A 144,179-nucleotide genomic window follows, 5' to 3' on the forward strand; every position below is an offset into this window, starting at 1 on the left:
ACCCAAACATATAATGTAACTTTGGGTAATGTTCAATTGCAGATGGAAGATGTGTGGGAAAATGTTTCGGAAAAATGAATTTTAGGTGTTTGATTACTTATTTTCCCTGAGATTCAATTTCTTTCCCCAAGTAATTTTCCACATATGTAGGGAAAATGGATTCCCATCCCACTCCATTCCTGGAAAACTAATTTTCTCACCTCCTAATATTATTCTTATGATTATCCTACCTCCAAAACTGAAAACCATAGTTTTAAACCTCAAAACTTCATCTCAACTCAAATGTATGTCAAGAGAAGTCGATTAGTTGAGACAAGTCGATAGTTTACGAGTTGATTTGGACAAGTCAAACAAAAATATATTAATTTTGTAAATATTTATAATAAATAAAACATTTAGTATTTTTTCTCCACAAAAATATTTTATATATATGGGAAGTGTTTGTAGGTCTTAAAGAGAGTCAAACATTTTTCAAACTAGTGGTTAGAAGTTTCTGAATGGACTGATTTTTTTGTGAAGATGTTATCTATGATGAGAAGATCATCCTCACCAAAAATCACAAATTCCGAAACTTCTAACCTTAATTTACAAATTGAAGAATGGTGGATCGTCCGATTTTTGTAAACCACTTTTGATGGGGTTAGAAGTTTTAAAATGGGCTGATTTTTTGTGAGGATGATCTCCTCATCATAGAGATCATCCTCACAAAAAATCAACTCATTCGAAAACTTTTAATCCATACACTTAAAAAATGTTTGGCTTTCTCTAGGGCCTTCAAACACCACCCTATATGTGTAACTGAATAACTCGGTTGAGTTTCTCACCTTGTTGGGCACATTTTTGAGTTGACTTGATGATTTGTCAAGTTAGGTATAAGAGTTAATTCGATCTAATTTTCGGGTTAAGTGACTTCAAAATTTGGTTTGAAATTGACTCAACGAGTTTTAAAACCATGCAAAAACCAACCCTACCATGACCATTTTTCTAGGTAATTTGTGTTCCTTCAAAATGAATTTCCTTCCATAAAAAATACCCTAACCCTCTTTACCCTCTCCCACACTCATCAGAGGATGGGGCAACATCGACAAATTTGGTAATGTGTTAGCAAAGTATGGATCAAAGCCTTTGTAAGCAGATGATTAATGACGATAAAATCATTTAGATGGGACTACAAGTCAATTAAGTGATATGACGATGTTTTCTTTCAAAATAAACTCAAAATCCCGACAAAGTAAGAAAAATATCCAATTCGGAGACGTCACATATCCCTAAAATAGATCGGCTTAAACTAGTTTAAATTATTTAATTTTTTTGTAGTTTTTCAATATAAGGTAAATTTGTAAAGTCACAAAATCCATGTTTTATATAAGATAATAACAAACATTTTAATTGAAATAAGCACAAGTTTAAAAAAAATATATACTAAACTTGTACATAAAATATAACTGAGGTCATATTTATCATTTGAGAAAGAGTCATGCTAGAGTAACATTGAAATTTACATCGTTTCATAAATTGCTGACGTGGAGGTGCCCACAGAACTATTGATGTTTTTCAGTCTTATCTCGACGAAAAGCATCTATTGTTCCGTACACACATCCACGTCAACAATGTGTGAAATAATATAAATTTCAATGTTAATTCAGCATTTTCCTTTGAGAAATCCAGGATAAAATAGTTTGTTTGCATTTGATCACATAGAAAATTCTTCGGAATCTAATTAAAAGGCCTCAAAATTTTCTCTTTGGAAGAAAATAATTTTCTAGTAGCGTAAACAATTTGGATTTTCCAAGCAATCAATCGCATCTTAAACATATATTATTGTTGAGAAACCCATGATGAAATCGTTTGTTGACATTTGACATTTGAGAAACCCACGAAAAATGTGAGTTGGCCTCAAATTTTTCTCCCCACGACGCGATTGTAGAAAAATAGTATTTTCCAAGCAATGAATCTCACCCTAAGCTTATATACTAATCAATAAAATTAAATAATATCTAAATCAAGTTATAGACTTTATAAGAAGTGACCATGGACTGAAAAAGTCTTATGGATTCTCTGCGTTTTGGTGGTATGTTTTCAAATTGATTACTTGAGATACCCCTTGACATCAGTCTTCTATGAGAAATTAATAGAAAATGACTTAAATACCCTTTACCTCCAATTTCTAGCAAAAATTCCCTTAGATTGTACTTTCCAAACTCCATCTTATTCAATTTATAGAGGGTATTTCTTTAATTTTTATTTTATTTTTATACGTCGACTTCAACCGCAAGATTTTATCTAGCTTTCAATCTTTAAACCTAGAGAACAATATAGGATTTTTGGGAAAGTTAAAAACAGTGGATTCTTTTGAATAGAAAAATCCAGAGTATTGGCATGAGGTTGAAGAAATGATCAAAGATAGTAGTTTGACAATGACAAGTTTTTAGAAGAAAAATTAAAGGAACTTTGGTTAGAGACTGAAGATGAGGGTACTTAGGTCATTTTCTATCAATCTCTCTTCAGAGATCAATGTCAAAGGGTATGTCATTATTTCGAAATAAAGGGGTTTCTCAAAATTTCACCAAACCTTGATGAGTATTCTAAATTATCTTTTATTATTATTATTATTATTATTATTATAAATAAAATAAAAATAATATATACTTTTAAGAAAATGATTTTCTGACGCCCCCCTTCTGACATACGTCGCCTCTAAGAACTGATCTTGTGTATCCCGAGGCAAATGATCTACAGTTCTCTGATGAGGGTGTATGTCCGAGGGAGGTGTGAGATTATCACGACCCATAGTTTAATATGTAAGTTGAATTTGAACTCAAAAGAACATATACAAAGATAGTGAAAAACGAACATAAGAGTGGAATGAAGGAATAATATTCGTTTAGCCAATCCTAAATCTTTGGTACAAGGCTCTGATGATAAAATTAGATTTGAAGTCATGTTCGTGACCTTAAATTTCACATTAAATTGTAAAACTAACAAATCAAGCTAATAGTCCTAGCCCATTTTCGAGGTTTAAATTAATTTTTTGATTTAAAAATTGGGTTTTATTTCTTTTTTTTTTTTTTTTTTCTAAATATATTTATTATTTGATTTCAATTTATTCATTATTTTCAAGTTTAAACTCAACCTAGGTCTTGCATTGTCGGTCCAAACTTGAATAAAAGAGACACATTACATCAAGTTGATAGCTTCAAGAGCAAAATAATGTCAAACCCATAACATGGATCCAAACAATTCAGGCTTGACATGAAACTAGGCATCACTTGATGCTAATGGAAAATGAGTAGGCGTTGGACCACTAGAGAGAGAAAATATCCTAATTTTGAAACACCAACTTAGAATAGAAAATGTATCATTTGTGGCAAAATTCCAAATACATGAACTTAGTTGGAGTAAATTTTGAAAATTGACAAGCTCATATACAACAAAGTAGTGGGCCCAACTTGATAAAGATTGCACACCCGTACATCGAGATGGATCTGAAGATGTGGGTGTGTTGATGGGGGACCTACACTGATAAATATAGCACAATCGTACATCGGTCCCCTACCGATCAGGGTAAGAATGGTTGATTTACAAACATGTATACATGATCACGATATGAGGTTGGATAAGTCGATACCACCCAATCAGTTGATCGTTGGGAATTAGATGATTTTAACTTGTTTGATTTTATAATTAATTGGATCTAAACACATTGATCCAAATCCGATCCAATACGATTGTGTGAGATTGAATAAGATCTAATCCAATAAAAAATAAAAATAAAGATTTACATCATATATTTTAATATAAAATATTAATACAGATAGTTTCTTTGATCCAGAGACCTTGATTCAGATTCTAAATTATCATACGGATCGGTTTAGATTTTGGATTTATATAGAATTAAATGGTGAAATAGGATTCTTAGGTTGTCAATGGATTGGGTTTGGATCGGATCAGGGTCAAACTAGAAACAATCCAATAAGGTGATGATCAAACCCTTGTGAGATCGAGACTTTCTTGGATCTTAATATTAGGATCCAAATTTGATTCAATAACAAATGGATCAGGTTATGACGGTGGGTTGCTGTGGTAGTCCTTCCCGAGATTAGTCATGGTGCACGCAAGTTGGCCCAGACACTCAATTAGAAAAAAAAAAAAAACTATTGGATCAGGTCATTGGATTTGATTTGACAAACAAAATCTAAAAAAAAAAATTACATATTTTACATACTTTGTCACATTTTATCAGATCCATCAACCCAACACTCAATCCCGATTTAATATTGCATTGAAATATATTAGAATTCGGGTTTGATCCGATCCATTGATAGCCTTATAGGATTCTAAATTCTAAAATATTCAAAAGCAAAGCATGAAGAAAAGGTCAACTATGGAGTTGCAAACTGTTGGCTATATTGATAAGTTAGGTCGCGATGTACTGAATCAAAACACAGAAGATGATGGTGAGAAGTGAGGATGCACAAAAAAGGCAAAAAGCGAAGTCCATTAGTGACAGATAGTTTACTTAAAATGGAAAGTTGAAAGCGTAAATGGTGGGGCCCAGTAATCACATGGCCGTCAACTTCACTTTCATTTCCCCAAGAAATTATTATTCCCACGAAAACGAATCTCTAATTTGTTCTTGGAAAACGATAGTATCCTCCCTTCCTTCAATTTTCAGCTTAGTACTTTTGCAAAGTTTTGCGATGCAAATAAATTTGATTTCGTCCAGAAAAGTTTTACATGCATTGTAAATAGTAGCTTTTTCACGCTTATCTTGATGAAAATCATTTATGATTTCTACATACTTCCATGTTAAGAAAATGCGATAAGATACACAATCTTGAGGTCACTTCACCATTATTCCAAATTTTTTATGGCATTTAGCAATGTGTGGATCAGATTAGACCCACTATCGGATCCATTCCAAACGGGTTATTTAGGGATCGATCAAAAATCTGAGTTCTGATGAGATTCAAACCGATGATCAAGTTAGTGTTCTACATGGTCGTCCTCCGGTCCATTTAACTTTAAGGTTATGTTTGGATTGAGAGAAAACTCATTAAGAGAAGAAAAGATAAAAGAAGATAAGAGAAGAAAAACTCAATTTCTCTCTACCATGTTTGAATTGACTTGAGAGAACTTAGGATAACTTTGAAATTTTAAATTATCTTTAAAAAAAATCTAAGGGCAAAGTTGAAATTATAAAATATTTTAAGAGGATTTCTCTTCACTTTTGGAGACAAAGAAAACTCATATTTTATTTGTCTCTTGTTCTCTTCAATTCTTTTCTCTTCTCCTCGCATAACAATCTAAATAAGAGAAATGGAGAGAAACTAATTTATTTTCTTAGATTGATTGGGTCAATATTTTTTTTAACATTTTATTTTAAAACTAATCTAAATCATGAACTCTATAGTGTTGATTTGAGGTGCTATTCAAAACAATGTGATAGTATATGTGGCCCAAATGAGGACCTTCATCCAAGTTCTACAAGGTCTTTGATTCATTCATACACATTGGTTAAAAGCTTGTGAGTATCGAGATCATGACTTGAGTTCAAAACCCACCTTCACCTTATGATGATTACCACTAATACTTGACAACCAAACATATTATACATTTGTATATATGTCCAAGACTTCATGGAAGATTAGCAAGTTTCACTAATTTTTTAATTTTTATAAATATATCATTTAAAAATATTTATTATTTTGTCTTTTAGTGTAACAAATAAATAAATCATGGTGACTATGCATGTGTAATGATATTTTTGTTTTACAATGCACCATTACATTTGCACTAAAATATAAAATGACAAATTCTTTTAAGCACATTTATGTTGGCAGTTTGAATCAATGATGACTTGATCCAATTGTCACCGAATCTCTTAAATCAAAATCTTTTAAGTGCGAAAAATACAAAAATGAGAAGAGTTAGATTCAATAAATTATTGGATCGAATTTGACTCTTATCAAATTGGTACTAGTTGGGTACGTGAGATTTGATTCATTAGTCGTCGTAGCAATTATAGTAGGGGAACTAAGAACCAACAAATTATAATCCACAGAGGAGCAACCAAGCATGGAATGATTGCCAGTTTTTTGTTTGAATAATGCTGAAGTGACCTCAAGATTGAACCTCACATCACACACCCTAACGTGAATATGTATGGGAACTATAGATACTTTTCCTCAGGATAAGAGTGAAAGTATATATGATTCCTTTCCACTTTCACGTCAAGATGTGAGATATGAGGTCTTATCTTGAGGTCACTCCAACATGACTTAGTTTGTTTTGTCAATTTACATTAATGATTTTGAGCGTTCAAATTGTACGGATTGATCTCAATCTGAGAACTCAGTTCTTGCTGTTGCTGCTTCTTTTTTTTTCTCGATCAAAATACTAAGAAATCTCTAAACATAAGATGAATTCTTAACTTATCAGATACTCTCAATATGAATTTTAATCCTTTTTATTCAAAAAAATGTAAATTAATCTTTAAATTTATTAAATAAGTTTTTTCTCTTAATCCAACAGGGGTTAGCTGACATGGCAAGACTGACTGAGTTTGCTCCCCCACATCGTGACTTCAAATTATTATATGCTACTTCACAAAAAAGATGATTATTTACCTGTTGTACATGCGCTGGGATGGTACCCGCAGCCTGGCAGAGTGGAAAAAAAAAAGTTTCTTCTCTTAAAATACTAAGAAATCCTAAGAACTATCAGATGGGACAATTTTTTCTCCAAGTGTATATATAAAGAATAGCCGTACACGTAAATATAGAGGAGAGGGAGACATCAATTGATGGCTCTCATTTAGAACTTAGGTGACCAATTCGGCCAAGAAATCTAAAAGTAGAGAACAATTCTGTGCTGTCTGAACTACTGGGGTTGCAAAATGTCACTCAGCTCTATCTTAATTTATAAGATCAGTCAACGCACGTATCATCGAGGATCAATTTGATTGACCTAAATAATTCATATCAAATTGATCCTACATTGGGGCAATGGCTGAAAGATCAAAAACTGATCCAATTGATTAACCTAAATAATTGATCCTACATTCTATATTAACCTAAATAATTCTCATCATTTAAATATGGGAAAATTACTAAAAAAGTGTTATAGATTTTAAGATTTACAAAAAAAAATCTATTTTTACAAAAATTATAAAAACAAATTAAGTCGTTCGACAATCCAACGTTTTAGTAACTCGCTGGACTGTCCAACATTTTAATGTGTTAAAATACATTATTTTACCAAAAATGCTCTCTGAATGCTTAAAACATTGTACTATCGAGTGTTTTAATAATTTTCTTTAACACCCCACAATATAGCCTCCATTTAAAACATTGGACTGTCCAACGACTTAATTTGTTTTGGTAATTTTGTAAAAAAATATTTTATTTTTTGATAATATTAAAATGTCTAACCCTCTTTCAATAATTTTCCCTTTAAAGATTCCAATCACTAATACTTCCTGATATAAAGGATGTTAATTCATGAGTTTTATTAACGTGTGTCTTAAGGGCAGATGCTAAATTGCATTAAATACTAATTGAAAATAAACATTTGGAGATATTTTTTATAGGAATTTTTTTGAGGGCCTTTTTCATAGAAAAATAATGTTTGGAGGTGTATTTAATGAATCCTAACGTGTGCCTTTGAGCACTTGTTAAGAAAACCTTAATTCATAATGATAAATGTATGCTTCTCCATCATAATCTTCCATTTGTAATGATGCAGTGACAACGATACTATTCACCTCATGTATCTTTGTGTGATGCATCTTATTCACTAACAATGTGATAGGGGCCATCAATTGATAAAATGTGAGAAAGTATTTAAATTGTAGTATATATTTTGTTTTCTTTTGTTCTTGGTAAGCAAGTTGGTAAGTCTTCAAGAATTAGTAGGTGATGGTCATTTTATCAACACTTGTACATATATTTTTACTAGGAGGTGACATGTGTACATGTATTACAAAAATTAGTATTTAGACATGATTTTAACTTTTTATACATCATATCTATCATTTAATATATTATAATTTTTTTTTTAATTTAAAATATTATCTAAGTTTATATTGTAGATAAGATAATAGAAATGATATTTTTGTAATTTTAAGAACTTAAAAATTAATGTAGTTACCAAGGTTGTGGGTAGGAACATCTTAACATGACCAAAAAATGACACCAAATTAGTGGGTTCAATCAAGCCTAACTGAATTTGAGTCACAATAGTGTTGACCAGTCTATCACGATTATTAAACATGTCGTGTTCAGGTTATGGGCATCAACTTGTCACGTTTAATTAACACGTCGTTTTAAATCATGATACATAGGAGGTATCTCAAATTTGAACAATTATTTAAAGGATTTTTAAAATCACCAATTTTTTACTAGATTTTGTAGAATTTTTTTTTTCAAATTTTATAAAATATATAGGGTATTTGATATTTTCCAAATAATTAAAGGTTAAACTTTTAGTTTGGAAAAGAAAAATACTTTCCTTACTAATTTAGTAAGAAAAATTTCTTGATTGTATTGCCTTATGGCATCCAAAAACATGATGCAACAGGGATGTAAAGGACAAAATTCAAAGAACTTTACCATTATTATTATTATTTTAAAAAATACTTAATTTTAATTGGTAGATATTGGTTTATGATCGTCTGACTTTATTCTTAGTAATACTATTTATTTTTGATAGTGGAAATGACACTTATTTTTTTCACTTAAGATTATAATTTTATTTAACGAATTACACGGGTCGAGTCATGTTTGAATTTTATGATTTGACATGATTATTAAATGGTTGGGTATATTTTTAAAATACCTCTACCTCAAATCAATACAAACACGGCAGCTCAACCCATTGCCACCCATAGTTGTGGGATTGTAATTTTGTTCAACACAAATGACCTAGATAATGGTGAGGTTAAATGTAAAAGTGGAGGCATTTGTGGTTTTTTGAATTTTGGTATTTGTGATTTTCTGAATTTTGGTATCAACAAATTCTCATTCGACCATCTCTCATTATCTTCTTTACCATTATAATGAGATAAGGGGAGTAAAAGTGGTTTGACACCAAAATTTGGATCTCACAAAACTCCCAACTTTACATTTAAACTTAATATAATTATAATCATTTTAGTCAAAAATCAGAAAACTTACAACCTACAACCTATATTCTTGTTGGTTAGTTTTTCAAAAATTACAAAAATATCAATTTTACTATGTAATTTTAAAAAACCCATTAGTCAATATTTTAAATCATGAATGAGCCTTGAGATATATGTTTGTTTGCACATGACACATTCTAGTTATGATTATAATGAGAGAAGGTGGAGTAGAAGTGGTTCAACACCAAAATTTAGATGTCACAAATTCCCTCATCTTTGCATTTAAACTTAATATAATTAGGGATATCTAAGATACATTATTACCCATATGAGATTCACACTGATCGCTTCTAATTTCAACTCACATGGAATTGATTTCAAATCCTATGAAGTGAAACTCCTCTCGCATCTCAATACATGTCACGTAAGCCCCAATCCAAGGTATTGGTGTCTAAAATATCTCTTTTTAAAATTTCCTTAGATTATGCCTCATGTGGCATGTGTTAAGGTGTGGGAGAAAGGTTTCAATCCTCTACCATGGGTACATACGATCTAGACTCTTCAAAAAATTAGGTTTTCTGATGGGATAGTTGATCTGTCATTTAAACTTGATTGATGATCATTAAACTTTGTTTTTCGTTTGTTTTTAATTTTCATTTTAAATGCAATACAACCTAAGAAGGAGAGTCATGCTGGAGGTGACGTTGTGATTTACTGCGATTCTCGCATTTCTGACTTGGGAGTGCACACATAACCGTAGATATGTTTCCTCGAGATATGAATAAAAGTATTTACTGTTATTTGTGCACCTCCATGTCAGAATCGCAGTAATTCCAATGTCACCCCAGCATCAGTGATAAAAAGAAATATTACTCATTAAGTCTATATGGCTAAACGAACTTTTCCATTATTGTAAAGTGTACAATCATGCTGGCTTTGGTTTAAACCAATTAAACGCAATTGATTTTAATGGGAGTCAAGCGGTGCTTTATTAGTATAAATCGGATACAATCCGATAAGGATTGGATTGGACCTGGATTTGATCCAATGAGAATCGATTCAGACCCTTGTTGGATTGGGTTGTTTTTATCAAATCTCAATAGTAGGATCCAAATCCAATCTGATATCATAGGATGGAGTCCAGGAACAAATCTGATTTGATAAACAAAATTAAATATAAATAAATTCCATATATTTAAACAAAATACACAATATAATTCCCATACTTTCTTAAATTTCATCAGAAGGATTGGATTAGATCTGGAATTGACCCAATATCAGTTGGATTGGACCCTTTTCGAAATGGGTTTTTCTCAAATCTCAATGGTGAGATCCAAATTTGATTTAAGAACAACCATTGGATCGAGTCTGTATCGGATCAAATCTGATTTGATATACAAAATATAAATAAATTCAGTATTTTTAAACAAAATATAATATAATTCACACACTCTCTCTCTTACATTTTATCGGATCGGGTCCTTTTATCAGACCAGAAAAATGCTTGATTCAAAATAGACCCGAAAGGTTATCAAACCGAATCCGTATCAAAGCCCAAATCCTGAACCAAATCAAATTCTGAGTCTCTGTTGCAATTTGACAATCCTCATCTCAGCTCCTCCATCATATGAACACATGAAATTATAATCTAGAGCCTTTACATCAAATCAAAATTAATCTAATTAGTTATCTAATAAAACTTCAATAATATCTCTAATCAGAAAATGTGAACCGTTGGATTTGAGTTCGATCAAATCTATAAGTCCTGCAAGAGAGAAGACCCTTAACTTCAATTGCTGGACTAAGTGCATGGCATATTGGCATATTAGTCTAGGTCCAAATGATTTGGTCCCAAACATTTCAGTCGTGTCCGAAGGCCATGCTTTGATGCTGCAAATCATTTGAAAATGTAAAAAAATTTCTAAAATCAATTAAATTGGTTACACAATTAATGCAAATCACGGGCTTGGTTGTACAATGCAAAAGATTTCCATTGCCAAAAATTTGCATGAATCATCTAAAATCTTAATAAATTTCAGTAAATAATTTGCAATAGAAAAAGCATCGCAAATCATTTGCAAAATTATTTGACTCCAACTTATGCATATCAACATTACTAAAACATCCCTTGTTAAGGGAATTAATCGAATTTTAAAGTACCCTCAGTATTGGGTACAGAAAAATACACCTAAATTTATGACAATACCCTCCTCCAAGATGCATTAAATTGTCTATTGAAACTATAAAAATATCCCTCATTAAAGAAACTTTTATATTGTTAAAAAAACCCTCAATACTTATTGCAATAACATTCATATGAATTCACTAAAATAAATCTCATCATAACATTTACTTGCATATGAAAGTTACAAAATATTCCCAATCAATTTTATTACAAAAATACCCCTCATCATGTAGGTATTTTTTAAATTCATATATATATATATACACACACACACGCATGTTATTATAACAAGTACCAAAGTTTTTTTTTTTTTTTGTAATTTGAATTGCTTATTTGATGATGAGTGTTTTTATAATTCCAATATGTAGGTTACTAACCCACCAGACATTAGCTGAGATGGCAAAACTAATTGGGTTTGCTCCCTACGTCAAGACTTCGAATCTGTATATGCCCCTCCACAAAAAAAGTGGTTATTTAACTGCTGTATAAGTGCATGGTGGGATGGTATGGGAAGCCTGTCAAAGTAATATATATATATCCTTTGATAGAGATATATATATATATTTTTAAATTCATATGTATGTTAATGTAGCAAGTACTGAGGATATTTTTGTAATTTGAATAATTTCTATGATGAGGTTGAATAAGTCGTGCTCGCAGTCCTATATATTTAAAGACTAATGATAATCTGATATCCTTTTTTGTACGCTCCCTCACCTAGCAGTTCACAGAGTCATAAATCTTTTTCACTCGTGTATCTCGAAACAAAGGATCTACGATTCTATGAAGGAAGCGTACAAAAAAGGGAGTCAGATTATCACGACTCTATTTTAAATCCAACGAAAATATGTCAGGCCACATTTGTTGTTGTAGGAACGAGACATGCAAAGTCCCATCTATGGATGGATAGATGGGATATGCAAAGTACAAGATTTTGGGGTTTTTACTCTTTTCTATTCTCGAAATCATGTTACTCCTATCTATTTGAAACAAGGAATTTGCTCCTGAGATGAAAGAGGGGTGATTTTTTTATTCAAAAATTTTCACTCGGTCAACATGGCAAGGGCATAGAACCATAGATCTTTTTCTTCAGGATACACAAGGAAAAATATGTACGGTTATGTGCACTTGCCACGACAATGGAGTGAAATTTTTTGAATCATAAAAAAAAATTTCACCTTGCGATTTATAACCTTCCAATCTGATGATTTCTAGCATTTTTGGTATCAAATTTGTTAGTTTTACCCGACTTTCTTACCTTAACATACTTTTTTTAACCTTAATTTTATTGGATAATGCTGAGCTTTCTTACCTTAAAGTACTTTTTTTTTAACCTTAATTTTATTGGATAATGCTCAAGTAAAATCATGGGGGGACATTTCTGACGTGGAAGTGTGTAGGAATCATACATGCTTTTTATCGAGATCAGAAAATGTCCCCCATGATGTCCCTCACAATGCTACCCTGGCATGACTCAATTTTATTACTTTTCACTTTCTTCCCAAACTCTAGGTTGTTGACACCAATTTTCACCTCAATTTTTTTACATTATCCGTTATCCATTTTCCACCGATAAGTTCTATTTCTTTTCCAACTATAATAGTAAATCTAAAGCTGGATAAATTATGTGACATCAGAATAATGTCGTTACTATGAGGCCAATTTAATTATGAAAGAGATTGCTTCCTAATCTTTTTTTAGAAGGGTACCTTTTTTTTTTACTTCAAGATTAAAACATGCTAACATTAGCAAAAATTGAGCCAATAAAGTTAAAATAAAAAGCTTACTTTTTTATATATAACCTTTTTGTGAACAATGTTGCCTGGGTTTTATTACTTATGTACATAAAAATAATCGTTATAATATGGAAATGATCTCTACAATATCAAAGCGATCTCTATGGTATCTAACTGATCACTACAATATCATAGTTATCGCTATATTATGGTAGCTGTAGTATCATTTTCTTTGAAGGGTATAACTATAGCTATATTATCAATTTATCATCACTAATCACTAGTTTCCAATGAATCTCATTAAGTATTTCTTCTAAAAAAATGATGCTAAAATCATTAAAACCTACATTTTGCACTTTGTTTTTTGTCGTAATCATGGGTATTCATTAGTTCTATTAAGATCTAGAACTTTCGACGATTAATTTTAAAGAGAGTCAAAAAAAAGGAAGGCGATCACTTCATTATCAAAGTAGTCGCTTATTTAATGAAATCATTTGCAACTATATATTCATTAGTTTGTGCAGATTCTATGTACATTGTAAAATGCATCAACAAGGACAAGGGTGGTGCCATGATTTTCTTTTAGTGGGGGCAAATTATAATTAATGGTAAAGTTGAAGAGCTTGAAGTTGAATGATTTTGGAGAGAAAATTCAAAGGTTTTTGGTTAGAAATTGAAGAAAAGGGTATTTAGATCATTTCCAATTAGTCTATGAGACAAGTCCCAAGTCAAGGGACAATATCACCTTCAAAAAATTGAGGTGGGGGCAAATGGGGCATGTAACTAGTTGAAAATATAGTGGTATCTTAAATTAAAGCTCAAATGCAAGGGCAAAAACAATATTATGATAAATATTTCATAACTACATTTTAATTTTTTTTTTTTTTTTTAAATATTTATTTGGTTCCATTGAAGATCTGAAGGTCAAGTCACGGTATCAACACCACAATAAGTTAAAAAATATTTTTTTTTATGGGTAAGTTTGACTTGACCTCACCACCTCAAAGTTGTTTTGCAATATGTCACAACAACTTAGCTATTGGTCTAAGCCAAGTTAGAGAATGTAAATGGAGGTAAAACACTTAACTTAGCTAAAGGAGGTCTAATGCACTATTAATGCTTTAGAGAAGGGAAAAACACAACCCCCAAGGGATTTTCCAAGCTAGGAAATGTAAATAGAGGTAATACATAAGTTCAAACTTTGAAGTGGGTAGGTTGCGCACATCAAAATTTTGGTAGAATCCTTTTTACCCCATGACATATGTCCTTTTGTATTTATTTCACTCCCTTATGTTATCATTAATATTTGGGAGAATTAGTTGAAGATTGATGTAAGACATCTACAACCTTAAGTAGTTTTTTAATTGTATTAGATTTCTATTTTTAGTAGGATTTATATTTCATAGTTATGTTAGGAGTACAATTCCTTTTTAATTTCTAATTTGTTTTAAATTTGTTTTTATCATTTTGACTATATTAAAAGTATTTAGAAATCTCTAATTTGAATTCTAATAGGATTAAAAAGATAGTATTATGTTATAATAGGTTAGAAATATTAATTTTTAGTATTTTAGTAAGATTACAAGTTGTTATGATGGAGTTATCTATACAAGGAGTTCAAAATCCGAAAATTAATAATCAATCAATCAATAATCAATTCAATTATCTTTTCTCTTTTAGTTATTTTTTAGTTTATGTTTTATTTTCTTTCAAGCTATTGCTTATTTATTAATTGAATCTATTGATTCAAATTGATTTTGAGTGTTTTATTGAACATAATCTATCGAATCTATTGATTCACACACTTCCGCTACGTCAAGTGGTATCAGAGCTCTTATTACGATCCATAAAAAATGGATGGAGAAAGTTATTTTATCACAGATTCTTATCTAGAAACTCAATTGGAAATCAAATTGGAGAAGTTTGAATAAAGAATCACCAACAAAATTATGGTTATGTTAGAGTCCCATGTTCAAGGCATGGTTCTCAACACTATTGAGAAGGAGAAATATAAGAAAACTTCTAGAGATAAAGACCCAAAGGGTTCCCACCATCCCTCCCACAATTTCCCTCATAATTCAGTCAGTAGAAACTCTTTTAGAGAGGTTGAATTCCTTCAAAACTAGAATCTTACTCATAATTTTGATTTTGCCCAAATCGTACCACTTTCCACACCTCATATCACCCTTCCTCAACCTTCTAATCATACTGCATCACTCATATAACCTTAAAATAAAATCCATCACCCTCTAACAGCCACGTATCAGTTCCCACAAAACATTTCTCCTAATCTTATTCCTTCAAGTACCCTTCAAAACCCATCAAATAACTTCAATGACCATAACAACCCCATATATAGATTACATAAATGAATTGAATCCTTATACTACCCATTTTCCAATTAAACATCCCTATTTTGACCATGATAGACTTTTCCCTAACCCTCTCCATACTCACCCACCTCCATATTGCGAAGTCAATACAAGACCGAGCCATTATCACCCACATACAAATCAATCTTTCCATGATTTTGAAGAGGTTGAATATGTGTTCATGCATAATGCACCCCCATATCCTCGCAGCAATAGGCAATAAGAACGATTTTTTGATTATATGCTTAAGGCAGATGTTCCTACATTCAATAAGCTCTTGCACATTGAGGACTTTCTTGATTGGATCTCTAATGTTGAACGATTTTTTTAGTACATAGAAATTTTGGAGGATAAGAAGATCAAACTTGTGACTTTTAAGCTAACCAGAGCAGCAACCTCTTGGTAGGACCATCTCCAACGAGATCCACAACATCAAGGCTTTTGACAAGTACATTTAGGGCCAGCCATGAAGTAATTGCTTAAGCAAATATACTTACCACCGGATTCAATCCAAACTTTGTTCATCAACGTACAAAATTATAGGCAATGGTCTCAAAGTATACAAGAATATGTTGATAACTTTTCTCGCCTTCATTCAAGGAATGAACTTCAAGATAATAAATACCAAACTATTGGGCATTTATCAATGGGTTGAATAAAAGAATTCAAGAGAAATTAGCTACGCATCAATACACAAACTTGCATGTAGTCATAAACAATGCCCTAAAGGTAAAATCATTTATGCTTGATTCTCGTACTTCTTATACTAACAATCAGAGGTCTAACTATCCACATTATGCCCCCCCATCTCATCAACTTTATCTATCCCATCATCAGCCCCTTATGACAACAACAACCATGTTTCCACCTCTCAAGCTCCACATTTACATCTTATACCCCACCAACCTAATCCCTATGCACATCCAAAGCAAAATAAGTATTTTAAGTGTGGGAAAGTATGTCATACTTTCGAAGTGTGACGGAGGACTAACACATTAGTAGTCGAGGCTGATTATGACAATGAAAAAAATGACCTCTATGTTGATACCGATGCGACTGTCATCTCTGAGGCTTATGAGGAGGATGATGGTAAACATCTCAACTGTATTATTCCCAACTTAATGCCAATACAACATGTTGCTCCTTCAACTTGACATAGTCTTTTCCGAATTACATGTAAGGTGCAAGTCAAGTTGTGTCATTGATTATAGATAGTGGAAGTTCAGAAAATATGACAAGTCAATGCCCTCTTTCTTTTAATATTGGGTAATATAAGGATGAGGTTATTTGTGACATCATCCTAATGAGAGCATATCATATTTTCTTGGGAAGGCCTTGGCTTCATGATAATGATGTCACTTACCGAGGTAAAGCCAATACCTATTCTTCCATGCATAATGGTGTAAAAGTGGTCTTACACCCTTCCCATTCAAAGTTCAAGGCCACTTAATCGGCCAAGGAGAATTAAACATGTTTTGTTTCTACCAACATCACCAAAGACTTAAAAACAACAAGTCAAGTGTTCTCGATGCTAATGCAACCTTCCAACCAAGACCCTCCAACTTAAATTTTTCATCAAGTGTGGCCTCTCTTTGATGAATTCTCTTATGTTCTTCTTTCGGATATGTCAGATTCATTACCTCATATAAGGAATATACAACACCACACCAATTTGGTGTCCGATGCAAGTCTTCCAAATTTGTCCCGTTATGAAATGAGTTTGAAAGAACATGACATATTGAAGGAACAACTGAAAAAAAATCTTGAAGCTTCTACTAAAAAGTATAAAATCGGTGTTAATAGAATATTCAAAAGGTATGAAAAATGAAACTTGATAATGATTTATCTTAATAAATATCATTCTCCAGCCAGAATTTACAAGAAGACCAAGTTGAAGAAAATTCACCCCTTTCATATCTTGGAGAAGATAAGTAATAATGCTTATGTGATGAATTTATCAGATGATATGCTATGGTCAATTAAATTCTCTAAATAAAGTCTGAAGAACAGATATCACTAGAAGTGAATTAGAGTGAGAGATAAATGAAAAATAAGAAAAATAAAAAAGCCTTCAAGAAAAACTTGAGGACAAGTTTTTTTCAAAGAAAATGGGCCTCATGCAGGACATCTAACGCTCTTAGTAGTTTTCTAGTTCTATTAGATTTCTATTTGATGAGTAGGTTTTATACCTACGAATTAACCACTTTTAAATATAATATTTTGTTAATTTTAGAGTCTTTTAGTTGTTTTTATTTAAGTTTAGTTAGTTTTATACTTTTTATGTGTTTATATGTTTTTATTTGATTTTTATGCTTATTTTACAGATTAGGAACAATATGGAACATTGGGATAGGTGCATACGTTTAGGAGAAATTCTGACTCCAAATTGGTTCTCTCGGAAGAAGGAAGCTAAGCATACAAGCTAAAAAGTTTTCAAGCCGCAGCTTGATAGAAAACGATGCCGCGGCGGGAATTCAAGAATGGCATAACAGAAATATAGAAATACAAGCCGCGGCATGATATATTGGGAGGCCATGGCCTGCTTACGTTTCCAGCTTTACACGTTAATTTGTGGTGATCGAATTAGAGACGGATTTTGGGACTCTTAAACCCTAATGACTCCATACCTATAAATAGGAAAGTTTAACCCTTATTTGGGGACAGAAGTTTTGGGATTTTTCTTGGAGGCAGAAGATTGAGAAGGAGGACGGGAATTGGAGATCGGCTCTTGAGTTTTATCTTCTTTAACTTTAACTCTTCTCTTAATTTTGTAATCTAAGAATGACTAAATACTTTTGTGATTTTGTTTTCTTTTCAATGAAGAACTAATTTCTATTCTAGGGTTATAATGGAACTCATTCATGATATTTGATTAGTTTTCTTTCTTTCTTCTATGATCCCACATGTGATTGTTTATTTTATCCAATGTTTAATGCGATTTGATTAACTGATCATTAATTGAATTGATTTGGTGAACCCTAATAATATCGGCAGAGTTATTTTGTGTTCATGACCTAGATAGATTAACATATGCTAATTTGAGATAGGAATATACTCAGGTTGCATGTGCATTCCTTATGAGAACTTATTCTTAATGAATTCTTCTTGATTTGATTCTCATAGGCATATAGGGAATTAGTCTAGAAGGGTATTTTTACATGACCATCGGAAGAGGCTTGTAGAGAATTTAGTGTTCTTGGATGACAACCATAGTGGATTAATTTATCATAGAGGGAAGGAGAATTAAAACAAGTGGATTGTTTGGGGGAAATTATAAACCTAGATTTTATCACTCATTGATTTTAAATCTGCAAGTTTATTTTCTCTGTTAGTTTTCTTGTTTAGTTTTAATTCCTATTTTTACTTTTGTTTGGATAAAATTATAGTGAGATAAATTGGTAATTAGCAATAGATTGGTATTTAGTCTCCGTGGGAACGATACTTTCTTATCACTTTATTACTTGTTTCGATACGTATACTTGCGTGCGTAAAATTAGACAACAAGTTTTTGACGCCGCTGCCGGGGACTAATTTATTAATCTTTTTGCTAATATTAATTCAATCATATTTGATTTTAGACCAAACTTTTCTTTATTTTGTAGGTGTTTGGCTAGTGTATGCGTAGTACAGGGAATTCAAAGCTTGTTCCTTTGGATTTTGAGATCGAGAAAACTTGTCAAAGAAATAGAAAGAATAAGCGAGAAGCTTCTCAACACCATACAATGGCCGATCAAACTAATGGTAATGAAGGTCCTAAATCTATGCGGGACTATGCTGTTCCATTAATGGATGGGATTCACACTAGTATTCTTCGTCCAACGATACAAGCCAACAATTTTGAACTCAAGCCGGCTACTATTCAGATGGTACAAGTATCTCAGTTTGGGGGTTCACATGTTGAAGATCCCAATGCACATTTAGCTAATTTTCTAGAGATATGTGCCACGTTTAAGTATAACGGTGTTGATGATGATGCTATTCAGTTACGACTATTTCCATTCTCATTGAGGGACATGGCGAAGAATTGGTTGAACTCATTGCCAAGGGAATCTATTACCACTTGGGATGACTTGGCGAAAAAGTTCCTTGCTAAATATTTTCCACCGTCAAAAACTGCAAAGTTGAGGAATGATATCACTACTTTTGTGCAGTTAGACAGTGAGTCTCTCTATGAAGCCTGGGAGAGGTACAAAGATTTACTTCGGAGATGTCCTCATCATGCTCTACCGGAATGGTTGATCATCCAAATTTTCTACAATGGGTTGGTTGGATCTATTAGAACGATTGTTGATGCTGCAGCATGTGGATCTCTTATGGCGAAGACATTTGAGGATGGGTATAATTTATTGGAGGAGATGGCCTCTAACAATTTCCAACAGCATACAGAGAGGATGAATCCAAGAAGAACAGCAGGAGTGCATGAATTAGATATTCTTACGGCTTTGACTGCTCAAGTGGCATCGTTATCTAAGAAATTTGATTCATTTGGAGTTCATGCCATTCAAACTCCTACCATTACATGTGAGATTTGTGGAGACAATCATTCAGGAGATATGTGCCCTAATAACCCAGAGTCTCTAAATTTTGTTGGTAGTAGTGTAGACACCCCATTTTTGCATCCGCCTGATTAATCAACTCGTCAACCCGATTGCAATGATTCCCAATGATGGATGTGTATTCCAATGCTTTATTTTGTTACCAGATATGTTTCAGAAATCCGGATGAGGTATCTCGAACTGACAAAACCTTAGAAATTACGCTACGCTAGGAAAATACGACCCCAGAAACATAGAAATCATCATCTTGCAGACCAGAAGAAACTTCACGATAAAAATCACTAAAAATTACCAAATTACCAAAATATCCCTAACCTCAAAACAACCCTAGAGCCTACGTTACGCTTAGGAAAACTCTCTCGAACACATAAAATAACAAATCGGAACCAAATAAATCATTTCACACAATTTAACAGAATTTGACAAAATTACGAAAATGCCCCTCATAAAGTTCACAACCATTTCACACAAAAAAACTTCATAAATAACAAAAACTAATTTTCCATTGAATTCCTTACGAAAAATCGATTCTAAAACATCCTGGAACATTAAAAACCGACTTGAAACATGAAAAGTCCTCTCCGGGGGCAAAACGGTAATTTCACAATTTTCATAATTAAAAATTTCGAAATTAATAAATAAATATTAAATAATTAAAGTGAAACATTAATGAAATTAATTTAAAATTTTGAACCTAAAAAATCGATCAATCGGGTTCTTAGGCAAAATTGTTGAGGGTTCGTGAGATATTTCTTTAAGAACCCCTCAATTTGGGGGTCCAAAGAATTAAAGAAATAATGAAAGGGGCCTTCTCCAAAAATTAAAAGTAAATCAAGCAAGACTAAAGTCAAGATATTGAAAGTCAATCAATTAAGACTAAAGTCAAAACATTAAAAATCAATCAAATAAGACCAAAAGTCATAATAGAGATCTAATTAAATAATAACTCTATCTAATAGAGTTCTAACTTAAAAACAATTCTACCTAAAACAATTTTAATTAAAACATAATTCTACCTAAAACAATTTTAATTAAAACACAATTCTATCTAAAATAAGTCTAACTAAAACACAACTCTAATTAAAAGATCTCTAATTAAACACTAACTCTATCCAAATCAACCCCTAAAAACATCTATAAATAGAGGTGCTCACACCCTATTTTCGGATCAAATCATAAACCCTAAGAGAAGTAGGTCTAGAAGCTCCCCTAGCCCCTATAAACCCTAGTTTTGGAGCCCCAACTCCTTAGCTAACATCCCTCCTTCAATTTTAGTCTAGAAAACACCCAAAAGCCTTCTAAAAACATCCCCAAATCCGCAACGAACTTGAAGAGTTCAGATTCAAAAACAAGGAGATACCTTGCCTCGGAGATCCGAAGTCAAATCCGGAAGCAGAACGTAGCAAGGGAGCACGGTACAAGGAGTTCTTTTTGTCAGATCTGAGGGAACCAAGTCCTTGCCATCGGAAAGGTAAACCTTTTATTTTTATTTATTTTCTTATCTAGGTTTTAGCAATGTAATTTACTTGGGAATTTAGTAGAGACCGGCTTCGTCCGGGCGGGGTTGGTGCCTAACACCTTCCAACCCCGTAACTTGATCCCCGAATTCAGTTTTTTTGATTTTAGATTAGTTTTTATCCGTTTAGAGTCATTGATCGGTTCCTAGACCGTAATAACTAGGTGGCGACTCCCAAACCTCAAGGGTCAAAAGTGGATCCGCGCACCCCGCGGATCGAGGGCGCTTTCAGTGGCGACTCCAATGGGGACTATTGGGGATCAAATTTGAAAAACCCCAAGTATGGGCATTGCCAAGATGACCTAGTTTTTTTTATATTTAGTTGGATTTATTTTATTTATTTTTTCTCTTTATTTATTTTTTTATCTTGATTGTAGATGATTTTGGGTATTGCATTTTTTTCCAATTAAGGATCACTTTTTGATGACCCCTAAATAATGAAAGATTCAAATTGATGGAATGATGAAGGTTGGACAGAAATATTAAAACATTTTTAGAGAATATTCTAGCGAGAATTAAGTCTGGGAGCCTCTTAATAAAATATAGATCTCGTCGAGTAGATTAATTTAGAATCTGAGTTCACTCAATTTCGTTATCGGAAGCCTTAGATATCATCGATGCAAGTTCAATCTGTAAATCTGAAATTATTTCTGAATGAAAGTTGGGACAGCACCGTTAAAACTTTTTTACAGAATATTCTAGTGAGAACTAAGTCTGGGAACCTATTAATAAAACGTAGATCTCGTCGAGTAGATTAATTTAGAATCTGAGTTCACTCAATTTCGTTATCGGAAGCCTTAGATATCATCGATGCAAGTTCAATTTGTAAATCTGGAATTATTTCTGAATGAAAGTTGGGACAGCAACGTTAAAACTTTTTTATAGAATATTCTAGTAAGAATTAAGTCTGGGAACCTATTAATAAAATGTAGATCTCGTCGAGTAGATTAATTTAGAATCTGAGTTCACTCAATTTCGTTACGGATCGGAAGCCTTAGATATCATCGATGCAACTTCAATCTGTAAATCTGGAATTATTTCTGAATGAAAGTTGGGACAGCAACGTTAAAAAATTTTTACAGAACATTCCGGTGAGAATTAAGTCTAGGCATCTTTAATAAAATGTAGATCTCATCGAGTAGATTAATTTAGAACTTGAGTTCACTCGATTTCGTTATCGGGAGCCTTAGATATCATCGATGCAAGTTCAGATTGTATTTTCCAAATTTACAGAAAATCTGAATTTATCTAATGTTGGCACAATTAATGTTCTTGAGAGTGAACTCATCTCAACCATTGTCATTCTATCATCAATGTAACACCTATTGGAATCTCGATTTATTTTGGATCACCCAAAAGTGATCATTGATTGGACCTTAAAAATTATAAAAATTATGCCTATTGCAATGTTTGTTTGATCATTATCATATGCCATATTTATTGATGATCTTGTTTGAAATACATGATTGATGTTGATCGTAATGTTAATGTGCTTATGTGATGGGAATAATGTGATCTTAATTGAATATTCATATGATTTGAATGATTTTGATTTTGATTAAATGTATGATTGGTTTAATTGGATCCATGGGCCCATTTGTTTGAAAAAGGTCCCGGGCACACCCCACCCTGTTTTGCACACACCACATGCACGTTTACTGTTTTACTCACTTACACGTCCCATTTAGCCAACGTGGCACTAGTGCGTGGCCCGGTCTCTTCGGAGATGCGACGTCATTCATGAAATCCACAACTCCAGTCACGTACCTTAGGGTATATCAAACTGGGGGCATCAATACCATCTGATCAGGTGATTCTGAGAAGTATGTTGATGCACCCAGGCTGGAGCGACCTGAGCCTTTGACCTATTGTAAGCCACACAATCACATGTCCCGATTGCCAACGTAGTACTAGTACGTGGTCGGTCCCCTCGTGGGATGCCAAACCATTTATGAAAGCTACAACTCTTGACTCGTACCCGTAGGTATAAAAGATAGTCTAAGTATATCAATTGTACTTCTTGGTCAAAACCGGTGCCTAAGCAAGATCTTGCCCCGCTGTACCCTACTGTACGAGGGGGATAGACTACGTCTATTCTAGACGAGAGGTATTTAAGTGGGCCCTTGCTCAGCATTGTGCGCCACCTCTCAACTGGAGATCGAACTGGCTATTTTTGACTTCAGAGAAGTGAATTGAGATTTTAGATTATCACCTATACGGTATATCAAACTACGTCACCACGTATCGAAAGGTATATAGGTGTGCTTGGGCAAGGGTGGCTAGATAAAAATGCATTGCACGTAGTAAACCTAGAGTCTAGAAGCCTTCCTATAGGTCACGACCCGAATTGACTATGGGTGTTCCTGGGTTGCTTTATTCAATCCAACCAACAGGTAGGTGGGCAGACCGATCCAGAATAATCAAACAAAACCCGCAATATCGGTCCTACTCAATCGGTGAAATGTACTGATTAATTTGAACCATTTAAACCAGTTGACCCAATGGACAAATGGATCAAACTGATCAATACCAAATCAGTTGGACTAATTGGTTTCACTTTTAAAGATCCAGACCACTTTATCTAGAAAGATTCGATCTTAAGATCAAATTAATTTATCTGATCAAAGGTTCAATCCCAATTAGGGGTAGACCCGCATCTAACCTTTCTCACTTTCTTGGTCATTATAGACTTATGGTGCATTTGGATTTGATATTTTCCACCGAACTTGGGCTATTCTATATCGAAACTTTAATCATGTGGATAAGAGTCAAACCTTCAGAATCGATGGTTAATCTTAGGTGTCCCTAAACGTTCTAAACCCTCATCTGTGTCATTTTGGGTCATTCAAAATAATCGTCTAGTCCAAGTACCAATGTCAAGTTTAAGTAGTCCATCCACCCAGAAGGACCTTCTCTCTTTGTAGATAATTGTCCCTGAGTTTTCTTTGAGTTTCAATCCAGTTCTTGTCAGTCTTTAGATCCAGTTAGTTGTCTCAGTTACGTTAACCTTTCTTCAACTTTCAAATTTTGTCAGTCTATGTTTTTTCAATTCCAATAAAATATAAAAGCTTATGATTATCATGCGTGCAATAATGATGTGAACATAAAATCTAACATGAGAAATGACTTAAAGCTCACTAATCAAATTTGATAAATATTGGAATTAAAGAGTACACTCAAGAAGTGTAAATTGGTGATACATTATCCTCAGGAGAACATGAGAGCATAGTAAACTTACTTGAGAAATTCAACAATATTTCTTGCATAGTCTCATAGATGGATCGCATAAAAAATATAGATCAAGACATAAGTCAAGCGTGAACTTCAAAGTCGAAGATTATTGGTCAAAAATGATATAGCTGAAGGCATCGACAAAGACACTAAGACTTACAAGTGGATCTACCAGGTTTCTCACTCAAAAGAGGAGAATTTTCATCCATAAGAGAATAAAAGAGTTTCTCGAAATTTAGAGTTAGAAAACTCAATCATACTCGATTTCACAAAAGAAGACTGAAGAATATTCATTCTCAAAAGAAGACCTTGCTCGACAGAGCAATTCAGATATCGAATTCCTGAAACTTTGACCAAGTCAAGCAGTATTCACCAAAGGAGGCCTCCTTTGGTCGAATTATTTTCCTATCTTACCCCAAAAAAGAAAAAAAAAAAATCTTCTTTAGCCCCTCGCAGCCTTTTAAAAGAAAATATAAAAGCAGTAGCCTCTTTCTTTTTAAACCATACCGACCAACCTTGGGAGGGAATCTTAGTATGAACTACGTTTTGACCTGATCCCAAAAGGAAAAGAAAAATATTTGGGGTACGTAGGCAACCTGAGAAGTTACTTCAGGCCCGGTCATTAAAAGAAAAATGTATTCTCTTAAGGAAAGTGTTATCCAAAAGAGAAATCTACTATTGAAATGTTCAAAAGAAAAGAATGCCAAACTAAGGGCATTAGAAAAAAGAATCAGAAGAATTGATACAAAGAAAAGAATGCCAAACTAGGGGTATTTACAAAAAAAATCAAAAATAATTGACAGAAAAAAAGAGAATATCAAACTAGGGGCATTTTGGGAAGTTGAGCCTTATATCTTTTCTTTCTAAATCATATCCTAAGCCCACCTATTAAGTCCTCCTGAATGCTAATTGACTCGTTTAAGGTGCAGGGAACTGAGAAGTTGTCGAGTGGGTTATACAAGATCATCAAGAAAAAAAAAAAAGAGGCGGTTTAGGCAAAATTTAGGGCATAACCATAAAAAAGAAAGCCTGCTAGGTTGAAAACCTGAAAAGGCGACCTAGGCAAAAATCAAGGCATCATCAGAAAAAGAAAAACAAAGCCCGCTAGATTGAAAACCTAAAGAGGCGATCTAGGCAAAAATTAGGGCATCATCAAATGGGAGGAAATGTCCCGTCAAGAAGAAAAATTCAGAAGAAGGCTTGTGCAGAAACTGCAGAACCATTCAAGCCACGATATTTGTCTTTTAACCAAGAGCTCACATCCGACAAAGACAATATTGAAGTCGAAAAAAATCAGAAGTCATCTTGAACATTGTAGGTTCTTCAAAAGTATGTTACTTGTTCAAGTGTTCGCTAATGGAAGATGTAGAATCATCAACCACTTTGAAGAGGAGATCTTTTATTCTAATATTTATCAAGATTTTTTAAATCCAGCTTAAGCATTTTTCAAAAGAAATTCGAAAGAAAATGATCAATTCTTTATTGCACATATGATAATCTTAAGAGTCTTAAATTTAAGAGAATGTCAGTTCTTCTATCTATCATACATCAGAGTCCATATTTTTTCAAGCGTAATCCATTCCATCAGTCTCGTAGTCAAGTCCCAATTAAAGCCAACCTTGAAACTAGGGGCATTTTTGAAGGTCATTTAATTTTAAATTTTTGTTCTTAATCACATGATAAAAAGAAAATCATACAAAAGCTTAAAAGTCCGGCGAAACCCAATGATAATTACGAATCCAGATGCATGATAAGCCAATAAAGGCCTGATCTTTCAAACTTTGAGCTCGATTTTGAATCATATAATCAATTAATAGGATTGTTTAAGTTCCTATAAATCTAAGCCCGAGAAACGTGGCTTAGTAAGTTCGAGTCCGAGAAACGAGACTCCAACTTTTTGAATCATAGAATGAATGGGCTTGTTGAAGTGCCTATAAACCTAAGTTCGAGTCCGAGAAACAGAGACTCCAACTTGTTGAATCATAGAATGAATAGGCTTTTTGAAGTGCCTACAAACCTAAGTTCGAGTCCGAGAAACGAGACTCCAACTTGTTGAATCATAGAATGAATAGGCTTTTTGAAGTGCCTACAAACCTAAGTTCGAGTCCGAGAAACGAGACTCCAACTTTTTGAATCATAGAATGAATAGGCTTTTTGAAGTGCCTACAAACCTAAGTTCGAGTCCAAGAAACGAGACTCCAACTTTTTGAATCATAGAATGAATAGGCTTTTTGAAGTGCCTACAAACCTAAGTTCGAGTCCGAGAAACGAGACTCCAATTTTTTGAATCATAGAATGTATAGGCTTTTTGAAGTGCCTACAAACCTAAGTTCGAGTCCGAGAAACGAGACTCCAACTTTTTGAATAATATATAGGCTTTTTGAAGTGCCTATAACCTAAGTTCGAGTCCGAGAAATGAGACTCCAACGTTTTGAATCATAGGCTTTTTGAAGTGCCTATTAACCTTAGTTCGAGTCCGAGAAACGAGACTTCAATTTTAATAGGATTGTTTAAGTTCCTGCAAACCTTAGCCAGAGTCCGAGAAACGAGACTCCAGCTTTGTTTGAATCATATTGAATTAATAGGATTGTTTAAGTTCCTTAGCCTGAGAAGCTTGGCTACAATAGGCTCTAGTCCGATAAATGAGACTCAAACTTTTTCGAACTCTAAAAAGAATTTCAAATAGGATTTAACGAAGTTCCTACAATGTTATAACTCCAATTACCTTGTTAAACCTTGCTATGATTGTTTTCGTTGCATAAGTGCATCTCAATTTTGAATCATTATTGTCAGTGAGAGAAGATCTCTAGGACCTGGCACATTTTTACTTAGTTTCACACAGCATCACATCACACCATGCACACACGTGCACTTTTGCATCAGTCAGGGAGAATCTTCTAAAATTCGAGGATCTGACATCGTCAGTGAGAGTTCAAGCTCGAGACCTGACAACCTTTTAGTTCGGGAAGAGTTTTACGCTCAAGGATCCGAACACCCTGACGAATTGCTAAATCAGGCTGCAAAATGAATTGTCACTAGCTTTGGCATTCATATATCGCACTATCTACCAAAATAGATTTGCTATCTAGTTTGCTTCAACCCTCTGCCAAAGAGGGGCATCTGTAGACACCCCATTTTTGCATCCGCCTGATTAATCAACTCGTCAACCCGATTGCAATGATTCCCAATGATGGATGTGTATTCCAATGCTTTATTTTGTTACCAGATATGTTTCAGAAATCCGGATGAGGTATCTCGAACTGACAAACCTTAGAAATTACGCTACGCTAGGAAAATACGACCCCAGAAACATAGAAATCATCATCTTGCAGACCAGAAAGAAACTTCACGATAAAAATCACTAAAAATTACCAAATTACCAAAATATCCCTGACCTCAAAACAACCCTAGAGCCTACGTTACGCTTAGGAAAACTCTCTCGAACACATAAAATAACAATCGGAACCAAATAAATCATTTCACCAATTTTAACAGAATTTGACAAAATTACGAAAATGCCCCTCGTAAAGTTCACAACCATTTCACACAAAAAACTTCATAAATAACAAAAACTAATATTTCCATTGAATTCCTTACGAAAAATCGATTCTAAAACATCCTGGAACATAAAAACCGACTTGAAACATGAAAAGTCCTCTCCGGGGGCAAAACGGTAATTTCACAATTTTCATAATTAAAAATTTCGAAATTAATAAATAATATTAAATAATTAAAGTGAAAACATTAATGAAATTAATTTAAAATTTTGAACCTAAAAAATCGATCAATTGGGTTCTTAGGCAAAATTGTTGAGGGTTCGTGAGATATTTCTTTAAGAACCCCTCAATTTGGGGGTCCAAAGAATTAAAGAAATAATGAAAGGGGCCTTCTCCAAAAATTAAAAGTAAATCAAGCAAGACTAAAGTCAAGATATTGAAAGTCAATCAATTAAGACTAAAGTCAAAACATTAAAAAAATCACAAATAAGACCAAAAGTCATAATAGAGATCTAATTAAATAATAATCTATCTAATAGAGTTCTAACTTAAAACAATTCTACCTAAAACAATTTTAATTAAACATAATTCTACCTAAAACAATTTTAATTAAAACACAATTCTATCTAAAATAAGTCTAACTAAAACACAACTCTAATTAAAAGATCTCTAATTAAACACTAACTCTATCCAAATCAACCCCTAAAAACATCTATAAATAGAGGTGCTCACACCCTATTTTCGGATCAAATCATAAACCCTAAGAGAAGTAGGTCTAGAAGCTCCCCTAGCCCCTATAAACCCTAGTTTGGGAGCCCCAACTCCTTAGCTAACATCCCTCCTTCCTTCAATTTTAGTCTAGAAAACACCCAAAAGCCTTCTAAAAACATCCCCAAATCCGCAACGAACTTGAAGAGTTCAGATTCAAAAAACAAGGAGATACCTTGCCTCGGAGATCCGAAGTCAAATCCGGAAGCAGAACGTAGCAAGGGAGCACGGTACAAGGAGTTCTTTTTGTCAGATCTGAGGGAACCAAGTCCTTGCCATCGGAAAGGTAAACCTTTTATTTTATTTATTTTCTTATCTAGGTTTTAGCAATGTAATTTACTTGGGAATTTAGTAGAGACCGGCTTCGTCCGGGCGGGGTTGGTGCCTAACACCTTCCAACCCCGTAACTTGATCCCCGAATTCAGTTTTTTTTGATTTTAGATTAGTTTTTATATCCGTTTAGAGTCATTGATCGGTTCCTAGACCGTAATAACTAGGTGGCGACTCCCAAACCAAGGGTCAAAAGCGGATCCGCGCACCCCGCGGATCGAGGGCGCTTTCAAGTAGGCAAAATAATCCATACTCCAATTATAACAATCCTGAATGGAAAAATCATCCGAACTTCTCTTGGAGTAACAATAACCAAGTTGGAGCTTCTTCATCTGCAAAGCCCATGTTTCAACCGAGTTATCACCCTCAAGCTTTCCCTAGAGAAAAGAAGCCTTCTTTGGAAGATCTAGTACATCAGATGGGAGCCAACACTAATCAGTTCATGACAAACACTAATCAATTTATGACAGAGACTAGAACTCAACTCCAAAGCCAAGCAGCTTCTATTCGGAATATAGAAATTCAGTTGGGTCAGCTTGCTTCAACAATTAATAGCCGTCCTCAAGGAACCTTGCCTAGCAATACAGAGACTAATCCAAAAAGATGGTAAGGAGCAGCACTGCAATGCTATCACATTGAGGAGTGGAAAAGAGTTGAATGATGTTGTCAAGGAACCAAAGGAACCGGATGTTTTAGTGGCAGATGAAACAATTTCTAAAGAGAAGGGTGAGCAAGAGGAAGAAACTACACAAACAGGAGCATAACACGCCGGGCTTAGAAAATATTACTCCTTACAACCCACCCCCACCATTTCCTCAACGTTTCAAGAAATAAAAACATGATGAGCAGTTTGCAAAGTTTCTAAATATCTTCAAGAAGTTGCATATTAATATCCCATTCGCTGAAGCTTTAGAGCAAATGCCAAGTTATGCCAAGTTTTTGAAAGATATCTTGACTAAAAAGAGGCGATTGAGTGAATTTGAAACAGTGGGTTTGACTGAAGAGTGCAGTGCTATCATTCAAAGAAACTTCCAACTCCCGCAAAGCTTAAGGATCCAGGGAGCTTCACTATACCATGCACAATAGGTAACCACTTCTCTGGTAGAGCTTTGTGTGATTTGGGGGCTAGTATTAATCTAATGCCGCTGTCTATATTTCGAAAATTGGGATTGGGAGAAGCTTGGCCTACTACTGTGACACTCCAGTTAGCGGATAGATTACTAAAGTATCCAAGGGGAAAAATTGAAGATGTGCTTGTTAAGGTTGACAAATTTATATTCCCTGTGGATTTTATTGTTCTTGATATGGAGGAGGATAAGGATGTTCCAATCATTCTTGGCAGACCATTCTTAGTCATAGGCAGATCTCTTATTGATGTGCAAAAGGGAGAGCTTACTATGAGAGTTCAAGATCAAGAGGTGACGTTTAATGTTTTCAAAGCTACAAAGTTTCCCACTGAAGAGCCTGAAGATTGCTATAGAATTGATGCAGTGGACACATGTGTTCGACATGACCATGAAAAAATACTCCCATTTAACCAGCTTGAATTAGCAATCATTAATACTTACAATGAGAAATATTTTAAGTATTTTGAGTTGGTAAAATACTTGGAGGCTGCACCAAAATTCTCTCGTTCTAAACCAGAATTTGAGTTGTTAGAAGTATTACCATTATGTTCTCATTTGAAGCTGTCAACTCAAGAATCATCATCATTAGAGCTCAAGTATCTTCCTAGCCATATAAGGGAGTTGCGAGATTACAAGAAAGCATTGGGATGGTCCATAACGGATATTAAGGGGATTTGTCCTTCTATCAGCATGCAGAAAATCCGTATTGATGAATATCATAAGCCTTTTATTGAGTACCAATGTCGGCATAACCCAATCATAAAGGAGGTGGAGATCTCTGATGTGTGGGGAATTGACCGTCAAAAATTCACCACCACTCTAGCAAACCTGACGTGACTTCAGAGAAAGTCAGGCTGAGGACTTTAAAACAAGCGCTTCTTGGGAGGCAACCCAAGTGTTCTAAACTCTTTCTCCATTTATTTTGATTTTCATTATTCTTCGTTAATTTTTGTTTATTTCAAAAAAAAAAAAAGTTATTTAGTTTGCTTTTATTAAAATATTTAGAATTTTTTTTAATTTTCTTATGTTGTGTTGAAACATGTTGGGAGTCTCTAAGCAAATCAACTACATTAGCAACATGGCACAAGTCATTGGCAGCACATATTTTAATAGCAGAAGCCTTTCTTCAATTCCAGTTGCTATATCTAAAACAGACAGCAGTTCTGATCTCACAGTTCGAAGATGTCATGGCTTAACTCTTCTTAGGCCAAGGCATTAGTCTGTGGCAGAACTGATCAGAAATATTAAAATGGAGGCCATGGCTTAACTCTTCTTAGGCCAAGGCATTAGTCCGTGACAGAACTGATCAGAAACATAAAAATGCGGGCCATAGCATGATATTCTAACAGGCCTCGGCCCGAACTCGTACCCACTTAGAAAAGGGTTACACTTGCCCTACTATTTCTATTGTTACACAATTTCACAACCAACAGTCTCTTCGTGCCTCAACGATAGAAAACTCTTCATCTCTCTCTCTCTTCTCCAGTATTATTCTTATATCTCCCTCTCAATATCCAAGGGTGGCTAAAGAGATATCAAATCCATGAGTACGACTTCACCAAATTTGAACGGATCTTCCAACTACTCTCTTTGCCAATTTGACCAAATCAAGTGAAGCACCATCAGGTTTTTTCTGTAAGTCTTACATTCAATTAACCTATGTTGCGTATTGTGAATAAATATTTGATTATTTGGATTAAAAAATTGAGTTTTGATTACACTTGTGGTTGTTTGAGAGTGTTTGATGGATTTAATCGATGATTGATGTTGAGTGATTGATGGAGTGATTGATGTTGGAATGGGTGTGTGGATTGTTTGATTGGTGGAGTACTATGTGCTGCAATATGTACGGTCTTTTGTGACAGTAGCTGGTATTACTAAATTTTGGGGAGATCATTAAATTTTTGTACACACCAGGTGTCTGTGAAAAGTTCAATGACAATGAGAGAGGTTGGGAAGGTTAAGCTGTTGCAAATTTTGGGGGTTGTTTGATATACATGGTGCTTGCTGGATATAATTGAGTGTAGTTGCTATACTTATCACTTCGACTGTGGGTGATTGGGTTACTATTACTTATTGTGGAGTCATGATTTTTACCAGAGATTGTGAAAAGTAACAGAACACGAACTTCAACATTTCATCATTCATCACTACACCAGGACTGAATGATAACAACAATGAAGATGGCGCGGATGATGCTGATGACTCCTGACCACCAATAAATATTTCAGGGAAGTTCTTTCACCTACCTTTGATTCTAATTGATTACATTGGGGACAATGCAATAACTAAGTTTGGGGGTGGGAGTAGTATTTTTCTGAAAACTGTTCTTTGATTTTTTTGTGTTTGCTTTCATGTGTTTAAGTTTAGGTTTTGATGTGTTTAAGTTAGTATTTAAAAAAAAAAAAAAATTGTTTTGTGATGATTTTTGCTTGATAATCTACAGCCAATGATAATGATTTTGATTGAATACATACATGATTCTTAGAAAATGATGGAGGTTGAACTTGTCTGTGTGCTTAACTCTGATGAAATTCATCCTTGTTTTGAATTCTTTTACATTGAGTTTATAATCTTGATGCACTTGGTTGTTTGATACACTTGGAGAATGTTTATGCTTTTGAAAGTAATCCATGATCTCAATGAACTCTAGAACTTATTTGATTGTTACTCAAGGCGAAATCCTAGGTTGCACTTGATCAGGAACATGATTTAGGCCATTCTTGGATCGATTGAGCCTTTTAAGCTTACCTATGTTGATTTTATCACTAGTGTTCCCCATTGAGCCTTGTTTCCAATTTTCTTTGGCACCCACAGCTCTAACCAAGCCTTTTTGTCTAATTTTTCTAAGATTTGACCCATCACCTCTTAGGCATATTGATTACTACTGGATAATTTTGAGTTATGCAAATAAGGGTTGAAGGTGAAGTTCATGGAATGTGGAAGGCAAAGTTTCAAGAATATTTAGTTGAGGGTTAGGAAATACTTATGTTGAAATTTTTTTTTTCTTATTACTACATCCCTTCTTGTAAAAGAATGCATTGAATCCAATAAGTTTGGGGGTGCAGTGGGCTATAAAAAAAAAAAAGTAAAAAAAAAATGGTGAATAAAAGGTTGTCAATGGAATGAAGTGGGAATGAAGTGAAACAAGATTGAGAATGCGGAGTGACTTGATGTTGAAATGTAAGTTTGCGCTCTGTGAGAATCCTAAGAGATTGAGGTGTTTAAGGGGTGATCTAGCCACAAAATTTCCTTTTATCCTACCTTTAACCTAGCCACACATTACAAGCTGAATAAAAGTCCTATTGATTCTTGATTGAGTGACAACCTACATTAGTGGAGAATAACATGAAAAGTAAGCCTATGGAGTTCATCAATTTCAATATCTAGAGATCATCTGTGTTTACTCTTGATTGCATAAACTGATTTGAGTTGAAAACTGATTAAGTGAAAAGGGGTTGTTTGCACATATGTGGATGGTTCAAGGTGAGGTTGAATGACATTTGGGTTGAAAATCTAGACTGTTTCAATTTCTAAAGTTTTCTTTTAAATTGTGAAATTTGCATAATCTTTGAGGCAAGTGTGGAGAATCAAGCTAGTATCATCACTTGTGTTTTCTTTATTTTAGATTTATTTCCCGTAATTAGGTTTTTCTTTGTTTTTTTTTTGCTCGAGGACTAGCAAAATGTTAAGTTTGGGGGTATTTGATGAGTAGGTTTTTATACCTACGAATTAACCACTTTTAAATATAATATTTTATTAATTTTAGAGTCTTTTAGTTGTTTTTATTTAAGTTTAGTTAGTTTTATACTTTTTATGTGTTTATATGTTTTTATTTGATTTTTATGCTTATTTTACAGATTAGGAACAATATGGAACATTGGGATAGGTGCATACGTTTAGGAGAAATTCTGACTCTAAATTGGTTCTCTCGGAAGAAGGAAGCTAAGCATACAAGCTAAAAAATTTTCAAGCCGCAGCTTGATAGAAAACGATGCCGCGGCGGGAATTCAAGAATGGCATAACAGAAATATAGAAATACAAGCCGCGGCATGATATATTGGGAGGCCATGGCCTGCTTACGTTTCCAGCTTTACACGTTAATTTGTGGTGACCGAATTAGAGACGGATTTTGAGACTCTTAAACCCTAATGACTCCATACCTATAAATAGGAAAGTTTAACCCTTATTTGGGGACAGAAGTTTTGGGATTTTTCTTGGAGGCAGAAGATTGAGAAGGAAGACGGGAATTGGAGATCGGCTCTTGAGTTTTATCTTCTTTAACTTTAACTCTTCTCTTAATTTTGTAATCTAAGAATGACTAAATACTTTTGTGATTTTGTTTTCTTTTCAATGAAGAACTAATTTCTATTCTAGGGTTATAATGGAACCCATTCATGATATTTGATTAGTTTTCTTTTTCTTTCTTCTATGATCCCACATGTGATTGTTTATTTTATCCAATGTTTAATGCGATTTGATTAACTGATCATTAATTGAATTGATTTGGTGAACCCTAATAATATCGGCAGAGTTATTTTGTGTTCATGACCTAGATAGATTAACATATGCTAATTTGAGATAGGAATATGACTCAGGTATCTTATGCTGCATTTCTTGCATCTTCATTATTTCTATCTTATAGAGCTAATGAATTCTTCTTGTGATTTGTTCTTGTCTGATTCTAGATATAGGGAATTAGTCTAGAAGGGTATTATTACATGGATCGGAAGAGGCTTGTAGAGAATTTAGTGTTCTTGGATGACAACCATAGTGGATTAATTTATCATAGAGGGAAGGAGAATTAAATCAAGTGTTTGTTGGGGGAAATTTATAACCTAGATTTTATCACTCATTGATTTTAAATCTGCAAGTTTATTTTCTCTGTTAGTTTTCTTGTTTAGTTTTAATTCCTATTTTTACTTTTGTTTGGATAAAATTAGAGTGAGATAAATTGGTAATTAGCAATAGATTGGTATTTAGTCTCCGTGGGAACGATACTTTCTTATCACTTTATTACTTGTTTCGATACGTATACTTGCGTGCGTAAAATTAGACAACTTATCGTAGGATTTTTATTTCAAAATTATGTTAGAAGTACAATTCATTATCAGTTACTAATTTATTTTAAATTCATTTTTATTATTTAGACTATAATTAGAAGTATTTAAAAGTCTCCAATACGAGTCTAATAGGATTATAAAGTTAGTATTATGTTATAGATAGGTTAAAAATATTAATTTTTAATATTTTAGTAAGATTACAAGTTGTTATGATGGAGTTATCTATATAAAAAGATTAAAATAAGAAAATTAATAATCAATCAATCAATACTCAATTCAATTATCTTTTCTCTTTTAATTACTTTTAACTTATATTTTATTTTCTTTCAAGCTATTGCTTATTTATCAATTGAATCTATTGATTCAAATTGACCTTGAATATTCTATTGAGCACAATCTATCGAATTTATTGAATCACATGCTTCCGTTACGTCAAGAAGACGTTACGTGTAATTCAAATAAGAGGGTTCTACAAAATTTTTGAAACAGGCTATCCTCTTCGAAGGTTTTTCATAAAAACACTAATTAATGATTTTGAGAAGATGGTAGTAACCTCCAAAATATTTTATATTTCATAAGAATAATGATGATGAATGCACATGGTAAATCATACACGGTTTGTACGCGACTGATGTGACAAGGGTATAAAATCATAGATCTTTTTCCTTGTGTATCCCGAAGAAATAGATCTATGGTTATGTGTCCTTGTCATGTCAACAATGTACAGACCATGTATGATTGACTGCGTGCAATATTCATCACGACACATTTCATAAATACTTCTAAAAGTATTTTATTCTAGTACAAAAAATCTTGATTATTAAATTTGTGCAAAGATATTTTCAGAAATAATTTTTAGTCTATAAAATTCTTATTTTCTACCAAAAGTAAACTGAAATATACTTTTTAAAATATGACTTTTTAATAAAAATAATCGTGGTTTGATGTTAGGATTCTCTACTATACACACTCAGAGAAAAAAAAAAGTGAAAATTACTTAAGAGAGTCCATAGGAAAGATGTCTTTCTAAATGCACCCTAACTTTAGGAGTGGTACCTTAACAATTTAATTAGTAAAATCTTTCTTTCTTAACGTCTCCAGCCTGATAAAACTGCAAAATCATATCGTTGAGATTGATAATTCAAATCATTGAGATTAATAATTTAAATATTTTAACTTGGTCATTTGAATTGTTGATTTTTGATGATTCATTGATTTATGTTGGAAATATTGAGATCCAATTTGAATGTTGATCTTGATGATTCACGTTCAATTATTGAGATCTACCGTTTGTTGATAAAGGAAAAAAATTTACTATTTAGAGTGACTGAACAGGACACTGCGTTCCATATTGAGCTGACGTGGAATTGAGTTGAGAACCGAACATGTTTTCCTTCGTATTTCGAGGAAAAGCATCTATGATTTTGAACACAATTCAATGTCAGCACAGTCTATAGGAAGTCACGTTAGCATTTTTCTATTTTAAAAGAACACTCAGGTCGCTAGTCTAACTGTAACTTAGCTGAATCCAATTGGTGTGTCTGAGCGTTGAAAGATTGCCACCTGTTCTTTCTAAGGATCGAAACAAAAGTTTTCTAAAATAATACACTTCTGCATCCATGGCTGATAAAACGAGTGCAGTCGGACCAAATACTGACCAGCACACTAAAACAAATGTTATTAAATTCCTAAAAGAAAAACCATTCGATTGTTGCTTTCGTCTGATCTCTCACTCTAGAGAGATATATTGATTGAGAGAGAGAGAGAGAGAGAAGAAACTCGTCTCTACGCTTTGGTTAGCTTGAAATCCACGAAACAATCCGAAAATTTCCGAAATCGGTAGTCGCTAGAGTAGATTTTTCGGAGTCGATCCAAAACTTCTTCTTTCTCTCCCCGAGACCGATTCGAGTAGAGAACTGAACAGTTTTGGTCCGAAAAGTTTTTCTCCCTATTTTTACGGAAAGCTTTAAAGGTAAGAAACCAAGAAAACAGTGCTGTACTTGAACTGTTTTTTTACAGATCTGTATGATCTAGGGTTACGAAGTACTTGAAATCATAATTTTTCGCTTAATTTTCGGTTATTTTGGGCCTGATAGTGTCAGTTTTTGTCAAATTCGATTTTTTTTTTTTTGCTTGTTCTCTTATACATTATTCGGGATTATCAAGAGTTCGTTCGAGCTAAATTCCTTGTTTTTCATAGCGAGGTTTAGGTATCTGAGATGAATTTATCGGTTTTGGTGGACGAAAATGAGAGTAAGACGATCGATTTTCTAGATTATCACAAAGAATTTTCTTTGATCTGAATTTTCTTGTTTTTCATAGGGAGGTTTAGGTTTCTGAGATGAATTTATCGGTTTTGGTATATGATAATGAGAGTAAGACGATCGATTATCTCAGATTATCATAAAGAGTTTTCTTTGATTTAAAATTTCGTGTTTTTCATAGAGAGGTTTAGGTTTCTGAGATGAATTTATCGGTGTTGGTGTAAGAAAATGAGAGTAAGAACATCAATTTTCTTAGATTATCATAAAAGAGTTCCCTTTGATCTAAAGTTTTGTGTTTTTCTTAGAGAGATTTAGGTTTCTGAGATGAATTTTTCGTTGTTTATGTAAGAAAATGAGCTTAAAACGATAGATCTCGGTTGTATTAAGGATCCATGAATCATATCTTAATCTTTAACGTTTCTTTCTCTACTAATCACCAATTCTTTGAGATTTCTGGTTCTCCTTTCTTAGATATTTCAGCTTAATTAGCCTAATTTCTTTCTTCATTTTATTCCATCTGATCGTATCCAACGGTTTAAACAACTGATTAGCACTGAAAAATCAATTTTGTTTTAATTTTTCTTCACCGATCCATTAAAAAAAAAGTTACTTTTTTTCTTCGATTCATGAGAAATATTGCTCTCTCTCTCTCTCTCTCTCTCTCTCTCTCTCTTCTGATTTTTGTGAGGTGGTTTTGCTTTTTCGCTTTCAGATGAGTTTCCATAAAACTCCATTTTTCTGAGATTATCAATCTATTTTTCTTCTCTTTCTTTCTTTTTTCTACTAACTAACGCAGGTTTTTTTTTCCTCTAATAAGCTTCTAATTAACTTAAGCATTTGTTCTTCTCGCTCATTCCTCATTAATTCCATCATACATTCATGTGTTCTTCATACATACATCCATACATACACGAACGCATGCATAAATTCTCTGAAACTTAGGAAAGATTTGACAGAGAGAGAGAGAGTTCTGTAGTTCTCGCAAGTTTTCTCCAAATTACTCTTATAAATATTATTATTGAAAAGTAGAACGACTAGTCGTTGTCATTTGATGAGAAAAAACATAGAGTTCCTCGAGATTCGTATATTTGTCATCTCTCTGATTCATTTTCTTCGGAATCTTTGTAATTTGAGACTAGCCTCAGTTCTCAACCTCAGGTTGGACGTCTCTATCAAACGTACAGCTGAGATGGGGAGAAAAAACACAGTTTTCGATCATTTTATGGGGAATCTCTAGGACTAACTTTCCATTGCAGCGTTAGTTTGATGGAGAGTCTAAATCCTCATTTGGGAAAATGATAGCATCAAACTGTCAAGCGTACGGCTAAGATGGGAAAATATTCCTTAGGGATTCCTCAAAATATAAAAAGAGAACTGATCTCTAGAAAACTTGTTCTTTTTCTCTCATCCGTGTCTCTTACGTTTGATGAATAGCGTCAAAAGTTGTCCGGCTTAGAAAAGTACTACTTTTTGTTAATCTCTCTTTGATTTTCTTTTTAAGGTTGAACTTGAAGTAAAATCAAGAGAGAGAGAGAGAGAGAGAGAGATGGGGAGAGGAAAGATTGAGATAAAGAGAATTGAGAACACTACGAACCGTCAGGTGACCTTCTGCAAAAGGAGGAATGGACTCCTGAAGAAAGCTTATGAATTATCTGTTCTCTGTGATGCTGAAGTTGCTCTCATCGTCTTCTCAAGTCGTGGACGCCTCTACGAATTCTCCAACAGCAGGTTCGTCACTTAATTTTCCATCCATCCTTATTTTTTTCAATTATTATTATTGTTTGATACCTTGCTCTCTTTTTCTTTTCGTTTTTCTGATACGTATTTGTGTCCTAGAAAATTTGGTTTATAATAATTAGTATCAAGATTAGTAACCAATCATTACATCTCTTAGCTATATCAGTATTTGAGTCTTTCTTTTTTGGGGGTTTTGGTCTAAAATATTATCTAATTTTAGGGTTTACAATCTCAAGATAGCTTAAATTAGTAGAACAGATTTAAGATGTGTGGATCTCCTGGGCTATGCTTATGTTTTAATTCTAAGTTCAATATAGACATGTTAAATTTGTAGTCAATCATTGTGTCTTTGTTGGTTGACTTGTTTAAATGTTTCTCATAGGTAATGAATGATATATAGGTGTTCCTTTACTAAAATACACCCTCTGTAATCGTAAATAATCAAGGCAACTGACAGGCCCTCCTCAAAATTTTAGGGTTTTCTTCTAGCCCTCCCCACTTTGTCCTTGTTTAGCACTTTCTCCCTTTTTTTTTTTTTACCCAGGGTTTGAAAATCATATCTTGACTTTTCATGGCCATTTAAGGATAGGGTGAAGTACCATTTCATGAGCTGAATTTGATGAATTTACGATTCTGACTCGCTATTCGTTTTAATTACCAAAATGTCAATAGTAATGAATTCAAAGATTTTAAAGTGACTATTTTACAGGTTTAACATTACTATCTCGCTACAAATAGTGAAACCTGCGAGATAGTCACTTTAAACTTGCGAAATTGTCACTTTAAAACCTCTGAATTCGTTGTCATTGATGTTTTGATAACTAAAATGAATAGTAAGCCGAAATTCCTCAAAAGTTGATCACGTGAATATCTCATAAGGATATCTAGGATTTCAATTCTCCCTCTCCTCTCATTTTTGAGTAATTTTATGTAGCATTTGGGAACATGTTTGGAGAGCACTTTTTGTGGTGAAAAAAGTTTTTGGGAATCAAATTTATCTTTGGTAATTAAATATTTGATAAACGCTTCCCACAGGAATGTGAAGCTAAAAACGAGCAAAAATGAAAAATGAATTGTACCAATTTCAACATTTGCGAGAATATGATAGAATTTAAAGTTGCATCTTCTTTGAAAGATAAAGGTGTTAACTAGCTAATTATTTGATAACATCTATGTGTTAAATATACCATAGACCTTGGTTAAATTGTTGCCATCGCCTAGCTCTTGATCTCATTAAAGATAGGATTACTAATTAAAAAAATGTTCTTGCCATTTTGGTTAATGATTAAAATAAGGGTAAATACCCATTTCGTGAGTTGAATATGATGAAATTCTAACTCCAAGTAACTGTTCCTTTTAAGTCCCAAAACATGAAGAGTGAGATTGTAGATTTTTCAAAGTAACTATCTCGTAGCTATAAAGTAGTGAATTGGTATATATATTCAACAATCTCGTTGGTTTATATAGTGACGATCCGACTAAAAAGTAGTGAACCTACAAGATAGTCATCTTAATAACTAGGAAAATTGTCACTTTGAAAAAAAAAATTCTATGATCTCACAACTTTAAAGCTATGAGATCGTCACATGAAAAACCTGTGACATCACTCTTCATGTTTTGGAAATTAAAATGGATAGTTAATCGGAATCGAAATATCATCGAAAGTTGATCATGTTTGGGGAAATTTCTCTTAAAATAATCTTGAGAGATTATTTCTTATTTATAAATTAAATGATAGAAATACACTAAACTTTTAATGTAATTATTTAAATATATAAGAAGGGGTTTCCTAAATAACATTTACTAAGCATCTAAAAGGGGCTTTGACCCATAGCTCAGTTGTTTTGACACATCGCATAACAACTTTGAAGTCATGGGTTCAAGTCTAGCTTACCCATTAAGAAAAATTGTTTGCAAGTACCAACTAGCTTAGTTAGTAAAGTCTTTGGGTGATGATATTAGAGACATGGATTTAAATCCTAGCAACATTAATAGGCTTATTGGATATATATATATATAGGTAGCGTTCAATGGCAAACTTTTTGGCAAAACATTTTTCAAAACATGAGTTAGAAGTTTTGGAATGGGCTGATTTTTGGTGAGGATGATCTCTACGGTGAGGAGATCATCCTCACCAAAAATCAGCCCATTCCAAAACTTCTAACCCATGTTTACAAGCTGAAAAATCGTGGACCGTCCATTTTTTGTAAACTATTTTTGATGGGGTTAGAAGTTTTGGAATGAGCTGATTTTGGTAATGATGATCTCCTCACCATAGAGATCATCTTCACCAAAAATCAGCCCATTCCAAAACCTCTAACTCATGTTTTGAAAAATGTTAGCCATTGAACGCCCCCCTATAAATATAGCGGTTCAGCAACCCTAAAGTTTGCCAAACATTTTTCAAAACATAGGTTAGAAGCTTTGGAATGAGCTGATTTTTTGTGAGGATGATCTCTACGATGAAGAGATCATCCTCTCCAAAAATCAGCTCATTTTGAAATTTCTAACCTTAATTTACAAATTGAAGGATCGTGGACCGTCCAATTTTTGTAAATCATTTTTTATGGGGTTAAAAGTTTTGGAATAGACTGATTTTTTGTGAGGATGATCTCCTCATCATAGAGATCATGCTCACAAAACAATCAGCTTATTCCAAAACTTCTAACCCATGTTTTGAAAAATGTTTGGCACAATATTTGGCAAACTTTAGGACTGCTGAACCGCTCCCATATATATATATATATATAGATGTATATGAAGCGTTCAGAGGCCTTAAAGAGAGTCAAACATTGTGTCAAACATTGTGTCAAACATTTTTCAAAATAGAGGTTAGAAGTTTTGGAATGAGCTGATTTTTTATGAGAATGATCTTTATGGTGAACAGATTATCCTCACCAAAGATCAGCTCATTCCGAAACTGCTAACCCTAGTTTACAAGTTGAAGAATCGTGAATCGTCCGATTTTTGTAAACCACTTTTGATGGGATTAAAAGTTTTGGAATAAGCTGATTTTTTTTAGGGTGATCTACTCATCATAAAGATCATCCACACAAAAAATCAGCCCATTTCAAAACTTAAAACCCATAGATAGAAAAAATGTTTGGCTTTTTAAGGTCTCCGAACGCCACCCTGTATATATATATATATATAAGGGATGGTTCAGCAACCCTAAAGTTTGCCAAGTTTGGTGCCAAACATATATATATATATATATATACACACACTAAATACTCTTGACAAATAACCAATTGCCCAAAAACTCTAGTTTCCACAAGAGAGGTATTTTTTTTTTGCTCACACCCAACACCGTTTAGTCATGTGTTGCAAATGACGTAAGCAATAGAGGGACAATTTCTCTCTCCTCCCACATCTTTTGCCTACAAATTTTAATTTTAGATTTCAAATTGTTGGGCCCACATGAATTATATTATTGGCAATCTAGCACCGCAGGCTTCTAGATTTCATTAAAAAACTCATATTTAAAAAATAAAATAAAATAAGTTTTTCAAACTTGAAAGGTGTTGAAAATGAACCTTTTACGAGCACCCATATTTAAAATTAAAATTCAACGGTGAATAATAATCTCTTTTTTTATTAAAAAAACGTTCATAGAATTTCATCCTCTACAATCTTGCAGTATCGGAATATATTTGTGAATGCCACAAAGTGATCCGATCAAGAAATTCCCATTTTCCATTGTGATCTCGAAAGAGAAAATTGTCTACGTCATTTGCACCACATGGAAAACGTTGTTGGTCTGTGAGGAAAAAATCACTCCTTCCACTAAAAGCACCCAATGGACTTCTGCGGAACACACCACGTTAACAAATAAGGCCTCGCCATTTATTGCATTTTGGTGCGTGGAGTGCATGGTGGGACCTGTAGAAATTCTTTTGGACCTCTTCACACCCAAAATCAGCTTGATTGGTGACTTCTACCCCTTCGCTTTTTAGTAACCACAAAAGCCTGAAATCCAATGGCTAGGAGTTATCTTGAAAAATGCTTCAACCTAATGGCTAGAAATAGCATATCTGTATTATTATTTCTCCGGTGTGTGAATCCACCAAGAGATTCTCATTTGACCGAAAAAGAGTCTCCTATGACGACAGCTACACAGCTCCACATACAAGAAACGCTTCTCATGCTAAAATTCACTCTTGAGAGGAAAAAAGAAGAAAGAAAGAAAGCAAGGAACCTATCAAGTGCTAGTTTTTCTTTCTGTTCTTGTGTTCAAACTTCAAAACTATGACATCAATGCCAGACTGAAGTCCAGAGATTTATGATTTTTCTTTGTTATAGAAGGATAGACTAACCTTGTTTATTTATGTTATCTTTGCGAAAGAGACGATAAAGAGAAGTAAACGTTAGTTAACTTCCTTTCTTCTAGGGTTTCTGTTGTTTGAAACTGAAAGAGACCCTTTGGTCTCTGTAGGGTTTTGTTCACTTTTACGGTTTTGAAGAGAAGAGAAATTAAAGCAGTGTTGTTAAAGGGGTGGTCACAAAGTTTCGTACCCAGCACCAGTGTTGGTGGGGCCAGCATGCACTCCTCCTTTCACGTCACCTCAAAGGCATGCATGCATCTCACCCGACACAATATTTTGATGTCACCTTCTCTTTATTTGATATCTCTTCTTTGAAAACTACTTTCCTTTGTAGCAACCTTAATCTCTCAGTAGTGGAAGCAATAACACTGTTACTTCCCTGCTTTTCCGTATCCCCCAGTCAACACTTCCATGGCCTTTTCTTCTTTCACCAAGAGTCCTACAGTACAATTCTGCAAGTCTGTTTCTTGGATTCGGGTGGATGATGTGCGCTTGGTTTTCCGTTTCTAACGCACTATCTAGTCTGGTCCAGTCCCGTACAAATCAAACAGATCAAAATCAGTTTAAATAATTATAATTATTTTTCCTACTATGAATTGGATTAGTAAGCGCTCAATCATATATCTTAATTTATATGAGTTTCAAACATAAGTTATTTAAAATAATAATTATATATATATATAGGGAAATGTTCAGCACCCTAAGTTTTACCACACACTTTAACAAACGTTTTTTGTCCTACATGGGTTAGAAGTATTGGAATGAGTTGATTTTTGGTGAGGATGATCTCTATGATTAGAAGATCATCCTCCCCAAAAATCAGCCCATTCCGAAATGTTTAGCCCCATGTTTACACGTTGAAAAATCGTGGACCGTCCATTTTTTGTAAATCAATTTTGATGGGGTTAGAAGTTTTGAAATGAGCTGATTTTTGGTGAGGATGATCTCCTCACCATAGAGATCATCCTCACCAAAAATCAGCTCATTCCGAAACTTCTAACCCATGTAAGACAAAACGCGTTTATTAAAGTGTGTGGTAAAACTAAGGGTGGCGAACGGGACCCTATATATATATATATATATATATATATATATAATATATATATATAGGGAAATGTTCAGCACCCTAAGTTTTACCACACATTTTAACAAACATTTTTTGTCCTACATGGGTTAGAAGTTTTGGAATGAGCTGATTTTTGGTGAGAATGATCTCTATGATTAGAAGATCATCCTCCCCAAAAATCAGCCCATTCCGAAATGTTTAGCCCCATGTTTACACGTTGAAAAATCGTGGACCGTCCATTTTTTGTAAATCAATTTTGATGGGGTTAGAAGTTTTGGAATGAGCTGATTTTTGGTGAGGATGATCTCCTCACCATAGAGATCATCCTCACCAAAAATCAGCTCATTCCGAAACTTCTAACCCATGTAAGACAAAACGCGTTTGTTAAAGTGTGTGGTAAAACTAATGGTGGTGAACGGGACCCATATATATATATATATATATTATATATATATATATATATATATATATAATATATATATAATATATAGGGAAATGTTCAGCACCCTAAGTTTTACCACACACTTTAACAAACGTTTTTTGTCCTACATGGGTTAGAAGTTTTGGAATGAGCTGATTTTTGGTGACGACGATCTCTATGATTAGAAGATCATCCTCCCCAAAAATCAGCCCATTCCGAAATGTTTAACCCCATGTTTACATGTTGAAAAATCGTGGACCGTCCATTTTTTGTAAATCAATTTTGATGGGGTTAGAAGTTTTGGAATGAACTGATTTTTGGTGAGGATGATCTCCTCACCATAGAGATCATCCTCACCAAAAATCAGCTCATTCCGAAACTTCTAACCCATGTAAGACAAAATGCGTTTGTTAAAGTGTGTGGTAAAACTAAGGGTGGCGAACGGGACCCATATATATATATAGGGAAATGTTCAGCACCCTAAGTTTTACCACACACTTTAACAAACGTTTTTTGTCCTACATGGGTTAGAAGTTTTGGAATGGGCTGATTTTTGGTGAGGATGATCTCTATGATTAGAAGATCATCCTCCCCAAAAATCAGCCCATCCGAAATGTTTAGCCCCATGTCTACACGTTGAAAAATCGTGGACCGTCCATTTTTTATAAACCATTTTTGATGGGGTTAGAAGTTTTGGAATGAGCTGATTTTTGGTGAGGATGATCTCCTCACCATAGAGATCATCCTCACCAAAAATCAGCCCATTCCAAAACTTCTAACCCATGTAAGACAAAACACGTTTGTTAAAGTGTGTGGTAAAACTTAGGGTGCTGAACGGGACCCATATATATGTGTCCCGTTCAGCAACAAGCATTTTGACAAACATTTTGGCAAAACATTTTTCAAAACATGGGTTAGAGGTTTTGGAATGGGCTAATTTTTTGTGAGGATGATCTCTACGGTGAGGAGATCATCCTCACCAAAAATCAGTCCATTCCAAAACTTCTAGCCCCAGTTTACAAGTTGAAAAATCGTGGACCGTCTATTTTTTGTAAACCATTTTTAATGGGGTTAGAAGTTTTGGAATGGACTGATTTTTGGTGATGATGATCTCCTCACCGTAGAGATCATCCTCACAAAAAATCAGCCCATTCCAAAACCTCTAACCCATGTTTTGAAAAATGTTTTGCCAAAATGTTTGTTGCTGAACATTTCCCTATATATATATATATATGGGTCCCGTTCAGCAACAAACATTTTGGCAAAACATTTTTCAAAACATGGGTTAGAGGTTTTGGAATGGGCTAATTTTTTGTGAGGATGATCTCTACGGTGAGGAGATCATCCTCACCAAAAATCAGTCCATTCCAAAACTTCTAGCCCCAGTTTACAAGTTGAAAAATCGTGGACCGTCTATTTTTTGTAAACCATTTTTGATGGGGTTAGAAGTTTTGGAATGGGCTGATTTTTGGTGATGATCTCCTCACCATAGAGATCATCCTCACCAAAAATCAGCCCATTCCAAAACCTCTAACCCATGTTTTGAAAAATGTTTTGCCAAAATGTTTGTCAAAATGTTTGTTGCTGAACGTTTCCCTATATATATATATATATATTTGCTGCTGCTGCTAAATGAGCAATGATTGGATAAAGAATAAAATTATAATGGAACAACATCCTTATTATTACAAGTCCAAAATAAAGAATGGATAATCTATCCCCCAAGGGTGGAGCTAGGATTATCAGTTTGTGGGGGCTAAGTGCTAACGATGGACAATTGATATTCTTGATTTCCTTTTATGTCAATGTTGAACTTATTATGATGGATGGCTAGTAATCTTCATAATGAAGTTACTAATCATCTTCAATGTCTTGGATATGATGAGCATGATGATGGTGGCAGGGCCATTGGGTCATTTTTCATTAGTCTATATGAAAACACCAAAGTCAAGAGGCATGTCATCATTTTGACTAAAATAAGGAGGTATCTCAAATATTATCTTTTAACACTGAAGGGCATCTCATTATTTTGAAAACATAAATACACCAAGTGTCACGTAGAAAGAAAATTTCCAATGAGTTTGAGTAGCCTTACTAATTAGTAAGACTTCAACTCTTACTAAGGATCGTTGAGCTCACCTTGCAGAATCCAAAAACATGATCTGATTCCATAAGGTTGTAGAGGACACAATTCCATGAACTCTGAGAATGAATATATATATATATTCTCCATTGAATTTTAATTTTAAATTTGAGAGTATCATGGAAGTTCAGTAGCCATCTATTTTCAAAACCTCAAATCAAACCCAAAAAAAATGAATTTTGAATTTTTTTTTTCCACCTAAGTGTTTCTGTGAAATCTAGTGGGCTATGGTATTGGATTGCCAATCTGGTAATTCATTGAGTCCAAATAGCCTTACTATGTTAGTAAGGATTTCACCCTTATTAAGCGTCCTTGTCCTTAACTTGTCACATCCAAAATCATGATTCGATGCTTCAGGGTTGTAGAGGACAAGATTCTATAAACTTTAGGAAAAAAAATCCAAAACAAGTTATCTTTTTACTATTAAATTTTAATTTTAAATTTGGGAGTTAAGTGAAAGTTCGATAACCATCCATTTTCAAAACCTTGGATCAAGTCCAAAAGAAGAAGAAAAAAATTATTATTATTATTATTATTTTGGATATGAGTTTTTCCATGAAATCTTGACGGTTGTGGGTTGGATTCCCAATGTGGTCTTAGTAAGGCTTAAAATATTAATAAGTGAGTAAGGAAAGTATTAGTGTAATCCATTTGAGCTTAAAGACCCTTCATAAGAATTAAAATCTGACTAAGTTAACAAGGAAAGTGTTTAATCACTTCGAAATTTTTTGAAACAGTCTGGCTGCTTCAAATTACAAATGCATGTTAGCTAGTTAAAAACAGGGGGGCATGGGAAAACCAATATTTTTTTAAGTTGTCAGTTTGACTTTGAAAAACGCAGGGCTATCTCTAACATAGATATAGATTAAAAGGTTGGGGTATGCATAAGGGGCTAACTCTAATATCAATCAAAACATAAGGGGTAAACTATCAATTTTTTATTTTTTCAAAGTTTTGTGGGGGCTATAGCACCGCCCCTTCTATCTCCTATGACAAATTTTTAAATAATTAAAGGAAGGGTAGCTTCATAAAAATAAAAAAAGAGTAAAGACATCGGTATAAAGAACATAATTTGCTAACGCATCTACCGTCGAATTAGCTTTTCTCCAAAAGTGATGAATTTCCTAAGTGACCATATTGATTATTTTATATATTCAAATCTCAACATGACTATTATTTTGTCCCAATAGAATTAATCAAAATCTAGTTCAAGTTATCGTTACGTACATTATGTCATCGCTAAACTTTTAATCCAATACTTTTGAAGGTGTTCCCTTTAATCTCCTCTTTCCTCGTGCTTTGTGAAATCTTAATCGGATTGATCTTTTCTTCTAGACTCACTTTCTCTTTTTTTTCTATTTGGATTGGTTGAGTTTTGTGATCGATGGATATCACTTCCTTTATTTCAACGTTTTGTGTCCTTTCAACAACTCTAATATGGGATTGGCCAATCCCTTTTATAGATGAAGGTTGATGACCTAAATTAATTTTTTTATTAAATTTCCTATTTATCAAGGTCTCCTACTAATTTCTTAAAAAATATAATTCTAATGATATTAGATTTCCATTTAAAATTGATATTTATAATATTATAGAATCCACATGAATTTAGAAACTAAAATCGTGGAGGTCAATGGACCTAGGTTAATAAGCCAAAATGTCATATGAGTTCTAACATCTCCCACTTGAACCATTTGATCGATTGTGCTAATAGAGAATTTTAAAATATTTTAAAAATTGACTCAACTTTAGGATTATATAATCAGAAATATTTTATACGTGATCATGACTTTTAAAATCATCAATATTCCCAATATGTAATTAAATTCTTTAATGATATATTTTGATTAAATATTAATGTCATAGCGGTTGTATGTCATATATGTCATACTTCTTTCTATATATCACGCCATCAATACTCTTTCTGATATAGTATTTAATTATACCCATTTCATTTTGTCTTATTAAGATATTTTCTGTATTACTTAAATCAAAATTAAATATTCATAATATAATTGAAAAATGAAATAAACAAAAATAAATTTTATTTAGTATTAATGTTAATGTCAATTATATAACCACTTCAAAGTAACCTATTCCATATACATAAAAGATTTTCCTAAAAGACCCATCCTGATAACATGTTTTTTGTAAACTTTTAGTGATAATCATTTGTCAATGGATCAACTATCATTTACGTGGTACTAATATTTTCTAATGACACTAACTGTTTCTGGACTCTTTCTCTAATACCAAGTACTTGACTTCTATGTATTTCGTATCATTTTAGTATTTTTCATTCTTAGATAAAAACACAGCTGCGGTATTGTCATAATATATCTTCAACGACTTGGCAATAGAGTCGACAACCCAAAGTCCTAAGATAAAATTTTAAAACTAAATATCATGATTCGTGGTCTCAAAACATATCATGAATCCAGCCTCCTTAGTAGATGAAGCAGTAATGCTCTACTTCACACTCCTCCATGAGATAATTTATTTTACAAGTAAAAATATGAAACCTAATGTAGACTTTCTACTATTAGAACATCTAACAAAATTAGAATCCGAATACTCAATCACTTTTAGATAATCTGATCTCCTGTAAGTGAGTATATAGTCTTTCATCCCTTATAAATATCTCATAATCTTCTTTTTGACTTTCCAATGATTTATTCCCGGGTTACTTTGATATCTTCTTAACATTTAACTGTAAAATTGGTATTTGATCTGGTACATGTCTGAACATATATCAAACTCTCAATAACTGAAGCGTATGGAATATCCTTTATCTATACCCTTTCTAAATTATTTTGCGGACATTGGATCAAGTTGAACTTATCTTCTTTCCCAATAAACACGTCACAATTAAAATAAGATTTTGTTGATATAACCTTTTTGAGACAATCCTAATAATCCTAGAGACTGATTCCTAAGGATTTTTATGCCAATAACATATATTACCTCACCTATACCAATTATCTTAAAATTCTTAATAAGATAATTTTTGATTTCGTGCAACAAATTAAGATTATTACTAGCAAATAAAATATCATCCACATACAGAACCAACATAATAAATTTGCTCCCACTGATCTTCAAATATATACACTGGTCAACAATATTTTTCTTAAATTCGAGAGAGGCAATGGTATCATTAAATTTTATGTACTATTGCCTTGAACCTTGTTTAAATCTATAAATGAATTTTTTAAGTCTATAGGCTAAATTTTCCTTTTCTTTTTCTGTGAACTCTTTAGGTTGTTCCATATAAATTTCTTTATCTAAATTCTCATTTAAGAAAGTCATTTTCCCATCCATCTGGTGTAACTCTAAATCATAATAAATCACCAATGCTATGATGATTTTAAGTAAGTATTTATTTGAAATTGAAGAGAAAGTCTCAGTGTAATTAATGCCTTTTTTCTATGTAAAACCTTTGACCACAAGTCTAATTTTAAATAGTTCAACATTGCCTTTTGTGTTATGATTGGTCTTGAAGACCCACTTATAGTCAACTTTCTTACATTTATGATGCAATTTAATGAAATCTTAAATACAGTTCTGACCCATAGATTTTAATTTTTCTTTTATGGTATCCATCCACTTGGTAGAATCATGATTTTCTATTGTTTATGAAAAGATAATCAGATCTTTATTTATCCTAATATCAAAGTTAAATTCTTATAGATATACCACATAATCATCTAAAATGTTAGGTCTTCTTATTTTGAGAAATCTTCTTAGAATTATCGATGGTGAATCTTTAATTATAATGGTTGAGTCTTGATGGAGTGGTAAACCAATTTGTTCTAACTATTGTCCATTTTCCTCAAGTTGTTAAACATCTTGAGAATTAACAATTTCATGAAGGTTAAGAGGTGGTAGGATATCTGCTCTTATTTCTTTAAAAGTTATTTTACGTGATTCGACACTCTCACTAATCTCACAATTTTTTAAGAATCTGATATTTTCAATTTCAACTATTCTCGTACTATGGTTAGGGCAATAGAACTTGTATCCTTTAAATTTTTCTAGAAAACCAATTAAATATCTAGATATGGTCTTGAGATCTAATTTCCTTTCTTGTGAATTTTGGATCATTGCTTCCGTTGGGCAACCTTAAACATATAAGTATCTTAGACTGAGTTTTCTACCAATTCATAACTTGAATGGAGTTTTAGGAATTATTTTACTGAATTTTTTTTTAAGATGTGCATTGCGATCTTTAATGCTTCTCTCCACAAGAATCTTAAAATTATTGAATGACTCAACATACTCCTAACCATATCCATAAGTGTATAATTACGCTTTTTAGTTACACCATTTTGTTAAGGCGTTTTAAGCATTGTATACTGTACACAAATACCTAATTTTTCTAAGAATTTAACAAAATTGTCAAGGTTCTAACATGATTCATTAAATCTATCATAATATCCACCTCCTCTATTTGACCTAACTATTTTAATCTCTATGTCTAACTGTCTTTCTACCTCAGTTATAAATATTTGAAAAATATTTATAGATTGAGATTTTTCATAAATTAGATAAATGTAACCACACCTAGAGAAGTCGTTTAAAAAGGTGATGAAATATCTTTCTTCACTCAAACATGTAATGGGAAAAGGTCCACAAATATCAGTGTGTATGATCTTAAGAAGTTTTTTTACTTCTTGTGGCACATTTCTTAGTATGTATAGTTTGTTTTCCTTTAATACAATCGATGCATACCGAAAAATTCGTGAAGTCCAAATTTTTTAAAAATTTATCTGTCATTAATCTCTCTATCTTAAAAATTTATCTTTCGTTAATCTTTCTATTCTAACTCTGAAAATGTGTCCTAGACGTTTATGCTACAAGATCGAGAAATTTTTATTATTCAAATGCAAGAAAATTAAAGACTTGACATAATCATAATTTAAATATATTTTATATAAATCATCAATTAAAATCCTAGATCTAACTAAAACTAAACGAAAAAATAACATTTAAAAGAAATCAAATAACCCAAACTATCCAATCAAGATAAAGAAATTAAATTCCTAGATATGGTATGAACATAAAAAATGCTCTTCAAGTCCATCTGATGACCAGTCTGTAATACCAAATGATAGGTCCCTACAGCTAGCACTTGCTCTTCGAGACAGTTTTCCATGAAAGTGGATCTTTTACTTTGTATTGGTTTCCTATTTGAAATGAATCATTTTTCTTTTCGAATCGATTTATACATTTTGCGTAGTCTTTTCTTTATGTGTCTCATCTTGCCACAGAAGTAATACTTGATACCATTATCTTTCTTCCCTTCAGCTTGATCTGCATTCTCAATCGCTTTACCTTTTCTTGATTACTTCTTTTTCCATTTCCTTGATATTTCTTTTTTCTTACTTACTTCTTGAGTCATCAAAAAAATAGATTATTTCCCTTCCTTTCTCAATCTCGTCTACTCTTGAATGTACATGTTAGTCAGTTCGTTCACACTTCACTTGTCTTTTTAGTATTGTAATGGATGTTAAAAGGTCCGAACTAAGTTAGGAGAGAGTTGAGGATGAACTGGACTAAAAAGGAATCATCTACACTCATTCCTAACGCTCTTAACTGTGTAGTCTTGTATGTCATGTTGAGGATGTGGTCTTGTATTCCTCGCGTCTCATCATACTTAATAGTTGTCAACTCACTCATCAATGTGCTGGTAACTGATTTATCAACAAGTTTAAACTTTTCTTCCATGTTCTTCAAGTACTTATGTGCGTTGTTAGTCGAAAATAGGAGATCTTGATGTTGTTAGCAATAGTCATCCTCATGAACATCAAACTGAGCCTATTCGATCTTTCATAAGTGAGAAACAAGTTTTCTTACTCCACTGTACTGCTCTTAGTTAGGTCTGTAATTTTTGTAGAGATGAGCGTCAAGTCAAGATCTTGAACTCCTAGAATGAATTGGATGTAAGAGATTGCATCCGATAAGAATTGGGACCATGGATGCAAGAGATTGCAATGCATCGAAAATTGAAATTTTATAAAGACAATACTCTAATTAGTGTTTTGGGTTATATTAAATAATGATAAATTCATTATTTAATATAACTAGGTATATTCATTGTTTACTCATCTAAGAGTAAAGACTAATTTTATTCACCCTATAAGACTAATATAATTTATATAATTTATATAATTTATTCAATCAATTTTATTATCTTTGGGTATCCAATCCTAGCTGTGTTAAATTATGTAGATTATATTATATTACCCTCAATTAGTTAAATAAAATTCTCCTCTGAGCTAATGTCATTTTTCTTTAATGTCACCTCAATGACCAAATTTAATACAATTAGAAAACTCATAAATGTTGCAAATTAATGCCATTTTGGCAACTACAAAATTAAGAAATTTATGTTTCTCTAAATTATTCAATAATATTTATTAGATTAGTTAAATCAAACTTTATATTTCATTAACATGATATGACATAATGTTTTCATAATAAAAGTCCAATGCCAAAACTAAGGTTTAATTGGTCAAGAATCCTAAAATAAAATATCAATTTATTTTATCATAATCTTATACCAAAATAAAATAATGATAGTAATCAAAATTGGAACCATATACATATCACATCAATATCCCAAAATCGAAATTGGCAACTTAACATACATGCATTAATCAAATTAAAAATTAAATATACATGCATAAACCAAAATTTGAAATTAAATATGTGTAAAATCGAAATTGAAAATTAACATACATGTAAAACCAAAGTTGGAAATCAAATATATATGTAAAACCGAAATTAAAAATTATCATATATATAAAATCAAAATTAGAAATTAACATACATGTAAAATCAAAATGACAATAACAATAATAAAAAATAATAATAAATGAAAAAATTCAAAGGAATATCAAATTTAAATTTCAGCCAATATTAAATCAGAAATTCAAATCGATATGTAATTGAATTCTAAGAAAACTATGAAAAACCCAGCAATTATGGTTACATAGTGAGTTTAAGAAATTGTCACAAGAATTTTATAAGTCATTGAAATCTTTTATTTATAAATGGTAACTAAGATATGGAGATTCAAAACCTACGCTCTGATACCACATGTTGATTATTTTATACATTCAAATCTCAACACGACTATTTTTTTATTCCAATATGATCAATCAAACACATATATCAAACAATCATTTGTGAACAAAAATTTAGTTCAAGTTATTGCTACTTACCTTGTGTCATTACTAAACCTTTAATCTAATGTTTTTGAAGATGTTCCCTTTAATATCTTCTTTCTTCGTGTTTTATGAAATCTCAATTGGATTGGTCATTTCTTCTAGACTTACTTATTCTATTCTCTTTATTTGGATTGATTGAGTTTTGTGATCAATGGACATCACTTCCTTTATTTCAACGTTTCGTGTCCTTTCAACAACTATAATATGGGGTTAGCCAATCCCTTTTATAGATGAAGGTTGAGGGCCTAAATTAGTTCTTTTAGTAGATTTCCTATCAATTAAGGTCTCCTACTAATTCCTTAAAGAATATAGTTCTCATGATATTAAGTTTCTATTTAAAATTGATATCTATTATATTATAAAATTCATGTGCAATTAGAAACTAAAACTATGGAAGTTAGTAGACCTAGGTCAATGAGGCCAAAACATCATATGGGTTCTAACATATCAATTTTAATGTTGTTTTAATGCGATGGAGACAAGTCTCAAGTTGTCAAGGTACAACACCACCAATTAGAACTTTAGTTAATAACAAAGAGTCTATCTCAATTATAGTTTTAGCCTAAAGTAGGTTAAACCCTTTCAAAGCTTGAATTAGTAATCAAAACTCTGCTAAATTATTTGACCCAACTACGAAAGCCTAGCTGCAAGCTTTCACCATCTTCTCATCATTACCTCTTAGGATAGCCCCTCCACTCAAGATCCTAGTTGCCTTTAGAAGTGCCAACGTCATTAATTTTTAAGCATCCCCTTTTAGGCTTTTCCAGCTAAATACATGAACTTTTTTTTGGCCTAATGACATTCAAAGAAAAGATTATATCTGCTAGCAGCACCAACTTCTTGGAAAACAACAATTTGTTATAGCTTGAGACATTGTCGAGTTCAAGCATCTAGTTCAAAGAAGCTTTAATGATCCCTTATGCCAAGGGACGCACTCCTTCGAATATTGCATGCTTCCTTGTCAGCCAAATAATGAAGAATTTTATTTTTTATTACCCTCCTTTAACCATGTAAACTTAGACTTTTGTCCCTATAGTGATTCTTCATTATTGGCCAAAGAACTATATTCCTTCTTCGTTTTTTAACACTCGAGCTGCAAAGAGTCTATCCTCATACTCTTGCACCTTCAATTTAAATGTCTTGAGCTTCTTTCCTACATTACCCACTACTTCTTTATTCCAAGCTTTTATCGCATTTTTCAATCTTTTCAATTTCTTGGCAAAACTAAGTAAAAGGGGACCTTCCTCACCCACACTCCAAGAATATCTGACAATTGACATAAAATTCGATCTATTAGCCCAGAAGTCTGAATTGTGTAGGCCTATAAAAGGAATTTGTAAATTTAATTTGAAGGGGGCGACGATTAGAAGAAAGTCTTGGAAGGTGATGCGCTATAAGATAACTGAATCTTGAAATCCTTTGTTGGGAGACAACCCCCTATTGTTGGAATAATTTGATCTACTCTGCAGGTAGATGCGTAATACTATTTTGATTAGAGTATTTAGTTGAGTTAATAACTCCTACCTTATAGGATCTGTTTGTTATTTTGACTGTATCTGTAGGCTAAAATCTCGTTCTGTTGAATCGAGACTGCAACAACTATTTTACTCGTTCTCTGTAAAAGGCCTATTTAAAGGCATCTAAGTTATCTAATGAATATTGAGTTTTTCCCAAAGAATTCAGTCTGTTAGCATTCTACAGAGTGGTATCAGAGCCATCCATTGGGCCTGATTGTGTGTGAGATAAAGAAAAGGGATAGAGAAGGAGTGTGAGATGGCAGCGGAGTCGAGAAATTTTTTGCAACCAAGTGTTCCCAAATTTGATGGTGACTATAACCACTAGAGTTTGGTCATGGAGAACTTGTTAAGGTCAAGAGAGTACTGGAGTGTCGTGCAAGCAGGATACAAAGAGCCAGGTGTGGAAACTGGGTTATCCCCTGCACAAAGAAAATCCCTAGATGAGGCAAGGCTTAATGATCTGAAGGTGAAGAATTATCTTTTCCAATCCATTGGAAAGTCCATCCTGAAGGCCATCTCGCAGAAGGAGACTGCGAAGCAATTGTGGGACTCAATGAAGATCAAATATCTAGGGAGTGCTAGGGTGCAACGAGCGCAACTTCAAACACTTCGAAGAAATTTTGAGGTATTGGAGATGAAGGTGGGAGAGTCTGTGATGAACTATTTTGCTAGAGTGATGTTGGTAGCCAATGATATGCGGAATTGTGGAGATGATATGCAGGACGTGAAGATTGTTGAAAAAGTTCTCCGAACTCTCACGGAAAACTTTAGTTATATTGTTTGCTCAATTGAGGAGTCGAAGGACATTGACAAGCTATCTGTCGATGAATTGCAAAGTTCTCTCCTTGTTCATGAGCAGAAATTTAGAAGAAGGGGAGGAGATGAGCAAGCTTTGAAGGTCGAGTATGACAGGAGCAATGGAGTTGGAAGAGGAAGAGGGTTTCAGTGAGGAGGTGAAGCTGCAAGGGGCAGAGGCCAAGGAAGATTCTCTAACAGAGCCACCATTAAGTTTTTTAAATGTCACATTCTAGGACATTATCAATTTGAATGTCCTAGTTGGGAAAGAACAACAAACTATGTGGAGATAGATGAAAAAGGTGAGCTTCTTCTAATGGCTCATACAGAACTCGATGGTGATGCCAGAGAAGGGATTTGGTTCCTCGATTCTGGATGTTCCAATCATATGACTGGAAAAAGAGAATGATTTGAGACCTTTGATGGTGGTTTCAAGCAAACTGTGAGTCTGGGAAATGGATCGCAGATGTCTGTGATGGGGAGAGGCAACATACGGCTTGAGGTTGAAGGGATAGCTCAGGTCATAACAAATGTTTTTTTCATTCCTGAGCTTACCAACAATCTTTTAAGCATAGGCCAATTGCAAGAAATAGGGCTGGAGATTATGTTCAGTAAAGGGGTTTGCAAAATCTATCATTCTCGGAGGGGGCTCATTGTGCACACACAGATGACGGTAAATCGAATGTTTGTGATCCTTGCTTTGGAATGTCTGCAAATAGAGGAAGTTGATACTGGTCTATGGCACCGGAGATATGGCCATCTGAATAACAGAAGCCTTTTCACTTTGCAAAACAAGCAATTAGTGAAAGGATTGCCAAAATTCAAAGCAACATATGCCGTGTGTACTGTGTACAACATAGGGAAGCAACACCGTGAAGCAATGCCAAAGAAAAGCCAATGGAGGGCGTCAGAAAAGCTGCAGCTGGTTCATGTTGATCTATGTGGGCCTATCACTCCAGTCTCAAACAGCGGAAAGAGGTATCTTTTGGTGTTTGTTGATGACTTTAGTAGAAAATTTTGGATTTACTTCTTAGCTGCGAAACATGAGACCTTTGCTATGTTTAAACTCTTTAAATGCCTAGTGGAGAAAGAGATCGGTAAGTCTATTTGTCGTTTAAGAACAGACAGGGGAGGCGAGTTCAACTCACAAGAATTCATCACTTTCTGTGAGGCTCATGGAATCAGAAGGCAGCTGACAACCTCTTACACCCCGCAGCAAAACGGCGTAGCAGAGCGCCGAAATCATACAATTATGAACATGGTCAGATGTTTGTTGACAGAGAAGGAGATGCCAAGAATTTTTTGGCCCGAGGCAGCAAGGTGGACAGCCTACATCTTGAACAGAAGTCCTACAACAGCAGTAAAGGATGTGGTTCCTGAGGAGAGCTGGAGCGGCATCAAACCAAATGTGGAACATTTTCGAGTGTTCGGATGTCTCGGACATGTGCACATTCCAGACCAGAGAAGATTGAAGTTGGATGACAAGAGCCACGTGTGTATACTTCTTGGGGTGAGTAATGAATCAAACGCCTACAGACTATATGATCCTTTGACAAAAAAGGTAATCCTTAATCATGATGTGATTTTCGAAGAAGAAGCGAAGTGGCACTGGGAAGGAAGTTCGGAAGATATCGATGGGGACATTCTTGATTGGGGTTTTGATGATAGCGATGATGATGAGGAAGAAGGAGAGGCGGCGGTGGTTCATGAAGATGTAGATTGAGAGGCTGAGGTGGTTCATGAAGAGGAGGAAGAAGTACAGATTGCACCAACAAGTAGAATCAGGAGAGCACCAACCTGGTTACATGACTATGTGAGCGGAGACGGGCTGCCAGAGGAAGAAGAAATGCACAACATGGTGTTGTATATATCTCATGATGATCCTACCTGTTATGGAGAGGCTGTAAGGAAAGAAAGGTGGCGAACTGCAATGGAGTTAGAAATTCAAGCCATCGAGAAAAATGAAACTTGGGAACTCGTGGATCTTCCTTTGGGAGGAAAACCAATTGGTGTGAAGTGGTTTTTCAAGACAAAGTTAAACGAAAATGGTGAAGTTGACAAGTACAAAGCCAGGTTGGTAGTCAAGGCCTACGCACAGCAGCAAGGTATTGACTACACAGAAGTGTTTGCCCCGGTTGCTAGATGGGATACAATAAGGATCTTGCTAGCCACCGCCGCACGAAAAGGATGGTCAGTGTTTCAGCTTGATGTTAAAAGCGCATTTTTGTATGGAGAACTTAAGGAAGAGGTTTATGTTGCGCAACCAGAGGGGTTTTTCCTAGCAGGGGAGGAGAAAAAGGCATACAAACTCAAGAAGGCTTTATACGGTCTGAAACAAGCTCCTAGAGCTTGGTTTAGTCGGATTGAGGGATATTTCACAAGATAAGGGTTTAAGAAGAGCAGCCATGATCACACACTCTTCATTAAAACTGAAGGAGGACATTTTTTGGTGGTAAACCTGTATGTGGATGATTTGATATTCACGGGCAATAATGCAGCCATATGTGAGAAGTTCAAAACCTCCATGAAACTCGAATTTGAAATGACTGACCTGGGCAAAATGAGATATTTCTTGGGTGTGGAGGTTATTCAGAGCTTCGAGGGAATTCAGTTGTGCCAAAAGAAGTATGCTAGAGAAATTTTGGAGAGGTTCAGTATGTGGGACTGCAATCCTGTGAAGAACCCGATCGTTCCTGGTACGAAGCTGACTAAAGAGAGAGGAGCAGATGTTGATCGTACTTTGTACAAGCAGTTGATTGGCAGTCTATTGTACCTAACGGCAACTAGGCCGGATATGATGTACGTTGTTTGTCTTCTTAACAGATTCATGGCTGAACCCAAGGAAGAACACATGTACGCTGCGAAGCGAGCACTAAGATACTTAAAGGGGACTCTCGAAATGGGTTTGTTTTATAAGACAGGAGCTAGCAGCGATTTGAAAGGGTTTACGGACAGTGACTACGCCGGTGATTTGGGTGATAGAAAGAGCACTTCTAGATATGTTTTTCTGCTAAGTGAAGTAGCAGTCTGCTGGAGTTCACGGAAGTAAGATATTGTGACGTTGTCCACAATAGAAGCTGAGTATGTTGCTGCAGCAGCATGTGCTTGCCAGTGCATTTGGATGAAATGGGTCCTTAATGAAATCAGCTGCTCTCGGTGTCAGTGTGTTACAATTTTCTGTGATAATAGCTCTACCATTAAGCTTTCGAAAAATCCAGTCTTGCACAAGAGAACCAAGCACATCGATGTGAGATATCATTTCTTACGTGATCTCACAAATGAAGGAGCTGTGAAGTTAGTCTATTATGGAACTGATGATCAAGTTGTGGACATAATGACGAAGCCACTGAAGCTTGATGCCTTTGAAAAGCTTCGTAAACTTCTTGGTGTTCAACTAGTGAGTAAACTGGAAGCTGCATAGTATTTCCAGTTTAGGGGAGGATTTTGTTGGAATAATTTGATCTACTCTGCAAGTAGATGCGTAATACTAGGACTTCATTTTGATTAGAGTATTTAGTTGAGTTAATAACTCCTACCTTATAGGATCTGTTTGTTATTTTGACTGTATCTGTAGGCTAAAATCTCGTTCTGTTGAATCGAGACTGCAACAGCTATTTTACTCGTTCTCTGTAAAAGGCCTATTTAAAGGCATCTCAGTTATCTAATGAATATTGAGTTTTTCCCAAAGAATTCAGCCTGTGAGCATTCTACACCTATCAAATCTTCCCCATGTACATTATCTTCCCCTTCTATTACTACACCATGTGAATTTGTTTCTCACAAATCCAAGATCAATCAACCTCGAAGCACTCAAGAAATTACAAATGGTGTGTTTGGAAGCGAGAGTTAATTGGAGTTGGAGTGGGTTGGAGTTGGAATCGATGGAGTTAGTTATAACTCCTCAAATAAACTCTAATGTTTGGTTTATCTAAGAATTTAGCCTAGGAGTTGTAAAAAAAAAAAAACTTCAACCCTTGTATTTTGCTAAGATCAACTATGAATCTGTTGAGTCAATTTGGTTTTATGTATCTTTTTATAAATAATTAAATACAATTATTAAATTAAATATCTATTATATTAAATAAATGTGATTTTGTGATTAAATATTTTATCACTTTATTTCATTATAAATTGTAACTATTTGAATATAAAATTCATTTACTAAGCAATGAAAGTGAGTTAAATGATTAATATACATGATTATTGAGCGAATCAATTCGATTTTTGGGATGAAATAGTATGTTAAGATTTAGAGTAAGTCTAGCCTTACAAACTTACTAAAGATTATTGAGATCACTTTATTATAGCATCGAAAAACATGATCTGATGCCACATGGATTTAGAGGACAAAATTCTATGGATTTTGAAGAAAAATTTTAGGAGTTTAGTAGCTATCCCTTTTCAAAGCAACATATCATTGAATCTAGGCAGATATAGGGACGGATTCTTATTTGACCCAGATTCATCTAGAGTTAGGGGACATCAACCCATATTTTTCTTTGGATCTACTCCAAGGGTCCAAGCCCCCTATATTCGGATCACTTGAATGTTGGATAAAATTCAACCCCTTTTATGACCTATTCTAATCACCTTAATTTATTAAAAAATAATTATTATTTAAATAGGACTTTAGATCATGAATAATGTAAAGTGAGATCATGAATAATGTAAAGTGAGTTGACTAATTTATATTAGAACAGTCAATGGGTCAGGTTTTGGCCCGATCCAGCCCGGCCCGATATTAACAGTGTTTGGTTTTGGTTATTAAGTCCATTTAGCTATCGGGCCAGGCCAGTATAAGCACGTTTAATAATAGTGCTAGATTTAGATTTTGGAATGTTGGTCCGACCCGGTCTGCTATACTTTATTAAATCCAATATATAATAATCCTATTATAAATTAATAATGATCCCCTTAGCTTTATAATGTCCTTGAAAATGGGTTTGGTCCGGCCCAACCTGCAAATGGCCCAAATGTTGGTGGAAGTGGACTGTAGGGCTATCCAACAGATCAGATCAAACCCGAAACTCCATCCGTTCCAATCCGATAATGTCGGGTCTGTATCGATGTTTTGGATTCCGATAAGGATATGATCCGATATCTTATTGGATAGGATCTGGATCAACCATGTCCCAATCCAGTAAGAACCCGATCTAATAACATGTTAGAAAGTATATAAATTATATTATATATTTATTAAGATGTGTGAAGTTGATTTAGATTTTGTATAAAAATTCGGATTTGTCCCGATCCAATTTATTGGATCGGTATCAAATCAAATCTGATCCGATCCAGACCGATCCATTGACAGTTGTAGTGGATTGGACTTGGACTAAGGTTTTATTTATTAAGCCGAGCCCGAGCCAATTTTTAGATGGGTTGGGTTAGGGGCTGATTTTTTAGCATAAAAAGTCCGGCCCATTTAAAGCCCGACTCAATCTGGTCATTGACAGCCCTAATTTATATACTAGATGACTAAGGTGAGTCAACTCGATTCTTGGGATTAAAGATTTTTGCCTAGAGTTGTAAATCTCACCCACATAGGTGAGAGTTGTAACTCCTTTAAAAATGGGAGTTGAGGACCTTCTTGGAGTTAAAACTCCATGGAATTGGCGAACCAAACAATCAATTAGAATTCTAAGGCGGGAGTTATAACTTCAGCTCCCATTTCCAAACACGCCCTAAAGTCCCCCATCAAATCTGGCAATGGGAACCTTCCTCCTTTCTTCTCATTAGGGTGGATTATTGCATTGAAATCTCCTGCAACTAATAATTTTTCCTCCAGGTCGATTAGGTTTGTTAATTCAACCCAAAAGTCCTTATGAAAGAACAGAAACAAGTTTTCTGTAAAGTAATCGAAAAACCTACTTGTGTGTTTCTCTAGATCGTAATAAATTCACTTATATGAGTTTACAGTGTCAATCATGCTCTTATCTTGAAGGAGTAATTACATGTTCTTTACAAAGCAAAGATTCAAAAAGAATAACTGAATGTTGTCCCACTTCATCCAACTGTTGTGACATGTTCTCTAACTGAGTTAGTGCGTCCCACTTCATCTAACTGCTGTACATGTTGGCAGCCCTATTCAGCTGAATCTATCATCTCAATACTCCCCTTCAAACGAGACTGGGGTGCAGCCCATATGCCTAGTTTGGTCCGCAAATCACAATGAACATCCTTAGGTAATGGTTTGGTAAATATGCCAGCAACTTGCTGTCGAGAGGAACAAAAGCAAGCAATTAACAACCCAAGGACAACCTTTTCGCGCGCAAAATGATAGTCAAGTTCAATGTACTTAGTATGTGCGTGAAAAACTGGGTTCATTGTCATATAAAGAGCACTAATGTTGTTGCAAAATAAGGTAGCTGGGGAAGGTAGAGGAACATCAATGTCATGAAGAATATAAGTTAGCCAAGTGAGTTCGACTGTAGCTAAAGCCATGGCTCGATACTCAGCTTCTATGCTAGAACGGGCAATGTTGGTTGTATTTTAGCACTCCAAGAGATGCAATTTGAACCAAGGAATGTTTGAGGGCTGAACGAATGGTTTTGGGTTCAATTGAGATGTTGGAATAAACCTAAGCATGGCACAAGTATTTAGGATTGGAACTATGCCATCCTTAGCACGCGTAGTCATAGCATGAGTGGGAGGAATTTGCTCAGGTAAAGAGCAAATGGCCCCAATTGGTGTACTTGGAGAAAGTTGAGATTGAGTGATGTTCGGTGAGCCCCCTGAAGTAGAAACTGAAGTGAGAGGTGCAAGTTCGAGTTGGTGAGATGGTGTGCACAATCTGGGAGTATAGTTTGCACCCAATTGTTCAACAGGACTTGTACTGTGTGCACTCTATATTTAGAAGGAGGGACAATAAGTTGCTCCATTGAAGAAGATATAATGGTTGATGGTGAGTTATCAACACAGAAAGGATCATGCCATTCTTGGAACGTGGAGATCTCACCATTGTCCTGTTGAGATATGAACAAATCAGCAGGTTTTTGAAAAAGTAGCAAGGGTTCGTGGAAGACCACGTGTCTTGAGATATAAACCCCACTAGTCGGTAGATGAAGGCAGCGGAATCCTTCGTGCTTGTCGCTATTAACCCAGAAAAATGCATGGTAAGGATCGAAGATCAAACTTTGTTGCATCATAGTTCCGTAGATATGGAAAACAACACCCAAAAACACGCAAGCAAGAGTAATCAGGGTCTTTCTGGAGAAGTAATTTTAAGGAGACCTCATTTGTAGGCAAATAGATGGAAGTCGATTAATAAGAAAAACAGCAGTGGAGAAGGCTTCCACCCAAAAACGTTTTGGAACTGATGCATTAAACATGATGGTGAGTCCCAAATCAATAATATGCCTATGCTTCCCTTTGTCGACTAATTGATCCAAAAACACCTTATCAGTGAACTCGCCACCACCATCTGACTGAAAGATTTTAATCTTTTTGTCTAGTTGTTTTTCAACTACCTTTTGGAAGATGGTCAATGATCAGAAAAAATCCGATTTCCTTTTTAATGGATAAAACCAGGTATGTCTTGAGAAATCATCAACACAGATCACATAATAACAAAAAACTTGGACAGAATTAATTTGGGCACAAGGGACTTTCAACAATGGTTCAAGAGACAAATTTTTGGAATCAAAGGAAGGCAACTTGCTACTCTTACTCATTTCACAACCGCTGCAAAAGGATTTAGACTTATTTAAACTATAAACTTTAATAATATCATTGTTTCTAAGAAACTGAAGTCCTTTGTCTTGTGGATGTCCGAATCATTGATGCCACAAGAAATTTCTGCTTCTTCTTTAGGTGAGATGTGAAGTTGGTTACCATTTCCTACCATAACTGAATCTGAACCATTGTAGGGGATCATGTTTCGAAGCTTACAATAATCACCAGTCATATGTGCTGTGGCACCGGTGTATGGAAACCATTCAGAATCTTGAGTGTTAGAGACATACATGGCTGCTAGAGCTTGAGGAACATCTTCAGACTTGAAAGTATGGTTAAAATGGTTCCAGCAACGTAAAGCCATATGTCCATGTTTTCCACAAATTTGGCACAAGGGAACATCATCATTTTGTTTGACACTCCTTTGTTGTCAATTGGGAGGTTGATTTTTCGATAATTGATTGACATTATTGGATTGGGTGAGTTGAGGAAAACCCCTCCCTTTTGAGTTAAAGGGATGAATTGATCCTTGAGAGAACTTCCCCCCTCTTTTGAAAGTTTTGTTCGATCCAATAGATAGTTGTCCAATAAAAGTCATACTGGTACTGGAGTCATTTAGATGGTCTCAATTCCTTAATTCATGACTTTGTAACAGTGGAACAACTTCAGTGAATGAAGGAACGGGTGGTTTCAACATTGTGGTGGTAAACGACTCTTACCTTGGTCCAAGGCCATTCAACAATCAAAAACTTTATTATGATCTTCTGATTGCATTTAATTCATCACAGACAGATTTAAAATGGTGTAGATAGCCGAAAAAGGTGGATGTTCATTTCTTCAATAGTTTCAACTGTTGTAGGTGTTTGAATTCCTATGCTTGTGAGTCTTGGGATGCCTTTCTGAGGGCACTCCATACATCTCTGGAGGCAACAAGCCGAACGGCCAGACCAAGCACTTCTTCTGAGAGTAGAACTCCTTGTTAACTTCACTTTATCTGCATCCCCAAATCACCAGAACCAGATCGAACCACTATCCGACTCTTCATCATTAAAGAAGGCCTTTACCACTCTTGAGTTTTCTGCATAAAATCTGAAAGTTTGATTTCTTCCTTGACATCGGCTCAAGCAAGGTAATGAAATTTAGTCTGGTCTAGGTTGAGGAATTCAAAATTCCTCGAACATTCCAACCGATGCAAGTCATTGGAAAACAATTAATGGATTGACTTGGGTCAAGTCACCCAAATTAGACCACTACTTCATTCTCCTTTGAAACTTCCAACATCAGAGCTATTATCCTTGTCATCTGTTGTTAAAGAGCCAACCAAATCTTCATCTTCAGCTCCCCTCGTGTGATCAGAATCATAGACCAAATCCTTATTGTTCTTGATTGGAGAAGACGGGTTGGATCAATAAGGGAATTGGACTAACCTTTGTTTGATCCATTATTGCTAACATAGAACCAAATCTCAAAGTTGATCTCCTCAACAGTGGAGACTGTGAAGAATCCTCATGATTTGGAATGGAATCACAAACTTCCATTCTCCCTTAAATTTCAAAAATATCCTTACAAAAAAAAATTACCCTTACTCTTCATCACCTCATGGGAAAGGATAATACTTTCCTATATTTTTCACACTTATACAAAAGCTCCATGTTTTTTCAAAATTAATGGAGGTAGGATTTCTCCTACTCTACTAGCTAATAATTTAGAATTATGTATATAACTACCAATGATAATAGCTAGGAAGAAAATTAGGAAAGGATAGGGAAATCTATACTTTTGCAATAGAAGCAATGGTGGATTAATAGAGATCCCATTTCTTCTACGAAGAAATTTTGAATTGCCCCAATTACATCTCCTTTGATAATCTCCCAAGCTTTTATATAGAAATACCCATAAATTCATTAGGACTTAAGAGAATTGTTGGCAGGCATGGCTTTGATGGGCCTGTATTTAGAAAGATTGTCCTGGAGAAAAGAAGTGTTAGAAAGAACTCTCAGATCAGAAGTATAAATCAACATGAACACAAATAATATCACAAGACACAAGATATACGTGGTTCAGTCAAAACGGCAGCCTACATCCATGCGAAAATGACGATTTCACTATGATAACCAAAGAAGAGGATGGTTACAATTTTTCTCTGCCTCTCGTATATCTCTCTAATTTGGTTAGTTTCATCTCCTTACCCTTTATATACTTAGAGTTACAAAGAGGATAACAGGTCGGATCCAAGTCCAAACCAAATGGGTCCAATATAAATAAGTCATACAGGTCATTAGAGGATCATCAAAAGATCCGGGTTGAATTCACCATAACTCTTCATATACAAGAATAGAAGACATAACCCAACAAGCAACAATGTGGGGGTTCCATAATGACAACTATAGTAGTCATCCCTATAGGACCTTCTCAGCAAAGACTGATTCTTAGCTATCCATATTTTTCATTTATAGAATTGATTATATGCGGTCGATGTATTATCCCCTCACCTAAGAAATCAAGATTGCGTTTCCAAAATCCGAGATTGGTGCAGTCGACCTTTGTATCTCTTTAGTACTCACTAGTTATCTTATAGCAGACAATTAACGCGAGCCTAACTAATATCATAACTCATAAGTAAACACTTGTTCACATCGCATCTAACAGAACTAATAGAAAGGGAAAAGAAATAATAGACTACACTAGTAGTTGAGTGCTCCTTATTGTTCGGATCTCAATCTAGTCTGACCTTCCCAAGCTTTATGCTGTTGGGGAACTTCTCATGTGTTAATTTGACTAAGGACTGATTTTACTCTTCAGAAACCAAGGATAGGATGATAGCCAAAAGGGGATCCAGTAGGATAAGGATTCATCAATGTAAGCATATCTAGGAACTCCTTTTCTACAAGAGCACCCACTGGTTTATGCCTTTCCATTTCGATGGGGAGGGTTGGTCCCAATCCCGCGGAATTGGCTTACTTCCATTCTTATTAGCTTAACCAAAGCCCTCGGCCTTTCTTTTCGAAAAGGGGAGAAGGGCCTTTAAGTAGCGGCAACAAAGGGTGCTGCCGTGATGTCCTTGTTAGTTGATTATCATCAAATAAAATACTATGTGCATCTAATTCTCCTTATTGAATTCTTGGTGCTTCTTACATTTCATTGACATACCAAGGAATTTGGTATTCTGGTCACCCTCCTTGAATTATCAGATTCTAGATTAATTAATTTCCACTTCCACAATGCCTCGTCTTCCTTAGTGATAAGTGGGTTTGTTTAATCTTATTTTTAAACTAATACCAAATGATAATGGACCGGCTTGGAGAGGTTTGACTCGTCCCAGTCGGTCCAACCCAGTGTGCATTAATTTGATTTCAATAGGACTCTTGATCCCATCCTTATTTTATACTTACAAGGAATTGAGCAAGCAAATCTCCTTAGATACAATCTTAAATTCTGTTCTTCTTGTCCTACCATGTTACTTGTGGACTTTATTTCTACTTACGAAACTAATAAAAATATCCATGAAACTATATAATGAATAATTAGTGTAATATATATATATATACTAAAGATGATTTACAAGAACAAGAAATCTACAATAATAAATGAATAATTAGTATATATATAGGAAAGCGTTCGGAGGCCCTAAAGAGAGTCAAACATTTTTCAAAATAAGGATTAGAAGTTTCGGAATGTGCTGAATTTTTTTGTGAGAATTATCTCTATGGTGAAGAGATCATCCTCACCAAAAATCAGCTTATTCTGAAACTTCTAACCCTAGTTTACAAGTAGAAGAATCTTGAACCGTCCGATTTTTGTAATTCACTTTTGATGGGGTTAGGAGTTTTAGAATGGGCCGATTTTTGGTGAGGATGATCTCTATCCTCATCAAAAATCTGCCCATTTTGAAACTTCTAACTCATACATTGAAAAAATGTATGGCACAATGTTTGACTCTCTTTAGGGCCTCTGAACGCCACCCATATATGTATAGTAAGGCACGGACTATTGACACCCACTTTTTTGTTTGATATACCCACATATTGCTTTCTCCCACCCACTTTATTAGTGGGTGTATGAAGCAAAAACTTGTTTGCTAGTTTCACCCACCGATTTATTTTAAAACAAACAGTAATCTACCAAACCTTTCAATAATTTTCGATAAATACATACCGAACATTTTTAAAAAGGTTCGGTAATAACATACTGAATGTTTTTCACATAGGATCTCGTGCAAGCAATTGTTTGGTATGTAATTACCAATCTAAGAATGATAAATTCGGTAGAAACATAGTAAAAAAATAAGCTATCATTCAGTAGATACATAACAAACAATCCTTCACATGGGGATCCTATGTGAAAAAGTGCATTCAACATGTACCTACTGATATAGTGTTGATGAGTTCGGTCCTGACTAATCGAACGTAATGGAAATTTTGAAAAGAAAAAAAAATGGATGCAAACAATAAAGATAAAATCGATTTTTAATATAGTTCATTTGCAAAACGATTAAAAACAATTCCAAGAACAAAAGATGATGAAAATAAATGATAAAACCCACTTCCATTTATTAAAATGCTTAATTGTACCAAATAATGATAATAAAAAAATTAATAAATCGGATTTTAATGAATAATTTCCCTACAAATAAATCAAAACACGATCGTTTGATGAATCTCTAAAGAAAAATTGGTCGGTTATGTGGATTCGACTGAACTTTGATAGGATTTTTCAATATAGATATTTTCATAAGGTTTGATGATATGGTTCAAATCAGTAGAAGGGAAAAGTTGCATTTGTTCGGTGAGTGTTAGGTGGGTGTATGCAATAGAACATAATAAAATCAAAAACGGTATCTACGAACTTATATATTATTGACATTTAACGTTTAAGTGGATTTGGCAAGCAAAAAAGTGAGTGTAAATGGGGTGTCACTATACTAAATGTTGTGAGTGAGAGGGATGCTAACCTAACCAGTGAGGATAGATACAATTTTATAATAGTAAATGTTTCTTTACATAAGCATTTCCAAACAGTCCTTTATACCAAACTGCGCAGCATCTAGTTGACTCATTTGGTCATGCCAACTCATTAATTTATGCCCACACACTATTTATTTTACTCGTCAATAGCTTTTTCAAAAATTTGGAATAAAAAAATTATACCAAAATTTATGCACCTTTGCATAATGGGCACATCCCAAAATAATATAATATGGAGTCCTGCATGGTGCATGCAGTGCCATGATGTTGGCAGGTACCCAATCACAAGATTTGGTTCAGTTTTAGTGTGGTTGTCTAAATTCTAATGCACATAGTCAGAATCACATGTTATATTTCTTGTTACTGTTCTAAAACATAATAATGTCTAAACCCCTTCTTATACTAAATGCTAACTCTTAACCACTAACTCCCACCAAGGAAAAAATAATAATAATAAATAATAATGTCTAAAATAAATTAAAAAAAATTAAATATTAATATTATTGTTAAGATTCAGTAAACGTAGTATATAGTTAGAATAATGATGAATTCACGCGGTCTTGGTAGGCGGTTGGGTATGATGCTGACATGGCAAGGGCATAGAAACGCACATCTTTTCTTGTGTATCCCAATGAAAGTGATCTATGGTTCTGAGCCCTTTTCACGTCAGCCATCTATCTAACCGCGTACCAAGACCACGTGCATTCATCACGACTCATATATTTATTCAATTTGCTCACATCCACCTCGGGTGGAGTTTTTATTGTAGTTGTGGATAGCACTATGTAATGTACCTGATAGAGTTTTTGTTGTAGTTGTGGATGGCACTGCGTATGGTATCTGATTCCTGATTCGGAGATGCTAAAAAGAGAAAAATGAATTCCTCTTTTAAAGAAAATTTTATTATATAATTAATAGGGGAGAAATGAAATTGAAGTCTTATGTAAAGTATCTCTTAGGAAGGTTTTTTTAAGGAAAAATCAATTTTATTCAATCACCTTATTCTTGAATTTATTTATTTTTAATGCAAGGATTTTTGGTTGTTTTGATTTGTTTGTAGTTGTGGTAGATTTCTCGACTTCCTAGGTATATTGTTGTACTTCATTACCATTTCTTGCCCTTGTGTAAAACTAGCTTTCACTGGTCACGAAAAGATTTTCACTCACGGTGTTGTGTATGCGAAGTTCACTTGATAATTTGATCAAACATTTATTAGGTATGTCACAAAACAATTATTATGTCACACCTTCAAGATCTTGTTTGACAATGACAATGAAGAATAAACTCTAAATAATAGTAGCAAATGAAAAAGGAAAAGGAAACCCAACACAAAAAAAAAATGTAAAAAACACAATCCACAATACAAGAAATTTACATGGTTTACTTGAAGCTAGGTCCATAGAGGTATGAGCGTTGAAACTTGATTTCACTATAAAGAAAATAGGCAAATCAATACAAGGGAATCACCTCTATTCCTTAGCTTCACCTTCTGCTTCTCGATCTCAATCTTCTTCAATCTCGCATCTCTTGTTTTCTTTTTTTTCTTTACTCTTTTCTCTAGAAAAAAGTTAGACTTCCAACAAAAGAAAACAAACATCTTTTTAGAAGCACCAAATAAGTAGATTACTCACAAGTGTTACAAGCCTAACCCAAACTATCATGGACTGGTCTAAAAAGAAGCACACTTATACTGATCTTATATATTTTTTGTCATACTTCAACACATAGAAAAGTCAATTTGGGATTTTACAAAATCTCACTTGAACCTTTCACATGAAAGCCTAAGGTAGATGGTTTTGTGATCTAGGGATGTTGTCAACACAAGTGGGTTCGGGCAATTGCTCAATTCAGAATTCAGGATTTTGTGAAAATTTGAATTGACTTGTCTATGAGGAAAAAATTTCCTGATCACTTCAAGTCAAAACTCTAGTAGAACCCCCATTAATTTACATGCCTTGACAGTGATGTTGCGAGGATTCTTTTCCTGGCGTAACACTCCATACCAAATTGGGAAAATTATTTAAAGAACCTTCGCAGAGGGACTTCTTTCTAAATAGTCACTAAGTTTTCAATGGTTGCTTGGCAGGACATTTAGTAAACTTTTTTCTTTATAAATGGTCCTTGGACTTCATCTCCACATTTCTCACGATTGAACGTCCTAACCATTTGAACTCATCGTTTTCATCCAAAAATTGGATTTTTCACATCTCAATCGACTTTCGAAAGCTTCATTTCATAAAAAATGATTTAACAAAGAAAAATGAGTCATTTTCAAATGTTTTTTCAAACATTTTGAAGATGTATGTAAAAAAAACTAGGTTTTTTCACTTTTTTTTCTTAGTTTTTGGATGAAAATCGATCAATAGTAGTTCTTTTGGGTTGAAATCATTTAAACAAGTTGTTATCTCAAGTTTTTAGTCAATCTTTCCATGTATTTTAGTTGGAAAAACTCGAAAATTGAAATGGGTGGATTTTACAAGTGTCAAGTTAACCACTTTTTATTTAAAAAGGTGAACTTGACAATAATGAAGTCGAGTTCAATAGAAAATAAAAAGTGGTAAACCCGATAGTAAATAGTGGTGAGTTTGACAATAAAAAATGTGAACTCGACACTAAATAAAAAAGTGTCAAGTTCGATAGTAAAAATTATAAACTCGACAGTACAGGGACCATTAAGAAAGAAAAAATTTACTAAATATCATGTCAAGCTAACACACAAAACTTATGAACTATTTAAAAAGAAATCCTTCCGCGAGGATCCTTTAAATAATTTTCCCTACCAAATTCACTTATATTAGTTACAAAGATTTCAGGTCTTGGGTTTGGGTTGTTGCTTTTTCAATAATTCCTCCATGGAAATGCCACATGTAACCAATAGAGAGGGTTCCTTCAAAATTTTGAAACAAGTTGCCGCTTCAAGCCTAGAAAGAGAGAGAGAGAGAGAGAGTAGAGTTTCTATTTTAATAATTTTTATTAATTAATACCTCAAGGAAACTTAAAAGGAAAATAAATTTTTTTTACTTTTTTATTTAACTTGTACTAGGATTTTCATTATGCAACTTAAGAGATTCCAACATGCATGTAGGAATTGGATGCTCTTGTCAAAAAAATTTATAAAGATCTACTCACCCCTAAGGGTGAAAAGATTCGAACCCGTGACTTATACGAACCTAACACTTCGATACCATGTTAACCAACCAACTACTCCAAAAGACAGATCTGATGGAGAAAGGAAGAACTCTAAATATAAGAGGGTCAGTCATGGGGCGTAATTAGCCAAGAGTAGAGGAAAATATACACTCAACAGTTTAAACAAAAAATTATTATAAAAATTTCTTGTATATAACCTTTTTATGAATTATCAATCTTAGAATTTCTTTCTTTTTTGACTCTTTCTAATGCTTATATTTGAAATGCAGCATAAAATCGACAATAGAAAGGTACAAGAAGGCGTCGGCTGATAGTTCAAACACAACCTCCATTATAGAGGCAAATGCTCATGTAAGCAGTTTTCAACTTTCATGCTTCCTATTAATAAGACAAACGTGACAGTGACATTGATTCTTTGTTTCTTTGATGCCATGATATGGGTGTAGTACTATCAACATGAAGCAACAAAGCTGCGGCAACAAATACAAAACCTACAAATTGCAAATAGGTGAAACCTTATTATTTCTCCTCTGTATTTTCTTTATCCCTAAATCTTTTGTTTACACGTAGAAATTTATTCCCTTTTTATTTATGGTTACTAAGACAAGATATACAGTAGAAAAGATATATATGTGAATTATTAAGGGGTCATGGTAGGGGTAGAAATAGAAAACATGAAAAGATTTTTAATTTATGATGAATAAAAGTACTTTTGCCTTCTATTTTTTTATTTTTATAATTAAGAAACATTTTTTACTTATGTATTTTAACATTGAAGAGGGTTAAGGAGGATAAAGGATATTGTTGTAAAAGTAATGGCAAAATTCGAAACAAGTTTAACCCGTAAAATTGTTTTATAGTATAGTAAAGATTTTCATAAATGACGTCTACAAGGTAGTCAAATAGGGATTTTTTTTTTTTTAAACTGAGGTATCCATACGTTTTAGAACACCTGAATAATCCTCGGGGCACTTGCAATCTTCTCCCCTCACCCGCCATGATGCTTTGAGACAAGGGCTGGTCACTCTCTTTTAACCCAATCAAACATTTAGTTCAAGTTAATTGTGAAATAAACAATTTAAAATCTGAATTATGTGATCAAATATTCACAAGGCAAGAAATGTGATAATGGAACATTTTGTGAGGATGATCTTCATCGAACATTATCCCTCGACTCATCTTCATGTGGACCTCAAAGCACATATATGGTTTGTATACTCTTAGCCAGTTGACAATTTGTCAACGCGTGTCTATAGTCCTAGAATTGTGTTTTTTTTAGGTAGATCATCGTGACCTCTATTTTTCTACAATAAATATATCCCATGTTCTTAAACATTTTGGTAAGATTTCTTGCATGAATTTGCAGGATCCATTTTACTAGAGCCATTGAGTAACCTTCATCATACTAGACTCCTATTAAATTAATTTATTTGCATCCAATTTTATTAATATATCTCCATGGCTACACCTGTTTGAATATCAATTATGCACGCATGTATGTATGTGTTTGTGTGAAGCAAGGGAGTGGGCAAAAAACACTAATTAAGATTTTATTTTTATTTTTTTCCCCAAAACAGACAGCTTATGGGTGATTCATTGAGTTCTCTAACAGTGAAAGAGTTGAAACAACTTGAAAACAGACTTGAGAGAGGCCTCACAAGAATCAGATCAAAGAAGGTAACAAACTCCCAACAACAGCATTATCACCCACTTGTCATCCTTTACATTGTCTCTGCAACCACAACAAATGTTGGATACACCAGTTCTTCTAAATGGTGTTCAAGTACAAATTGAAACCCAGTGTGGCACTTGAACTAATGCCCACAATGTAGCTCGAGTTCACCTTTTCTAGCGGAGTCCTACGATTTTGGACTCTCTATGGCACTCACCCACTCAAGAGAATGCCCACATGGATTTATGCTACAATTGTTATAGCTTTGCACCACACTTTTCAAGCGCGCTTCTCATTCTTACAACTTTGAAATTCTTTCTCGTTTGTGCTATTTTTCGGTTTCTTTTTCTCTCAATTTGTATGTTTTCTTTTTTCTTGTCTTCTCAATTGTTGAACAGCAAGAGATAATGTTCGCAGAAATTGAATATATGCAGAAAAGGGTAAAACCTCAGGCTCATCTCCCAATCTTTCCTTTTTTTTCTTCTTTTTTGTTTCCTTTGTTTTCTCACTTCAGTTGTTTCTGTTTTTTAGTCTGGTTGATTGATCTTCCAAATTTACTAACACTCCTTATGTAGGAAGTAGAGCTGCAAAAAGAGAATATGTACCTCCGTGCAAAGGTATTTTCAACAACAATTGCTCTCTTTTTTTTTACCAAAAATAACAAAAAATAAAAATGTAAAGAGGATGATCCAGTAAAAATCTGGCCTATGTTTTAAGTCAGACATCAAACACTGATATCCAAGGGCATTGGTTCCAACTGGGCATCATGAACCACATTCTGATATACTATGATCAAAATATTTGGGGCCACCCTGGTGGCACAGTTTGATGTCTTATGGATCCCGATGACAACCATATCTCGAGGAAAAAATTCTATGGTTATCTACACACTGCCATGTCAGCAGAGTGTCTTACGAAGTCAGTAGCATTTTACTAATAATAATCCAGTATTTTACCTGTGTCTGGTCTCGTCTTCCAAACTTAAGATTGCAGAAAACGAGAATGCGCAGCAAACAAGCATGGTACCAGCTCAAGAATTCGACGCAATCCAGACCTTTGATTCTCGCAATTATTTCCAAATGAATATGTTGGAGGGAGGGGCCGCCTACTCACACACTGATCAGACCGCTCTCCATCTTGGATAAGCGGATTTCTGCTTCTCTTTATCCAGCATAACCATCTCAGGTAAATAATGGTTCCAAATATAGTAAATGAGTTCAATCTGACGATGCATTTGAGTACTCAAAATTCATAAATCATCTTCCTTTGTTATCGATTTCTATAGTTGTGATACAAAATATTATATACTTACACGCAAAGACATCACTTTATCATGAAACACAAAAAACAGATCCAAAATATCTAAATCATATTTTATATTTATTTAATGTAATGGATTAAAACTTAGAATTTGACTACACGGATTTGAAATTCTGAACAATATCCCCCAAACATGAGACTGAAACAATGGCATAAAGTACTAAAGCGCCCCCATTCTGAACAGTAGTTGAGACAACTCAATAGAGGTGAAACAAACATGTCTGGGCTGGAATATGTTCGACTCTAGGGTCTGAAAATATGCTTGAGATTCAACAAGACTACACAAGTATCACATAATTACAATTTACTAGAAATGTCATCCTATGCAAGTATCACAAAATTACAATTTACTTGAAATATAATTCCAAGTGAGCATTTCCCATGAGGTGAGCAATAGTGTGGACTGTCGGGATAAGAAAACCCCAAAATAAGATTTGGGTCTAGGGTACATGAACATAGGGATATAGTTACTAGTTTATACATCCCCTATGGGATTATAATTTTCTTCACGTAAACGTTTCCTATGTATTTGAAATAAAACTTTACACATGCCCGACCCAACAATGGTACCGTTAGAGAAACCTGATGACTCCAGATGCCTAAAAGAAATTTCTAACATTGGATTATGCATTTACAAATGCATTTATTACTAATTTTATCTTATTAGTCTTTCCATTCATCCATCTCAGTATATCCTCATTTCTGCTATGCTCAACTTACTAACATGTTGCTTCTCGATCGCTCAATGTTCAGCTCCATAATTTAGATTTCTATAACTAAAATTTCTACTTAACTAGTTTGGTGTGTGCATGCTGCAGGTGATCAGGTGGAGAAGTTTGTTTATGCTATATTTATATTATAGTGAGCGTAAAATTTTCTTTCCTAGTTATCGAATTAATCTGCAGTAGCAGTATTTCTATTATATATTATACTAAAACCTTGTGTTAAGCAGCCATAAGTGTATTTGTATCCAAGTGTCATGAAGACAACTTAAATTGTGTATGGCATCCAGTGCATCTACCTGTAAATACTTCATGTGCTAGAAAAAATTTGACATAAAACTAGGATCCAGATTACTCCAAATCAAAAGGGAAAAAAAAATGACCGTAGAATTCAAACGAAAAAAGGATGGCCAAAAAGACAAGCCCAAGAGCAATCCACATACAAACTCTAATCCATTGAAATATTACAAATGTTCTCCCACCTCACTAGGAAAACCTTAAAAAACAACCTTATCAACTCCTTTCCAAATACCCCAGCACACGATGAAAGGAGAAATAGTTCAAAGAAACCTTTTTGAAGCCTTAAAGGAGCATCCCAAGCAACTAACAAATAGGGGAAAGCACCCAACCACTCCGAATGGGGATAGATAATAATGTGACCAAATGAACTAAGCTATTGGAAAATGAATAAGTATGTGATCAGCAGATTACCAGTTCTTTTTGCATAAATTGTAAAATTTTGGCATAGAGTAGCCCATCCTGATAATCTAATCTAGAGTCGCATTTAATCTCAGCATGAGATACAACATTTCTACTATTCCAAACATACAATACTTCACTAACGCACTTAAATTGTGATCATTTCAATGTGATGTATCATGATGAATTGACAAGTATAACTGACAGCACCAAGTCAGCAACTCCATCTTGAAATAAACAGTTTTGAACTACCGGAACGCTAACTCCAGCATTTGAATATGAGCTATGAGCGAGCCCCCAGCGACTGAGGGTACTGGTTGGCCTTAAGGCTCTCCGAATTAAACTTGTGAGATCACACATAAGCATGATTTCAAACATTGTACCATTTTGTAATGCATCAACCAATATGTGCTGCTATTTGAACATTCCGATACGAAATATGCCTGGAATCAAGTTCTGGTGAATATTTTGGCCTACGTCAGTTTGTCTCAATATGTTCCGGTTTGTATCAGGATGTTTCGAATGAAACATTCCGATGAGAATTGGAATGTAATGAAACCAAATCAGAAAGAGAGGACAAGCTAGAAACAACGACTATTTGTAGAACCATATAATGTTTCCTCTCCACTTTCGATGAATATTTGGCATACCCTTTGGTTTCTAACTGATAACATACCCCTTGACCACTATGTACTTATGATATTTCATGGGATGAGTAGACGACCCCTTGCTTTTATAGGTAATGAACATAATTTACGCTGATTCTCATAAAAATGTTGTGTAGAAAACAACAAGAGGTAGCTTTGCATCAGGACCTTGGTCTACTACTAAGTGAATGTACCCAGTGACTGAAAATGGGATTCTATAAACAATGGAAGTCAGCAAAATTCATGGGGTTTCAGAATCTTTTCCATATTCAGAAGCAAAATAAACTTTAAATTTATGTTTTGCATATACAATTATGCGGAAACACATGTATGATGTGGGCACGGCTATTATTTCTTGTTCTTTATAAGGATTTAAACAAACTTATACGTCCAATGTATATGACAGAAATGAAAAGTAAACAAACAATACAAGCACGAAACGGAACTGTAAGCCCAGATATGCATGAATAATCTAGACAGACGGCTGACCTGTTGGGATTGTAGGAAGAAAGGCTTGGGCGCATCAAATGAAGCTAACCCGAACTAAAGAAATTTCCCAATAGAACTTCAGGAGAATGATACAAGAAAGAATAGACGATCAACTTAAGACCTTATGGAAAAAATGATGATTGAAGAGAAACCCATCTGAGACATGTCCAACATGTAAGTACTTCAGCCTTCCAAGGTACCCATAACAGCATCATTAAGAACTCAGTAGCAGTGCCATGAATCTGACACTAATACTCTTTTCTGGGCCCCCAAGCACTCAAAGCTTCTAACTATAGTCCTGTCTTGGCTCGTTTCATTCCTGTACTGTTGAAGGGGGACATGCTTGGGCTCATGTGAGGGCTCTCCTCCCTAAGTGTACCATTTAGCATAGCCAATTCCCTCAATTGTTGCTTCTTGTAGTAATCCAAGGACTCCTCCTGAGAGAAGAAAAGAGTGAGTCCAGAAAGATAACGTGGATTTACAGAAAAAGCTGCAACTTAAAAGAGAATATTAAAAATAGAGAGATTCTACCGCCACGCCAACTTTTGCTAATGCTACCCCAATTCATATGTAAATCACCCAAGAATTAGCACACATCTTGGGGTTGCATTAGCAAAAGTTGGTGTGGCAATAGAAGCTCTCTAAAAATATCAACAAGGAAGTTCCTTTCGCACCACAGGCTTCAAGAGATCTTCTAATATTGCCACCGCTTGATTTAAACGGGAATCAATCACATCAGCAGGAAATTCAGCCTCCAACAATACATGTAACGGCTCATTTAGGTGCTCATATCCGGGCTTATCTCTAAGTTTTTCTTCCTATAGAAAACCAAAAGTTTGTCAACAAAATAATACCTCATGAGAAATGAATTGAAGATATCATTGTAATTGATCCATGAATAATAATTTATAATGAACTCAGAAATCTATAAATACATTGAAATAATCCATTCAGATTTCAATTAAGGGGTGAAAAATTATATGAAAAGAATATCAGAAATTTTCTTCATCTCAGGACAGATCCACAGGTCCACTTAACTGAGAAACTGGTATAAGAATCCTTTTCATCAATAATGAACTAGGGATAAGGGTATTAGGGTACAATTGGCATCATATACCATTATACTCCATAACGATACTGGCCCTCAAATACCATGGCATGCAGAGATAAAGAGAATTTCAACTGAAAACTTCCAATATATATTAAGCAGACCTCCAGTTGGCATTCACCGGGACAAGATAGACATGTGATCCTATTGAATGTCAATTACTCATTTCTTCCTCACCGTACTCAGCCTAGAACTCCATTATGTCTAGATTATATATATATATATATAATTCCCAATTGACAGTTACATGCAATATCTGTATGCAAACATAACACTGTTTAGTGGCGTGAAATTGCTAGGCCTAAAATCAAAATCCCTTACATCTCTGATACTAGTTAGATGGTGTTTCATCGAAAAATACATAAGTAAATCAAATAGTCAGACGAGAAAATAGTTGATGAATCTAAAGGCATCGTATTATTTTCATCTTGTTCTGAGCTCGTCTGCTGTTTACCAAAATCAGTAATCTGTATCTTTTTTCCAGGTGAATTTAGAGCTTTATTTCAACAAATGATTTCTGTGGAGAGTTTCCAGTAACCTACATTGATACTCATTACACTTGTTCTGAAACAATTTAAAATAACCATGCGTACCTCAATACATTATATTTTATGTATAAATAATGCTAGGATTAAAAACATTAAGAAATTAAATGAACTTTATATATGATATATCATACATTCTCATATTGATACACATTGAAAATAATTCCAAGTGAGTTCTCCTCTATGCATCGACCCCCACTTCCTCACTCTATGTACCGTTTCTATCTATATCAAATCAGAATCAAAATGGAAAGGTCCTAATTTTCCCAAATAGATATTAGGGAGCATTTGATTTTCCTTTTTTCCCCAACATGTGATCTATGAAACTGAAAATGCGGGCTTCTTTTTCTAATATCTGAAAAGTTAGGAAAAACAGCAAAAAGATATTTTCTATACATGCTGATATGTTTCATGAAACATACAATCTAGAGATGCATTAGAATTTTCAATATATATAGTAATGTTTTGTTCCGAAATGTCAGACAAAAAAACGAGTGTTATGTAGGCAAAATTCCGAAATGATATGAAGCTTTGAACCATGATGTTGACTTAGAGCTAAGCAAGTATCGGTCATTAGCACAAGAAAAATCCATATTCAATCAATGGGATGTCTAGGAAACTAACTATATTGCAAAATCCACTAATTTTCTTACGCGGGAGGTAAGCCTACTACACCGTCTCATGGGAGAACATCAAAGGTTTCAGCTTGTCTGATTACATCTCACTCTTCGCAAAATAGGTTGCAACCTTATTTGATTATGAGGCCCATAAACTGCTATAGTCACACAACCATATTTTCCCTCCTTCACCACAACCAGTAGAAACATCAACTCCAAGAATCAGTAAAGACGCACCAATTTAGATTCCGTAGCATCACATGAAGAGATGTTTCTAAATGACGATCCCACAAAAATATATATATATATATGTCACTCTTCTTACAGTGTTCAACAACCCATTCCCTTGAGTTACTGTGGGCAATCAGAAGAGAGATGCACATTTGCCATAAACGTCAACCAAGAATTCGTAATAATAGAATAGAGCACAGGTTCACATCTTACTTGCATACAATTTGGTATGTGATGCACATCCATCTCAGGAGAATATGTTATTACTTTATTGTCCTTTAAAACTCCGGAAGATGGACCATTATTTTCGCATATAGAAAAGAAATCAATAATGATTCTCCTACGAAGAACGAACCTGCATTTTGTTTAAGCAAGCATTCCAAGAAAAGAAATACATTTTAAAAGGGACTTTAAATCCTAATACAAAAGCAGAAGAGTCCAAAGAACAATAGAATGATATGACGGAAAAGAACATCCAAACTCAAGGCCCATACCCATCTATCATCCTCTTAAGGGAGAGAAATAATAACGGCAGATACAGTTCAACAGGTTAACAACTAGGTCCATTTCCCAATCTCATATTTATACCAAAATCCCAAGACATTTCATCGGCATGCGAATCATGAAATTCTGCACCAGGTGATCTTTCCTATCATATAGAGAAAAGAGAACAAAGAAATCAACTTAGAGAGTTGAGACACCACACTAATGATCCCCCCAAAATCAAACTATGTCCCACAACCTACTTGAAATCTTACACCTCTAATGAACTTGAGAAAGAATATAAGATTCCTCTACAAAAGCCAACTATACGAGTTGGAAAGGACCTCATTATCCGAACCCAGATTTCTAGCCCGTACATGGATGAAATAACATTTATCCAAAAAACAATGGCTTCTCCGCCACACCTTCAAACCCACTTCCCTAAGAATTTCGTATTCATCACTTTTAGTTTCTTGATTCCAAGCACTCCACATTTCTTATAACCACTCACAGCCTTCCACTCCACAAGTATACATATGGGATCACCCCTCCCCTTCTTTAGATAAATAAGGAGATTTCCAGGTGGCTAACTCACTTCCAAAATATCCTATGATGGGATCTCAGCTAAAGAAGCAGCTTAGTATTCCCCACTTCTCCAACCCAAAAACTTTGTTCTACTAAATTGATACTTAACCCGAGACAGAAATTGAAGCAGCAAAGCATACCTCTCAAGAACCTAAACTCTGCCAAAGTTGCTCCCACAAAAAGTCAAGTGTTTTATGCAAAATCAAAATGGGAAATCTTCAAACCCTTGATACAGACTTTGTATCCTCCCAAAGACTCTACTCACCACAACTCTAGTCAAATATAAAGATAACGAATATGTTTCCTAAGTACTTAAAATTTCCAAAACAAAATAACAATGAAATGAGTGTATAAATGCTAGTACATAAACAAATATGAAAATAGAGACCTCATATATACACAAAAGTGTTTTTTGGGGATATAATCTACAAATTAACAAGTCCCTAGTTTAGAAGAAGGCCATTTTAAGAGAAAGCATTCCACGAGAAACAAAGAATACGAACTTAAACTTCCATGGAAAAAAATCTCCAACAAGAAGAGGTCTGGAGTGTCATTCCAGAAAAACCATGCCCCTTTACCAATTACATTTACATAAGAGAAGAATCCCATAGTACCAAATTACAAATCCAAAAGAAGGGGATCGCATAGTACCTTAACAGAGTCCTTTACTGAGCCTCGACCTCTTATATACACTCTACATTGGGTTGTAGCTTCAACCTTTTTCAAAGAGTTTCCTCGAGGACCCAGGAGACGACCAACAAAGTTGTACTGCCCAAACAACAATAATAAGAGTAACCATGACCAAAACAGAACACAAAACTATAAAATGACAAACAAAAGTAGACATTTGATTGCATACGTTTGGAAACTTGTCAACAGGAACATCTAGTCTGATAACTTTCTTCACAGTGGGACTATTCGGAACTCCAGGAGCTCCATGCCAACCCATCGAAGATGCTTGGAATGCTCCTATACTTTGAAGAAATCCATTTTCCTACAGAAAGAACATAAATAACGTTTCTTATTAATTATATGCATATCATTAGTACCAATTCCATATTGTTAGGAGGGAAAATCTGTTCACATTCAACAATGAATATTGAACTTCATTTTAATAATACTCTAAATTATTCTTGCATTCTTCACTTAAATTTCCTATATCTTTGGTTTTCTCTAGCAAGAAAGTTGAGACAACAACAACAAAGACTTGGGGTCTGCTAAACGAACCACGATTCTTTATTCCACGTGGTCTAGAGCAAAGACTTCTGGCATTGAGACTGAGTTCATATTTTCTTTCACTATATTATCAAGAAGCAAAGTTAAGTTTCTTAAATATCCATAATAAAGAATTCCATATGGTGAGAATGGTTCTGAGATTGCTTCAAAAAGAATTATATAGAAGTATTAGGATGAGGATTAAGTTTTCTTAGATATTCAAAACTAAAGTGATGGGAGTGGTACTACTTACATGTAGAGTAATAGTCAATACTCAAGCTGGGTTAGGAATGATTATTCAAATTGACTCTCACTCTCACTAAAATAGTTTCCACCTTGTTATTGTTTTTAGTCCAATTCCAAATATCTCTCTAAAACTAGACAACTGAAGTGCAATGTACTGGAATAGGGTTTGAAAGTCATTAGTAGAAGAGCCTGTACTTGTAGAATTAACTCAATGATTTAGAACATTCACGTACAAGATGACAAATGACAATGCCATTTACAAATAAGTTAAAATTTCATCTCGAGGCAATGTTTTGTTTGCGAGAAAAATCAAGATAATCTCAACTGAAACATTTCAAGACAATCTGAAACGTTCCAAAAGCATTCAATATTTTGAGGTCAATGTTCCGTTTTGGTCTCAGCCGAAACGGTATAAAACTTCAAATCATGGCTATTCTTGTCGAAAAGACTAGAGATTGATAATGTATGAATATTGTCCTCTCCACACACCTAGTGGCCCTAGTGAAAATGTAGCAAAAAAAGGTATTTGAAGGCAATATTATACATTGGGAATATCTATTTCCATACTTTCCACTCCTATTCTCAATTTTTTAACAATAATTAAAAACAACGGAAGTCAATTAAAATGTATGACCATAACTAGGTCATGTAAAAAACTTCTAACATTCTAATATTCTAGGACTGAAAGCCCCTGATAGGAGGTGTAAAATAGGCTTTGCTTACCTCTCTTTGCATCACAGACCATCTCTCCAGATCCATCGGTCCACCATTTGGGTGTTGAACTGTAGGTCTCAATGGACTCTCATGCTCAATTCTTTCATGATCCACGAAGTTTTGACTTGGTAACAAACCAGTTGTTCGTACAATTTCTGCAATGGAATGAAAAACCAATAAGAATTACAATAAAACAGTGGTTAGGTGCATGTAAGAAAGCATAATATTACCCAAGGGTACGGCAGAGGAACAAGGTTCAGGTCCTAAAGCATAAACCAGGAAATAAAAATAAAATATTAAAACCATAGCTTTCATAATCATTTGAATGTCCTTTGAGTGTTCTTTTTCAAGAATCATGGCAAAAATTGCAGCAAAGTCAATCTTTCTGCTTCTTCTTAATCTATCTTGGAATGTATCAGAATGTTTTGACCGATGCATTCCAAGACATTTCAAAAAGGACCGAAACATTCCTCCAAGCCATTCATTCCAAGGATGTTCCACGACATACATACACACACAAGCAAACAACCATGGATATGAACACTTGTAATAACAAAAGACATGGCTTTGGAAAAAAATTTTGATTGGAGGAACAGGATTTGTTAACCAACCCCAAATTTTTGGGATAATGCTTCAACGACGACGATCATGAACTAGTAAAAATAATTTCCACCCTAATAAAGGAATAAATAGAAAATTACAAGACAAAACATATGGAAAAATAAATCAATCTTAATCTATAGAAGCCAATCTAATCCTAATTTAAAAGATAATCTTAATATTCATGTGATCATGTGGTGGTATTACATACATACTCTATGACAATAGAAGCCAATGAATAAACCATACAAATCATGCATGAACAGAAAAAAGTTACCAACCTTGATTTATAAGCCTGCTACAATGCGGCAGAATTTGTATAAATGGTCCCAATTTCTGCCTCTCTGCCAGCAATTCACCCAAATACCTGCCAAAGTTGTATGGTCCATATTCCAAATCAAAACCCAGTAAAGTCAAAAACAAAATATCTAAACTACAATACATGTTGAACACTCCAAACAATTTTGTCATTCGACTCACAAAATGCCTTGAACGAAAATGTGCATGTAATATCAGTGTCTATATATGTCAGTATATATGTGAGCATGCTTGAACTTGTATGCTAAGCATACAGATAGAATCCTCTAAACCAAATACATTTTTATAAACATACAATTGAACAAATATGTTTCTGGTCTTTTTCTATTTCTATGTATTTGATATAAATAGGAAGTAAAGAAATAAAGCATGAATACTTTTTCTAAGGAATTTTTTTCTTTTCTTCTCTCTCTTTCTCTCCAAACCCTAAATTAAATTTCTACATGGTATCAGAGCACAAGAAGATCAGAGGAACCAAGAATCAAAGAGATACGCACTCAAAAGGAGCCCAATGGCTGTCACCTTCCTTCTCCAGGGCTGCCACCCAACCCCAGAGTTGTCACCATCCATTTTCCAGACAGCAAGGGTTGTCGCCCTCCATTTTCCAGCCAGCAGGGGCTGTCACCCTCCATTTTTCAGCCACCGGGTGTTGTAACACATGGATCTCCAGTAAGTTGGGGCTGTTGCCACCCAGTTTTCAGCCAGTAGGTATCAGAGCACGAGAAGATCAAGGGGACCAATAATCAATGATAACGCACTTGGAAGGAGCCCTAGGGCTGTCACCTTCCTTCTCTAGGGCTGCCACCCAACCCTAGAGTTGTCACCATCCATTTTCCAGACAGCAGGGGTTGTCGCCCTCCATTTTTCAGCCACCAGGAGTTGTAGCACATGGATCTCCAGCAAGTTGGGGATGTCGCCACCCAATTTTTTAGTCATAGTGAGGCAAGACGATGAGGGGAGACAAGAAAGTATTGGGTATTAGGAAATTTAGTTTAGTATTGGGTAAACCCAAAAGGTAGGGTAGGATATGGTAATTTAATTATGAACTTTTGCAAGTATGACTACAATCCCAATGACCAAAATACAAGGCTAGATGAAAAGGGTTAAAAAAAAAGGGAAAAAGATTAAGGGTTGAGGTTTGTAAATTTCAAGAATCAAGAATCAAGAAAAGAGTTTCAAAAATCAAGAATTCTAGAGAATCAAGAACAATGAACTTAAAGAAAATCAAGAAAAAAATAAAGATTAGAAGAAAAGAATGTATATTGGACTCACTCCAAAATGACCCCACACCACACCCATTGTTGGGAAGATCAAGCTCAACATTTCTTTTTATTTATCATATTCTTCATTCATTAATAAAAAATAAAAATAAATAAATAAACCTAATATAATCTATATAAAGAAAATAAATCGAGAATCCTAATCAAACTAAAATACCAAATAAATTAACTTTATTTTTGTAACTTTCTCTCTCCTAATTTTCAGACCCTAATAAACTTAAATCTAAGACAAATTAAAGTTACAAAATTGCCCCTAAATATTATACTAAGACCATGGGCCGATAAAACATCAAAATAAGCCCAAAAAACATAAAATTAAAGCCTTAAAACAGAAATCTAAATAAAAACTAAAATCTATTCTTCAAGATTTAATGTCCCCATCAATTATCCCTGACTGGGAAGATTTCATCATTAGCAAAATAAATTGCAGTAATTATCATCAACAGTTGCGTTCTGCATTATTCTCCTATAGTTGGAGAAAACTCGTCCTCAAGTTTTAAAGTCCTTGAGAGTGATCATTACAATTTGTGGTTCATCTTTTTTGGCCAAGATTAGTCATCGTGCCTTAATGTTGTGTTGAACCATTAATTTCAAATTACGATCTTCTATCTTGACAAAGTCTCCATTGTACCCGTCTGAGATGATTAGGCCGGTTTGAAGTAGTAATGGAACAACTGCATCATGAACAAAAACTGTAGATCTTATCTCCAAAAGATCTTCCTTTGGCTCTTTAGACGTATTTTTCACTTCTTAATCTTGTTCTTGCGTTGATTTTAAAGTTGTAAGCACACCCATCTTCTGAAGCTGATGTTTGATCTGTCCTTTCTTCAATCTACTCTTAGATTGATGGTACCACAGGAGTTGATTTCCATGGACAAACCTAGAGTAGATTTTGTTTGTTTGAACACGTAAAATATTTCGCTCCGCATCAAATGTAGCTTGTACATGTGAGATTCAACCTCAACCCAACACAATATAACAATCTTTTATACGAACCACCTTGTACTCGGCACCATGGATAAAATTTCCCTGACGGAACTAAATGACATAGCCGTAAACATGATAACCACAATAAGTCTTACTTTCAACATTCTGCAAAATCATCTCAGAAAAACTTGTGGAAATCAAATTTTCTTTATATTCATCATTGCACAATACCTTGAATGACTTCCCAGAACGTAAAACAAATCTGATTTTGACTTCCAATACCATTGTAGGAGAATCAGGAAATCTGATCTCATAGAATCAGGAAAATAGGATATGTTTCTTGATTATTCTTGATCACTCCTGACTTTCTAGAATATTCCTGTAATCTTCTACAATAGGATAGTTAGTTGATTATTCTAGATTATTCTTGAATTTCTAGATTATTCTTGTAATAGGATAGTTGGTCTATAAATACCATTATTGGGGCATTTGTAATGATTATCCAAGAATTCTCAATAAATTCAGTTTTTCTACATGGTATCAGAGCACTAGGTTTTGATCTAGGGATTACCTATGGCGGGCCAAAATCCATGGAAGACGGCTTTAACTAGTGCGATCAGCAAGGACTCAACGTCGTAAGGGGAAAGCACCACAAGTTCGAACCTGAACTCCTCCATCTCATTCAGTGGTTCGGAAGGGTCCACAAATTCGTTCCAATTGAATATCCACCGTCTAAATGGAAAAAACTACACGGAATGGTCGTATATCGTTTGTTTAATTTTGGAAGACAAGGAGAAGCTTGGATATCTAACAGGAGAAGTGACAAAACTTGCAGATGTAGATTCGACTCAAGACCTGGAAATCAGAAAATTCTTTGATTATTGCGTGGTTGGTGAACTCAATGAAACCCGCAATTGACAAGCCCTTCATGTTCCTACCGACGGCCAAAGATGTTTAGGAAGCAGTCAGGGATACGTATTCCGATCTAAAAAATTCTTCGTAGATTTTTTGTTTAAAATCCAAACTTTGGCACGTGAAACAGGGTGACCGAGATGTAACCTCCTACTACAACAAGTTGATGACATTGTGGCAGGAGTTAGACCTCTGTTATGATGATGTCTGGGAGTGCACGAATGATAGTGTCCGGTTCATGAAACGACAGGAGAATGATCGTGTATTTATGTTCTTGGCAAGACTTAAAGAGTTAGACGAGGTGTGGGGCAAAATTTTAAGGAAAACTCTTCTGCCAACAATTCGTGAGGCCTTCTCAGATGTTCGGAGAGAAGAAGCACGGCAGAGTGTGATGCTTAACAACAAATCGGTTCCTAGTACTACTAACTCGGAAGTAAAAAGTTCTACCCTTGTAACTCGGGATTTTCAGGAGGAGGTGAAGAAGGATGGTAAGCGTTCTGAACAGCCGTGGTGCGATCACTGCAAATGTCTGTGGCACACACGGGAAACCTACTGGAAAATTCATGGCAAGCTTCAAAACTGGAAGAAGAAGTCTGGTGGAGAGGGACGTACACTTCAGACTAGTGTCTCGGATCAAGAGTAGCAGTCTTCTTCAAGTTCGTTTCCTTTCACCATGGAGCAGATAGACCAATTGTACAAGTTTTTCGAGTCTCAGAAAAATCCTTCTTGTTCTTTGGCTCAAAAAGGTAATTTCCTGAAAGCAGCTCTCATTGGTGTCAACCCTGATCGCACCTGGATCATCAATTCAGTGCAACCGATCATATGACAAGGTTGTCAAATCTTTTTTCTTCGTATAATCCTTGTGCAGGTAATCAGAAAATTAAGATTGCAAATGGCACTCTTCCAGCCATTGCAGGAAAAGGTTCTATTATAGTATCTCCATCACTTACTCTTCACGATGTTCTTCACGTTCCCAAACTTTCCTGTAATCTTTTGTCTGTCAGTAAGCTAGCCCGTGATCAAAACTGTCAAGCTAATTTTTTCCTAACTCATTGTGGATTCCAAGATTTGACCTCGGGGAGGATGATTGGCAGTGCTAAACAGAGTGGAAGACTCTACTTCCTTGATGATGGATCTGAATCGAGGCGACAATCTCAACAAATAAGTTCCTGCTTTGAATCTATTTCTGTTTCTAATAATAATATTATGTTATGGCATTTAAGATTATGTTATCCAAGTTTCAAATATTTAAAACATTTGTTTCCTAAGTTGTTTGGCAATAAAGATCCATCTATGTTTCATTGTGAAATATGTGAATTTGCAAAACACCACCGTACATCTTTTCCTTCACAACCATATAAACCATCAAAACCTTTCACTATTATTCGCAGTGATGTTTGGGGTCCTAATAAGATAAGTACACCTTCTAACAAGAGGTGGTTCATCACATTTACAGATGATTATATTCGACTGTGTTGGGTGTATTTATTGAAAGAAAAATTAGAGGCCAAACGCGTTTTTAAAAATTTTTACAATATGGTACAAACTCAATTTCAAACTAACATACAAGTTTTCAAGAGTGATAATGGGATAGAGTATTTTAACATGACCTTGGAAAAAAAATTTCTTGAAAAAGGAATAATTCATCACAGTTCTTGCATCGATACACCCCAACAGAATGGTGTTGCAGAAAGAAAAAATAAACATCTGTTGGAGGTGGCTCGCGCATTACTTTTTGCAACTAAAATTCCCAAGTATCTGTGGGGAGAGGCTGTTTTAACTGTTGCGTACTTAATAAACAGAATGCCCTCCAAAGTTTTACAATTTCAAACTCCTTTCCAAGTTTTCACAAATTATTTTCCAACTGCTAGACTTTCTGTTGATCTACCTCTAAAAATATTTGGTTGTACGATTTTTGTTCATGAACATCGATAAATTAGAAAACTTGAGCCCAGAGCTATAAAATGTGTATTCATTGGTTACTCCCCAACTCAGAAAGGCTATAAATGTTTTGACCCGATATCGAAAAAATGTTTTGTCACAATGGATGTTACATTTTTTGAAAAACAACCATATTTTAAGAATATTCATCTTCAGGGGGAGATTTTTAAGGAAGATTCATTTAACTCGGGCGATGTTTTTCTATCAGATTATGTGTTTCTCTCGCAAGAGTCTGAGTCTAGTATCTCTGCACCTACAGTAAATGGCCAAGATTCGTTCCTTGAAACTCCTCCTACTATGAGTGATGTTTCCCCTGAGTCTAGGCCTACATTTGAAAAACAATCTAAAAATCAGAATTCTGAACAATAATTTTTGGAAATCGAAAATAAAGAATAGCTTACTATAATGTCACAACATGATAATAGATTCAAGGAAGGTGACCGAACTTGGAAAGGGATTGTTTACTTGAAGAAGAATCATAAGAAAAGGAAAGACGAATTGACTCTACAGCACAACCATGATTCTGAACCAAGGACGAATCAACAATCTGAGTCGGTTACAGGTAATTCTCTTTCTCTTCCCAACAGTCATTCTAAGTCTTCTGATTTAGACATTCTTATAGCTCTTCGTAAAAGGGTTAGATCTTATACTAGTCATCCACTATCTAAATTTGTGTCATATTCAAAATTGTCTTCATCTTTTGCTGCTTTTACCTCTCAATTGTCCAATGTAGAAATTCATAACAGTGTACAGGAGGCTCTAAAAACTCCAAAGTGGAAGGAAGCAGTACTTGAACAGATGAGAGCTCTTGAGAAGAACAATACTTGGAGTGTTGAGGCATTGCCAGCTGAGAAGACCACTGTGGGTTGTAAATGGGTCTTCACTGTGAAGTACAACTCTGATGGTTCAGTGGAAAGATACAAGGCTAGGTTGGTGGCAAAGGGATTCACCCAGACATATGGCATTGATTATTCTGAGACATTTGCTCCTGTTACAAAATTAAACACGGTGAGAGTACTTTTATCTATTACTGCTAATCTGAACTAGCCCTTGCAACAACTAGATGTGAAGAATGCCTTCCTCAATGGTGACTTGAAGGAAGAAGCGTACATGGATAATCCGCCGGGCTTTGAGGAGAAGTTTGGCTCAAGAGTATGCAAACTAAAAAAGTCCATGTATGGTCTCAAACAGTCTCCAAGGGCTTGGTTTGAGAAGTTCACACAGTCTGTCAGAAAACAAGGATATTCTCAAGGACAAGCTGATCATACCTTGTTTTTCAAGTTCTCTCATGAAGGAAAGGTTGTTGTGCTAATAGTTTATGTTGATGATATTATTCTCACAAGTGATGATGTGATCGAAATAGAGAGACTGAAGAAGAGCCTTGCATTAGAATTCGAGATCAAGGATTTAGGAGCGCTAAGATATTTCATTGGCAAGGAAGTTGCTCGTTCAAGGAAAGGAATCGTTGTCTCTCAACGAAAGTATATTCTTGATCTTTTGAAGGGTTGAGTGGTTGCAGACCGGCTAAGACTCCCATGGATCCCAATGTAAAGCTTTGGGAAAAGGGAAGTGTTCCTGTTGATACTGGTAGATACCAGTGATTAGTTGGAAAACTAATCTATTTATCTCATACTCGACCGGATATTGCCTTCTCTATCAGTGTTGTTAGTCAATTTATGCACGCACCTTATGAAAAACACCTCGAGGCAGTCTACCGAATTTTGAGATATTAAAATCTACTCCTGGAAAAGGTTTATTTTTCAAAAAGACAAATCAAAGGAGTGTTGAGGTATTTACAAATGTAGATTGGGCAGATTGGGTGAATGACAGGAGATCTACTTCAGGGTATTTCACCTTTGTGTGGGGAAACTTGGTTACCTGGCGAAGCAAGAAGCAAAATGTTGTTGCCAGAAGTAACGTAGAGGCTAAGTTTAGAGCAATGGCTCAAGGGATCTGTGAGGTATTGTGGATATACAAAATCCTCGAAGAACTCAAGATGACTGTGGAACTTCCTTTGAAGTTGTACTGCAACAGCAAGGCTGCAATAAGTATTGCTCACAATCCTGTCCAGCATGATAAGACGAAGCACATTGAGATTGATCGACATTTCATTAAGGAAAAAATTGAAGCTGGAACTGTTTGTCGTTTGTGCCTTCTAGTCAACAAACAACCGACATCTTGACTAAGGGGCTTGCTAGACCTAACTTTGAATATCTGATAAGCAAGTTGGGCATGATTGACATCTATGCACCAACTTGAGGGGGAGTGTAAGAGAATCAAGAAATCTGATCTCATAGAATCAGGAAAATAGGATATTCTTCTTGATTATTCTTGATCACTCTTGACTTTCTAGAATATTCCTGTAATCTTCTACAATAGGATAGTTGGTTGATTATTCTAGATTATTCTTGAATTTTTAGATTATTCTTATAATAGGATAGTTGGTCTATAAATACCACTATTGGGGCATTTGTAATGATTATCCAAGAATTCTCAATAAATTCAATTTTTCTACAACTATCTCTATCTATTCCAAGTTTAGCTTTGATATCAAATCTGATGCACGATGATGAAGGGAGAAGAAAATATGGGGTAATAGGTAATTTGGTTTAGGATTGGGTAAACCCAAAAGATAGGGTAGGATATGGTAATTTAATTATGAACTTTTGCAAGTATGACCACAATCTCAATGACTAAAATACAAGACTAGATGAAAAGGATTAAAAAAAAATGGGAAAATGATTAAAGGTTGAGGTTAGTAAGGTTCAAGAATCAAGAAAGGGGTTTCAAGAATCAAGAATTCTAGAAAATCAAAGAACTAAAAGAAAATAAAGAAAAGAAAAAAAATAAAAATTAGACGAAAAGAATGTATATTGGATTCACTACAAAATGGCCCTCACACCACACCAATTATTGGGAAGATCAATCTCAAGTTTTCTTTTATTCATCATATCCTTCATTCATGAATAATAAAAAAATCCTAATACAATCTATATAAAGAAAATAAATCAAGAATCCGATTCAAACTAAAATACCAAATAAATTAACCTTATTTTCGTAACTTTCTCTCCTAATTTTCAAACCCTAACAAACTTAAATATAAGAAAAAATATAATTACAAATTGTCCATAAATATTATACTAAGATTATGGGCCAATAAAACATCAAAATAAACCCAAAAAATATATAATTAAAGTCTTAAAACAAATATTTAAATGAAAACTAAAATCTACTCTTCAAGATTTGATGTCCCCATCAATTCTCCTCGGCTGGGAAGATTTCACCACTGGCGGAAATAAAATTGTAGTAATTATCATCATCGGTTGCATTCTGCATTATATAAAGAACAATTGCCACCCAGTTTTCAGCCAGTAGGTGTTGTCGCCCTCTATTCTTTGGCCAATAGCAATCATCAATGTCATCTTTTAGCCCAATAGAGTCGCACCCTACAAAAAATTAGATCTGTAATGTTTTAGGGGCTGTCTCTCCTCCTCTAAATTCCTTGAAAGTTAGATCTCTACTCAAGCTTCGTCGGCTGGTCTAAACCCTTGTTTTGGTTGTTATAGCCCATGTAACGGTTGTAATAGCCCCAAACATCAGTAAACAATTTTTTTTGTTCCTAGAATGGAGAGTAAAGCCCATTTTAATGGTTGAGTAGTTGTCCAGTGTTTCTGAGTTATATTTCGTACGATCTGAATTTTTCCGTGAGTTTTTCTGCTCTCAAAGTCATGTCAAATGTCAATTAAAGGCAATCTACTAATAGTGGGTTTGGATTCCCTCAAGTCAGAGACGAAAATCCCAATCTACAAATCACCCCAATCAACCTCTATGGCACTAACTATTCGGAATAGGCTCAATCTGCTAAGTTGACCATTCATGGGAAAAGAAAAGCCGACTATCGCAATGGGAAAGAGAAACAACCTAACCTTCAAATCCCAAGTACGAACAATGGGGTGCTGAAAATTCTTTGGTTATGTCTTGGTTGTTGTATCAATGCAACCTCAGATTAGCAGAGAATATTTATTCTTGAAAATAGAATAACAAATTTGAGAATCAGTGACTCAGACTTATTCCTAGGCTAAGAACAGTGCTAGGATTTATCAGTTGGAACAGAATATACGCCATCTCAAACAGGTAGAGAAGACATTATCAGGCTATTTTTTTTACTTGCACAATATGTGGGAAGAGTTAGATCATTACTTACCTTTTGATTGGAAAAATTCAAAAGGTTGCATAATTCAACAAGCATATTTAGACACGCCATGCATTCCAGTGTCTAGCAAGTTTAAATCTTGAGTTTAAGATGATTTGAAGTCAGATTCTGAATAGGGGTCATCTTCCTTCTTTGAATACAGTTTATTCATATGTTCAATGTGAGGAAAGTCGATGATCAGCTATGGGATAGTTGAATATTCCCGTGAGTGATATATCTGCCAAAGTGGAAGAGAGACTTCAAGGGATAAGAAATTTGGTAAATCCACACATGGATTCAATGATAGAAAGAAATTGAAACGTGATCATTGTGGCAAGTTTCGTCACATTCGAGCAAAGTGTTGGGACTTGATAGATCGTCTCGACTCATTCTAGCCTAAGAGTTGTTCTTCTGCAACTCACAATGCTTCCAGTGCAGATATGACAGGTGATTCCCCGAGTTCTAAGATATCAACTTCGGTGGTATATGCAGCATTCCCTCAAGATGATATTGTTCATCTTCAAGCTCTATTGGATGGTTCCACTACGGCTTCTTCTTTCGCACACAAAGGTACCTTTGCTTCCGCTCATCATGTTTCCTCATCTCACTCCACTTCCTAAATGCTAGACCCAAGAGCTTCAGATAACATGACAGGTATATCATATTTCTTTTGGTCTTATAGCCCTTGTTTAGACAAGGACAAAGACACATTATTATATGTTAAGCTAGACGAAGTTTGTCATTGCCCAAACATTGTCACTCATCTTATCCAACAAGTTTGAATAAAAAAAGTTCTTAATTTTCTCTTGTGCATTCTGATGTTTGGGGACCTTCTCTTGTTAATTTTTTATTGGACTTTCATTATGTTGTTAATTTTGTAGATGACTATAATCGATGTATTTGATGAAAATAAAAAATGATGTTTATTCGATATTCAAAGACTTTTGTGCTATGTTCCTCACTCAGTATGGAAAGAAGATCAAGGTCCTTCGATCAAACAAAGGGGGAGAATACTCGTATGGAGGTCTTCAAGAATTATGTGTTGCACAAGGGAACGAACAACGAACCATGTGTCTCTACACACCCAATAGAATAGTACTACAGAAAGAAAAAATCATCATTTGATAGAATTAGGGAGAGCCCTGCTGATTGGGATGCATGTCCCAAAAAATTTCTGGTCTGAAGCCGTCCTTACGACTTGCTATATCATTAATCGTACTCCCTCAAGTGTCTTAAACTTTCAACCACCTCTAACAGTTCTGAGTCCATATCGTCCTTTGTTTTTTGTGATTCTACGAGTATTTGGATGTACTTTTTTTTACTCACATCTTTGGCTATGCACGTACTAAACTTGATCATAAGTCTTTGAAGTGTGTTTTCCTTGGTCACTCTAGTTCCCAAAAGGGCTATAAGTGTTATCATCCATCTATTCGTCGTTGCTTTGTAACTATAGATATCACATTCTTTGAGGACTAGCCTTATTTTCCTAGTTCTGATCCTCATCTTATTCAGAGGAAATGGTTTCTTCCATCCACTAACCAAGAGCCTCTTCACGAGATATCGTCTTCAATTATGTTGCCCATTATTCCCGACTCTATTGTAAAACATGTGCAACCAACAACATCAGTGCCTAATCTATTTGGACGCACCTACACCACGAAAGGGAGCCATTGAAGATGTACCACATTACACTCTTGAGGAGCCAAGTCATGTTTCCATAACTTCACCACCGACATCTCCAGCTCCTAACGTCAATGTTCTGATTGTCCACTTTAAAGGAAACGTATTTATACATCGCACTTTATTTCTCAATTCATTTCATATCATAGTGTGTCTCCTTAACGTTCCTTTGTAACTACCTCGTCTTCTATTTCCATTCCCTTCAGTGCGAAAGAAGCTCTCTCCAATCCCAAGTGGAAATAAGCCATGGACGAGGAAATGAGAGCCTTAGACAAAAACAATATTTGAGAGTTAGAGCAATTACCATAGGGGAAACAATCTATTGGGTGCAAATGGGTCTTCAAAGTGAAGTATAAGTCAGATGCTTCGTTTGATAGGTACAAGACCAGGTTGATTGCCAAAGGTTATGCACAAACATATGGTATAGATTATCAGGAAACCTATGCTCCAATTGCAAAAATGAATTTCAATCATGTTCTGCTATCTTTGGTTGCAAAGTTCTCTTGGAAGTTTCACCATCTAGATGTGAAGAATGCATTCTTGCATGGTGAGTAGCAAGAAGAAGTATACATGGATGTCCCTCTGGGAGTCAGATTTTCTAATGCTGATGGAAAAGTGTGTCAGTTAAAGAAGTCATTATACGGTCTCAAGTAGTCACCGCGAACATGGTTTGAGAGATTCAAATTTGTTATGGAGGATGTGGGATACAAACAATGTCGGGTTGATCATACATTATTTGTGAAGCAGAATGGCAACAAGACTACAGTTCTTATAGTCTACGTCGATGATATTGTTATTATAGAAAACTATCCCCCATAGATACAGAATTTGAAAAATCTTCTTGGAGAATGATTTGAAGTTAAGGATCTTGGACCCCTCGAATATTTTTTGGGTATTGAGGTGGCTAGCTCCAAGACAAGCATTATTATTTCCCAACGGAAGTTTGTGTTGGATCTACTTCAGGAAGAAGAAAAGCTTGGAGTTAAAACCAATTGACACTCCCATTGAGTCAAATTATCGATTGGAAAAAAGTGATGGCGAAGTTTTTGAGGATATCACTCGTTACCAACATCTAGTTGGAAAATTGATATACTTATCTCTTACAAGACCAGATATTGCCTAGGCAATGAGTGCTGTCAGTCAATTCATGCATACGCCTCGTACGACTCATCTTGACGTTGCTTTACGTATTCTTCAATACGTGAAAGGATACCCTGGAAATGGATTATTATTCCGGTCGCATGGCCATATGTGTATACATTCAATGTTTCGGGAATGTATAAGTCTGAGGCAATTTTTTTTTCTTGACTGAAACATTACCTCGAGACGAGACTTTAGACCTTGTGCAAACTCGCATACATACATATACACATACATATAAGAATCAACAGAATCAGAAATCACAAGTTCTGTAATACTTCACAAAGGATAACTAATCTAAAGCTATTATATGTAGCATTATATATGTGTACATATATACAAAACAACATAGTTACATACACACTTACATGAACACATAGACATAAGGTTACATCTATGTGTACATACATACATAGATGACGAATACATCTGATAAGAGGCAGAATCGAGATCATATATCCAATATATACTAAGTAATGAAATGGATCGAACCAATATAAGACGAAAGTGATTGAAGAGATGAACCTTTCGCGATCTAAAGAAGCAGAGGGAGGCGGCCTGTGCGGAGATGCATGGCCATGGAGTCCAGAAGGAGAGTATTGGAAATAACTTCCAGGAGGGATTCTATCGCCCATCACTGTCGGTGTAGACTCCTTTCCTGGGTACGCAGATAAAACCTACTCAACTCTCTCTCTCTGAACGAAACAGAGATAAGAGGAGCAGCAGAAGTCTCCCGTCAATTGGGCATATTTTTATGTGAAGATCAATAGAAGAATCTAGTATATTATATACAATTAATTAATTAATTAATACCAAATAAATTAAAAATAAAAATAAAAATCAGTGAAATGTGGAAAATTCGGCCAGGCGAGATGGGACCCACACCAGACTTTTGCTGGGTTGGCAAGCTCGACCGACTCCTCTCTCTCTCTCTTGGGAAAAGAGAGAGAAAGATGAGAACATGGCTTTGCTGTATTAACAGAACAGCAAATCATTGAATTGCCCTTGTTGTCGAATCATAAATGTAAATAATACTCTCTATTGACGTGGAATGTGCACAGAATCATAGATACTTTCCTTATGGGTCTCAAGAAAAAAGTATATGATTGAGGGTATGTTTTAGTGTCTTTTCTTTTAGTCAAATTAGGACTACTCTATTTACATTGAATTGTATTAATGAATATTTAGTTATTTTCCAAAATAACTCACGAATGGCACATAGAATTTTCGAATAATACAAGAAATAGAGTCTTAGCAAGTTGGCACGTTCGAATTTTTGAAGAGACTTCTATCGCCCATCACTGTCGTCTATCGAAGTAGACTTTAACAAATTTGGCAAGTTGGCACATTCATGCTTGATCTTATATCATTTTTTTTTATCGTTGGTTAATTTTATTGGATTCAAGTTTTTATGTTCTTATGAATTTGTTTTACTTTTTTTTTTTTTTTTTACATTTACATATTTGGAGGAGGGTTCAAATTTTCTTAACTAATTAGAAAATAATAAATCCTTCTTTTTTTCATTCATTTGATCATAACAAAATTCTTGGAGGTGTTCTTTTTATTCTTTATTAAAGGTTTTGTAAAACATTATTTTATTTTAAAATCGTTAGAATTTGGTTGTGCCTACGAGCCCGATCATTCTCTTTGGGGTTGAGGGGGTAAAAGAGAAAATATAATAAAATTAAAAGGATATTATCAAAAAAAAAATGTAGACTAATAAATGTAATAAAATTAGAGGGGTATTACTGAAAATAAGGGATTAGAAAAAAGAAAATAAAATTGAAAGGGTATTATACAAATTGGGTAGAAGAGAAAAAAGCAACAAAGTTGAACATGTACGTATTCTTGAAAAAGGAGAAGAGAGAAGAGATAGTAAACTTGAAATTGTTACTCAAGATAAGTGCTAAATTCACAATATTGAGGTCAAACAACCATTGTATTTTGTTATTTAGATCTATTGAATTGAAGTTTTGTCTTAAAAGTTATTTATTTATTTTAGTTATTATTGGCCCTTCTTCTTTAATTTTAATGACATTTATTTCAAATTTATAAAATTTACAAGAACCATACTCAGAGAAATCGTTACTTAATTCTTGAAAATTTCAAGAGGGAGCCTTTAGTTTGTCTTACGAGAAATTGGAACATGTGAAGTAGAAGCTTTAAGGTTTTTAGACAAAAAATATATATATATATATATATAGGGTAGCGTTCAAGGGCAAACTTTTTAGCAAACTTTTTGGCAAAACATTTTTCAAAACATGGGTTAGAGGTTTTGGAATGGGCTGATTTTTGGTGAGGATGATCTTTACGATGAGTAGATCATCCGCACCAAAAATCAGCTCATTCCAAAACTTCTAACCCATGTTTACCAGTTGAAAAATCGTGGACCGTCCATTTTTTGTAAACTGTTTTTGATGGGGTTAGAAGTTTTGGAATGGGCTGATTTTTGGTGATGACGATCTCCTCACCATAGAGATCATCCTCACCAAAAATCAGCCCATTCCAAAACCTCTAACTCATGTTTTGAAAAATGTTTTGCCAAAAAGTTTGCTAAAAAGTTGGCCATTGAACGCCCCCCATATATATATATATATATATATATATATATATATATATATATATATATTTCAATTGAATCATCATGATTCACAATAATTTATTCATCTTTGTAATTTTCAAAGTAGATTTGTCAATTATATTTCACAATGTTCATTTTTCTAATAATTTAACTTCATCTCATATTCCAAATTTTAGAAAATTATATATCATTTCAAAATTTTATTTGAAATAATGTTGTTATTCTTCGAGGGCTTGTAGTGAATTTTATATTATATATGCATTAAGATTTTCATTCATAACATAAGTTTGGATTGCCTTCGACATAATGGTTAAGTTAACGACTTTGGGGATGGCCCATATTGTGAAGTGCATTGTATAAGAAACCTATAAATAAATTATGTTTGTGCCTCGGGTTGGAATAAATTTCCACAACTCGTCCCCACCTACAGATCAATTGACATTTTTCACAAATTTTACAAACAGAGGCCCTCAACCAGCTCAAGTGGATGGTGTGTAAATTTTTTATGCTAGCGATCTCTAATAAGCCTACTCTTGGAAATTGAACAAATTATTATAATCTTATACGTAGGTAATTATGTTAATTTTCTTTACATCATTTATTAAATTGTTATTAACTATTGAAAATGATTATGGTTTTTTACTCGATATCGTTTTTCTAACATTTTTATAAAATAACCTTTAAAGTGCTTGATAAGTCTGGCATTGGGGTAAATCTCATTTTAATGCAATAGTTTCCGTGTCTTCTTGGGTCATTATATGGTGTTTATGGCTTCAAACAAATGTTGTAAGTTTTGAAGATGAGAAGCTTGGGATTGTTGAAGTTATCCCAAAAGATTAAACATTGGTTGATCGAGTTGGTGTGAGTTCTAACCTACAAGAAACAGAATGTTGTAGATAGGAGCGGAGCCAAGATTTTCTTTTAGTGGGAGCAAACTTATAATTAATTGGAGGAGGAGGAGGGGGCAAAAATTGAAAGAAGATGAGGGAGTGCAGACAACAGGGAAGCAGGGCATTTCAGTAGTTCAAAATGTAGGTTATCTCAAATTTAAGCATAAATTCAAGGGTATCTAAAATGTCCAAAAAAGTTGAGTGGGGCAATTGCCCCCAATGTCTCCTTACTAGCTCCACCCCTCGTTGTAGATGAAAATCTGAGGTTGGCAATCACATGATCTAACCCCCCCCCAATCTAGGTAGAATTGTTTAGAGAGATTTTGATGGTGGCGAGCATGTCCATAGATACGTTTTCTCCGACATCTATATATATGTCTGCGCCACCACGTCAAGGTGTCCTCGCTGAGGTCACTCCTGCACAACTCTTTAGAAAAATTAAAAAAAAAAATTTATTGGACCACAAATAAATTTTATTTATTAAAATATTTGGAAACTTGAAAATATAAATAAAATTTCCAACTAGGGTGTACACTAATATCGCCAATTTTACAGGGGTAACAAAAAGTTTTGGCAAGGGAGGTATGCACTAATATCGTCAATTTCACAGGAGATAATGCTAAAATTCTGCAACAACAACGATGGCGAAGATCGTGACGTGGCAACAACACTAGCGCAAAGAAACCCAGTTCGTCTAGTCTTCTACCTAAGACGAACTCCTAAGAAACCACGTATATCCTTCTCTCCTTTCTTGCTATATATATACATCTCTGTACCCTTCAGTCTCATTCTCTCTCTCGTGATCTCAAGGATTGCGTTATCTCTGATTCCTTCTTTGTCTCTGTGTGTGTGTGATCCCAAGAAGTAAGTTATCTCTGAATCTTCGTTGGTTAGTTTTGGTAGATTTGCTTATTATTTAGTGGAATCTCTATGCATAATTGTTAAATTACTGTTTTTTCTCTTATTTTCATCTGATTTTGTTGATTGTCTATCGTTTTTCACTTCTATATAGTGCAATCTCGCTACTCTTAATCCATTATTTTTCTGTGGGAGTTGCAACTTTGCCCAATTACGGTGTTTTGGGGGTTTTAGAGTTGTAACTCTTAAGGATTTCATAACCCAAATAGCGAAAGTGGTGTTGAATCATGGGGCAACTCTGTCTTCCAAACAGACCCTTAGTTTTTGTTTTTGTTTTTGTTTTTTTAACCCATCTTTTCTAGTTAGATTTTTTTTTTTTCCTTACCATGTTGGAGATATTCCAAAAATTGAAAAGTTTGAATCGATTGACCTTGCGATTGCTACTCTTACTATTGATGTGCAATCTTCATCACTACTAAGAATAGGGGACGGTGGGATGTTGCCTAGGGTTACATTCACAGTAATACTGGGTAGAGTTGAGACCATAGAGTTTACACCACTCAATTAATGGGTTCACCTAAGTGTTAGAGTTGAAAAATTCGAATGATTGAATCTAACTATCCGATATTTTATTTTTTTATTTTATTTGTTTATTTATTTTTGGGGGGTGGGGTGGTGGGGGGGTTTAACGTGTGATGTGCAATAGGGTAAGTCAAGAGGGAGGCCACCCAATTTCGAACACATGACTTGAGGGAGCAAAACTATGTCACTAGGTTTCACCACTGAGCCAACCCCTTTGTGGGTTTTCGAAGTTGTTGTTCATATCTACTCTTTTTTTTTCAATTTGGGACTAATTGATCTATTTTAGGGCATTTGTTGGATGATGATGATCATCAAGGAATCTAGAGATTTATAACCAGCATGCTTTATATTCATGTATCATATTTAGATATCATTATTTTAGTCCATGCCATTGCCCCAAAAATAAATGACATTATATGAATTACAATAGCTTCTTTTAAATTATGACAAACTACTCACTTAGTACCATATGAAATCTTTTTGGAAAATGATAAAAATATCATTCCATAGATTACTTCTTGAATTGATATTTGATCCCATGTTTGTATTCTCTTATAACAAAATCCCTTAATTTCTATTTGGAAGTTTATGAGTCTACTATTCTTTAAGAGGACTCTAATATCGAGTATTTTATTCTTTTGTTATCAGTTTTCCCCTTTAAAATGAAACTCTTTTTGCAGGTAAATTGATTACTTTTTACAATGGGTGGAAGTTCAAGCGACGACGATTGGGAGTTGACTACCTTCTCAAATGAGGCCCGGACCATGGTTTTGGTTGGAAGAACTGGTAATGGCAAAAGCGCTACTGGAAATAGTATTCTTGGAAGGAAGGCTTTCAAGTCGAGGGCCAGTTCTTCTGGTGTTACAAGTACTTGTGAATTGCAAAGTACTATTCTAAGAGATGGTCAAGTTGTGAAAGTTATTGACACCCCGGGTATGTCTACCTCTATTAACTCTGATCTCTTTGTACTTATGTTCCTTATTTCACATTGTGTTTGAGTTGATATAGGTAATCATAGATTAAGGTAGCTTCTTTATTTTTCAAGTCTCTATTCTTTGCCAATATAATATAATCTCCACTCACACTTGATGTCTAAGGGTGGTATATAAATAACCCTTCGTTCTTTAGAGAATTCTCTTTCAGAAATTTTCTTCTTTCCTTCTCCAATGTATTGTTATTTATCAAGAAAACAGTTTTTTTTCCAATATTAATTTCAATCCTTGCAAGAGTTGTGCATCTATTTGTATTTTAAAAACTCTAATGTGATTGATCTTTGCAGGACTATTTGATTTTTCAGTGGGATCTGACTTCATCGGCCAAGAGATTGTTAAATGTATCGATCTGGCCAAGGATGGGATCCACGCGGTTCTTGTTGTTTTTTCAGTTAGAACCCGTTTTTCAAAAGAAGAAGAAGCTGCAATTCAAAGTTTGCAGACATTTTTTGGAGAGAAAATTACTGATTATATGATTGTAGTTTTTACGGGTGGGGATGAACTTGAAGAAAACGATGAGACCTTGGAAGAATATCTGGGTCGTGAGTGTCCCGAACCTTTACAGGTTATCACATCCAAATTCAACTTTTATGCCCGTCTTAAATTTGGTTAATAGCATTATCCGTGATTTTTGACTTCATAATTTTAGATACTGCAAACATTCTTTCCTTTTTATTGATTCCCCCTGCCCCCCTTTTTTTTGTAGATTGCTTTGTATGCTCATATGTACTGTTTTCATAGGGTTGTGTAATTGTTCTTAATAAGTGGTGTTCACGTATCATGCCATCAAATCCCATACCAAATTACAATAATAAATCACCAAATCCGATATTGTTATCATTTATCCATCCACAAGAAGTAACCACAGGTCGACAATATATTCAAGGTTTATATCGTTCAAAATATAGAAATATTACAGTCATGAGTCCAAGTTAGGACTCATCAATTGGTTAAAATCATCATAGTCAATTCCATCCTCATTATCTGACGCTTTATTGGTAAAATGGTCACCATCTTCATCTTCTCATACTAATGCATCAAGGCCGTCTTTTGTTTTTCCTGATATAATTGTGAAGTTCACAATTTAATTATGAAGTTTGTAAAAGTTGCTGACTTTTTCAATAATTCACAAACTTTGGTGACTATGGTTTTGTTAGGTTCCTTAAAAATGTGTCTCGTTAGAAACATGCTTTTAACTCTTTTTCAATCAGTGACATATATATACTTCTAACAGAATGAACACAATATATTTCTCTGAAGCATCATATTTTCTTTTATGCTTTTCAGAAATAGTCAGTACAATACATTTTCTCAGCTGAATATTTTGAGATCATGGAGTAGACCAGAAATCATTTCTGTTCTTTGGATTCATATTGATCAACCAATACTTAAGATTTTAGATGATAAAAAAATTATACTGATAGTTCTATATTTGGTGACATTGATGCAGGAAATTCTTAGGTTGTGCAAAAATCGTCTGGTTCTTTTTGATAACAGGACCAAGGATGAGAGTAAGAAGGCTGAACAGCTTCAACAACTACTTTCCCTTGTAAACAAGGTCATAGCGGAGAATGGTGGGCAGCCATATTCAGATGAGTTGTTTGCTGAATTGAAGGTGAGGATGCTTCTTTTGTGGAATACTTTTGATTGTTAATAACAAATCCTTAAAAAAAAAAAAAATCCCTTAGAATATTGCTAAGGGGAGGATCTCTTAAAAATTCAACCTATAGGGGTGAAGGAGTTGATGTATTCCATCATCGAATAGTCTCTGTCACGGCTGAAGGGAAGTAAATTTCCAAATGATCTACCTCTCATCTCAAAAGCCGTGTGGGATTTAGAAAATGACTCTAGAAATTCCTTGCAAGCAGCAAGCAATGCAAGCGTAGATGGTTGATGGAGTCTTTGGGTTGCAGCACATAAAACACTTGTTTATAAATTAATGGAGATCGCTATGTTTATTTGACAGGAAGGAGCTGTGAAGCTGCGTGATCAAAAGGAACAGGTTGAATCTTTGGATGGGTACAGTAAGCAGGAAATATCAGAGTTGACAGAACAGTTGTACAGGTCATACGACGAGCAGCTCAAACGAATAACTGATATGGTATGCTTTGCTTTCTGCTTGTTTCTCATGTTTGTATTTGTATCTCTCACATAATTCCCCAATCCATGCTTTTTAATCAAAGATAAAAATGGTCCACAGATCTCATGGGAGGGTAGGGCCAAAGGGTTTCAAAGAACCTTTTTTGTCCATGTCAGGTTTAAATCTTTATAGAAATTATCCAATGAGATTGCAACAGGAAATGATATATATTAGACATGTTAGACATAAGTTCAAGTTCTTCTTGCTTTTGTAAACAAGCTCGATGAATTATACTAAACAGAAATTTCGCATGATTATAATCAAAGCTTTCTAATTTGTTGCACTTATTAAAATGATATTTCATTAGCCATATTTTGCCATCATCAACTATTATGGACCAATTGAGATTTGAGAAACCAATGTATATTGGTGACATGTTGCACAGCTTGTGTGGTGACCTTTTACCCTGTCTCAGAAATTTATTTGAGAGTGCTGTTTTGCATTAGTTTTTAATCTGATGTTTTCAAATAACTTTATCTAGTGGTTCATAATAATCTTTAGTTTCTTTCAGAGAAGTTAGTCTCAATTAGACAAAAGCAAGTTTGTTTTCCCGTGGCAATGTTACTCTATCTGTGCTTTTAATCTCTAGAATGATACCATAGGTCACTCATCCCTATCTTAAAAAACCTTCTTTTTTCTTTCCTTCCAAGCCCCATTAAGAAATTGTGTCGGAAGGATCCAACAAATCTCAAAATGGTTAAGAAAGAATCCTAAATAATTCTAGCTAATCACCACCCAGAAGTAGATGATTAACCAACTGTTAAGATTGTGTCTGAAGTGGCTCATCAAGCAAAAACCATCACTGAGTTTTTGCATCCCAAATCAATGAAATGGGGAAGGGGGACCTAGGAGTAGAGTCCAAATCTATGAAGGTGCCGTCTCTGTTAAACGATCATAACCATCTATCATTGTTCGAGGAAGTAATATGATTACGACTGATCGATTCAACAAGTATGCCACAATATCAATCCCCAAATCCTTCATCTCTCTTCTGAAGCCTAAGTCAAGGAAATGTCCTCACCTGCATAAATGGTGAGACCTTTTTATCCAATTGGAGAGGACCATCACATTTCAAGTCTTCCCAAAATCTGACTTTATCACCTTTTCTCACTTGGAACCTCAAGATTTTGACAAATTGAGAATAAAAATTAGAGAGAGATGCCTCTCCAAACACTAGAACCGTATGAGATAAGAACCACCTCACTGTCCTTCCTTAACCATATTTTGTTTGCATATCAAGACCGGAAGCATTGAACAGGTTTTGTGTAGCTAACTTCAAATAGTAGATATAAAACTATCATGATGATGATGAGGATGAATAACTTCGTTGATTTTTATTCTTTTTTATTCTAAGCGAGTTCTAATCATGGTTCAGCTGGAACATGTAGAATGCAAAAAGAATAATGTAGAATGGAACCTGCAGTGTTTTCTTAAACATTGTGTTGGCTTCTGTAAATGCATCCTGGTTTGCATACATCTATACTTGTGCTCGTGTGTTGATATATTGTATAGACATTGAAAAAGTAAAATACAGATCACCGGATATTGTTGCTGAAGTCAAAACATTAAGATGGACCCTTTGAAGGAACTTTAATTTAAGGTTCAGTTTGCCAATTTTTCATTTTGACACCGTTATGACAAGCCCTTTTTAATGCTCTACATGTGACTTGATCTTTCATTTTTTCTTTTCTTCGATGCAATGATAAATGTGATATGTGTGCTCTACCCCTTCTTGATGTAACTGCATAGGTTGAGGAGAAGCTTAGAGAAACCACACAGAGGCTTGAACAAAAATTGGCAGAAGAGCAGGCAGCACGTATGAAGGCAGAACAGATCGCACAAGTAGCCCAAACTATATCTGACCATGAAATCCATGCGCTCAGAGAGAGTTTGGAGAGAGCCCAAAAAGAAACTGAGGAGCTTCGGAAGCAAGCCGAAAGTGGTCGTTGTTCGATTTTATGATGTAATCTTCTCGTCTTATTCTCAATACATTTCTCGGCTAGGAATCCACTTTTTAATAGTATTTTAATTGTTTAGCTGCACAACTTTCTTCTGTACATAGGTTTGCAACTTCATCGCTATACTCCTTAATACTTTATAACTAAATACGTAATATATGTTTATACGGCTCTTTTAGGCATACATTGTGCTTTCTCATTTTATTTTCATTGCTAGATTTATCATTGGAAAAGATTTCCATTTCTGTTATTATTGGGTGTGGAAATTACCTACTGATTTGAAAAATAGTTGTTTCTATAACCGACATTTTCTATGTTGGTTATACAGAAACCTAGATACTCTAGGCATCGTTCCCTTTTCGGAATCTCAAATCTTTTTTTCCCTTTTTCTTTTTTCACTTAGCTTTGGAATCCCGCACTGCGCCTCCTCCCATTTCCTCATACAGCTACTCAATCTTTTGTTGTTGATGATGATGAATCTTTCTTTGCAACGACTACTTCCCTGTACATACTGCAGTTCCACTAATCATGTACCATTATGCATTTTGATCTTTGCAGTCGATGCATGTGGTAGATATCATCACCCGCCTTGGTAGTATAGAGCCATTATTTATGTCTTGGGTAGGGCTGGCAATGGGTCAGATAATACTCGTTTTACCTGACTCATCTGACCGATTAAGGTTTTTCTATCCGATTAAGAATTCGGGTACCCGTTTACTCGAAAGTTTTACAGGGTCAAGTCAACTAACTGTTTACCCAAAGGAAAAAAAATTATAATTTCATATTCTATATGTAAATAATTAGGATTTTTATTATAAAAAGTTTTTTTTTTTTTTTTTTTTTAAATCAGATGAGTGTATAAAATTTGGTGACCCAAGAATTAGGTATGGTTATCCGCCTAAAACTTGGGTAAAAATTCAGATTTGGTTATTAACCTCAAAATTAGGTAAAAAATCAGGTATGGTTATGTGTTCCAATTTGGGTATGGAGTGGGTAGGGCCTTACCCACCCCACCCCACACCCAACCCATTGCCAGCCCTAGTCTTGGGATCAGTGCAAAGGAGGTCTTGGATTCAAATGGGTGCCTAGTGTGGATCAAGTTGTGTGAAAAGGGGTTCGGCCCCAAAGATCCCCTCACAACAATCATCATTCATCATCTCCAACAATTGCTCCAATGGGTTTGTTTTTAGCCTGAAGGACGCTTTCAATGGGTTTGGCAGCCCAATTCATTTTTGAATGATGTGTCCTTCAAAATAGTTCTTCGGGCACCAATTTGGCCAAACAAAACAATCAGAACAAGTCCATCAATCTTCCATTATTTATTTTGACTTGTCTTGGAAATATGATTAGCTTGAAAGGAAGATTGGGCAAAAGGCAAACTCTTTTGTTTCTTGCCTTTTTAAGCTTTATTCTGCTGATTTTCTTACTCATTTGGGGGTTATTAGGAGGGATTTCTATGTAATATAGGTTTCTTTTGCGAGTAGTGCTAGAGTGACCTCAGTGGAGGACACCTTGACGTGACGTGGTGGCGTGCGCATGTCCGTAAACGCGTTTTACTCGTATCCCTTGGAAAAAATACATCTATAAGCATGTGCACTCCATCACATCAAGATATCCTAGTGTGTCCCCAATTGAGGTCACTCCAGCATATTAATCTTCTTTTGCTATTCCTCAAGAGTTATCGAGGTTAGTCAACAATCCCAGCTTAATTACCGAACCGCTATAACAAAAAAGAATATGTATACTTTGAGAGAATTTACTGTTTTAGTAAAATTGTATCTTGAAAGCAGATTTTCTAGAATCTTCATTTTCAAGTAGAGTGGAGAAATTTACTATTTGTATTAAATTAGGTTTTTAAAAAAAAGAAAAACACACACACACACTTGCCTCATTGCCTGAATTATAAGATTTTCTTATTTCTTAATGATGCCTATTATTTATTTTGAAATGGGTGTTTGAGTCACCCCTTAGGGCCACACTCAAAAATTTATCCCAAAAATTATATGGTGCGTGTGAGGATCAGTAGGCCCCCCAAGGGTTTGAAAAAAATTGAGTGGGTATTGGACTGTAATGTGCTGGCTTAAGAATTTTGCATCTAACAGAAGTGGGTGTATTTGATGTGCACTGAACTGGTTGTGGCTTGAAACCCAGGCAAATTTAAAATAAATAAATAATGAAATTCAGTGCAATGGGAATGGGCATGACCGACATGTAAGTAGGTCTGGCAATGGGTCGGATGATATCCACTTACCTGACTTATGTTATTTGAGATATTCGAGTCTGGCAATGGATCGGATAATATCTGCTTACCTAACTCATCTTATCCGAGATATTCGAGTGTGGGTACAAAATTTTTATTCGATTAAGAATTCGGGTAAATTTATCCACAATTATTTTTATCTGGACATTTTTAGGATTGGATATGGATATACGTACCAGATATCCGTTTATCCAAGTTTAGTACGGTAAATTCACAATAAAATTTATGTCTAACTTAAAATTAAGATTTTTCAATTATCTTCACAATGAGGTATATATGTCCAACTTAGATATCCGCGCCACTTGAACTTTGGGTAAAAGTCGGATACGGATATCTTTTAAAAAAATGGATAAATAATCAGATATGGATATCCTTTGAATAAGTGAGTAAAAAATCGGATATGGATAACCAAATATAGAATTGGATAAGGATATGAAAATAACTTCATCCGACCCACACCCAACCCATTGCCAATCTACACGTAAGCTTGTTTTTAATGAGATAATGAAAAATGATTTTAAGAAGAAAAAAAAATGCTAGAGACTTAAAATAGCACTCAAGTGTGCAGCAGACCATAGATGCTTTTTCTCGAGATACAAATTTATACACTCGAGGACAATCGATGGTTCCCTGCTTATTGGAGCGGTAGTTCCAATATTATTTCGTGAATCATTGTAGTAAGTCTCTTTTATGGATATATGATGATATTAAAGCCTACATACTTTACCAATTAAGCTAATTAGCAGAAATTAAAATGTGTTTGATAGATAGAGATGTAAAAACATGAATTCCCCGTTTCATCAACATAAAAGTTTGATGTTCTTACCTAGGTGAAACTCGTTTGAGTCGTGAAATCAATCAAGATTGCATTAAAAAATATGATAATTTGTTTAGTGATTCACAATTGTTAGAATTGAGAACTCAAAAATGAACAGAATCCAAGAGTGGATTTAGATTCATTGTAGAGGCACTTGTCCCCACTAGAAAACTTTTAAAACTTATAAGGATTTATATGCTATTGTGATTCGTTGATTTTTAAAATTTATAAAAGTATTAGTTGGCCCCACATAGACAAAATCCTAACTCTACTCCTGATCAAATCAATAATCAATCATGAAAAATAATTAAACTTATATCGACAAGTCACCCATCGAGTTAAATGTTTCTATATACACCAATCAAAAGTTCCAAATTAATACAACAATTTATGTCAAATAATACAACAAAAATTAATGATGATGTTTAAAAAACAAGACGTCCCACCAGATTAAATATAAAAAATTAAGTCTTATTTTGTTTGAAAAATAAAAAGAAGACAAATTTAAGGAAAAAATAATTATAAATATAATAAATTTTAATCAATCGAATCAGAGATGAACCATAGTCCAGCTAATGTGATAGTTTTGGTCTAATAATTTTTGTTTGGTTCTTCGAACCCAACTTAAAAGTTGAAACTGTCCTTTTATTAGGGAAATATTTTCGTACACCAATCATTATCATATTGGAATTGGAGAAGCTATTTGTGTCGGTGGGTAATTATCTTATGCTTCTCATGTCATATGTGAACACCATTGCATTGAATTGATCTTAGATTTGGTCAATCTTAACCATCCAATATGTGGACTTATTCTAAATCATTGATCATTTAATTTTATTATTCCTTCACCAATTAGTAGACTGGTCTTTCAATTTGGCCCACTAAACTGGCCCACTAGATTTAAAAGATGATTGATTACCTTTTTATTTTTATTAGGGTAGAGTGTGCTCTTTTATGATCTATAATTGGTGTTTTGGGCACCCAAAAAAAAAAGTTAAAATTTTTCTTCCTTAGTAGTCCAGGTTCGTTAACGTCAAATTTTGAAGATTTTTTTAGTCCAACATAGTAACAAAAAACGCGTCTTGTACCTCCGACGATTAAAACTAAAAAAAAAATGTGACTTTTTCAAAAAATCGTTTTTTTTTTTAGGGCGGGGGGGGGGGGGGAAGAGAGAGAAAAAAAGTTACATTTTTTCGTTCTAAACATGTTTTTAACAACTATTTTTTTTCAAATTTTTTTTTTTAAACTTTTTCTTTTAATATGGGATTTTACACGTAATTGAATTTTAGGATTCATAAATGTATGGGATTTGATGATAATATCTTGATGTTATGATTTTTCAATTATTTTCAATAGTTTATTATTGTGAACAAAAGATATGTTGATGAGTAAACTTTTTTTACATCTTAACATGTATAATTATGTTTGAAAACATGTTATATTGGAAATATAAAATAAACTATAATAAATATCTTACGCATTATTAGATATATAAATTTTTCATAATTTTTAATATATTTTTTATATTTTATGTTTCATCCTTTTTTCCCGTATCTTTCTCGTTTTTTCTCATTTTCTACATTTTTTTATATAATTTTCTCTTGCTGTTTTAAACCCATACTCCGACTTTGTGACTATGTGCCCTGAGCATTTATGATTCATCTTTTTTTTAATTAATAATAATTATAATAATAATTTGTCCCTTAGGCTGTTTAGTGAATGAAATGTTGGACTCGAAAAGGTATGGTCGGGTTCAAAAAAATTAACCCGTTAATCTAGATTGGACTAGAAACTTAGGGTATGTTTGGTAACACTTCTGAAGTCTGAATTCTAGTTTCTGTTTTCTGAAATCTGAAATTTGAAATCTGGTTCTAGAAAAATTGTTTGTTTGTCATTTTTAAAAGATTCTGGTTACAAACAGAATTTTAAAACATAATAGTCATTTTCTCAATATTACCTTTTTGTAATTCTAATAAATTGTTAATTGAAAATTTTAACATATTATGAATAATGAAATCATCCACACATTTAATTTCGATTTCTAATTAATCAAACACCCTAAAAGTATTGTTTTCAAATTGAATTCTTACTTGAGAAATTATATTCCGACAAGGTAATACTCAAACAATGTGATGATAAATAAGTTTGTCATGTGGTATATTGCAAATCTTAAATTTAACAACTTCTGACAAGTTAGCATAGATGCACTTCCTAGTAAATGTAAACATAAATGATTAATGGTGGGTACGGAAATCTAGATTTTTGTATGAGAAAATTTCATTGAAGTAATAAAGAAAAGAGATTGAAATGAACAACCAGGAACAAACAAGTATTTAGATGTCCAAAAATACCCCAATAACTAAGCACTTGAAATGCTACACACCCAATCACCTCTCTCAGAAGTCATCAAAAAATAACTTCTAAACTCATTGAAAAAATTTCATCAAAAAAGAAAAAATCCATAAGATTTTAATTATCCTACCGAACCACTTGCTTGTCTATGGTAAAAAATATAGACGACATTCGAAAATAGTTTTTGATGTGCAAACACTACCCAATTGGATTGAAATGTGAACTACCTAATCACCTTTTCATCATCCATGAAATAGATAATTCTAAGCTATTCCTAGAATAGACACTAGTATCCTATGATTTTAAAAATCATTCAAGACCAAGATGACTACCCTAATAATCTTAATTAATTTTTCTTGAAACACTCAAATCAGCAAAATCTAAATCCCATATACTCAAAAAATCCTAAAGATTTTTAAATTACAGGCATATGATATAAATTACATATATATGAAACATATGATGTTAGAAGAAAAAGAGATGTCCATTAATGGATAAAAATAGTAGATCAAAGATAGAGAGAGATCTTATTGTGTTAATTTCGGAGTGACAAATATAAGATTTTCGAACATGAAACAAGAGAAAGAGGAGAGACATTGACAGCACTGTCGTAGAGGAAGGAGATGTAGAAGAGAAAGGAGGTGTAGAAAAGTTAAAAATAAGAATTTTATGATTTGTATAAAAAAAAAGGGATAAGTGATAGAAATCAGTGTTTTGAGGAGGGTATTTTAAAAATAAATTTAGAATTTAGAAGTTTCATCCAACGTCACCCCATCGCTGAACCAAAATTTTGAATTTTCGTTCTTAATTTTGAAATCTGAATCGAAACAAACGGCAATAAAGCTTTTGAAGTCTGAATTTTAAAGGTGGACCACCCCCATTCAGACTTCATAAGTGTTACCAAACACACACTTAATAATGGACGAATTCTAGCCGAGATTTTGTTGAGCCCTAACCCAGTCCTAAACCAATCTTATACTACTATTGGGCTTAAATTGGTTATGCTTAAATCTAACCTGATTATATGAGCTAAACTCATGTTGATTTTCAGTTTCTATAAAATAAAACATAAATATCCATGCATTATTTGAAATCAATTGAAGCCTTTTAATATTATTTTTCATTAAAATAAGGTCCATTCTCTATCCTAAAAGAAAAATGATTATAGATAAAAAGTAATTTTTTTTATTTATAATATGTTTTAATTATATTTAGTTAGAAAACCATGCATCTATCTATACATAATGTAAACTATGGAGTCTATTTTGGCCACAACTCATAAAAGTAAACATGTATTATTACGAAAAACTATTACAAAATTTGACTTAAGAATTTGTGATAAATATTCAACGCAGTTTAGAGAAGATCATAACATTCGTGTTTTTACCTCAGTGGCAATACAACAAGGAATTGAAGACAGTCTAAATTGAAAACTTGAAAAGTGGTATTCGCGGTTAATGCGATATCTACTAACACTTATTAGAATAGAACTGACAACAATATCCCATGACCCACCAATCGCAAACAATAAAATCTCTAAAACTTAATAATTAATGCGTTGGGATATTTTTATCAAACTCAAATGCAAACATTAATGAAACAAGGGAACAAAACCTAAAAGGGTAGTCAATTGTCCTAGCCAGCTCATAACCTACTCGGCTTATACACTTGGGTAAGTTATGTGGTGATACCTGTCCATACATGGGGCTATAAAATCTTCACTCAGAATAAGGCAAGGGGATTGAAATTTTAGAGAGAAACACATGCTTAATAAAAATCACTTTTTTGAGATCATAGTCGTCATCTTCACTAAGCTATATGAATTCAATTTTATCCTCTAGTATCATTCTAATCTAACTTCATATTTGGAGAATCATTGGCAAAAATCACATCGGGACCTCATCTTCCTTCATTTTCAACACCAGAAGCTCGGATCCGACTTCACTTCTTGAAGCCAAGGAGTAGGATCGAAGAAAAATCAACTAGAATGGAAGAGTCATTGAATCAAAGTCATTCAAACTAGATCTCTATGACATAACTCATCTCGAGGAATGTGGCCTAAAAAACCTTCCACATATACTATAAAATATACTAGCGGATCGGTCAAGTTGGGCATTGTTAGGCCCTAACTGAGCTCGAATTTGACGAGTCATTTTTTTTCCCAATCACACCTCTTAAGGCTCAAGATCTTAACCTTTCTTTTTTCGGGCGGAGTCAAGTTAGTGGGCCAACCACTTCAATTGTCACCCTTACTAATAATGCCTGAGTCGATCCAACCTAGTTCCATATCATCTTTCCTATTATAATGAAAGAAAGGGGAGTAGAAGTGTTTCGACTTTCAACACCAAAATTTAATTAGTCATAAATGCCAATCTTTTATATTTAAATATAATATAAATCATAATCATTTTAGTAAGAACCTAAGAAATTTGTTACCTTAGTCGTTTAGTTTTCAAAATTACAAAAATATCATTTTTTACTATAAAATTTTCTAAAACACTTTAGTCAATATTTTAAATTACAAATAAGCCTTTTTTATACATGTTTGTCTACACGTGCCACCTAGTATATATGGGTTAGATTTATAATTTGAAACAAAAAATAATTTAAAAAATCATAAGCTAACAAATTTATTATTGGGTTGGGATCAATTGACTCATGAAAAAAAACATAATCCCAACAATGTAAACATAAACAATGGTTAAGATTTATCCTCAAAATAAGTATCCTCAAGATTTTGTATTATCTAAATACATTTAAATCTCGACCATTGGATTTTATTTTTACATGTTTGAGATTATCTATCGATCAACCCTTTATTATTATTTTTATGCATTTTTCAATTAGAATGGAGATTTTATTCTGATGAAAATAACATCAAACTATGTCGAAAGGTGCGTACATTTATATTTTTATAAAGTTAAATACTTACTCTCAACTTGACTTTAACCCAATACGATCAGACATGAATTCCAACATCTGTCTGATGAGAATTTGAGACTAATTTATGCATGACCTGCATTTTTAGGGTTGGATTAACTTACACAAATCCGACCCAAACCCATAACTATGCCCATCAATTGAATCGTGGATTTATACTTTAGAGGCTAATTAATCATTTATCAAATTGGTATTGTATGAGGGACTTAGAGCATCTTCAATGGTAATGTTATATTTGCCTCTCTCAATTTTGTTTTTGAGTCAATAAAGTGCAAAAAATATTATATTTTACATGTGGATCTTCAGTATTTCATTTTAAAAAAATTTGTCATAGATATGCTTTGGATGTCAATTTAGTAAAAAAAAAAAAAAATTTAAAATTACTTTTTTATTTGTTTGGGTGGCAATTTAATATAAAAAAAAATTAAAAGATACATATTACAATCTAAAAGACATTTTAACAAATTGTGAAATATGTTAAAACCAATATCAAACAGTAGGAATGCAACTTGATTCAATTTATGGCCAAATTGGAACCGAACCAACATAACTCGATTTCACTATATTAGAATCAAAATCAAACCAAATTGTCATTATTGCCAATATCCTATAAAGTTGATTGAAATACTTTTAATGAAAAATTAAAATTTTGTAATTCATGTAGCAAGTCACTAATCTTTACATAAAAAAAATTATTAATCTATCATTAAAAAAATTCATTAATATCTGTCCTAACTCATAAAATTATTCATAATAAATCAATATTTATATTTATTTATCATATAGAAGTTCGGTTCTCAATTTTGTTTGGTTCTATACATGACTTGAATTGAGAATGAACAAAATTGACCAGTCCTCAATTTTCTTAACTTGGAATCGAATCACAACTTATTCCAAATTGAATATGTAGATACGTGATTTTTGATTTTCGATGATCACTTCTACGAGGGTTTGGAGTCGCCACCAGTCTTTTTTATAAAAGGGTGTGAATGGTCACCCGGAATGAATTTTTTTTAAAAAGAGTATCATTTTGGCGTTTAGTGACTCTTATACAAATAAGATATCAATCCGCATAAGATCTAGATAAGTGGTTCGATTAGAGAGAGGGGAAGGTGTTAAGCACCCTTCTTTCTCTCCATCAAATGATGGTAACCTTAACAACGTGGTCATTTTTTATTAAATAAATAAATAAATAAAAAGGATCGAATGATCAACGACTTGTACCCTTAAAAGTAAGGGGATTTGTTATCGGCTCGAATTATAAAAGAGATGATCCTCATCAAAATCTTACCTTAGGAATATAATTTTTTAAAAATTATTGATTAATGGCTTATGGGCCCATTCTTATAGGTTAAGAAAGATCCAATTACCGATTGCCTCAAAACAGGTTGAGTGAGGTGTGCGCAAAAGGTGTTTTAAGGACTTAAAATGATTTTTTTTAAAGTGATTACAACCTCTACACTTTTGATCAAATCAAAATTCGATTTACCAGAGGTAGGGGAGGGTGAGCATTACGTTTTAGAAGCTTTCTAAAAGAAAAATTAAAGAAGTAAGAGGGGAGGTAGAAGAGGGAAATGGAGAGGAGAGAGAGATGGGGGAGTTATATTTTCTCTAACCCATTTTGAGGTCTTGACTTCTTCTTTCCTTCCTTCCTTCTTCTTCTTCTCTTATTTTTTTTCTTGAATCCTTAGTTGTGTTATATGAGTTCCTTTTAGAAGAAAAGATGTTGTGAGAGAGGAAGATAATTGAGTAGAGAGGAGTTGAGAATTTTAATCTTTTAGGATTTGATAGCATATTCATTTTGAAAGGTGAATGGAGGGTATTTATATGTATTAATGATTACTTTTAGGGGTATGATGGGGTGAAAATGTAGAAAAGTAAAAAATGACATGAGATTTAAGAGTGAAGGATGTGAAATTTAGGGTTGAGATGAAGGTATTTGTGGAGGGGGAGGTAAGTGGGTAGCTTTTGATCCAAATGGGTTGGATCTTTCAACCCATTTGAGTTGAGTTTTAGGTGGAGTGAAAGGGTGTGGTGTTTGGTTAAGAGAATTGGGTTGAGTATTAGGTGAGATGAGAATATGTAGTGTTTGGTTAAGAGAATGGGTTGTATAAGGGATTAGGTGATTAGATTTTGAAAGGATGAATGATGTGGTGACATGTGTCAAAAAGGTGTGGAGATAGAGTGTTTAGATGAATTGATTGGAAAGAATGGGTGTAGGGGTGACTTATGAGGATGAATTTAAAGAAAATGATGAGATAAAGGTATGGGTTGTGACGTAGGTAAGTGATTTTGTTAGAGAAAAGTGATGGGGGTAGGTAGTTGAATGATGGAGGTGTGTTGAGGTGGTGGCATGTGTCTCATTTGATGATTAAGTGGTAATTGGTTGATGTGACTAATGATTTACGAATTACGAATATGAACTTGAATAAATATGAGCTTTGACATGTTTAACTTAGGATTTTGGGAAGATTTGGGTTGTTGTATTTTATTTAGGTTTATAGTTTGGGTTGCATAAGATTAGGGTTAGGTTAGGTTTAAGCCTTGGCTAGGGTTGAGTTCATTTTAGGGTGAGGTGGATAACGATTTTTAGGGAATTAAGGGTTGGTGGGTTTTAAGTGGGCTTAGGGTAATTTCGAACTCGAGAATGAAACGATAAGAGATGGAGAAGGTGGGGAGCATTCAAAACCTCATTGTGAGTTCATAAGACCTTTAGAGATCTTAAAAACCTTCGATTCGATCAAAATGTTGAGTTTCGACAATTTGAACTTTTTAGGTCCTTTAATGAATTTTATCAGAAAAATCGTTTTTTTTATCCTTTCGAATTGGAGTCTATACAAATTAGGCTATCTACAGAATCAAATAAGCCTAAAATTGTCGATTTGATTTTATTTGAATTGACCCAAATTGCACCGAATCTAAATATAACATCGATTTTAAGATATTAAGACATGTTATATTTGAGAGTACATTTTTTTTTGGTTGATAAATAGATATTTGAGAGTACATTTGAACCTTCCGTCAGATCACATTCCATTTAAATTTGGAATTTCCATCAAATTTGGGACGCGGTGGTTGATACCTTTGTTTGTTTAGGGTACAATAATTTATTAATCCGTGGAACGGAACCAAAGTGTACGGATTGAAAAGGTAAATAGACCACGTGCATGTTGACGGTGACAGGTCACCACTCAACTAATTCTACTATATGTACTCTGGAACTTGTACGGCTGACTTCCACATCACAGTCCTCTATTCATATATCTTTTTGTTTGGTGAGCCGACGTTTGACTTGTGACTTTAAAAAAAAAGCTGTCACCCTTCTGTTTTCCGCATGAGGTCGACGATGGTGATTTTATATAATAATATATAGAACCCCCCTCTATGTTTTAAAATTTATGAGATACCCATTGACCTTCTTCTACTAAAAGACTGATAGAAAATGACTTAAAAACCCTCATTTTTTTGTGAGGTGAAAAATCTCAAAAGGTAAAATGGAATGAGATCATGATTCTAGTTAATCGATTGAATTTATTGTGATCTTGGAGTGTTCGAGGAAATAGACAATGACTTGTTGTTGTACCTAAAAATCAAATACACAGTAATATGTATTCTTTTTTTTTCTTTCTATTGAATTTTCTTCGTTATTGTGTCTAGTCTTATTTATTTATTTGTTTTTTCTAATACTTATATTTCTCTTTCTAGTGCTTCGAGAAAAGAGAAATCTCTGACTCAAAACTCCTAATTTTCTCCACTAATCTAATCATCTTCAACATTCATACATCAACAGAGATGACTTTTATTTGAAAAAGTAACGGATTCTTTTACTGAGGTTTTGAAATAAGGGGTTAAAGTGAGGAATTGAACACGAGGTTGAATAATTGAAATCTAACACTTCAAAAGCTTGAAGATTACATATTTGTGAAATATAAATTAAGGATTTCTTTGACTAGAGGTTCGAGTTTTAGACATTTGTATCATTTTCAAGTAATCTGTCAACCCAAACCAAGGTCAGGGGCTGTATGCAACAGTTTAAAAAAAGAGTGGTATTTCAAATATTTAGCAAAGCATAGAGGGGTTTATCTAAATTACCTATGAAGATGTCAATGTGGAATTCCTCTTCGTTCTCAATTTCTATGTATTTAAATAGTACTAAAAACTTTTTATTCAAAATAAATAAACTAATATGTACTTTGACTCTTGTGTCGGGTTTATATTTGAATCTCAATTATTATTAATTTTTTATGGCCCTCCTAGTTGGTAGATATCAGCCACAAATATTTTTACCTTAAAAAAAAAATCTCCATTTCTCCAATATTCATTAAGTTCTTCTAATTTGTAAACTCTTTCATCTTTATACCTTCCCATAGTTTTCTTTGTTTCCTAAACTCTCCATTAATTTGGAATACAGATCTCTCCATTAATAATGTTTTAAAAATCACATGGGACTGCTTGTTCAATTGGATTTTATAATAAAATTAGTTTGGCTTGTGAACTCACGATTTTTGTGAATGTTATATTTTTATAAGAACATTTGAAAGGAATTTCAGTATGTATATATATATATATATATATATATATATATAAAATTAGTTTGGCCCGTGAACTCATGATTTTTGTGAATGTTATATTTTTATAAGAACATTTGAAAGTAATTTCAGTTTATATATATATATTCCATGGTCTGTTTTGAGTCGTGATCCAGAACGGTATATTGTTCCTATAACAATGTTAGGTGTCTACGTGACCATTTTTTATTGGAGTTCAAACACATCGAGCTATTAACCATAAATAAAAATTGTCAAACACACTTCTATTTAAAAAAAATAAAAAATTGATTGCCTAAAATGATATACAATGTCTTGGAGACTTTTAATTTGTCTATTGAGATTTTGCCTTGTTTATAAATGAAATAATAAATTTAAAAGAAAAATACGAAATCTTGACTGAACAGAATTCAACTCTCAAGATAAAGCAGGTCTCTTGAGAGTAGTATGTCACATTTCTCTAAGATGGGTAGTGTCAACAGCCAATGTTGGGAGTCAAAATTTGTCTGATATGATTTAAAACTTTTGGATTGGACTGATTTTTTGTGAGGATGATTAACACGGGGAGAAGATCATACTCACAAAAAATCAGTCCAATCCTAAACTTTTAAGTCATATAGAAAAAAGTCGTTGACTCCCTACCGTTAAATGCCAAACGAGACCCCTCTAAGATTTATAATTCCCAAAAGTTGGATTTTTGTGTTTTAATGATTGAGATTATGCTTTTTTTTTTTTTTTTATAAGTTATTTTCCCTTAAGTCTATAGATCCAAACCCATATAAAAAGTGGCAAATGATTTAAAGTCTTTGAATGAACACTGTGCAATAATTATTACTACCATAAAACCTATGCCATTTACCCTTAGTGGTATTAGAAGCATAATTGAATATAAATCAACCATGAAACATATTGTGAGAGTATAGGTCGGTTTGGTTGTTGGGAAAAATGGCTAGAAAATAAGATTGTAGGTGTATGGTTAGCAGGTTAGGTATATATTTTTCCAAAAATTATTTTTCCTAAGAAAAGGACTTTACTATCTTATTGGGAAAATATTCTTTTATCCGATCCCTTAATAATATGATTGTCCCGTTGGAGCCACATTGACGAAGTTAATTGAGATTCAAGAATGATTCGACAAGAGAAAAATAGCAAAATTTGATTAAAAGAGGAAAAAAGGAAAACAAAATTATAAAAATATAAATATGTGTTTTCATATTAGATGTAATATTAAATAAAAATTTATATTATAGATAATTAAAAATAAAAATTTCAAAACATTCTTAATAAATCATGATTAAATTCCCAATTGAAAAGTTATAAAATTACTATGACTATTTTTTTCTAAAAAATCAATGATTGTTGTCACTAGGGGTGCAACTTGGATCGGGTTGGTTCGATTTAGAGCAAAATCAAAACCGAACCAACCAAAATCGGTTTCATTATATGAGAACCATAACCAATCAAAATTGGTCTAGAACTGAATCAACCCAAATTCGGTTTGGTTCCATGGGTTGCCAAGAGATTCCCTCATTAGCAGAAATTTTTTCATCTCTCCCATCTTTAATTTATTTTGCAACTTAAGAGAGATATGAACCGATGTGCAACCGCAGGTTGCAGGTAGTAATTTGATAGCTGCAAATCACATCCGGAGGTCACAGATTGCAACCCAAGAAAGAGATAGAGAAATGAGTTGGTGGCAGCCGTAGGTTGCAGGTTGCAAGTGGCAACCGCAGAGACGAGAGAGAAAGGTTAGGTTTAAAAAAAAAATTACATTTGATTTTTAAATAGAATTTTGTTTCGATTATTTATAAACCCTGAATTGAAAATCGAATCGAATCCATCAATTCTTATTTTATTTAATCCGAAACCAAACCGTACTTAGTTAAAATCAAACCAACTCAATCCAAAATTCATGGATTGGTTCGGTTCCCGGTTTGAACCGAATTAAGTTGCACCCCTAGTTGTCACTATGATTAGGTAGTAAAATCGAAATGCCACTCCCATCAATATTTTCTAGATGCAATTAAATACACAAATATTCTATAAAAATATATATTTTCTCATAATTACTTCAAAGATGGATTATCTCCTTAAAATATTTTCTAAATGATTAACACTTTCCTTGGTAAATTAGTAAGGATAGTTTCCTAATTGCATGACCTTGTGGCATCTGAAAACATCATCTGATGCCATAGGGCTGTAGAGTACACAAAATTCTAAGAATTTTGAAAGAAAGAAAAAATTAAAGAAATGTTTATTACCATTAAATTTTAATTTCAAATTTCGAAGTTCACTAGCCGCCCATTTTCAACACCTTGGATGGAGATCAAAAAAGTATGGCTGTTATTTGGAATGTGCGTGTATGTCACCGTAAGATCATCCTAGAGATATGTACATCTTGTAGATTGAAATGAATTGAGAATATCTCGAGAGTAGTGAATGGGATATACGAACCAAATTAAAGGAAGGTAAGACCTAGGGAACGGGACGACAGGAATGCAATGAAAAGATCTTAGGCCAACGTTATGGTTCTTGACCAAAAACTTGAAGGCAGGTGAAATCATTTCCCTTCTCGTGTAAGCTTGAGAATCATGAGAAACTTGCCAATTAAGCTCAAATCCCTAGAATCACGGAATAGATCCATGGAGTAAGTGTAATCTTATTAATTAAAGTGTAAGGAAATTAAATTAGAAGCGAATATTAAAAGGGAAAGAAAATGAAAAGATGGGGGAAATTGATCTATAAAGTATAAATATAAGGTGATTTTTTGTATGGAATTTAATTGATCTTGGTTGAATAATTGTTGTGAATCTAACTTAGGCACATAGTTTCTTTTACTAGCACCATACCGGTGCTTAGACAGTTTCTTCTTACAAGTTTGAACTAGTTGTGCCGTAAATCTCGAGTTGGTGAAAATATCTTACCACTATTTTTTTGAACTATTTTATTTTGTTCTTAAGAATCTGAGTTTTTTCATGAAATCTAGAAGGTTGTGATGTTGAATTTCCAATGTGATCATCCACATGGACCTAACCATAATAACAAAAATATGTTTTTTTTTTTTTTTTTGAAAAAATCACGATTAAATCACGTTTTTTTTCCAAAATCTCACGAAGTTCTTGAAAAAATCATGATAATCGTGTTCAGTCCTTTTTTTTTTTTTTGCTCTCTAAAAATCACAGATTATTTTGTTTTTAGTATTTGTTAAGTATAATGTTTCATTTAATATATAAAATACATCATTTTTTAACATTTTTATACTTAAGAATAATTATTATTTTTTCCTTTTTAATTATCTGATGTTTTCCCATCTTTATCGATTTTTGTAGTTTTTTTCTGAAGCTCTCTCTTTTCAAATTATTGCTGATCCTCAACTTTATGACTATGGGCCCAACCATATTGACAAAATTCTCTGATTTTTTGACAAAGTCGCAATAACTCGCATTTATTTCAATCAACTATTTAATGCCGACTTCTTCACAAAACTCTAAAAAAAAATATTTTATACTATAGTAATAAGAAATTTTGTAATTTTATTCAATATTGTGTTAAGTAACAATATAGTTCTACTTTATTCTCAAAATTTGCCCCTTTTTTGCTAATTTTTCCCTTGCCCATTTTTTTTCGAATCTTGACTTTATCACTATGGGCTCAACGATCCTTAGTAAGATTTGAAATCTTATTAAGTTACTAAGGGTAGTCTTACTCTTACAATAAATCAATGATACACAACCTTCCAAGTGAAAAAAAAAAGACTCCTAATAATATGACTCGCCAAGTGGCATACTCAATTGACTCCCAATTGTGTATCATGAGACATACAAATCTACGATTCTCGAACTTGTCATGTCAAAGAGTGCTTGAGTATGCCACCCACAAGTCATATTATAAGGACTCATAAAAAAGAAGAGCCGTGTTGGAGTAGTATTGAAATTGACATCGTTTGAAACATTATTGTGTCCATTTCCATTGATACTTCTCACTCATAACTTGGTGAAAAGTATATGTGGTTCTATAGAGATATCCACATCAAACGATGTGAAATAAAAATTGATCCAGCATAATATCTGGCAGCTACATACAAAGTGAAAATGACCACATGTCTCATTGTGATTTTTTTTTTTTTTTTTTAACCTTAAAACAACAACAACTACAACAACAAAAAAAAAAAAAAAAACAAAAATTGTTAAAAACAAAAATTAAAATCTATACTAGGGTCCCTCTTTGAGCCTCGCTGGTTATTAATAATTGAATCGAGTTTACGTACGTGAATGGTACAGCAAACCAGACCAGCTTACGTACGAAAGTATAAGAGAGAGAGAGTGAGAGATGTTACGTGATGCCTTACGCATGGGGCATGGGTGGGGGGAACCTTCGTGACACGTACGTGTGGACCCAGTCAAAGATTCTTAGCTTTGAAACTTTAAAGCCGACCATAAAGAGTAAATGGAAGCCAGAGATATAAAGGTGGTAACCTTGATCGAGTATGTTCCAGCTGTTCTCTCTACACTTACCTTCAAATACCAAAATCTCTTGCCCACCCCTATTTACCCTTTGAGAATGTCTTCATACGACATTAATGTGGGGTGGTGATATTTCCAATACAGTTTCCTCTCTCTTTTTATATATTTTTTTAAGGTCAAATTGGTCAAAATGACCATCCAAGGATGTTAGTTAAAAAAATAGTTATTTTATGAACATGTGATATATAACACTTGAGGAATATAAGTAAAAATAATTATTTTTTAAAATATAGGTTAAAATTTTTGGGATTGAGTTGATTTTTTGTGAGGATGAATTTTATGATGAGAAGACCATTCTCACAAAAAATCAGTCTAATTGGAAATTTCTAATCCCATCAAAAATGATTTTAAAATGTTGATCATCAATTTTTTAATAATAATTTATAAATCACTGTTGATTGATTTAGAACTTTCAGATTTGACTGATTTTTTTGTGAGAATAATCTTCTCATCATAGATATCATCCTCACAAAAAATCAAGTCAATCTGAAACTTCTAACCTATATTTTAAAAAATGATTGCTTTTACATATATTTTTACCTATGTGCCTTGAATCAACTTAAGAAATTGTGAAGATTTTTTTTTTTTTTTTTTTTTTTTAAAGAAGAGGTTGTGGGAGGAGTAGATGTGGAAATAAAAAAAAAATAAAAAATAAAAAAAGAAGAAGAAGAAGAAGAAGAAAGATAAAATATTAATAATTTCCCTATCGTTAAGACTTAGCTTAAGTGGCACGTGTTTGTAAAAGGGAAAAATCTAATTTTCATCTAAGCCCTTGGTGTGGTGGTTTGATTATTGTGGCATTGAAAGTAGATGAGGAATTGACCAAAATAAATGTTGAAGACAGCTTAATGGATTTAAAGAAAGAAAGGCACCTATATTCTACATGCAGGTACAAGAATAATATTTTCTCCTTGTTAATTGTTTTGGTGTCATTAATGACTTAAGAACTTGCATATATATAATAGAAGATAGGGTCTCATATTATTTTGATGAGGATGACATATCACCATCAAGGGTAAGCTTTTTATTTTATTTTATGGGTAAGCTGGACTTGAATCCACGACCTCAAAGTTGCTATGCAATGTCTCAAACCTATTGAGTTATGGGTCTAAGACCACTATCAAGGGTAAATTGTATTCATGATTCGTTGGTGAGGCTCCCAAGTTACTGCATCATTGCAGCACTCACTATGTGAAACTTGAAAATTTTGACAAGAGAATTTGACGGGTTAAAGCCCACAAATGTTAGAAACTGAATTTTGACAATCCATGGCTGTTGAAATTTTTTATGTTCCCCAATTTGATGACTTAGAGCCATCAAATTTCTGTCATCCTCCATTAATTTGATGGTTTTGATCTGTTGAAAAAAAAAAAGTTGACAATGAAAATTTTGATGCCTTGGTCAGTTGAATTTTATGAAATTCGACGGCCTTGACTGTCAAATATAAGTTTTTTTCACATTGTGGCTAAATGAAATATTATCAGCAAATTATCCTAACAGGGCTTTGTAGGTCAATCGATAACATAACACCTCACACCTAGCTTGTGATAAAATTCTCCTCTCGTTCCACCAGTCCTTTATCATGATCTATCATTTCCCCCCAACGCGACAATTCCCGACTTCCATTGGTTACATTGGCAATAACCCCCTCCCCCCCCCCCCCCCCTCTCCTGGAGTAGTCACTTGGAAGAAAGTGTGTAATACATAAATTCAAAGTGGACATCAATGGGGCACCATTTCACATTATCTATAATTAATAACTATACACTTAAATAGTCAACTATTTGTGATTGAGATAAATGCGAAAAAAATGTAAATGTCAACATATGGGTCTGTTAACCAACAAGCGTTGTGCACGGTGGCCAGTGCCTCCCTCCAAGAAAGGAGAAGTCTTAAGTTCATGCTCCCTCGTTGGCCAACCATAAAGATTTTTCTCTCCTTATTTGGTATGCGTGGTATGCGAGGTATTGCATATACCTGAATTATTTGGGCGAGATATGATGCTTTAAGCGGCTAGTTGCCTCACCCCTGCTAGTCGGCCCATGGGTTCAAAACCCCCATCATAAAAAATAAAAAATAAAAAAAATAAAAAAAATGGACCTATTTGAAAACATCAAATTTTGAAGGTCAATCTTAGATTTAGTCTAGTACAAGGTTGTTCCGGACAGATTTTAACATTAAACTAATTATGTGCTTTATTATTTGACAAAAAAGATTAATTTTCCCATTTATTTTGCTCTTGTTTGAATTAATTTATTTTAGAACATGTTTCATATAAGCAAGAGTTGAACTAAGTTTAGGGGAAAAAATTGTGAGTAGGATCAAAAAATATTGATCCCCCAAATCTGCCAAAAATATTTCAAAATTTTCATATCAGAATCAACCCTGATTGGCCATAATTTTATTTTGATTCCTTAACTAAAAATATTTAGACAACTTTTTACCCTTATCATTTTGTTTATAATATCAATAAAAACATTGTTGATACCGATAAAAAATAAAAAAACATCAATGAGAAAGTGTCATTAGTCATTAAGATCCATAAAAGGGTTTAAATCTCACCATCATCGAATTACTGATCTCACTAAAAAGGCTTACCACTAAAAAATAAAAAATAAAAGAAGAAGAAATACATGCATACGTACCAAATTGCCTATAGAAAATTATGATCGTAAGATTTAATTCATGGGCTTTTTGGTAATTTTCTAACCATGGCACTAAAGTCGTGTTGTCAATAACAATAAAAATGGACTAAAAAAATATCAACCACCCATTCTATAATAATTCATGGATTTATTTCATTTGTACTGAAGTAGTTACTAGGAAACTCCCCCCTACTCCTCTTAATAAGCATCCACGTGTCCATCATTTCACCTATCACCAACTATATATAGAGACTGAAACACACACTACTTTCCTACCGGAATCCTGACCAGAATTTCATACTTCAGCCGGAAAATCTGACACACACATGGAACAAAGAGAGGTGATCATAGGTGAATCTCCCTTAGCTCCGACGGGACCGAATTACAGGGGAGTTCGAAAGAGGAAATGGGGCAAATGGGTTTCGGAGATCCGGGAACCCGGAAAGAAGACCCGGATTTGGTTAGGGAGCTTTGAAACACCAGAAATGGCAGCCACGGCTTACGATGTAGCTGCATTGCACCTTAGAGGCCATGGGGCACGACTCAATTTTCCTGACTCGGTCGACAAGCTTCCTCGAATTGCCAGTACGAATCCCGATGATGTTCGATTGGCTGCACAGAAGGCAGCTTCTCGAGTTAGAGGACAGATTAATGGAGGTTCGAAGGTGAGTAACTCGAGCTCGAACTCGGTCCCGATGATTATAAAATTGTCACCGAGTCAAATTCAGGCAATCAACGAGTCACCATTGGACTCACCAAAGATGTGGACTGAGTTAGCTGAAGCGCTGCTTATAGAGCCACCTCTAAGCTTTTTTAGTGAGTTTGAAGTTACTGAGTTGGAAGAGATGCAGCATTATTCACTGTGGGGTTAAAATATATATATAACGAACAGCTAAGCACAAAATCCTGACTTTTTCTAGGGATTACCACTGGTTTTCTGCAATAGGAAGATCTTCCCATCTCAGCCGTTCGTTGGACGCTTTGTGTCCAACCACTTTGGACACTGGAAATTTCTTATTAAAAAAAAAAAAACCTAATAGGATACAAGTGTTTGACCCAACCCAGAGAAAGGAAATTTTATCTTTGTTTTGTTTATGTTAATCAAAACTATACATGTAAAAGTTAGGGTTTCTAAGGGTCCAATCTCACATAATTTTATCAATATTTAATGTGTGTGAAAGGGGAGCCATGATTGCTAATTGTTTGTTTTTAAATAATTTATGTAAGAATTTTTGGTGAGAGGGAATGGAGAGGGGTCCATCTCACCTCACATATTGGTTAGATCATTAATTGTGACAGCTACTGTAAGATAGTTTTTTTATTCCATGTTTAGTTAAACTTGGATTTTATTATTTCAATGAAGCTTCTTTTAATTGATTATGTAGATTAAAGTCCAACTAAATCCCAGGTAATAAGGGTAGATCTCAAAATTATATATATTTTTTCTTGTTATTTTAATCAATTTTCTTACGACCGATCAGTTTTCCGAGGAAATATTTTCCAATTTCAACTATTTGTCGAAGAGCAGTATCCAAAGACTTTAGAAATTAAAATTTTCTTTGAAATTTTTTTTTTTTTTTTAATACGATACAAGTGTTTGACCCAATCAAGAGAAAAAGGAAGATTTTTATTTTTAATATATTAGCCAAATGCAAGTAAGTATTGCTAAGGGTCTAATCTCACAAAACTAGAGAAAGAAGCAGGGGCGGATTTATAGTGGGGGCACTTGCCCCCACAAGAGTTTTCAAATTCTATGAATTAACATGCTATTGAGAAGGATTTTAGTGGCGGATAAAGAAATCTGTCATTAGTGCCCTCACAAATTTGTTTTTTCCACTCGTAATTGCCCCCACAATTATTTTTTTCAATCTTAATTGTCCCCACACAATTTTTTCCACTCTTGATTGCCCCCACATAAGCAAAATCTTGGCTCCACCCCGGGAAAGAAGGCCATGGTTGGTAATTGATCATTTTTCGAATAATTGTTGTGTAGCTACCTCAAGAAAGCTTTGTTTATTTGATTTTTTACTTAAACTTGGTATTGTTATTTCAAATGGAAGATTATTTAGATACCCAAATACATTTATTGGGAGAGTTATCTCAAATTATGGATTTTTTATAGTTTTTTTTAATTTTTTTAATTTTTTAATCATTATCAACATCTTATCCTCTTTTTTATTTATTTATTAACTTGTTGTTTTTAATGAGATCAATCATTTCGTGATGACAAAGTTGAATTTATGTATATGGTATCATCACCCATCGACTTTATTAAAATTAAAAATAAAAAAAGTTGCACCAATTACAATTTTGGTTGTTACCAAGATCTTTATGAGTTTAGTAACTTGGGTAAAAGTGAGTTTTGAACTCGACTAATGATAAAACAACGTGGTAAAATGTACGCGGTTGATGTGGCAAGTGCACAGAACTATAGATCTTTTTCCTTGTATATCTCGAAGAAAAGGATCTATGGTTCTGTGCAATTGTTACATCAACTGCATGTAGACCGCATATGTTTTAACGCGTCCCTTTATCATCATTCTTTGAACTCAGGGTCTATGCTATCAACACCCATAGGCATAATCAACCATGCTAGCTGGCCCCAAGATATACACCTTATCCTTATATCCATAACTAAGAACTCTAGATTTTCATTCGAAAACTATGGTAAATTATTTTTAATCTATTGAGATTGACTTCAATCATTTCCTCTCAACTTCACTGTAATCTATATGGAAAACCCCTGAATTTTCTTTTTCCAAAATCCCATTATCTTTTACTTTTTTAAAAAAAAAAAAAAAACCTATCTTGTTCTTAACATTTGAAGTTTGAAGTAAATAGAATCTTAAAATTGAAGAGGATAGTAATTTTTGTTTGAAGATTGCAGTAGATAGAATCTTAAGGTTGGAGGGTAGAAGGTTAAAATATTTTACCGTGGAGTCTGAAAATATATGATTTTGGGAAGAAAAATCATAACCCATCTAGGTTTAAGATGATGGCTTTTTAGCCTCTTAGAGAGGATTGAGGTCAAGGGGTTTGTCATTAGTTTGGAAATTCAAGAGAGCTTAAAGATTCATCAAAACGTGGAGGGATATGCGTAAATCAACTTTTTTTAAAAATTTTTTTATTCATCTTCAATCAGGGTTGGGCTAGGGTTTAATAGTGTACTTGGCCCGGCCCGACCCAATCCAGTCCAGCCTACTACTATATTTTAATTATATAGATACAATTATACGAAGACTAATGATAATCTGATGCTCTTTTGTTAGACACCCCCTTATGCGCTCCTTGACTTGGCAGATATAGAACCATAAATCCTTTTTTTGTGTATCCCGAAGCAAAGGATCTACGATTCTATGATGGGGGCATATAGAGGGCGTCTGAAAAAAGAGCATAAGATTATCACGACTCTTATACAAATGTACTTATAATGGATTATAGATTTTTATGGTATTTATATAGTTCTCATTGCCTTTTTTTAGGCATTTGAACACTCTTAGAATAGAATCATAAAAAATATTTTTCTTAGTATATAATCTTGTTGACAAGTATGCAATTTGAGTATCATTCTTTTCTTTTGAGTAAATAGTGTCAACTAACCAACTACTCCAAAAGACCAATTTAATGGAGAAGGGGAGAATTAGGAATATAAGAGGGTCACAGGGCTTAACTAGAGAATGACACACCAGAGAGTGGAGGAAAATATACACTTAACACTCCCCTCATCCATAAGGGTAGAAAGATTTGATAAAAGAAAATATATGGCATATGCTTCATGTGTGTATTATCCGTCTCATTTCAAAAATTTGGTAATATGATAGTGATGGTGATGATATATTGATGGTGGTAATAATGATGGTGGTGATAATGAGAGCATTGAGGTTTTTGTTCCATTGGTTTATAACATAAGACCAAAGTCAAATGGCAAATCATAAATTTGAAAAATTAAGGTGTAATCTCAAATAAATGTAGAGGGATATGTCATTATTTTTTAAAGATAAAAGAGACATTTTTCATGTAAAAAGATGGATTCTTCCAAAATTTTGAAGCATGGCCGCTTCAAAGTTGATTTGCATGTCACAACTTATAACTTTACATTTTGCGACATACACTTCTATCAAAATTCATAAAAAAAATGTGTTTTATTCTTTTTTAACTTAAAATGCGTGAATTATTCAGAATAGTTCAATAATCCAAAGAATAATACTTTCATTGAAAAAAATGAAAAATTTGTGAACTTTTCAAGGATTTAACGGGAGATTGCTAACAATAAATAGTTTCTATTGTTTTCAACATTTGTAGTTATTAATAATAAAAGAAAAGAAACATTTGTACATAAAAAGTTGGGGAGATTTATAGAGAAAGAAGAAGCTATCTTCTTGTATTTACCATTTAAAATGAAAAAATAAATAAATTTGAATACAAAATCTATAATAATTAACGATGATAAGCTGTATTAGATGAGTTGCAAAGGAAATTCTTAGAGAATAAAAAAAAAATCACACAAAAATAGACTGATTACGGATTATGTATTATGACTCCAGACTTCACAGTATCATTATTAAACAAACAATGTTTTTTTTTATAAATAAATTATAGTGTCAATAAGAAAGCTAAAGAGCATAAACGAAATAAATCATAAAGCTTACAGTGACTTGTACAATAGATTGGACACTAAAAATACGTGCGAACATAAAATAGATCATTGAGAGCGGATTCCCTAATTTGTCTTTAATGTATGTATATTCACAGTCGATTAATAGCATTGGGCATTGAATCAAATTTGAAGTGACTTAGCTCGACCAACCCCTAAGGGTTGGTTCAATGGCAAATTTTGGATCGATAAGGTTGTGAGATCAACATCTAATTTGAGCATTAATTCATCAAGGATCATCCGTGAGGGTGCACCGTCACTTACCTGGTGAGTGTGATGTGTGAGCATTGCACGTGTCTCAGGACTAGTCCTTGGACAAGACCATCATCAATGGACTTTGCCCGATTCTCTGTCTATAGGGATACCCGAATATATAAAAAATAAAAATAAAAAGCAAACAATTGACAACCGATCCACAAATTACTTCGAATGCTATATCCTCAGAGTTCGGCAATGTAGTTTTTCTTTTCAAAAGTATGGCCAAGTTAATAAATGGACTGTTTTTAGGTTGGACTTGGACCTAATCATAAGGTATCCATTTTAATCTTGGTTTGGTCCCATTTATTAAATTGAGAAATTATTTATTTATCACTTAGTATAATAATATTTTTATCCTTAAATTTTCATAATTTTATTTCCTTTCAAGATATTATAGATAAAATAAAAAAAAAATTAAAAATTTCTTTCAAGATTCAAATCTTAAGAGTAAGATTGAAAATTTTGAAAGTGGTATCGATTTTAGGAAGAAACCCAAACGCACCATTTGAAAAAACCTCATTTTTTTGGTGGGATTTTTTAATGAAACTTTCACCAATTTATCCGTATTGAGCCTCTAGAAGTAGGGCTAGAATAGCTGATCGTTAAAATATAGGACCCGAGATGACTTCTACTTAGGGGTGTAAATTTAGCCTGTCGGCCTGCCCGACAAAACAAGGGTTAGGGCCTTTATATCCAGCTCACAATGGTATGGTCGAGTTTAATAATTTTTTGCCTGATAAATCCGGATTGGGCTAAGGCCTTATAGTGCCCGGCCCGGCCCAATACTTAATCTTATAAAAATATTTATGATATATTTAATTAAAAAAATATTTTTTAATATAAATAAAACATATTGTCTAATTATAATTTAACTCCCATCTTTAACCTTTCCAGATTAATAAGACATTAATTTGAACTTGGATTGGATGGTCTTCAAACATGCACAATATATATTTGAAAAATACATTTTTCATTAAAAATAATGAATTTGAGTCCCTTTATTTGGCCCAAATTGTTCCCGAGTGAATCCTGAGCTCATTAAGACCGGGCTAGGGCTTAGTCAACTTAGGCTGGATACTAGTCTTGGTAGAACCCACCCACCTCTTTGGTGCCGGGTTAGGTCTCAACCAAATCCAGTCTGATCTAACCCATGGAACCCTTACTGCTCTCCTGCACTGGGACAATGCGAGGCCATCTCCAACCCATACCCAAAGTTTTAGTCAAATTTGAAATTTGAGTAAAAACATACCCTCCACTCGTTTACCCAAAGCTCGAGTTTTACTCAAATGTAATCTCAAACTGAATATGAGTTTGAGTTTTACTCAAATCTCTAATGACTATTTTTGGGGCACGATAATAATAGAAAAAGACATGTCTTTTCTTGGAGAAGATGGATTAAGGTTCGAGCTTGCGAGAAAGCTTGAAACTTGTGGGTTTTGGCGTTTATAACTTGGAGATTTGAATTACAATAACTTCATTTATGTCCTCTTGTCTCCATTGGCATGGGAGTCCTTCATAAAGTCCCAAGATTCTAAAATTAAGGCACATATCTTGTTCAATAAGGTTCTCTGCTCGCTTCTTTCATCATCTTTTGCTATTATTGTTGGGTCGTCTCTTCGAAGCTCAATCCTATTTGTAAGTCTATGTGATTTCTGTTTGTTTTGAATTTGGAGGATTTTGTGGATGTTTTAATTGAAAGAAAAATTGTTTTTAAGATAAAATAGAAATTTTAAAAAATAATTTGAACAAAAATTATAATTTATCATTCGAGAGCTCCGTATGAAATGAAACATTTACTCAAATTTGAGTTATGGTTGGAGATGCCCACGAGATCGCAACGCGTTTTACAGTCAGGTCAGTTAAAGGTCGATCAATTGAACGGCCCACTTAAAGCCACGTGGCTGGTTTCCACACCTACATCTTGCGGTAAGATCTGTGTTTCTCCATTCTCCCACGTCAAAACCCTAATTTTCCGCCGCCAGCATTTCACCACGTGTTCAAACCCACAACCATCCTTTTCTTTCTTCGAACGCGATGTCGTGAACGTGTCCAAAAGAATCAAACCTATCCCACCTTCTAGAGAACTCCGAAACTACAGGAGTCATTATATGAAAAAGGTAGGGTTAATTTTGTAAATCCATGGTTAAAACGACCCACTTTAAAAGCACATTTTGATTTTGTAGGTCGACATTTGCTTCGCTCGTAAACCCTAGAAAGCTTTACGGGTCTTTAAAACGAACAACTTGAAGAAACCCTAAATAACAAACTTTCTATATTTTGGTTCTCTGTCGATAGAGATCGTGAAATGGCGACGTTCGAAGAAGCGCCTCCAGGAGATCAAAAAGCAGGAGAGAAGATCTTCAAGACGAAATGCGCTCAGTGCCACACTGTTGAAAAAGGAGCCGGACACAAGCAAGGTTTGTTGATTTCTCGATCTCATATGATCTCTCTAAGTTTCTATGATTATTTACTTGATCTCGTGTTTTTGTAATTAGATCTGATTTAATCTTTCTATTTGATTTCTCTAAGTTTCTATTTTTTTTATATTTGATCTCGTATTATTCTGTTGTTCAAATTATATTTGATTCAATCTTTTGAGAAATTAAATAGTAACTTACTTTCAGATCTGTTAGTTTTTTTTCTTGCTTGTATGCATAAATCGAAATGACGAAAGATTGGTAAAATATCAATAATTTTTTTCTATGCTTCTTGTTTCTGCTTTGATATTTGGTTGATCTTTTGTTATTTCGATATAATAATTTATCGAATGAGATAATCTCTCATTCGATCTTGTTACGATCTTCTAAGAAACAATATTTGTTTTTTTATTGACAAAGAGTATAATTAAATTTAGAAAAATGTTTGTTCTAAAAGAGTAGAGGAAGATCCAAAAGAAAGTGGATTGAGATTGTGAAATTGGATTTGAAAGCACATTCAATAACAGATGACATTGTTCTGGATAGAATGAAATAAGTCTTTGATGATGATGATGACATTTGCTTCCATGAATGAGTGATTGAAACTTAAAATTGTCTCTCAATTATTTTAATCTATAGTTTGATTAAAACAATTTGTAATTAAGACATCAGTGCTGATGTATTTCCACACTTAAACCTACCCAAAAAAGTGTTGATCTCTTTGGCATGATTTGATATAAGAAATTTCTATTTTTTGTTTGTTTTAAGTGGGGACATGTTGTTCGATTTTCTCATTTGAAAATTCAAGTCAAGGAGTCGGCTTTTAAACATTGTGGCTAATTCATAACGTTCCATTTTGGTGTCAACACACCCTGAAATGTGCAATATACTTGGAACACATGCCAATTGTTGCTCCATATACTGTTCATGCTTTGATGTCCCCATCAATAACACAAAAGAAATTGCATTTTGTATTGTAAATCACTAACCAAAGTCCAACCTAAAAATAAATAAATTCATAGTCAGAAAAGAAAAATCCTCACAGATCTAACAGTCCTAATCCTTCCCATTTACCCTCCAACAACCACCCATTTGAAAAACAGAAACATTGATGGAAAATTTCAAAGACAGATTAAAGAGAGCGGCTTGAGCCTTTCATTTGTATGTATGTCCACGGGATCTTACATGTAGGTGGGATAAGAAGGGGTACAGAATTTAGTGTTTTTTTATAATATCCACACTGTTGGACTAGTTTATTATTATTTTTTAAATAATTGACTTTACAAGACTAGTTGAATGTCCGTGCTCCTATAATTGTACCATTCTCAAACTTCTTTTTGTTCGTTTTATGTTTTAAATGTGAATACCGGAGTATATATTTTTTTATGTCGGCTTTTGAATTAAAGCTCGCAAATCTATAGCTGTGAATATGTCCATACTAAAATTTGGAATTTTCAGTGGAATTCAAGGATACATTATGTGTTCCCCTTATTTTTTCTGCATCATTTGGGATATATGTATGATTTTTCATTCTTAGCTTGTTGTAGATCCTGCATTCTTTGTTTTTGTCATATGCACTCCTTGTTTTTTTAGTAATATATACTTAAAACCATTCCAATTTGCAGGACCGAATCTGAATGGTCTTTTTGGAAGACAGTCTGGTACTACTCCTGGCTACTCCTACTCGACTGCTAACAAGAACATGGCTGTGATCTGGGAGGAGAAGACATTGTATGATTACTTGCTTAATCCCAAGAAGGTAAGAATTGATTTGTACAACATGTGAAATACACCATTTACTTGCTTGCAAGAGCGAGAATGAAATGATTAACACCCAACTTTTCACATTGAAAAGTAGTGAAGCGTGGAGTTTTGTAAATAATAATATGTATTGTTGCTTCCTCCTTTTTTCTTTGATGTTACTTCCATTTTTCTTTTGTTTTTGATGGTTCTGATATTTGGTGCTTGGGAAATGATGAGAGATTTAAACAGTTAATCAGAGGCTCAATACTTGTGCTTTGCTGAATATCTTTGCACGTCAGTCTGATCCCAACCTCTGTTTTTTTATATTATTATTGTGGTTGCTGTTGTTGTAAATTTTCTTTTTCCCCCTCTATTCTTCTATGTTACTTCCGTTTAAGCTCTTCTGTCAATTTCTTTTCATGGTGCTGATCTTTTGTTTCTGGGAAATGATGAGAGATTTAAACAGTTAATCAGAGGTTCAATACTTGTGCTTTGCTGAATATCTTTGCACGTCAGTCTGATCCCAAGCTCTGTTTTTATTTTTTATTTTTTGGTTTTTTTCATCTTGTGGTTGCTGTTGTAAATTTACTTTTTCTCCCTTTGTTCTTCAATGTTGCTTCAATTTGAGCTCTTCCATGTTTTTCTTTTCATGGTGCTGATCTTTTGTTTCTGGGAAATGATGAGAGATTCAAATAGTTAATCAGAGGCTCAATACTTGTACTTTGCTGAATTTCTTTGCACGTCAGTCTGATCCCAAGCTCTGTTTTTTATCTCACTGTTGTTGTTGTTGTAAAATTACTTTTTCTCCCTTTATATTCTTCGATGTTACTTCCATTTTGAGCTGTTCCATGCTTTTCTTTTCATGGTGCTGATCCTTTGTGTCTGGGAAATGATGAGAGATTTAAACAGTTTATCAGAGGCTCAATACTTGTGCTTTGCTGAATGTCTTTGCACGTCAGTCTGATCCCAAACTCTCCTTGTGGTTGCTTTTGTCCTCTTTACTCTTCCCTCTTACCAACCCGTCTGAGGTTGCTATTTGCTTGAATGCACCTTTAAAAGTTTCTTGGGTGGTCCGGTTCTATTCAAAATTTCCCCAGGTTGATTCAGTTTTGGTTGATTCATGTTTGTTGAATTGCTAAAGGTTTTCTTTTTAGTTTAATTTTTATATTTCTCGGTGACAGGCCAATAACTTCATAATCTTCCATTAACAGAAAAAGAGGGTCTATTTTCTAATGATTATGACTTGGAATAGTCAAGATCTCGAAGGAGATCTTCTCATTTAGCTCATTAAAACCCACACTGACAATTATCCACTTTGGCCTATGTTCTTTGCCAACTTGTGCGAAGTTTGGTTTTGGATGGATGGTATAAGTTAAACTATATCTAAATTGATCAATTGTGCCACTTGATTTTGATTTTTCTTTTAATTGATGCCCATCAAAGTTTCTCCCATACGGGGGGTTATATATGTGAAAGTTTTCCTGTTCAATTTGGTTTGGAGGATATGAAGTTTTTTTATTAAATAAATTTGGTATTCTTGCGTGCAGTACATTCCGGGAACAAAGATGGTTTTCCCAGGACTAAAGAAGCCGAAGGAACGGGCTGACCTCATTTCTTATCTGAAGGAAGCTACATCATCTTAAGCTTTGTGTTCCCTCTGTTATTTTTGTCAAATGGAGTTGTTTCCTTACTATTTTTGTCAAATAGAGTTGTTTCCTTGCCGGGAGGAGGATTAAGAAAATGATTCATCGATATAATAAAAAGACTGTGACTGTGAAGGGCTGTAATGCTCTTTCTGCACGGTTGAATTGAAGGGTGGAAGAACATTGACTACCTTTTTAAAGGGTAATTACTACAAAATGTTTTTTTTTTTTTCCCTTACTTTGTATGTTGTTGTGACAAAGTTGGAATGGTGAAATTTTCACCAGCATTTTGATGATAGTATAGTATCATTTGTTTTCTTGATTCAATGACCGTTATTATACTGTCTGTGATCCTTTTCCTCTTTCATGCTCTCAAGTGTTTTGTACTTCAGGGCATCATAGTATTTTTCTTGAGATTGTTAAAAATTATCCAAGTTGTGCTCTGTACTGAGTTTTATTTTTACTGAACGATAATCCCCATCTTCTACACTCTGTACAAAAACATTTCTCTACTTCTATATGCGTGCAATAACCCAATATCCGAGTCATGATGTTGGAGTGACCTTAAGATTGGACCCCATATCGCACTGTTTGATGTGCAAGTGGTTAGGAATCATAAATTGATTGGCTCTCTCCATTTTTGTAATCCCGAACTAAAATGCAATTTGTTCCAAATTGAACCAAACCACCCTAAAATTATTGGTTTTGTTTGATTCTCAGTTTGAATTGGACAAAGTGGCACCCCTAGTATCAACTATGTAAAGAATGATTACATCTCTTTGTGAAAAAAAATAAAATAATAATAATTTGCGGTCACTATGCTCATAGTGATATATCCTGGTTTACTTGGTATGTGACGGTGTAAGGGCCTGTTTTGGGTGAGATATGGTGCTCTAAGGGGTTAGTCGACTGGGATCCACATCACAAGTTCATTACCCTTTTTATTAGGAAGCAAAACCTTTGTAGCACAGTTTCAACTGATGAGAGAGAGACACTAGAAAAAAAAATTTATCATCTCAGCCCTCTTGTAAACAAGACTTAGATCTGATTTAAAAAATAAAAAAATAAATAAATAATTTTTTTTTGGTCCAAGTGGGATTTAATTGTATCAGTAATGTGGCGTTGTTTCAAAACATTGAAACTATGCTACATGGTGCTATAAAGGGTCCACCCTTAAAGTATAAAAGACTTTCTACGACGAGACCAAGAGTACTGGCACCCGTAACTTCACTAGCGACAAGATTGATTTCCCTAAGACGCTTGAGCTGAACGTGTTTCCGACTTTCACTAGCTCTACTCACGGGACTAGCTCTACTCAAGGACTAGACTGACTCGCCTACTCCCTACGCCCTACAACCCGAAAGACGGAACAAAGAGTTATCTCTGCGGCTTAAGGCTCTGTCCTCTGTTCATAAGAAAAGTAGCCAAAGCGGAAAGAAAGAGGTGAAACGACCTTTGTTCCTTCTCATGTAGTGGTCGGCCTTCCTACGCTGACGAATGCCTCCTTGGTTCAGGAACGAACCCACATTTCCTTCGGGGGAGTGGACTTCCTTTTTATTAGTATAGTATATATAGCTCAATATATAACGTTTTGAAGGTGCTATACACCATAAAACATGTTTATGAATTTGGCACTCCCGTGTCTCCATCCTGTCATATCACTCTGCCTACTCAATGCTTCGGTCATTAAGGTTCCAATTCTGATTCGATCCTTATTAGATTGGTTCTAGCTTGACCCTGATCCAATCCATTGACTTCCTAATTTTCACACGATGGTCCGACAAGATCTTTAATGTACAATTAATCAGTTAATAATTTTTTTTCCCTTGATTCTTCAAGTAATATTTAACAACTAAGCTTCTCTAATGGAATGTTAGATATCCATTTTCAAATATAATTTTCTTAAAATTGTTTCCTAAAAATTCTCCATGAAAATAATATTTTGGTAACCCTATGGATACAATGATGAAAGATCCAGCTGTAGAGTGAATATTGTCACAGACACTTTGGGACTTAAAATAATAGAAATACGTTTTGTTAAATTTTCCAAGCTTCAAAGACTTGCCCATTTTGCTGTTCTAAATGCTTAACCAATCACAAATTGACAACAATAACATTAAATATCTTACCAAAATCGTTAAAAAAAATTCATAGAATTTCGTCCTCTACAACCCTGAAAACATTGGATCGTGTTTTAGATGTCAGGAGGTGAGCCCAAAGATTCTTAGTAAGGGTGAAATTCTTACTAATTTAGTAAGGCTAAGGGGACTCAGCCATTTTTAACTCGAATTAAAATTATTTAATGATACATATTTATATTCAAATAATTATAATTTTTATTATTATCATAAAGTGAAAGAAGATGTTATGTCACAAATTCTTACAAATTAAATTTTTTTTTTACCAAAATATTGATGACTTAATTGAGTTTTCATTAATTTGATTGATATTTTCAAATGAGTCATCTTGAGTCTCGGACAAATTAATGTCACAGGTGATTCATATTGATTATCTCAGCCAATTCAGCCTCTAACTTCTCATAGTTTTATTTTAGAATGGTGTACTAAGAAGTAAGAACTGCGAACCCAAATTCAAACCAGAAAATGACTGAAATTGAAGATAGAATCTTTAAGAAATATAACATGAATTTTGTAGGCCTAATTTCAAAATCTACCCTTACTTAAGATACAAATCTCATTAAAATAAGATTACCCGATGGCAATGAAAAAAAAATATATCGACATAAACTCATAATTTTACTCACCATTAATGATTTTCTGACTCGAAAATTTTCACTGGGTCTGTACTCGACTGACATGGCAAGGGCACAGAACCCGTTCATCTTTTTTCTGTGTATCCCAAAGAAAAAGATCAATGATTTTGTGCCCTTGCCACATCAACCAAGTACGACTTGAGTGAAAATTTTCGAGTTAGAAATAACGACTCTTTACACATTGCAATGCAACTTTAAAGTTTTTGTTCAAGGTCAACTTGCCCATTGACAAATAAGTAGTATAAATTTAATGTTATATTTCTAAAAATTGAAAATTATATAATATAATATAATATTTAATTATTTTACATATGGAAGTAAATTAAACAAATAAAATTTAAAATTTCCCCTTAAATGAGAATCTAATTGCTTTTAAAGAGAATGATCTCTAGAATAATAGTGCCTGTCAGAGAGGATGTTTTGTTCTACAATTTAAAGAAATTATTTCTTTTAATATTACCATATATTTGACCAAGTACATGATACTCTAACGTTACTAGACACTATGCCACAAAAAATGAGTTGGGTTCTAGCTCCTACAAAAAGTAACCGCGCAAGAGGCGCGAATTTGCTGTTTCATCAACATAAGATTTTGATGTTAAATGCCAGGTAAGAAATTGCACCCACCTAATTAATGTCAATAATCAAAATTCTTGATAAATCTATAAAAATAATAATAATAGGGAATTTGGTTGGTGATTTGTTGAAAATAGAAGTGAATTGAACAAGTTAAATTCCTCCATGAAATTGAATATATTTAGGTAGATTCAACAAAAGATCTAATTTATGCTCTTGACATCTCAAAAAAATGTCTGACATCAAATATTTTGCAATGAATTTGCATCAACAATGATTTGTCCTCTGTAGGCACTTGACATATCTTTTGATGCTAGGAACTCATAGAACACTCGAACTACTGGGCACTACTCTTTTAGTGATCCCTGTCATAACAGCCAATTTTTTTATTTGACAATCATTTAATTGGGTTCAATTCGATTAATTCAGATAAATTTTGAAAAATGTCAAGAAAATTTTATAATCGTCAACCTCTTTAAAATCCCTTGCCTAGTTCCAAGGACGGATTTACAGTAGAAGCACTTGCACTCACAAGTATTTTAAGAGTTTATAAGATATATATGTCAACAATGAAAAATAAATATATGTCACTATTTCTCACCCTTGCCAAATATTTTTTTTTCTTTTAATTTTAAGTTCTTGTTTGCTCCTATGTAGACAAAATCCTGGCTTGGCTTAGTCTAGTTGTTGATATTTTAATGGTTGAATAATTATTTTTCTAACAAATATTATTATTTTTATTTTTAAACTCGAAAGAATTGTGTGACTATGACACATGTTCACTCTCTCTAGTCATATGTTCAAAATTGGATGGTATGTTGACTTTGTAAAATATTAGAAAACTTTCCTGGAGTCGGGACATACAATCACTTTGTGATATTAAAAATAAATGCTCAACATCAGACAATGGAAATCACCAATCAAGTTGATCATGAGAGATCAATTTGTGGGCAACATAATGAGTTAGTAGAGTATGCCACGTGGCAAAAGTGGTATGGAGTTGGGTAAGTAGCCAACTCCCATGAGTACATCAACAAGACTCTTATTTATATTTTTTCGTTTGAGAGTATAGCGAGGGACGAAGGAAGCTCGCATTCGCATTCGCATTCGCATACGCATAGGAAACGAAGGTTTCCTTGCCACTGAAGACGAGCGGTTCCTCGTTTTCTTCCTTCGCAGATCTTCTAAATCTTGAGGTGAGAATCTTCTCGAATTTCTCTCAAAATCTGTTATCTATGTTCCTCTGTTCGAATCTTTGATGGAAGAGCTCTCTCCATCGATTCCACCTTTTAATTCTCGAAACGTAATTATAGTTTGGGCGGGAAGAATCTTTCATGGTTTTTTCGTTTTTAGATTTTTAGGGTTTTGTTTCTTCTACTGAGTTGTAAATATGAAATCATTTATTATGTTAAAGTTTTGTCGTGAAATCGAAAATGCTGGTCTTTACGTTTTGGAATTTTAATTTTTTCTCGTTTTAATTGGATTCTAGGGTTTTGGTTTCGTGAATTTTTAGCTTTCCGATATCTGATTCTTAAGAAGTGGAAATGAGTAGGAGTACATGTAGATGTGATTGCATTTTTCAATTGATTTGATGAACTTAAGGTTACTTCGATGCTGAAAATCCGGAAAATTTGGAAACTTCGATTAATAAATCTCTTCGTTGAGTGTTTGGGGTTTAGAGTAAATCAGTTTTCTTTAGCTCTAAAGCAGCTCAACCCTGTATTGTTTTTCAAATCAACTATAATTTTGAAAATTTCAAGAAAGACAAAATCAGAATTCAGAAATGAGTATATTTGAGAGAATTTAGGTATTGTCTCTACGAAAGGTAAAACAAAGGAAATTCAATTGAGATCATTTGGGCGTGCACATTAAAGACCAATAACCACACCAATGAGAAGAAGCACTTTGTTACAATTTGAAGACTTTAAATACTACATGCATTTGGCTCAAGATGTGTTGAATAGAAGAAGAAAAAAAAGATTCATTTGCTGTTGGAATAAGGCGTAGATGATGGTGATATAATTTTCTAAGTATAAATTCTTTTCGAAAAATGCTTTGGGGATTTATCAAGCAGGGACCCTCTTAGGAGCGACAAAACTCTTGAGCACTAAGGAGCAAAAAACTCATAATGCTATTCTCGACATCAAGCCAATAGTACCCTGCCATATATTTGTGTTTTTCCCGCATGAGGTGTGGCTGTTGAGTCTTTTAAATTTCCAAGTAGTATCAGGCAAAAGAATATTCCTGTTTTTTCACATTCCAGATGGGTCTCCCATGGAACTTTGCCTATAACTTCTTTAGATTTTTCACCTCAATTGCTACCTGTAAAGAAAACCACGACACTTTAAGTTGAAGATGTTTGAAGTCTCACTTTAGTAAACTTGTCCCTTAATTGTTAAAACGTGGTGTAGTGTCTACAATTTCTTCATTGTAGGGCTTTTTTTTTTCCCTCCAATGAGGTATTTGTCAGATGATGACAAGCAAGAGAAAGTGCATTTGTTTGTTTAGGTTATGAATTGTGATTAGTTGTTGTAAATTGAAAGCTGTATGAAGATGTTGAAGTAGGATTTATAGCTGTGGGGTTTGATTGTATTTCTCTAAAAGTTTGTTTCTTATTTGATGAATTAATACTTGTTTGTTTCACAGAAGCTAATATACTGAACCAATTTTTTCTCCCTGCAGGTTGATGACAGTGGTTGCTTGAGTTCCAATGCCTCTCTTTAAAAGATCACCTTTTCCACTGGTAGAATCACCCAAGAGTTTGGAGCCCCATGAGCTTGTTTTCCAAGTTCGCTTCACGAAAGAGATATTTAGGGATTATCAGTATCCTTTTGTATTTCACCCATTATTTTGTAAATTAGGTTATTTGTTTGTGTTTCTTTTTTATGATTCTTTCTCTTTTAATCACTTATTGGCTTGTAATGAATAATGATCTTTAGAAAAACCTATTCTTTTGA

General features: G+C 34.0%; 5 protein-coding genes, 5 non-coding genes and 1 pseudogene across 12 annotated transcripts in view; 9 read left to right on the forward strand and 2 right to left on the reverse strand.

Moving 5' to 3' along the window:
• Positions 1 to 19,535: 19,535 nt before the first annotated feature.
• LOC147406487 (small nucleolar RNA R71) lies at positions 19,536 to 19,642 on the reverse strand. Its single transcript, XR_015177168.1, has one exon. It is a non-coding gene; the product is annotated as a small nucleolar RNA R71 (small nucleolar RNA).
• A 17,554-nt stretch (positions 19,643 to 37,196) lies between these two features.
• On the forward strand, positions 37,197 to 76,789 carry LOC147406488 (agamous-like MADS-box protein AGL11). 2 transcript variants are annotated; one of them, XM_086434555.1, is made up of 9 exons: positions 37,197 to 37,477; positions 39,271 to 39,497; positions 73,060 to 73,141; positions 73,237 to 73,298; positions 74,368 to 74,467; positions 74,861 to 74,902; positions 75,038 to 75,079; positions 75,449 to 75,647; positions 76,601 to 76,789. In XM_086434555.1, the coding sequence occupies exons 2-8, from the start codon at positions 39,316 to 39,318 to the stop codon at positions 75,605 to 75,607; spliced, it is 669 nt and encodes a 222-aa protein (XP_086290681.1). In that variant the 5' UTR covers positions 37,197 to 37,477; positions 39,271 to 39,315; the 3' UTR covers positions 75,608 to 75,647; positions 76,601 to 76,789. The 2 variants fall into 2 exon arrangements, with proteins under 2 accessions (XP_086290681.1, XP_086290680.1); XM_086434554.1 differs by lacking the exon at positions 37,197 to 37,477 and adding an exon at positions 37,522 to 37,758.
• A 1,310-nt stretch (positions 76,790 to 78,099) lies between these two features.
• Positions 78,100 to 97,859, reverse strand: LOC147406489 (RNA-binding KH domain-containing protein). Its single transcript, XM_086434553.1, has 7 exons — positions 97,599 to 97,859; positions 84,965 to 85,050; positions 84,093 to 84,238; positions 82,768 to 82,902; positions 82,560 to 82,676; positions 79,014 to 79,157; positions 78,100 to 78,776 (listed from the first exon to the last, which is right to left on the reverse strand). The coding sequence occupies exons 1-7, from the start codon at positions 97,706 to 97,708 to the stop codon at positions 78,630 to 78,632; spliced, it is 885 nt and encodes a 294-aa protein (XP_086290679.1). The 5' UTR covers positions 97,709 to 97,859; the 3' UTR covers positions 78,100 to 78,629.
• Positions 97,860 to 101,270: 3,411 nt separating this feature from the next.
• Positions 101,271 to 107,258, forward strand: LOC147406490 (immune-associated nucleotide-binding protein 9-like). Of its 2 annotated transcripts, none has more exons than XM_086434557.1 (6): positions 101,271 to 101,408; positions 102,665 to 102,917; positions 103,264 to 103,541; positions 104,427 to 104,591; positions 104,943 to 105,077; positions 106,866 to 107,258. In XM_086434557.1, exons 2-6 carry the CDS (start codon positions 102,686 to 102,688, stop codon positions 107,076 to 107,078), a joined length of 1,023 nt encoding a protein of 340 aa, XP_086290683.1. In that variant the 5' UTR covers positions 101,271 to 101,408; positions 102,665 to 102,685; the 3' UTR covers positions 107,079 to 107,258. The 2 variants fall into 2 exon arrangements, with proteins under 2 accessions (XP_086290683.1, XP_086290684.1); XM_086434558.1 differs by having other exon boundaries at positions 101,344 to 101,433.
• Positions 107,259 to 127,346: 20,088 nt separating this feature from the next.
• On the forward strand, positions 127,347 to 128,547 carry LOC147406491 (ethylene-responsive transcription factor ERF021 pseudogene; annotated as a pseudogene).
• Positions 128,548 to 134,258: 5,711 nt separating this feature from the next.
• Positions 134,259 to 138,362, forward strand: LOC147406492 (cytochrome c-like). Its single transcript, XM_086434559.1, has 4 exons — positions 134,259 to 134,487; positions 136,113 to 136,246; positions 137,778 to 137,891; positions 137,922 to 138,362. Exons 1-3 carry the CDS (start codon positions 134,376 to 134,378, stop codon positions 137,871 to 137,873), a joined length of 342 nt encoding a protein of 113 aa, XP_086290685.1. The 5' UTR covers positions 134,259 to 134,375; the 3' UTR covers positions 137,874 to 137,891; positions 137,922 to 138,362.
• LOC147406493 (small nucleolar RNA Z122) lies at positions 136,452 to 136,541 on the forward strand. The gene has a single exon (XR_015177123.1). It is a non-coding gene; the product is annotated as a small nucleolar RNA Z122 (small nucleolar RNA).
• LOC147406494 (small nucleolar RNA Z122) lies at positions 136,669 to 136,758 on the forward strand. The gene has a single exon (XR_015177126.1). It is a non-coding gene; the product is annotated as a small nucleolar RNA Z122 (small nucleolar RNA).
• On the forward strand, positions 136,899 to 136,988 carry LOC147406495 (small nucleolar RNA Z122). Its single transcript, XR_015177127.1, has one exon. It is a non-coding gene; the product is annotated as a small nucleolar RNA Z122 (small nucleolar RNA).
• Positions 137,112 to 137,201, forward strand: LOC147406496 (small nucleolar RNA Z122). The gene has a single exon (XR_015177125.1). It is a non-coding gene; the product is annotated as a small nucleolar RNA Z122 (small nucleolar RNA).
• A 3,922-nt stretch (positions 138,363 to 142,284) lies between the features above and the next one.
• LOC147406497 (DDT domain-containing protein) overlaps positions 142,285 to 144,179 on the forward strand; it is a 10,614-nt gene continuing 8,719 nt past the window's right edge. The window contains exons 1-2 of the mRNA XM_086434562.1: positions 142,285 to 142,418; positions 143,905 to 144,045. Coding sequence (XP_086290688.1) covers positions 143,933 to 144,045 — 113 coding nt within the window. The 5' untranslated portion in view covers positions 142,285 to 142,418; positions 143,905 to 143,932. The remainder of the gene's footprint in view (positions 142,419 to 143,904; positions 144,046 to 144,179) is intronic.

This window comes from Akebia trifoliata, chromosome 3 (assembly GCF_017979445.1).
Source record: "Akebia trifoliata isolate Shusen 1 chromosome 3, ASM1797944v1, whole genome shotgun sequence".
NCBI lineage: Eukaryota > Viridiplantae > Streptophyta > Magnoliopsida > Ranunculales > Lardizabalaceae > Akebia > Akebia trifoliata.

Excerpts from the sequence above, each read along its gene's own strand:
- LOC147406490 (XM_086434557.1), top strand. The coding sequence starts at position 102,686 with ATGGGTGGAAGTTCAAGCGACGACGATTGGGAGTTGACTACCTTCTCA. Across the intron at positions 103,542-104,426 it reads AGTGTCCCGAACCTTTACAG|GAAATTCTTAGGTTGTGCAA; the intron begins GTTATCACATCC and ends ACATTGATGCAG. Across the intron at positions 104,592-104,942 it reads AGTTGTTTGCTGAATTGAAG|GAAGGAGCTGTGAAGCTGCG; the intron begins GTGAGGATGCTT and ends TTTATTTGACAG.
- LOC147406492 (XM_086434559.1), top strand. The coding sequence starts at position 134,376 with ATGGCGACGTTCGAAGAAGCGCCTCCAGGAGATCAAAAAGCAGGAGAG. Across the intron at positions 134,488-136,112 it reads AGGAGCCGGACACAAGCAAG|GACCGAATCTGAATGGTCTT; the intron begins GTTTGTTGATTT and ends TCCAATTTGCAG. Across the intron at positions 136,247-137,777 it reads ACTTGCTTAATCCCAAGAAG|TACATTCCGGGAACAAAGAT; the intron begins GTAAGAATTGAT and ends TCTTGCGTGCAG.
- LOC147406488 (XM_086434554.1), top strand. Across the intron at positions 74,468-74,860 it reads CAAGAATCAGATCAAAGAAG|CAAGAGATAATGTTCGCAGA; the intron begins GTAACAAACTCC and ends ATTGTTGAACAG. Across the intron at positions 74,903-75,037 it reads TTGAATATATGCAGAAAAGG|GAAGTAGAGCTGCAAAAAGA; the intron begins GTAAAACCTCAG and ends CTCCTTATGTAG.
- LOC147406489 (XM_086434553.1), bottom strand. The coding sequence starts at position 97,708 with ATGGGCGATAGAATCCCTCCTGGAAGTTATTTCCAATACTCTCCTTCT. Across the intron at positions 82,903-84,092 it reads GGTCTGTGATGCAAAGAGAG|GAAAATGGATTTCTTCAAAG; the intron begins GTAAGCAAAGCC and ends TTCTTTCTGTAG. Across the intron at positions 79,158-82,559 it reads CAGTAAAGGACTCTGTTAAG|GAAGAAAAACTTAGAGATAA; the intron begins GTACTATGCGAT and ends GGTTTTCTATAG.